This window comes from Leucoraja erinacea, chromosome 4 (genome assembly GCF_028641065.1).
Source record: "Leucoraja erinacea ecotype New England chromosome 4, Leri_hhj_1, whole genome shotgun sequence".
NCBI classification, from domain to species: Eukaryota; Metazoa; Chordata; class Chondrichthyes; order Rajiformes; family Rajidae; genus Leucoraja; species Leucoraja erinaceus.
In genome coordinates, this window is record NC_073380.1 from 97836043 (window position 1) to 97939126 (window position 103084).

At 42.9% G+C, this 103084-nt stretch overlaps 2 protein-coding genes across 3 annotated transcripts; both read left to right on the forward strand.

The window, feature by feature from the left end:
* Nucleotides 1–8127: 8127 nt before the first annotated feature.
* LOC129696032 (histone H4-like) lies at nucleotides 8128–8461 on the forward strand. The gene has a single exon (XM_055633441.1). It carries the CDS (start codon nucleotides 8149–8151, stop codon nucleotides 8458–8460), a length of 312 nt encoding a protein of 103 aa, XP_055489416.1. The 5' UTR covers nucleotides 8128–8148; the 3' UTR covers nucleotide 8461.
* A 24866-nt stretch (nucleotides 8462–33327) lies between these two features.
* tmem65 (transmembrane protein 65) lies at nucleotides 33328–90927 on the forward strand. 2 transcript variants are annotated; one of them, XM_055634836.1, is made up of 9 exons: nucleotides 33328–33756; nucleotides 33873–34172; nucleotides 54864–54935; nucleotides 69989–70033; nucleotides 72635–72702; nucleotides 77283–77337; nucleotides 79937–79979; nucleotides 85820–85925; nucleotides 89252–90927. In XM_055634836.1, exons 2-9 carry the CDS (start codon nucleotides 33881–33883, stop codon nucleotides 89351–89353), a joined length of 783 nt encoding a protein of 260 aa, XP_055490811.1. In that variant the 5' UTR covers nucleotides 33328–33756; nucleotides 33873–33880; the 3' UTR covers nucleotides 89354–90927. The 2 variants fall into 2 exon arrangements, with proteins under 2 accessions (XP_055490811.1, XP_055490812.1); XM_055634837.1 differs by lacking the exon at nucleotides 54864–54935 and having other exon boundaries at nucleotides 33623–34172.
* The last annotated feature ends 12157 nt before the right edge of the window (nucleotides 90928–103084 follow it).

The following is a 103084-nucleotide window of genomic DNA, read 5'->3' on the forward strand; positions in this document are numbered from 1 at the left end:
TTCAATTCTATACCCTGTTTCTTCTTCTTCTTCTATGTAGTTTATTTTTTGGCGGTTGGCAAACAACCTTTTAGTGCATTACCGCCACCAACTGGTATGGAGTGTGGATCAAATAACATTATCTTATATACTAATAACCTATATCTTTCCGAACAAATTGGTTACCCTGAGAAAAAGCATTAGGATTTGATAGCACTTATATGAATTCTTTTGTAAAATATCTATTAAATCAAATTGTACTTTTTCTTTTCTGAATCGTTCACTCATTTGTCTTCTTTCTTCCTCATACCTCTCACAATGTGTAATGACATGCTCTATTGTCTCTTCTTGCCCACAGTATTCACATCTGCCTGTATTATGCTTGCCTATTATAAAAAGTGTACTGTTCAGACCAGTGTGTCCAAATCCTATACCCTGCTTATTTTGAGTGGTAAATTATATATCCTTTTCATTACTTGACCTGGAACAACGAGTAATTAATTAAGTACCACTTAATTATTCCAGCTGCACCTATATTGGTTTAGTTTAACTTATTGCCCTGTGTACCTAGGTATGTTACAAAACCTACCTGAATCGTCATTGGGAATCTGCCCAAAGCCATGTCCGCGATTTTGGCGCTGTTTGGAGGGGGCGTGTTTAAAACGCGATTTTTACTAGGCAGTTCTAATCGCAGATGTTCAGCCTAGTAAATCATTAACGAAAAATCGCTGCAAGACCCGGTCGCAAAAGGTATTATTAGTTTTATAGGCCTCGATAATATAGTTATAATAGTTTTAAAATTACTCTCTCATTCCGCAACCTCTCGCAGCCCCAGGGTTTTATAAAGCAAACAATTAAAGGTATGTACCTTATTTTTACATTAAATGGGGCATGTATATAACCCTATATATCAAGTTATCTATAGCGAGTAGTTCATTTTGGGCTTTTTATATCCCGCAGTATTTTTCTCGGCATTTGAGGGCACTAATCCAGCGCGATGTGAACGTTCTAAACCAGCGCGTTCCACATGAACCCACTAGAAAGCCGATTTAAATGGGCATTTATTTACAGCAATTGAACACTAAATTCCTTCCATTTGGCCTATAAATTAATGTAAATTAGATATAAAAATCATGTTATATTGTGAATTATTTGTGAATAATCTTTGGACACTTAGGCTATTTAAAAATGTTAATCTTTCCTTAAGAAATGGGCTTTTGACTATCCAAGATCACAGCTTTTTTGTAATGTCCATTGAAAATCAATAGGGAACAAGATGCTAATTTCCGAGTATGAAAATGGCCATAACTTTTTTTAATACTTGAGATATGAAAGTGAATTTGGTGTCAAATTAAACTTATTGTTATGCTTTATCTGATGGGATAAATTGCAGACTTGATTTTTTAAATCTCAAAATTTTGTAACATTGCTAGTGTACCACCGAGACACAGTGAAAAGCTTCATTCTTGCATGCCCTCCAGCTAGTGGAAAGACTATACATGATTACAATCAAGCCATCCAGAGTGTACAGATACAGGATAACAAGCTAATATCATTTTCTAATTTACCATTAAATCTTTAATATATGGGACTTTACCATCTATATTATTCTTTTAATTTTTCCCTTTGGGAATTTAACTGAGATACATTTCCATCTAAGCATTTAACTTTTCACTCCAGTTCACTGCAGAGGGAATGCTCCATTGTAGAGGTACTCTCTTTCAGGTCAAGCTGTAATTGTCACCACACACCCTCAACTGTATGTGATAAACACGTGCAGAGCGCCAGGAGCCAATAAAAATCAAACTAACCAAATAGCAAAATGGTGTGGATGTTGGAAACCTGAAATAAAACCCAGTAAATGCAGGAAATAGTCAGCAGACCGGCTAGTGTCAGTTGTGACAGAGAAAGAGTCAGAGACAGAGAGAGAGAGAGAGAGTACAGAGGAGATTTACTAGAATGTTGCCTGGGTTTCAGCAACTAAGTTACAGAGAAAGGTTGAACAAGTTAGGGCTTTATTCTTTGGAGCGCAGAAGGTTAAGGGGGGACTTGATAGAGGTTTTTAAAATGATGAGAGGGATAGACAGAGTTGACGTGGAAAAGCTTTTCCCACTGAGAATAGGGAAGACTCAAACAAGGGGACATGACTTGAGAATTAAGGGACTGAAGTTTAGGGGTAACATGAGGGGGAACTTCTTTACTCAGAGAGTGGTGGCTGTGTGGAATGAACTTCCAGTGAAGGTGGTGGAGGTAGGTTCATTTTTATCATTTAAAAATAAATTGTGAAGTTATATGGATGGGAAGGGAATGGAAGGTTATGGTCTGAGCGCAGGTATATGGGACTAGGGGAGATTATGTGTTTGGCACGGACTAGAAGGGTCGAGATGACCTGTTTCTGTGCTGTAATTGTTATATGGTTATATGGTTAAAGGGAATTAATCTGTAGGAAGGGACTGCAGATGCTGGCTTACACCAAAGATAGACACAAAATGCTGGAGTAACTCAGTGGGACAGGCAGCGTCTCTGATGAGAAGCAATGCTTTTGAGAAATACTCCCTGTCGAGATCCTCGGGAAGGGTCTCAACTGAACTGAAGTCACACATTTCTTCACTCCAGAGATGCTGGTTGTCCCGCTGAGCTACTCCAGCATTTTGCCTCTATCAAGGGAATTGATGCATAAGCAAGAACTGCAGATGCTGGTTTAAATCGAAGGTAGACACAAAATGCTGGAGTAACTCAGTGGGTGAGGCAGCATCTCTGGAGAAAAGGAATGGGTGATGTTTTGGGTTGAGACCCTTCTTGAGACTGATGTCAGGGGAGGGGGCGGGACAAAGATAGAATGTAGGCGGAATTAATATATCAGTTTAGGTTTATGCTTATTATTGTTACGTGTGTTGAGGTACAGTAAAAAGCTTGGTTCTACATGCTCTGCAACAGATATATATTGTACATAAATACACTCAGGCTAACCTCAAGAACAATAGTTAAAGTGGAAAATAAAGGGTGCAGAATCTAGTTCTCAGCATTAGAAATAGATAATAGACAATAGACAATAGGTGCAGGAGTAGGCCATTCAGCCCATCGAGCCAACACTGCCATTCAATGTGATCATGGCTGATCATCCCCAATCAGTACCCCGTTCCTGCCTTCTCCCCATATCCCCTGACTCCGCTATCTTTAAGAGCCCTATCTAGCTCTCTATTGAAAGTATCCAGAGAACCGGCCTCCATCGCCTTCTGAGGCAGAGATTCCGCAGACTCACAACTCTCTGTGAGAAAAAGTGTTTCCTTGTTTCCGTTCTAAATGGCTTACCGCTTATTCTTAAACTGTGGCCCTTGGTTCTGGACTCCCCCAACATCGGGAACATGTTTCCTGCATCTAGCGTGTCCGAACTCTTAATAATCTTATATGTTTCAATAAGATATCCTCTCTCATCCTTCTAAACTCCAGAGTGTACAAGCCCAGCCGCTCCATTCTCTCAGCATTTAACAGTCCCACCATCCTGGGAATTAACCATGTAAACCTACGCTGCATTCCCTCAACAGCAAGAATGTCCTTCCTCAAATTAGGGGATCAAAACTGCACACAATACTCCAGTTGTGGTGGGGCCCTATACAACTGCAGAAGGACCTCTTTGCTCCTATACTCAACTCCTCTTGTTGCGAAGGCCAACATGCCATTCGCTTTCTTCACTGCCTGCTGTACCTGCATGCTTACTTTCATAGACTGATGACCAAGGATCCCCAGATCCCGTTGTACTTCCCCTTTTCCCCTTTGCACAATACAATACAATACAATTTATTTGTGTCATTTGAACCTTATTGAGGTTCAAACGAAATTTGGTTTCTGCAGTCATACACACAAGAAAAAGAACCAAGACACAACACAATTTACACAAACATCCATCACAGTGAATCTCCTCCTCACTGTGATGGAAGGCAAAGTCCTATCTCTCCCCTGCACTCCTCATTCTCCTCCTGATGTCAGAGTTAAAGCCCCCGGCGGGCGATGGTAAGTGTCCCGCGGCCATTAAAGCCACGCCTGGCGATGCAAGGCCGCGCTCCGGATCTTGATGTTGGAGCCCCGGCAGGCGCTAACAAGTCCCGCGGCCATTTAAAGCCGCGCCGGGCGATGTAAGGCCCCGCTCCAGGTAATTTTCAACCCCGCAACTCGGGCGGGAGAAGTCGCCGTTGCGGAAGCTCCAAAAAGCGGTCTCCCAGCAGGGACCCGCGGGCTCCCGGTGTCACCGTCCACTGGGCCAGCGGCTGGAGCCCCCGAATCTCCTGGGTCGGATAGCAGCAGCTCGCCACCACCGCTCTCCACGCTCCGAACTCGGCCAGCTCCGCGATGGTGGGTAAGTCCGCAGCTCCGCGACTGGAGCCTCAGGTCGTTCCGGTTGGAGGCCGCTCCACGGTGCTAGGCCCCAACGGCAACGGAGACCCGACAAAGAAAAGGTCGGGTTCTCCGTGCAGGGGAAAGATTTTAAAAGTTTCCCCCACCCCCCGCCCATACCCACACACACATACCCAGTTTTAAAAAAAGCACTTTAAACTACATTCAAACATTCAAACGCGACAAAAATTAAAAAATGACAGACGGACTGCAGGGGCCGCTGCAACGTGAGTCGCGCCACCCACCCAACCATTTAGATAATAATCTGCCTTCCTGTTTTTTGCTACCTAAGTGGATAATCTCACATTTATCCACATTAAACTGCATCTGCTACGCATCTGCCCATTCACCGAACCTGTCCAAGTCACCCTGCATTCTCATAGCATCCTCCTCGCAGTTCACTCTGCCACCCAGCTTTGTGCCATCTTCAAATTTGCTAATATTACTTTGAATCCCTTCATCTAAATCATTGATGACTATTGTAAATAGCTGTGGTCCCAGCACTGAGCCTTGCGGTACCCCACTAGTCACTGTCTACAATTCTGAAAGGGACCCGTTAATGCATACTCTTAATTTCCTGTCTGCCAACCAATTTTCTATCAATGTCAGCATTCTACCCCCAATACCATGTGCTCTAATTCTGCCCACAAATCTTCTGTGGGACCTTATCAGATGCTTTCTGAAAGTCCAGGCACACTACATCCACTGGCTCTCCCTTGTCCATTATCCTAGTTACATCGTTAAAAAATTCCAGAAGATTAGTCAAGCATGATTTCCCCTTCGTAAATCCATGCTGACTCGGACCGATCTTGTTACTGCCATCCAAATGTGCCGCAATTTCATATTTTATAATTGACTCCAGCATCTTCCCCACCACCGATGTCAGGCTAACTGGTCTATAATTCCCTGTTTTCTCTCTCCCGCCTTTCTTAAAAAGTGGGATAACATTAGCTACCCTCCAATCCACAGGAACTGATCCTGAATCTATAGAACATTGGAACATTGGAAAATTATCACCAATGCGTCCACGATTTCTAGAGCCACTTCCTTAAGTACCCTGGGATGCAGACCATCAGGCCCTGGGGATTCATCAGCCTTCAGTCCCATCAGTCTACCCAGCACCATTTCCTGCCTAATGTGGATTTCGTTCAGTTCCACCGTCACCCCAGATCCTCTGGCTACCACTACATCAGGAAGATTGTTTGTGTCCTCCCTAGTGAAGACGGATCCAAAGTACCTGCCACCCGACAGTATGCATTCTATGGTGCATCTGTAGATGTTTGTAAGAGTCATTGGAGTCAGGCTGAATTTCCTCAGCTTCCTCAGGAAGTAGATTCATTTGTGTACCTTGAAGAAAGCGAATGGTATGTTATCATTCATAGCAAAAGGATTTGAGTATAGGAGCAGGAAGGTTCTACTGCAGTGGTACAGGGTCTTGGTGAGACCACACCTGGAGTATTGTGTACAGTTTTGGTCTCCTAATCTGAGAAAAGACATTCTTGCCATAGAGGGAGTACAAAGAAGGTTCACCAGACTGATTCCTGGGATGTCAGGACTTTCATAGGAAGAAAGACTGGATAGACTCGGCTTGTACATGCTAGAATTTAGAAGATTAAGGGGAGATCTTATAGAAACGTACAAAATTCTTAAGGGGTTGGACAGGCTAGATGCAAGAAGATTGTTCCCGATGTTGGGGAAGTCCAGAACAAGGGGTCACAGTTTAAGGATAAGGAGGAAATCCTTTAGGACCGAGATGAGAAAAACATTTTTCACACAGTGGTGAATCTGTGGAATTCTCTGCCTCAGAAGGTAGTTGAGGCCAGTTCATTGGCTATATTTAAGAGGGAGTTAGATATGGCCCTTGTGGCTAAAGGAATCAGGGGATATGGAGAGAAGGCAGGTACGGGATACCGAGCTGGATGATCAGCGATGATCATATTGAATGGCGGTACAGGCTCGAAGGGTCGAATGGCCTACTCCTGCAACTGTTTTCTATGTTTCTATTATTGCCTACCACATCAATGTGGTTGATCAACGACAGCCTTTGATAAAATTAACTTTAAGGATCTTGAAAACTCTTGATCATTTCCAGTTTGACGACATTGATCCCAATTGGGGTATGTACTCCACCATGATTCCTGAATGTGATAACTAGCTCCTTTATCTTACCGACAGTGAGGGAGAGGTTATTGTCCTGACACCATGTTACTAAGTTCTCTTTCTGCTTCCTGTACTCTGTCTCCCCATTGCTCACGACCCAGCCGACAACAGTGGGGTCATCTGTAAACCTGGAGATGGTTGGAGTCAAATTTGGCTGCACAGTTATGAGCGTATAGGAAGCATGATAGGGGACTGATAGGGAACCTTGTGGGGCACCAAATTTCAAATTCAAATTCAAATTTCAAATTTATTTTGTCACGTACACCTAGGTGTAGTGAAATTCTTTTTGCCATGCAGCACATTAAAAAAGAGTACAACATGACAGTAATAGATAGTTTCAACATCAAAACATCCCCCCACAATGGGAACCATGGTTCCCATTGTGGGGAAAGACACAAAGTCCAGTCCCATCCCCATGTCCACCCATAGTCGGACCTCCTTACTCGAGACCGTGGCTTCCGGAGCCGACAGGGCCGCGCCGAATGGAGCTCAACTGGCGATCTCATCAGGAGATCCCAGGCTCCCGATGGAAAGTTCAGCGCCGCCGCCCGCAGCCGCTCCACAGACCCGCAGCTCCGCAATGGACCCAGCTCCAGTTACCGGAGCTTCAGCGAAGTCACCGCCAGCCCCGCAATGGCGCTCCAGCGCTGCACCGCCGTCCTCCGACCCGCAGCTCCGCCGCCGCCGATGCCGAGCCGGTACCGCTGCAGTGGCTGGTAGGAGAGGGACCAGGGTATTGGCTCCAGCACCTTCATGGTCGGCTGCAGGAGGCGCCCCCAGGATACAAAGGCAGTCGGGCGAGGAGAGTGACATTGGTTCGCAGGCTAAGCCGGTCAAGGTTAATGGAAGAGGAGACCCTACAACAGCCGGGGCTTTACCTGAATTGGGAGCTGCTACAGTACATTGAGCACGTGGACCAGACTTTGGACTTTTTGTTAATGCCGCTCAAAGAGACTCGTGCATGTGTGATCTATGCAAAAAAAATGTCATTGTGCAACGCGACACGTAACAATAAAGCAACATTGAATCATTGATTGAACACGGCTTGGGTGTAAAGGAGCATCTGTGGATCAATATTACAATTCCATTGTAGTTTCTACAATTGCAACAAGCATGAACAGAAGTTGACAAATAGGTTTACCCAAATGCCACTGGAGTTATCTAATTCCTGAAATGTTGTTCATTATCCCTCTTACAGAATTGATTTGTATGCATTCCACAGTAAGAATGGTTTAATTAGGTTAAAAGCAGAAAATGAGGGCCATACTCAGCAAGTTAGGCAGCATCAATGGAGAGAGGAACAGAGTTAATGTTTCAGGTCAATGGCCTATCATCTGAGCAATTTTTTAATTATTCAGATTTTCAGCCTCTTTTGCTTTTTGTTCTCAAAAAGATTGCTTTGTTGAGTTTTTGTTCACAAAATAACACTAATTTCCAGTGCACCGATTGAGTATGTTTAGTAATAAATGATATTGTTACAAGATCAGAATGGACCGGCAGCAACTGTCCTTGCCATAAAGGATCATTCCACGATCAGTGCATTGCATTCAGTTCGATATATTGCTGCTTCTGAAGCTAATCCCTTTAATTGAGCAGCGACTCGAGTGAAACAGCATCATGTCTGGTCGAGGGAAAGGAGGCAAAGGATTAGGCAAAGGCGGAGCAAAGCGGCACCGCAAAGTGCTTCGCGATAACATCCAAGGCATCACCAAGCCAGCTATCCGTCGCCTGGCTCGGTGTGGTGGGGTCAAGCGGATCTCGGGTCTGATCTACGAGGAGACCCGCGGGGTGCTGAAGGTTTTCCTGGAGAATGTGATCAGGGACGCGGTCACCTACACCGAGCACGCCAAGCGCAAGACGGTCACTGCCATGGATGTGGTGTACGCTCTGAAACGACAGGGCCGCACTCTCTACGGGTTCGGCGGCTAAATAACTAATCCCTTTAATTTAGCAGAAGAATATCACGCCATTATTCAAACGTTGGAAAGACACAGCATGGAAAAAACAGTTCAGCCTACTGAGTCCAAGCCGACCATTGACACTAATCCCAGATTAATCCTTTTTAAAAATTCTTTGCACGATCTGGCCAACTCCCCCCAGATTCCATCACTCACAAACACACTAGGAGCGATTTACTGTGGCCAATAATCTGACCAGTTTGCACATCTTTGAGATGTAGGAGGAACTCAGAAGGCCTGGTGAAAAGCCACGTGGTCACACAGATAATGTGCTAATTCCACAGGAAATATTGAGGTTAGGATTGATCCCAGGTCCCCGGTGCTGTTAGGAAGCACCTCCACTAGCTGGGCCACGATGCAATCTTAAGAAAATTCCAAATAACATTCTGTGTCAAACATTCACTGTCTAATTATGGATAAATAAGGCCAATTGTTTTCTAAATTACTCCGGATTTTTATTTGATTATGTCAATATTATTTGATTATAGAAACATAGAAATTAGGTGCAGGAGTAGGCCATTCGGCCCTTCGAGCCTGCACCGCCATTCAATATGATCATGACTGATCATCCAACTCAGTATCCTGTTCCTGCCTTCTCTCCATACCCCCTGATCCCTTTAGCCACACGGGCCACATCTAACTCCCTCTTAAATATAGCCAATGAACTGGCCTCAACTACCTTCTGCAGCAGAGAATTCCACAGATTCACCACTCTCTGTGTGAAAAAAGTTTTCCTCATCTCGGTCCTAAAAGATTTCTCCCTTATCCTTAAACTGTGACCCCTTGTCCTGGACTTCCCCAACATCGGGAACAATCTTCCTGCATCTAGCCTGTCCAACCCCTTAAGAATTTTGTAAGTTTCTATAAGATCCCCCCTCAATCTTCTAAATTCCAGCGAGTACAAACCGAGTCTATCCAGTCTTTCTTCATATGAAAGTCCTGACATCCCAGGAATCAGTCTGGTGAACCTTCTCTGTACTCCCTCTATGGCAAGAATGTCTTTCCTCAGATTAGGAGACCAAAACTGTATGCCATACTCCAGGTGTGGTCTCACCAAGACCCTGTACAACTGCAGTAGAACCTCCCTGCTCCTATACTCAAATCCTTTTGCTATGAATGCTAACATACCATTCGCCTTCTTCACTGCCTGCTGCACCTACATGCCTACTTTTAATGACTGGTGTACCATGACACCCAGGCCTCGTTGCATCTCCCCCTTTCCTAATCGGCCACCATTCAGATAATAATCTACTTTCCTGTTTTTGCCACCAAAGTGGATAACCTCATAATTATGTCACGGTTAATGCTCGTATTGGGGGAACATCTTAAAGTTTGTTTGGTCCTAAGCTCTAATATTGAAATTTAAAATGATCCTCCAATTTAGATATCTCTCTTACCTGCATTCCCAGCAATGTCAACACCAATCATGCTTTATATTCATTGTCTAATTTTTCTTTTGTGTGCGCATCCGCCCAGATTATATTTTATTTGTATTGTTTTGCACACTTACAAATCTAGTTTACCCCTGGAGCTGTCTGTATTGCATTGGTTCTTGTCTGAATGGGTACGCAATAACTTTTTATTTTGAGTCTATGTTTAAGGTTGGATCGTTAATGAAGCATAACAACAAATTCTGGTCTGAATATTCAAGGAAATGACTGCACCAATCTACTGAAAAACCATGTTTAAGAAGGAACTGCAGATGCTGGAGAATCGAAGGTTACACAAAAAAGCTGGAGAAACTCAGCGGGTGCAGCAGCATCTATGGAGCGAAGGAAATAGGCAACGTTTCGGGCCGAAACCCTTCTGAAGAAACGTTGCCTATTTCCTTCGCTCCATAGATGCTGCTGCACCCGCTGAGTTTCTCCAGCTTTTTTGTGTACTGCAAAACCATGTTTGCCACAGGAACAAAGTGGCATAAGTCATTGGTAGAGAAAAGTGCTGGAGAAACTCAGTTCCAGTGAATATAAACCCAGTTGATCCATTCTTTCAGCATATGACAGTCCCGCCAGTCTGGGGATTAACCTCGTAAACCTACACTGCACTCCCTCAATAGCAAGAATGTCCTTCCTCGAACTAGGAGACCAAAACTGCACACAATACTCCAGATGTGGTCTCACTAGGGCACTGAACAACTGCAATAGGACCTCCTTGCTCCTGTACTCAAACCCTCTTGCTCTGAAGGCCAACATGCCATCAGTGCCTGCTATACCTGCATGCTTACTTTCAGAACACAGTGAAGGGGGCAGTGATTTCAGCAATCCTAACAAAGTCACGGATAGGTACAGTATGCGCTGTCATTGTCTAGAAACATGCAGAAACAGAAGCAGAGAATAAAACTTGCTGCACGATAAATCTGCTACATTATTTCATCTGAGAACTTCTCTCTGCAAAATATAAGCACCTCAAGCTGATGTTAATGGTTGAACTTTGCACCTTGTCTCTCAAGGGGGCAGTGTAGGCATTCAAAGTCAAGGTACTACTGCATATTCATCAATCTGTATCCTCTGGCTCCACCTCCCAGCTTTACCTCAACGTTCCCCAGACCTTAACCAATTATTGAACTTCCGCATGATTATAGGGATGAATTAAGGGCCTGTCCCACTTTCATGACCTAATTCACAACCTTTTTTACTCGTGGACATTTTTCATCAGGCTAGAAAAATGCCCCGACCTACATGATACCACGATGCCTACGACTAGCATCATGACCGACCTTCGACCTCCTATGACCTCCTACGACCATGTGACTTCCATGCTGCGAGTGTGAGTATTAAGGACAAGGGGGAAATCTTTTAGGACCAAGATGAGAAAAACATTTTTTACACAGAGAGAGGTGAGTCTGTGGAATTCTCTGCCACAGAAGGTAGTTGAGGCCAGTTCATTGGCTATATTTAAGAGGGAGTTAGATGTGGCCCTTGTGGCTAAAGGGATCAGGGGGTATGGAGAGAAGGCAGGTACAGGATACTGAGTTGGATGATCAGCCATGATCGTATTGAATGGCGGTGCAGGCTCGAAGGGCCGAATGGCCTACTCCTGCACTGTTTTCTATGTTTCTATGTTTCTACGAGTCAAGGGCAAACACGGCAGAGGTCGTGAATTAGGTCGTGAAAGTGGGACAGGCCCTTTAGAACTATCAGGGCACCTACCTGCGTCATGTTCTAGAGGAGCTTGTCTACTAACCTGTGTGTCGTTCACTTTAGTTTTCTTGATATGCAGTCAATCGAAACAATGATATCTCTAAAAAACAAACATTAAATGTTGGCATCACCTGCTAGTCCCTGCCTTAGATGGAATGGAAAATGGCCCTGTGGAATTGCAAATAAACTGAGCAAGCATTTACCACACTTCATTTCAAGAAGACTGTTTCATTTAAGTGAAGCCAGGCTTTGAAGACTAGAGATAGTTAGTGGAAGAAATGATCACAATAGCTTCCATATGCAGAATATACAAAGATGTGATCACTCTACAATAACTTCCCTGGTTCTCCTTGCTCCTCTCATGACCTTTTCCAATACTACGATCCTCTAACTCATTCTGATCTTCTGCCCTTCTCTCCAGCACCACTCTTCAGATCAGACATGTCCTCCAATCCACCTTTTCCCCAGCCATCTTGTAGGCCCACACGGATTTTCTTCCAACACTCTTATCCATTTTGGTGGCAAAAACAGGAAAACAGACTATTATCTAAATGGTGGCCGACTAGGAAAAGGGGAGATGCAGCGAGACCTGGGTGTCATGGTACACCAGTGATTGAAAGTAGGCATGCAGGTGCAGCAGGCAGTGAAGAAAGCGAATGGTATGTTAGCTTTCATAGCAAAAGGATTTGAGTATAGGAGCAGGGAGGTTCTACTGCAGTTGTACAGGGTCTTGGTGAGACCACACCTGGATTATTGCATACAGTTTTGGTCTCCAAATCTGAGGAAGGACATTATTGCCATAGAGGGAGTGCAGAGAAGGTTCACCAGACTGATTCCTGGGATGTCAGGACTGTCTTATGAAGAAAGACTGGATAGACTTGGTTTATACTCTCTAGAATTTAGGAGATTGAGAGGGGATCTTATAGAAACTTACAAAATTCTTAAGGGGTTGGACAGGCTAGATGCAGGAAGATTGTTCCCGATGTTGGGGAAGTCTTTCAGATTTACTAGAATGTTGCCTGGGTTTCAGCAACTAAGTTACAGAGAAACGTTGAACAAGTTAGGGCTTTATTCTTTGGAGCGCAGAAGTTTAAGGGGGGACTTGATAGAGGTTTTTAAAATGATGAGAGGGATAGACAGAGTTGACGTGGAAAAGTTTTTCCCACTGAGAGTAGGGAAGATTCAAACAAGGGGACATGACATGAGAATTAAGGGACTGAGGTTTAGGGGTAACATGAGGGGGAACTTCTTTACTCAGAGAGTGGTAGCTGTGTGGAATGAGCTTCCAGTGAAGGTGGTGGAGGCAGGTTTGTTTTTATCATTTAAAATTAAATTGGATAGTTATATGGATGGGAAGGGAATGGAGGGTTATGGTCTGAGCGCAGGTATATGGGACTAGGGGAGATTATGTGTTCGGCACGGACTAGAAGGGTCGAGATGGCCTGTTTCCGTGCTGTAATTGTTATATGGTTATATGGTTATAAGTCCAGGACAAGGGGTCACAGCTTAAGGATAAGGTGGAAATCCTTTAAAACCGAGATGAGAAGAACTTTTTTCACACAGAGAGTGGTGAATCTCTGGAACTCTCTGCCACAGAAGGTAGTTGAGGCCAGTTCATTGGATATATTTAAGAGGGAGTTAGATGTGGCCCTTGTGGCTAAGGGGATCAGAGGGTATGGAGAGAAGGCAGGTACGGGATACTGAGTTGGATGATCAGCCATGATCATATTGAATGGCGGTGCAGGCTCGAAGGGCCGAATGGCCTACTCCTGCACCTATTTTCTAGGTTTCTATGTTTCTAGCACTGTCATCACACATTTTCTCCCTGATCAACTTCCATCACCTTCGCCAAGCCACCTCTCTGATCTCACCCACCCATCTCCATTCATCAACACCACGGGCAGCACAGTGGCGCAGTGGTAGAATTGCTGCCTTACAGCGCTTGCAGCTCCAGAGACCCAGGTTCAATCCTGACTATGGATGCTGTCTGTACGGAGTTCTCCCCGTGACCTATCTCCCTGTGACTGCGTGGGTTTGCTCTGAGATCTTCGGTTTGCACAAACACTCCAAAGATGTACGGGTTGACAAAAATGCCTGTTTTTTTTGTCCACCTTCGATTTTTCCAGCATCTGCAGTTCTTTCTCAAGTTCAAGTTCAAGTTCAAGTGAGTTTATCGTCATGTGTCCCTGTATAGGACAATGAAATTCTTGCTTTGCTTCAGCGCACAGAACATAGTAGGCATTGACTACAAAAGATGTATAGGTTTGTAGGTTAATTGGCTTGAGTTTGTGTACTTTGTATAAGTGTAAATTGTCCCTAGTCGGTGCGGACTCAGTGGACTGAAGGGCCTGTTCGCATGCTGTATCTCTAAACTAAACTAAAGTCAAAAATAAAGATTAACTTAAGTCAAACTCAGAATTGTTGTCACAAAGTAAACTAAACCATGTCCTTACTACCAATTCCCTCCCTTTTCAGTGCAATCTACCCACCAGTACCAAAACTCTGGGACCAACACTCCCCTCCATAGTGGATGATCACAAAGAGATGTTGAACCATGGAGATGTTTTGAAGGATTTGGGCCAAACGCAGGCAAATGGGACTAGCTTAGATGGGGCATCTTGGTCAGCATACATGCAATGGGTCGAAGGGCCTGGTTCCATGCTATATGACTCAATGACCTGATTGTATCAGACATTGCCTGCCGTAAGCTTGGGATCGCAGATCTCACTGGTACAGATCTCCATGCAGAGCCTTTGCACATGTAGAAGAATTTCTAGCATGAAGTTGTCATTAATAATTGAAACAATCTTTTGTTATCAGGTCTTAAAGCAAATCATTTTTCTTCACAACAGTATGCAAAAGATCCCTTTGCAGCATTGAAATAAGAGTAAGTGTATTATCCCAATGTCCCGGCCAAAATGGATCTCACAATCAGCAGGAAGTGAACCTTGCCATGCACAAGTCCGTTGCCTGGTTTCCAACATCACAACTATGACTATACCTCAAAACAAAATGATTCACTGGCGAAGGGTTGCAATGGAACAGCTGAGCTGTTTTATAAAAGTTCTGTCTTTATAAATGTCAGCCAGAGATCCTGCCTGTGTTGAGGGTGTGATGTCTGGAAGTGGCCATTAGGTGGTGGTACAATACACAACATGAGAACAAGATACTATGGACATTGTGTAATCAGCAATGATCTGGAGCCACCATATCAAAACATGGCTGAAGAAGGGCATCGGCTCAAAACGTCACCAATTCCTTCTCTCCAGAGATGCTGTCAGACCCGCTGAGATACTCCAGCTTTTTGTGTCTATCTTCATATTAAAACATCAATCCCTTGCTGTGAGCAGGAACAGAAATTAGTTTAGGACTGTGATTTGCCAAGTCAGTTCCCACACAACTGAATGGAGAATGCCACAGAACTTTGCCAGCAGCAGAGAGGAAACACAAGTGTGATTTCAAAATCACACCCTCTGGGCTTTTCCTGGCTTTTCAGATATCTGGATGACAGACATTGAGGATGTGTGCCATTTTTCACAAAGTGATTTTCTTTGGCAATCCAATGTTTTTTATGCTTGGGCAATGTTTAATATACATTCAGAGGGTGACTCTGGCAGACTTCTCCTGTGCTATTCTGCCAAATAATTTGCAGCACCCACATTGGCCACCTCTGTCACCTCATCTATATATCTATAAAACTCTGGGGCCATCCGACCGACTGCCGTCCGGCGCCCTTCCTGCCTTTCGATTCGTGCCCGATACTCGCAGATGTCCAATCGGAATGGCCGATGCTCGCAGATGTCCAATCGGAATGGATTCATTTGCATGTACGGCTGCCGGCTGCATTTCGTCCTTTGATTCATTGCCACGCCCAATCCAGACGCTCACTCTCCGAGATACTTTCCATTTCGGTAGAGATTTCGCTTTTCTTTCTAAGTATCCGCTCCTCATTTCATTTCGTCGTGTTGAAGTACACGTTTTTAATCAAATCCTTCCAACGGGTCTGCACTTGGTCTAGTAACCTATAAAACCTAAAGTGGAACAAGTCATACTTAATCGCAAGGGGCTACCTATGAAGAAGAAGATATATTCTCAGTTAAAAATGTATAAAGAACACTTATATGTTGGTTCACAGCAAAGCCATGTGTGTTATTTTAACTTGGCTTCACCAGCGGGCATTGAGCAATGAGTGCTTTATATTTAATGTCAACTTTTCCATTTGCATACTTTAACTGACAATGTGAAGGGCATCGTCAAGCACCATTTGCATGATTCCATCGAGTGGCGTTGACATGATTGCTGTTATCTTTTATTGAAATTTGATACATTAAATTGAAATTTGTTCTCTCTGAGTGGACAGCATTTACTGAGCTGTGATTATTGCCAATTCCCCACTGCTCTGAGGAGGTGTTGGCTGCCTAGATCTTGCAAAATCATAGTCCTCATGATGAATGGTGGAAAGTGAAGGTATAAGTTAAGCCCGGAAAGTGTATGGCTAAAGGGCTTGACCCACCGTGGCGATTGTTTTTGGGCGACTACAGGCGACTGCCGCAAAATTTTCAACATGTTTAAGATTTTTCGGCGACAGTGGCAACAATTTTTGCTGTCGTAAATTGTTGGAGGTTGGCATAGGTGTTGTCGTAGGTTGCCGCCAGGTGCCGTAGGTGAATTCCATTAAAGCTAGTCCCTGGCAGTCACATAAAGTGTCACCTTAGCGGGACAGGCCCTTTAGTGTGACAGGTAGAGGTTGTTGCCTTACAATGCCAGAGACCCAGATTCAATCCTGACTACGAATGCTGTCTGTGTGGAGTCTGTGCATTCTCCCTGTGACCTGTGGATTTTCTCTGAGTGCTGAGTGGGAACGAGATTGATCCCTGGGATGGCGGGACTGTCATATGAGGAAAGACGAGGCTTGTATTATTTGGAGTTTAGAAGGATGAGGGGGATTCTTATAGTGACTCAGTCGTTTAGGCAGCATCTCTGGAGAACATGGTCAAATAAATGATCCCTGGGATGGCGGGACTGTCATATGAGGAAAGATTGAAAAGACTAGGCTTGTATTCACTGGAGTTTAGAAGGATGAGGGGGAATCTTATACAAACATATAAAATTATAAAAGGACTGGACAAGCTAGATGCAGGAAACATGTTCCCAATGTTGGGTGAGTCCAGAACCAGGGGCCACAGTCTTAGAATAAAGGGGAGGTCATTTAAGACTGCGATGAGAAAAAAACTTTTTCACCCAGAGAGTTGTGAATTTATGGAATTCCCTGCCACAGAGGGCAGTGGAGGACAAGTCACTGGATGGATTTAAGAGAGAGTTAGATAGAGCTCTAGGGGCTAGTGGAGTCAAGGGATATGGGGAGAAGGCAGGCACGAGTTATTGATAGGGGACGATCAGCCATGATCACAATGAATGGCTGTGCTGGCTCAAAGGGCCGAATGGCCTCCTCCTGCACCTATTCTCTATGTTTCTATGCTCCAGTTTCCTCCCCTTTCTCCCCATTCCTCACATTCCAAAGGCACAAATATTTGTTGGTTAATTGGCTTATGTAAATTTCCCCGAGGTTAGATCTCTTGTGTAATGGGTGATTGCTGGCCAGCGCAGACTAGGTAAGCTGAAGGACCTGTTTCCACGTTGTATCTTTAAAACTAAAACTAAAATATTCCCTGACAGAATTCCCATTCTCAGTGGTGGAGATTACAGTGACGGCAATTGCTGGCAAAGTGTTTTAAATGACTAGCTGCTGTACATCCAGAAAATATTACAGCCAGAGCAGGTATGTCCTTAAATTGTAAATGTTTTAATGAATATAGACTTTACTAAGGTGCATCCTTCTATAATTTATGTGTGAAGATGGTTGAATGGATGGGTTTCAGCCTCCATAACCCGTGCATAAAACTGCCAGAGTATTTGCTTCAGGCTAAGATTATCCATTATTGTTAAATGAAAGGATGGGCAACACTGACTGTTAAGAATCATACATATGAATTGTCCGCACATTTCTTGGGGGGATAGGCACAGTCTTGATGTTTAGTTGATATTTTGACAAACAAGATGATAAGACTATTGAATGGAGATGATGAGGAATTATCCCTGGTAAGAAGTCAGCATTCAGCCTGATTTACAGAGCCTCAAATAATTGGGGTGAGGTTTAGCAGCTGCAATCTGATGTGGTCTTTGTGCAACAACACATTTCCCATTGGAAAGGGCCTGTCCCACCAGCATGCGACTGCATGCGGCGAGCGCGACCAAACCGGAAGCGGGGGCCGCGTGGAGGTCGAGTGAGTGACGTGAAGATCGAGCGAAGTCCGCGGGTAGTTCGCCTGATGTACGGCATCGAGACGCTGCGTATGCCCGTCGAGGCGGTGCGTACGGCGGCGAGGCGGCTGCGGGCCAGCAGGCCGTTGCTGCACGGAATTTTTGGACACTGTCAGTTTTTCGGAGCCCCGCGCGATGTAGGGACCAGCTCCGCACAACTCCATACGGCTCCGGCGATCGAAGTGGGACCGGCCCCGCGAGGCCATACGGCTCAAGCGACTGCGTCAGGTCGCGCTTGCCGCATGGAGTCGCGTGCTTGTGGGACAGGCCCTTTAGAGTAAGAGGTGCCAATTTTCATTGAAAAGTGCAACACCATCACATATGTCAACAGAAGCAAATTGTGGATCTCCCACTCAATGCTCTGCAATTAATTTCACAATATTTGACAGCATCTTAACAGCAGAAACAATGGCCTATTCAGAATATTGGAATCAGATGGGAAGGTTGGACTGGAGACAGGGCACAGAATGGACTGACATCAATTTGTGTTTCGACTTGTTTTCTTGAGTGTATGCCTCGTGGAGTGGGAGCTTCAGCTGGTTAGAGGTTGCAGTCGGTGCGCATCTTATCTTAGCAGAGAGGAAAACTAAATTACTTTAAAAAATATCCAGAGGTTTTTAGCCAGAGAATCAGCGTCGCATCACTGTTTTATCAGGTCTTTGCTGCAATCTTGTGTTAAATAAATGCAGGACAATTGACATTTACCCTAGATTTGGCCTTTGCACTATTCAGTGCTAGCCTGTATATCTCACAATCGGAGGTCTGTTGTGTATGGAGCAATGTTGAATATCTTTGTAGAAATTACTCCAGAATGGAAACAATGTCATAATTAAACATCATGGGGGGGAGCAAAGTCCAAAGTTTTCCAAAGCTGTGCAGGGCTTGGTGGAGGAAGTGGAGGGGAAATGTGTTAGGCTCCATTCACATAATCTTTCCATGTGTTCTCATCTAAGGAATACTGTGAGATGTCATGGCACATGGAAGATAGACATTAGGTACATATGCAAAGATGATCGGTTGCCGTTTCTCCCAGTATGTGATTCTTTGCTCATCATTGCAGTCAATGCCAGGAGGATGAGGAAACAGTGCGGCGAAATGTTCAAGTACATCACACTTGTAGTTACGGTCTACATAGTTACGGCCTACTTCTGCACCTATTGTCTATTGTCTATTGTCTATAACGATATACCTTGCTTGCCTTAGCTATAGGCTTCACACCCACAAGCCACAGCCTACAAACCCTGTCCGGTGTACAACTGCATCACCCCAAAAAAATAGCTGTCACTCAATGGTACACTTACCTCCTTCTTGGAGGTATACAATAGCTGAAAAGAAGGGTCTCGACCCGAAATATCACCTATTCCTTTTCTGCAGAGATGCTGTCTGACCCGCTGAGTTACTCCAGCTTTTTGTGTCTGTCTATAGCTCATGTGGAGAGCATATGAGCTTAAATTAACCAACCCCATGTATAGCATCATTTCTAAACTCCTACACAGAGGGGGTATTTTCATCAACCTTAAACCCCTGTCCCACTTAGGAGACCTAAACAGCAACCTCTGGTGACCTTGCCCGCCACCCAAGGTCTCCATGAGGTCACCGGAGGTTTTGGTCACTCTCCCTAATGGTCGAAAGTGGTTTCCTCGTGGTCGAGGCTTCATCTAGGTTGCTGCTATTTTATCATCATGATTAAAATCAGCCTCGACTAAAAATAGGTTGCCGTTTAAAAAATCGATCATTTTTTAGTCGCAGGTCTAGTCGAAGCCGGTTGTCTTCATAGTCGAGGGAGGTTTACAACATATGCGTGGGAGGTGGTAGGAGGTTGCAGGTCACCTCGATCTTGATTTATTTTGGTGGTGGGCAAGGTCACCAGAGGTTGCTGTTTAGGTCTCCTAAGTGGGACAGGGGAACTTTAATTTCTGCACTAATCAACCAAATAGTGCTGTTAATCTGTCTCCTAAGATGATTTGATTTCATCCTTAAGCTTTCTCAAGTGATGAAGATGATTGACAAATATTGCCCACATTAAGTATAGCAGTTTAAGAAAGCAGATTAAAGTAATTATTCAAATTATTGTTCAGATATGCACATTTTTTTAATGTTCACACCAATTATATTCCTGATCTTGTGTGACTAAGCTCATTTTCCTTGTCAAATATGCATTGCATGAATTTGCATTTATCATGTTTCCTCAGCTACCACTGTGTATTTTCCTTTGACTCGCTTGACTGAAAGCCCTTGGATAATTGTAATACGGCATCTGCTCCAATCTGTGGTAGTTGATGGAAACTACGGGAAATGAGAATTGTGCGCGATTCTTCCTTCGCCAAGTAGGCAATATAAACAAACAGCTTGACCTTTCTGTGGCCCATTGTGGTGGGATGCGAATAACAAGCAAACGGTTTGGGAAATTGATGCAAAGAATTTCTTATTCATTGCTCCCTGCACCAAGCGCAGGATCAGCGGTCATTTCACTGAACATCTCCGCTCAGTCCTCCTAAACCTACCTGATCTCCCGGTTGCGAAACACTTTAACTCTCCCTCCCATTCCCACACTGACCTTTCTGTCCTGGGCCTCCTCCATTGTCAGAGTGAGGTCCAGCACAAATTGGAGGAACAGCACCTCATATTTCACTTGGGCAGCTTACATGCAAGCAGTATGAACATTGACTGCTTTAACTTCAAGTAACCCTTCCTTTCCCTCTATCTCCATCGCTCCCCCTTTCCAGTTCTCTGACCAGTCAGACTGTCTCTGACTACATTTTATCTCTGTTTGCTTTGTTGTTACTTTCTCCCAGCTCACAACAATCTATTCTACATTTTCCTTGATCTCCATCCCATTTGTCCTGGTTTCACACCTTACTCTTCCTTATCTATGAATCTCCCTCTCCCCTGACATCAGTCTGAAGAAGGGTCTCGACCCGAAACGTCACTCATTCCTTCTCTTCAGAAATGCTGACTGGCCCATTGAGTTACTCCAGCATTTTGCAATAAATTTGCAATAAATTTCACCTATTTCATGTTTTCGTATGACGCAGGAGGAGGATATTTCACCTATCAAGTCAAGTTTATTCGTCACGTAAACATACGAGATGTGCAGTGAAATGAAAAGTGGCAATGCTCGCGGATTGTCCAAAAAACAAACAAACACCAAACAGAATGAAACAATCACATATTAACATATTTGTGGGAGGGAGGGAAGAAAAAGGAAAAAAAACAGCAATTTTAAAAAGACAGTAGAGTGGTTCAGTAAAGTTAGTCCCTGGAGAGATAGGAGTTTACAGTCCTAATGGCCTCCGGGAAGAAACTCCTTCTTCCCAGAGCCAACTCTAATAGTAATCCCATTCCCCCACTTATTTTCCCGTAACATATTTTCTCTCCCTTGGTATTCCTAATACTCTACTGCACATTCGGGGCAAATGACAGGAATCAAATAGCCGTCCACCCAGCTCTAATTTGCATGTGGGAGGAGGCAGGAGCACAGGGTAAATGTACAAACACCAAGTAGATAGCAGTGGGCGTCTGGATTAAACCCGGAATAACACAGCTGCTGAGCCACTGTTGCCAGTGATGTCCAGATCATGAAAGTGTATTTGGAAAACTCACAACGATAAGAGGCATCAAAATACAATGAATCATCATTAATTATACATACTTCACTTCCTGAACTCTGCATGTGTTGTTGTTGAAAGTACAGCTTGGCCTTCCATGTAATTACACTGGGCATTGATAGCCTCATAATTATTTAATCTGCAGAAGCAGCCTCCTGCATTTAGCCATGAACCTGAACCATTTAAAAAAATATTCCATCAAACTGAATATTACAGATGTATCCTGGAAACGTTGGCATCTGCTACACGCAGCGACAATCCTGATTCAGCTCACAGAATTGGCCAAAGTTATTGAGTCTATGACATTTGGCCCACCCTTCCATTATAAAGTTCATAAAAACATCACACTTTTATTACAGATGGGACATTTTTTAGTTAGGGCTATTGATATACAGTTGTTTTAATATATACATATGTAAGAGGATGTATTAGTGAAGTATTACTAAAGTCTTATGCGTTACTCCTGCCGTAGCCATGTGATTGTACAAAATGCAGGTGCACTGCTCTGCTTTCTAATAATAGGTTCTGCTGCAGCAGAGAGTATACAAAGCTGGGAGAGCGTGCAGGATTATTTACACTCTTCTTCCAGTTGCCTTGACTGAAAGCGTAGCTAGAGTGTAGAGAGTTGTTAGTGAATCATATGACTTTTCCTCAGCCTAATTGCTCATTTTTCACATTTAAGTTTTGTTCACAATGCATTTGTTGCTTGGTTACCACTCCAACAAACACATCATTTGATGCATTTTCCAACATCATATATAAGCTAATATTCAGCCTTGATGTTCCATCAGTCATAATTTCCCCAAGGATTCAATGCAGTTTAGTATTGGCCACTAATTGTTTCATTTTGATACTGGGGGGGTTAGTTAATGGGCACATGAGTGGAAAAATAGGATTAGCGTAGTTGGTTAAGAGAGAGGTGGATAGGTGGAGAAAGAGGGAGGAGATAGGAGACATGGAAAGAATGCGTAAAGAGAGTGGTTAAAGAGGATATTTAATTAATGAAAATGATTACATGTCATTTGAACTTCAGTGAGGCTCAAACGAAACTCAGTTTCCACAGCCATACAAACAAAGACAATTCCTACACGACACACAAACAATTCAATTTACACAAACATCCATCACAGTGAATCTCCTCCTCACTGTGATGGAAGGCAAAGTCTTTTCTCTCCCCTGCACCATTTCTCTCCCGATGTTGAAGCCCCAGGCGGGCGATGGTAAGTCCCAGGGCCATTGAAGGCCGTGCCGGGCGATGTACGGCCCCGCTCCAGGCCCAAGAGTCACAAAGTTGGAGCCCCCGGTGGGCGCTGGAATCTCCCGCGGCCATTAAAGTCGCGCGGGGCAATGTACGGCCCCGCTCTGGGTCGTTCCAACCCCGCTACACGGGCGGGAGAAGTTGCGTTGCGGGAGCTCCGAAAAGCAGTCTCCACCCGGCACCCGCGAGCTCCCGATGTTCCAGTCCACCGGTCTGCAGCTGGAGCCTCCGTGCTCCAAAGTGAGCAGTGAGCCACCACCGCTCCCCACACTCCAAGGCTGGTCAGCCCCACGATGGTAAGTCCACAGCTCCGCAGGCTTCGTGACTGGAGCCCCCTGGTCGTTCCAGCTGGAGGCCACTCCACGGTGCTAGGCCCCAACGACAACGGAGACCTGACTGGGTAAAGGTCGGGTCCCCGTGCAGGGAAGAGATTTAAAAAAGGTTCTCCAACCCCCACATATACACAGTTAAAAACAGTATTAAAAAACACGAACAACTACATTTAACTAGATTAAAATAAAAATAAAAGACAGACAGGCTGTAGGGGCGAGTCACGCCGCCTCTCAAGGGCGAGGCAGTTGTGGAGGGGGAGAGTGGATGAGGGAGAAAGGGGAAAGTGGGGGGAGAAAGTGCCTGATGCAACAGGTAGGTTGGTAGCTTGTGAGATCTGCTCCTTCCACCATTTATACTGAGCCACGGCATGCTCTTACTGAAAGGATACAAAGTTGGCAATGTGAACCCGCATCTCTCTTCTACACTTTCAACAGTTCTGGGCCAGGAATTTCCAGGATTCAGTGGATAAATGTGAGGTTATCCATTTTGGTGGCAAAAACAGGAAAGCAGACTATTATCTAAATGGTGGCCGATTGGGAAAGGGGGAGATGCAGCGAGACCTGGGTGTCATGGTACACCAGTCATTGAAGGTATGCATGCAGGTGCAGCAGGCAGTGAAGAAAGCGAATGGTATGTTAGCATTCATAGCAAAAGGATTTGAGTATAGGAGCAGGGAGGTTCTACTGCAGTTGTACAGGGTCTTGGTGAGACCACACCTGGAGTATTGCGTACAGTTTTGGTCTCCAAATCTGAGGAAGGACATTATTGCCATAGAGGGAGTGCAGAGACGGTTCACCAGACTGATTCCTGGGATGTCAGGACTGTCTTATGAAGAAAGACTGGATAGACTTGGTTTATACTCGCTAGAATTTAGAAGATTGAGAGGGGATCTTTTAGAAACTTACAAAATTCTTAAGGGGTTGGACAGGCTAGATGCAGGAAGATTGTTCCCGATGTTGGGGAAGTCCAGGACAAGGGGTCACAGCTTAAGGATAAGGGGGCAATCCTTTAAAACCGAGATGAGAAGAACTTTTTTCACACAGAGAGTGGTGAATCTCTGGAACTCTCTGCCGCAGAGGGTAGTCGAGGCCAGTTCATTGGCTATATTTAAGAGGGGGTTAGATGTGGCCCTTGTGGCTAAGGGGATCAGGGGGTATGGAGAGAAGGCAGGTACGGGATACTGAGTTGGATGATCAGCCATGATCATATTGAATGGCGGTGCAGGCTCGAAGGGCCGAATGGTCTACTCCTGCACCTAATTTCTATGTTTCTATGTTTCTATGAGATGTTGTACTTTTTCAACTAGACTATCCTTACATCTGTCCACATAGTGCTCTATTTCCCTGCTTTATAAATGTCAGTGAAAGCGATCAGATCCTCCAACAGAATGTGATTCTGTGTCTTGAGTGAAGGTTGGGTCAGGTACCAAAAATAAAGTCCTCAATCTCAGGTTGAGTTTGGATTGAGTTTTAATTTATTTGAACAGATCTTTAAATTATAGGTATTATGCAAACAGATGATTAAAAGAGTTGAACTTTCAGCTGCATCAAATCTCAATAGACAATAGGTGCAGGAGTAGGCCATTCGACCCTTCGAGCCAGCACCGCCATTCAATGTGATCATGGCTGATCATCCCCAATCAGTACCTCGTTCCTGCCTTCTCCCCATATCCCCTGACTCCGCTATTTATAAGAGCCCTATCTAGCTCTCACTCCACATATATGAAGGGGAAAAATCTTGTCAGCAATAGATAACATAAAATCATTTGAAAAAATGATAAGCATGATGGGACAGCTACACACTCAGAACAATTGCTGCTCTGATTACAGAGCTGTCCATCGTCAGATTTATTCAAGGTCCCCATGTTATCCCTAGTCTTCGTCCCTCTCCCACATGTCCGGAGTACTGTGATATCACTCACAAAAATATGACGTTTTCACTTGGAAAGACGGGTCGCAGTTCCAAAGTTCTGCTAAAAATCTTTGGAACTGTTCAAAAGAATTATGATGTTATTGTTCCCAGATGTGACAAATCATGCCAAGGAAACTAGTGGCTGGAAATCAATTTAGAAGCAGTTTTTGACTTGGGAAAGAGTTCTGAATCTATTATAAACATATCAAATCACCAAGGAGGTATCTATGAGGTCAGTGGTTCGTATTTCTCCTCTATGATTTGGAGACACAATTTTTATGTTGAGGCAAAATAATGTATCACCTCTCTTATGTTAATAGGCAAGATTATATTGCAACTACGCACTTTAGAACTCCGGAAAGTGATTATTACTTGCCTCTTTTAACTGTGAAGTCAATTACAGAATTTGAAGGCACAAATCTTGTAGTTCAGTGCATCTGGAATGTTTTAAGTTGAATATTTTAATATTCTCCTGAGCACATTGAAACAAATGCCTTAAATTCTGCTTGTGTTGCAAATGGGTTGAATTCAGAACTATGGCAGCAGTCTACTTCGACTGTGGAGTTTCTTCCAGTGACTTGTACATGGCAGTCACAATTAACTAATGATAGGTAACCAAATCTGCTTCATGACTAATCACTGAATCTCAGAGGGCCTGAACCTTGGTGATTTAAGAGAATTATATTAAACATACCCAAGAAATGTATATCCATTCTGATACGAGCCAAATTTATTTTTCCATTTTTTATGAAGAGTTGGAATAGTTCACAAAGACGACTCTATCTTTACTAGTTACCACTCTGAATACCTTTCCCACTAAGCCAGTCGGAAATGTTCATGAGGCAAGGGCTGAAATGCATTGAAACAAAAAGTCACCATTAACTGTTGCAGATAGGCAGATCAAAGTCAAGTGAAAGTCAAAGTATACTTATTGTCATTCAGACCTTTCAGTCTGAACGAAATTCCGTGCCTACGAATACAAATAGACACCATTAAGCAGTTCCAGAGACCCCCATGCTGGTCAATGAAGAAGTAACAATACTGCAGTTGAGGTATATCAGGTTATGATACTTATCCATCACCTTTGTAGTTGCTTTTATTTGTTGATTCAAGGTTTTGATAAATTTAACTGCAGGAAACTAAACGTGCATTTAATACAGCCTATTAAAACAAAGCACTTTGAAGCTAATGAAAGGTTTTTGGCAATGTGCTGCTTGCTATCACGATATTGAGGTCGGCAGCAAATTTGCTCCCTATTAACAGCGAGGTAAAGACCAGATAAATTATATTACTGAAGTCATAAGAATATAATTTAAAATAAAGCACAAACTAAACATGATTGTGTCAAAATGTCAAGACAAGCTGCAGCTGAAGCAGCCAATTTCCCTCCGGGGATGAATAAAGTTCTATTGCATCGTATTGTAAGCAGTATACTGGCCACGGAAATACACACACAAAAAACTGTTTTTACTGTGATCCATTGATCCAGATCAAGCACATTTGTTTTATAATTATGTTTTGCCTATGGCCATTTTAATGTTATTGTCATGTAGAATACACGTGTAATTTATGTATCATTTATGCTTTATAACTGTGCTGTCTGAATCTACATACCTGTGGTATTGCTGCAAGCAATAGTTTCTCTGTATCTGTACCTCGCACCATATGACAAAACAACTTGGCTTGAAGTAACAAATCTTTGGAGATTTGTATGGTGAAGGCTGTTAGGCTCAGTCATTGATTGCATCAAAGACTTCTAAATGTTTCCAGATATCAAGGCATTGGGGCCAGTGCAAGGAAATCATGCTGAGTTGGAAGATCAAACATGATTTTGTTGAGCAGCAGAAGGGGATGCTAAGTGACTCAAAAGACTAATTGACTCGCTGCTGCTCCTTTTTCTTAAGTTTCTTATATTAATTTATGTTGTTATATAAATAACATTTCCTCAATTTTAAGACTCAGAAACAAAGAGCTGCAGATGCTGGTTTATACCAAATATAGACACAAAGTGCTAGGGTAACTCAGCAAGTTAAGCAATATCTCTGGAGAAAAATGATAGGTGACGTTGTGGGTCAGATCCCTTCTTTAGACTGAAGGTGGGGGGGGGGGGTGTAGGAGACGAGAAAAGAGCTGGAGGCGGGAAAAGACCTGGACCAGTCAGGGCCAGCTCCAAGTGACCACAGGCAGAGTGGTGTTCTGGTGAGCAGAGATCCTATAGGTCAATGAATGCAGTTGAGGTATATCAGGTTATGACACTTATCCTTCACCTTTGTGGTTGCTTTTATTGCTTCATTCAAGATATGGGATCTTTGCTGGTGAGCACATTTTTGGCTAGGTGAAGGTGTGAACTCAAGATAGATACAATACATTGTTTTTAAGAAGGAACTGCAGATGCTGGAAAATCGAAGGTAGACAAAAGTGCTGGCGAATCTCAGCGGGTGCAGCAGCATCTATGGAGCGAAGGAAATAGGCAACGTTTCGGGCCGAAACCCTTCTTCAGACAATTACAATTAATACAATACATTACATACAATACAATTTGGAGAGCTGAGGAACTGGTTAAACGACTAAGGGAGAGATAAAGGGACCAAGGGGGGAGGGGAGGGGAGTGTAGGTGGAAATTACTTAAAATTAGATAATTCAACTGGATAGACTTGGTTTATACTCTCTAGAATTTAGGAGATTGAGAGGGGACCATAGAAACTTACAAAATTCTTAAGGGGTTGGACAGGCTAGATGCAGGAAGATTGCTCCCGATGTTGGGGAAGTCCAGGACAAGGGGTCACAGCTTAAGGATAAGGGGGAAATCCTTTAAAACCGAGATGAGAAGAACTTTTTTCACACAGAGAGTGGTGAATCTCTGGAACTTTCTGACGCACAGGGTAGTTGAGGCCAGTTCATTGGCTATATTTAAGAGGGAGTTAGATGTGGCCCTTGTGGCTAAGGGGATCAGAGGGTATGGAGAGAAGGCAGGTACGGGATACCGAGTTGGATGATCAGCCATGATCATATTGAATAGCGGTGCAGGCTTGAAGGGCCGAATGGCCTCCTCCTGCACCTAATTTCTATGTTTCTATGTTTCTATGTTTCTACATACCGTTAGATTATCAGCTACACGAGCGAAATATGAGATGCTGTTCCTCCAATTAGCGTGTGGCCTCATTCTGGCAACGGAGGAGGCTCAGGACAGAAAGGGAATGGAAGGGGAGTGAAATGGTTGGCAACCGGGAGATCCCATAGTGTTCAGCAAAACAGTTCCTGAGCCTACATTTAGTTTCGCCGATGTACAGGAGTCCACATTGGGAACAGGGGATGCAGTAGATGAGATTAGATGAGGTATATGTGAACTCTATCCCACCTGAAAGAACTATTGCAGCCCTTGGGTGGATTCCTGCTCCATTGCTGTGATGTGAGTTCGCACGACCTCACAATTGAACTGGAAGTCCCAAGACTCCTTCCACAGCTCTTCCGAAACCCATTTCCAACATTTACAAATCACCTTCCAGGCACAAACCACGTTGATTTGGGGGTATATCTACGTTTTCCTATCCTCCCCATCCAATGCAGGACTGCCAACATTAGGTGAGAGTTGGGAGTGAGAAATTGTGAGAGGCCAAGCAGAGGGAGCACAGTTGGGACTTTTTCAAATTTGATGGTTTAAAATCATGTTTTAGTGCATTGTAGAAGTGTGATTTCAATGTTTTTTGTTTAAAGTATTTTTAAGAGGTAACTTTTTAAGGGGTAACTTTTTTCACGTAAAGAGTAGTGGGTGTATGGAACAAGCTGCCAGAGGAGGTAGTTGAGGCAGGGACCATCCCAACATTTAAGAAAAAGTTAGACTGATACATGGATAGGACAGGTTTGGAGGATATGGACCAAAAGCAGGTAGTGTAGCTGGGACATGTTGGCGGGTGTGGGCAAGTTGCGCTGAAGGGCCAATTGTCACACTATATCACTCTATGACTACATTATACCTCCACTATGCGTGAATGCTTCAAAATCAAGTGGTCGAGTTTTATTGCCATATACTCAAGCATAGAAACATAGAAAATAGGTGCAGGACTAGGCCATCGGCCCTTCGAGCCAGCACTGCCATTCAATATGATCATGGCTGTTCATCTAAAATCAGAACCTCTTTCCTGTTTTTTTCCCCATATGCCTTGATTTCGCTAGCCCCAAGAACTAAATGTAACTCTCTGTTAAAAACATCCATGAATTGGCCTCCACTGCCTTCTGTGGCAAAGAATTCCACAGATTCACAACTCTCTGGATAAAGAAAGTTATCCTCATCTCAGTCCTAAATGGCCTACCCCTTATTCTGAAGCTGTGTCCCCTGGTTGTGAACTCCCCTGACATCGGGCACATTTTTCCTGTCGTTACGGTAAGTGAAAATCTAGCATGCAAGCAGGATGTTTTCTCCAACCACCCCCATTTGAAAGCCATTATCTTCCACCGCTCTACCCAGTGCTTGGTACCTACTTCCGGCAGCCATTGGTTGTCCTCCAGGATGCACCAAGCCGCAGCCTGATCCATGCCTGTCACCAGGACGAATTCGGCACAGAGACTCTCACAGCCGCGGCATAACGCTTCCAACGCCTCCGACGGCCCGGGACTCTTGCACTGAGGCTGCTCCATGGCCAGAGCTGCAGCAAGCGACTCGCCAGCCCGGCAGACACTCGCCAGCCCCAGCACCCCGTCCGCATCTGCCCCCGCCGCTGCTTCTGCTTCCATTCCTTCCTCCGCCCCGGCTCTCCAATACCCACGACCAGGTTGCTCAGAGCACAGCAGCGCCTCGTCCAAAGCCGGAGACATTGAAACATCCCTAGCCAAAAAAATGGGTGGGGGGGCTGCAGCCCCCCTGGTTCTGCAGCCCATGTACCCCTCTCCTGCCACTCGCCGGCCTCGCTCATGTCAGCAGCTTCCCGCAATCCCTTAAATTGTGACTTCCACGGGGAGCAGGACATGGCCTTACTTGCTGCGCTGGGTGACACTCATTCACTGCCGTGTCTCTCAATGTTAATTTGCATGAGGACATGCTTTGGAGGTGTGTGACAGTTCGGTCAAGTGAGAATAACAAAGAATAAGAATGCTACTGTCTTGTCAACAGACGTGTACGCAAGCAGTTGATATTAGTTTTGAAATTCTCGTTGATCACAGACTTTCTCACGACAGAGCGTGAGAAATTTGTGATCAGCGTGAGAGCGTGATTGGGCAAAATGCGTGAGTCTCACACTCAATGCGTGAGAGTTGGCAGCTCTGCAATGTCGATGAGAATCCGCAATAAAAAAAGAAACGAGCTAGATAGGACTCTTAAATTTAACGGAATCAAGGGATATGGGGAGAAGGTAGGAACGGGGTACTGATTGGGGATGATCAGCCATGATCACATTGAATGGCGGTGCTGGCTCGAAGGGCCGAATGGCCTACTCCTGCACCTATTGTCTATTGTCTGAATTACAAGTCTCTTATTTTGAAAGATTCCAACATAAAATATTAGCTGTGCTCTTTCTCAATAGATGTCATCGAAACTGATATGATTGTCCTCTCATGGAGGAGGCCTGTTCATGACTTTGTTTAATGTGGGGAGACTGGTGCATAGATAGCCACCACATGTTCCTTGACAGATCTGGGTCAATCTGTTCAATTTGCTTCAAACACATAACAACACAAAAATTAGTAATACAGTGACATCTTTATTTCGCCAGGCGGGTGTGGGAGGACAGCTCTCACAGTATGTAAACACCGGCTACAGTCCCTCTTTCTCCACACGCAGAGGTAATGTTCAATCAGATATATTTATACCCTAATAATCAGCAATTCAGCATTGTACAGCCTCTTGCCTTGTTCATATATGGTTAAAATCAGAGGATTGACAGGTTCTTCCGATAGAGGAAAGGTTAGCCCATATGTAGTTATGCTGAAGGAGCTATTGATTGCAGATTCAAGCACTCTTATTTTTTGATCTTGTTGATTAATTGTTTGTACATTACAATCTGTAGAGCAGAGGGTGTGAACCAAGTTGTCTGAACATCTTTCTGATTGTTTATATAATGGAGCAAAAATATCGAGTGTTATTGTGCTGAAATCTCGCTTGTGTAAGAGAAGAAAGGCAAAAAATTCATGTTATTGTGCTGTAATCTCGCTAGTATTTATATTATAGGACAAGACACTTGGTGTTTTGCAGAACTCTCGCTAGTGTAGTAGGAGAAAGGTTAGGCATTCATTTTCTAACTTCTAAATCTACAGCAGAATCCATTTTGTTTGTAACTTCAAAATCTTTAAACTTTTTCAAATCCAGTGGCATGGAATGCAAGACGACCGGTGACCCTTTTCTGCAGCAGCTTTAATCCACTTTCCCAGCCGTTGTGACGCTCCACTAAAGTCAGCCATCATCCTCCACTTGTTCCATCATTGAGGGCTTGGTTGGATTTCTCATTGTCAGAGACCTCTCCCCCGACCTTACTGTCATTGGTGGCTCTACCAGGCGCATAGCTCCAGACGGCATCGCTCTCAGGATCTCAGGACCACACAAGCTTCTCCACCACGACAAGGTGACAATCCACGGAGAAGTCAATAGATGTATCCTGACCTATTGAGTAGAAACATAGAAACACAGAAAATAGGTGCAGGAGGATGCCATTTAGCCCTTCCAGACAGCACCACCATTCATTGTTATTATGGCTTATCATCCACAATCAGTAACCCGTGCCTGCCCTCTCCCCATAGCCCTTGATTTTGCTAGCCTCTAGAGCTACATCTAACTCGTTTCAATTCATCCAGTGAATTGGCCTCTACTACCTTCTGTGGCAGAGCATTCCACAAATTCACAACTCTATGGTTGAACTTTTTTTTTCTCATCTCAGTTTTAAATGGCCTCCCCTTTATTCTTAGACTGTGTCTGTGACTCTGTGGAGAGTAGTTTTACTCTCTTGAACCAGGGACCATAGTTTAAGAATAAGGGGTAGGCCATTTAGAACTGAGATGAGGAAAAACTTTTTCACACAGTTGTGAATTTGTGGAATTCTCTGCCTCAGAAGGCAGTGGAGGCCGATTCACTGGATGCATTCAAAAGAGAGTTAGATAGAGCTCTTAGGGCTAGCGGAATCAAGGGGCATGGGGAGAAGGCAGGAACTGATTGTGTATGATAGTGTATGACACTGATTGTGTATGCTTCCCAGAGCTATAGCGGCTCTGAACCGGCCCTGCTGAGTGCCCCCCACCCCCATGGACTGTCTCCCTCGGATGGTCACGTCGCACAAACACATCTGCACTTTAGTCTGTTTGAACTGTCTTGACTATTTTACTGTTGTAATGTTCTTTTTACAAACCATGTTCTCGAGGTGTCTAAATCTAAATTTTATTAGTTATTTAAGTTATGACATCGGATGGAAGCTGCATACCCAAATCTCGTTGTGCTTATGTGCAATGACAATAAAATATATTATTATTATTATTATCAGCCATGATCACATTGATTGGTGGTGCTGGCTCGAAGGGCCAAATGGCCTACTCTTAGGTATGTTACAAAACCTACCTGAATCGTCATTGGGAATCTGCCCTCAGCCATGTCGGCGATTTTGGCGCTGTTTGGAGGGGGCGGGTTTAAAACGCGATTTTTACTAGGCTGTACTAATCGCACATGTTCAGCCTAGTAAATCATTAACGAAAAATCGCTGCAAGACCCGGTCGCAAAAGGTATTATTAGTTTTATAGGCCTCGATAATATAGTTATAATAGTTTTAAAATTACTCTCTGATTTCGCAACCTCTCGCAGCCCCAGGGTTTATAAAGCATTATTATGTACCTTATTTTTTATTAAATCAGCCCTATGATCAAATAAACGAATGATTGGTGGTTTGAGGGCACTAATGCGCTCGAAGGAACCCACTAGAAAGCCAAATGGCCTTTACTTTTGCACCTCTTGTCGATGTATCCTGCCAAAGCCTGACTTGTTCTATTCCCCCAACTCAGTAAACCCAGGGTGCAATGTGCGCAGAAAAATCACCGTGGAAGAACTAAAGTGGAATAAAAACATTTAAATAAAACTGTCCCGCATTTTTGCGCACAATTAAAGATCACATTTTTGGGGAATTTGTCAGTGAGTTGGGCGTCTACCCCAAGGATAGTCGTTAATCACGTCATAATCTGAACGACACGCCCAGTAAATACTAACTATGAAACTAAGCCAAACGCAAAGTGTTGGAGGAACCCAGTGGGTCGGGCATTTGTGGAGGTGATGGACAGATTACATTTGGGGTCGGGGTCTTGTTCAAACTGATGAAGTAGGGTGAAACCATCTGGGGGGAAAAAGAAGTGGGATCAGGACAAAGCAAAGCCAGGCTGATGCAAAGATCATAGAGCGGCTGATGTCTGACACACACTTTCCACGCCGCTCCTCAAGCATGCATGGTTGGCCGCGCAGAGAATGCCGGGAGTTGTAGTCCCCGGCCCCATCGAGGCGCTTTGTAATTCGACCAGGGGAAATACAATGACCACAGTGCTTCGCGCGGGGGGCGGGGTTTAATCTTGAGCTGTCATCTGCAGCCGCTGGGAGTAACCCAGGGCTCGCGTGTCAGCTGACTTGGAATGTTCAGACATTGGATTCGAATTTAGAATTTAGAATTAGAACGCGGTGCTGTCCGGCCGGCCCCGACAATGTTACATTTGGCCGGTGCTGGCTCCTGACCTAGTGCAAGGCAAGGACTCTCTCTGTCTCTCTCCCCCCACCCACTGCTGCCTTTCTCCCTTGCCTCCAATCACCGGACAATAAGCAAGACTTTGAGCTTTTATTTTTGCAATCGCTTTCTTTCAGCCTTCGCAATGCTGCTGAGGAGAGTTCTTCGCCCGTCCCAGACTCTCTTGTGCAGCGTCGGCTTTGGGAGTAAAACTGAAAGGAGTGGATTCCTCCCTCGTGTTTCACCGCTCGCTCGCCCGACCACCGCGGAACCGGCTCCTTGCCGACAGGGATATGGCACTCACTCGTCTAAGGAACCACTGGAGCCGCTGTCCACGGCGCATGGAGCCCGCGACTTTGTGTACAGCCTGCACTCCAAGGAGAGGAAAAGTCTGCTTGAGGAGCTCCAGAAATTCGAGTCCATTGCTGCGGAACAAGGTGAGAGGGCAGATGTGACGGAGAGGACGTGGCTAGAGATGGGAGGGCGAGCGGAAGTACACACGAATAACTCTTGTAAATGGATCGTTACAAATCTCTTGGGTAAATCGGTGAGGGGTAGGTAACGCTGGAGACGGGCTAAGCCGCATATCGGCCGGAGAAGGGGACGTTGTGTTTGGGTAGTACGCTAGTTGGTAACGTGCACACGTGGCTGGGATGAGGGAGCAGTTCGGACACAACGAGTAGAGTAAATGGACAAATGCCCAGGCGCGAAGAAGTCAGTACTTGGTCATTCTGATGGAAAATATGAACATTCGGGGAAATACATTGGGGGGATATTTGTAAGTTCGTTTACCTGTGGTAGGAGGTCAAAAATAGATGGGTATAGATTAATGTGAGAACAATGAATTTTAAAGAGGATTTAATCTGATAGATTTTTTTGAACCGTGTTTGGTTGATATGTGGAACTCGCAGCCAGACGAGGTGGTGAAGGAAATCACTGCATTTCAAAGACGTTTAGAGAAGTGCTTCAACTGTCAAGGCATAGAAGGAAACGGACTTAATGCGGGGCAAATGGGATTTGTAAAATGGGCAATACTCATTTCGAAATTACCCCTAAAAACTTCATTCGAGGTTTTGGGGTTACGCGGACTGATTTGGAGGTGGGCGATTTTCACAGGGATTTTCACATTTTTCTTGGCAATGTCAACGCGCGAGGGTGTAACAAGTCTAACACGAAATGCTGGAGTAACTCAGCAGGACAGGCAGCATCTCTGGAGAGAAGGAATGTGCGATTTTTCGGGTCGATACCCTTCTTCAGACAAGGCTGCCGGAGCGATTAGGATTTGCTCTTCTAAAGTTGCCAAATCCAGCAGCTGTTCATTTCCACCAATTTATTTCTAAGTTTCTTATTTTCCCAAGTATCTTTTTTATTCTTCCCAGTTTGTTCGTTCATAGTCTGTGACAGAAAAATATTTCCATCGCAGACTGCGTTCATATGTGTTGTACAATATTTAAATCTGGAGTTGGTGTTAGGGCACTTCAGGAAGATTCAGATCTTATTTTTGATAAGATTATACATTCGGGCGTTGTAAATATAATTGGTAAGAATTTGAGTCGAGCTGTTCGGATCATCGTTGAAGTAACGTTAGTGTGAAAAAAATGACGGGGCAAGCCAGATGCTGCCCAATGTCCCCACAAGTTGTGTATCAAAACACGAATGGGAAATGGACCATTGGTATCAGCAATGACGCTAGTTCGCACTGTGTTGCCCATCCCTAGGGCTAAGGTCGGTGGGACTGGTCGATGAAGTGTAGACAAAGAATTATTAGAAAAGGGGTAAAAATGTGACAAGGATGACGGAATGAGTCGCCACCCTGGTTTAATTTATAGAATGTAGCCATGTTCTGCAAAAAAAAACACAGTGGCACTCGTTGACGGGCTGATTGTCTTATTCTGGTACTATCAACTTCGACCCGTCCCTCGGTTTATTGAGTCTGTGGAGGGCGAAGTCCGGCGCCCGGCGAAGGAGGCAGAAAACATTTGTTAGATAACATGCTGGAGACACTCAGCACCTTAAGTGCTCAACCCTCAACCAGAGAGTTTCCTTCTCCAGACGCTGTCTGACTGCCGAGCATCTCCAGCAGTCTGTCTTTATAGTCCCGATTTCTACCCACTATTGGGACATTGATTACTTGATCGGCTTGTTTGGTCGATTTTACCTTTTTGCTCGGAGGAAGCGTGAAACTGCAGCAACCGGTGTAGATTTACTGACGCTGCATATCGGAGAGAGATTATCAATTGGTTTCAACCTTGCATTTGGGCATCCCGGCGGTAACAGCCACTGAGTTACTCTAGCACTAGCACTTTTTTTTTGTAAACCAGCATCCGAAGTTCCTTGTGTCTCCTCCCTAGTCACACTGCACCTTTCACCTCCATCCTGCACTCTTCTCCCATCCCCAATTTCCCCTTTACCCTTTTATCTCACCTCTTTCCTCACTTCGCTTCTCCCCCTCCTCACCCATATCCTTCTCTCAGCATTACATTTCACTCGCATCTTTTCATCCTTTTCACATCTAGCCTTTGCCAGTGCAGGAACAGGCCCTTCAGCTCACCGGGTCCGTGCCGACCAGCAATCCCCGCATATTAACACTATCCTACACACACCAGGGACAATTAAAAAAAAAAAAACATTTACCAAGCCAATTTACCTACATACATAGAAACATAGAAAATAGGTGCAGGGGTAGGCCATTCGGCCCTTCGAGCCTGCACCGCCATTCAATATGATCATGGCTGATCATCCAACTCAGTATCCTGTACCTGCCTTCTCTCCATACCCCCTGATCCCTTCAGCCACAAGGGCCACATCTAACTCCCTCTTAAGTATAGCCAATACGTCTTTGGAGTGTGGGAGGAAACCGAAGGTCTCGGAGAAAACCCACGCAGGTCACGGGGAGAACGTAAAACACCATACAGACAGCACCCGTAGTCGGCATCGAACCTGGGTCTCCGGCGTTGCATTCGCTGTGAGGCAGCAACTCTACCGCTGTGTCACCGTGCCGCCCACAAGCCATCCAACTGCCAATCACCCCCTCCATTTTGCCTGTATGCATCTATCACTTCCTAGCTATGTCCTGCACCCATCTCCCCTTTCCAGCTTCCTCCCTCTACTCGATCAGCCTGAAGAAGGGTCCCAACCTAAAACATCACCTGTCCATGTCCTTCAGAGATGTTGCTTGACCCACTGTGTTACTCCAGCACTTTGTATTTTTATTTGAAAATCCATATTAGAGAGGATTCTTCAGAAGAGGGTTAGCTCCCATTTTGAAGAGGATGGGTTAATTTGGGACAGTCAGCATGTCTTTATACATGGTAGGTTGTGTTTTACTAACGCGAATTAGTTTTTTGAGGAAGTGACGAAGGTGATCAATGGAGAAAGTGCGGTGGATGTTGGCAACATGGATTTTAGTAAGAAATTTGACAAGGTCCTCCATGGTGGGATGGTCCAGAATATTAAGATGCACGTCATTAATAATGACTTAGTCGTATAGATTCAGAACTGGATTGCTGCTAGCAGAACAGAGCGTTGTGGTGGAAGGACAATATTCATTCTGGAGGTCAGTGACCAGTGGAAGATTTGCAGATGACACCAAGATTGCTGAGGCTGCAGATTGTGAGGAAGATTGTATGTCAAGGCATACAGCAGGATGCAGATCAGCGACAAAAATGGATGGAGAAGTGATAGATGGAGTTTAATCTAAGCAAACGTGCAGTGTTGCACTTTGCGAGGTCAAATGTATGCTGACAATGTACAATTATAGGCATGACCCTTTAACAGCATTGATTTACAGAGAGATCTTGGAGTCAAAGTCCATAAATGCGTGAAAGTGACATCACAAGTAGATGGAGTTGTAAAGAAGCCATATGGTTTGCTTGTTTCCATAAGTCGGGGCATGGAGTATACGAGTCAGGAAGTCATGATGCTGCATTATAGGACATTGGTTTTGACCATATGCCTTTGGAGTGTTGCATGCAGTTCTGGTTGCCTAATTACAGGAGGGATGTAGAGGTTGTGTTCTATGTTCTAAATGCTTAAAATGTTATTTACAATGACAGAACATATCTGCATCAACTTTATTCCTCGTCAAAGTGACTTTGTTTTCTTTTTCACGTCTGATAGTAAAGATCTTACTTAGCCTGGTTGTTATTTCTTTATATGTGGTCCAGTCCACTTCTTTGCTGTGCATGTCTTATGCACAGTCTTCTTCACACCGCATCAAATCCATTCATATTGTAAGATCAATGAATGGGAACAGAACATCTTGTGGGGCCTGGTGATATTTATCAATGATTTAGCATCATAAAGGCTGGCAGTATCTTCAAAGACCCACACCATCCTGGCCACACACTCATCTCCCTGCCACCTTCAGGTAGAAGGTACAGGAGCCTGAAGACTGCAACGACCAGGTTCAGGAATAGCTACTTCCCCACAGCCATCAGGCTATTAAACCTGGCTCGGACAAAACTCTGATCATTAATAACCCATTATCTGTTATTTGCACTTTATCAGTTTATTTATTCATGTGTGTATATATTTATTTTATATTATATGGACACACTGATCTGTTTTGTAGTAAATGCCTACTATGTTCTGTGTGCTGAAGCAAAGCAAGAATGTCATTGTCCTGTCAGGGACACATGACAATAAACGAACTTGAACATATATAACCATATGACAATTACAGCACGGAAACAGGCCATCTCGGCCCTACAAGTCCGTGCCGAACAATTATTTTCCCTTAGTCCCATCTGCCTGCACTCATACCATAACCCTCCATTCCCTTCTCATCCATATGCCTATCCAATTTATTTTTAAATGATGCCAACGAACCTGCCTCCACCACTTCCACTGGAAGCTCATTCCACACAGCTATCACTCTCTGAGTAAAGAAGTTCCCCCTCATGTTACCCCTAAACGTCTGTCCCTTAATTCTGAAGTCATGTCCTCTTGTTTGAATCTTCCCTATTCTCAAAGGGAAAAGCTTGTCCACATCAACTCTGTCTATCCCTCTCATCATTTTAAAGACCTCTATCAAGTCCCCCCTTAACCTTCTGTGCTCCAGAGAATAAAGACCTAACTTATTCAACCTTTCTCTGTAACTTAGTTGTTGAAACCCAGGCAACATTCTAGTAAATCTCCTCTGTACTCTCTCTATTTTGTTGACATCCTTCCTATAATTGGGCGACCAAAATTGTACATCATACTCCAGATTTGGTCTCACCAATACCTTGTACAATTTTAACATTACATCCCAGCTTCTATACTGAATGCTCTGATTTATAAAGGCTAGCATACCAAAAGCTTTCTTTACCACCCTATATGAGATTCCACCTTCAAGGAACTATGCACGGTTATTCCCAGATCCCTCTGTTCAACTGCATTCTTCAATTCCTTACCATTTACCATGTACGTCCTATTTTGATTTGTCCTGCCAAGGTGTAGCACCTCACATTATCAGCATTAAACTCCATCTGCTATCTTTCAGCCCATTCTTCCAAATGGCCTAAATCACTCTGTAGACTTTGGAAATCCTCTTCATTATCCACAACACCCCCCATCTTGGTATCATCTGCATACTTACTAATCCAATTTACCACACCTTCATCCAGATCATTGATGTACATGACAAACAACAAAGGACCCAACACAGATCCCTGAGGCACCCCACTAGTCACCTGCCTCCAACCCGACAAACAGCCATCCACCATTACTCTCTTGAAGTGGCAAATGAGCTTATTCAAAAATGACAAGTTTATTCATTGCTCATTGGGTCAGGTGAGATCTCCAATGGATGCTCAATGAGCTCTGAGTAATAAAAGCAGAAATACTGTAACCTTTCAGAAGGTTTGGAAGCAGAAACATTTTAGATTTAAAGTTTAGATTTTGTTAACATTTTAGATTAAAAGTTATTCGTCAGAACTCTCAATGGTCCCTGAAATGCTGAGCAGGGTAAAGGATAGTTTCAAACAGCTAATTCTATCACAATAGGTTGTGAACATTGATCCTGATAGATCTGCTCTGTGGTCTCTCTACAAAGAGCTTTGCAATGCAGCATATGAGCTGGCCAATGTCACAACCCTTTTGAAAGAAGTGAATGTGTATTTGATCTTTGGCCAGGCTTACAAATGTGCAGGTTGCATGCATTAATTAATGAAGTATTTATTTTCTGAATTTGTACAACTGTGTCTATCACCACTCCAGATATCTTGTCAAATTCAATTTCAAGCATTTGATGATAGCTTGAGGCAGTGTTGAACAACATGTAACATTAAGAATAATACTGTCTAAAATTAATGGGTGCAACTTTTCCAAGTCTCACATTTGGGATAAAGTTAACAATATTCATTACATCATCATGTTCATTATATGTGACTTATCAAACGTCACCCATAAAGGGCCATTTTCCCCACTTGTTTTATTCGTCCTTTTCTATGTCTTTCAAGTATGCTGGATAAATAATTCTAACCAAGTTTGTTTGGGCAAGTAAGCACACTTATATCTTGTCTCTTAATGAATTGTTTGGTGTCTTGCATGATAGTTTGCAATTGAGAATGCTTTGTCAAATTCAAGATGTGCCACTTATTGAGACGTGATTCTGTGCTGTGTTGAGGGATATAGTGGTTGGTTGTGTTGCTTTGGATATCAGATTGGAGTCTGTCTTCAATTTAATATTTTGATGGTGATATCATTTGCAACACAGCTCTCAAAGTGTATAGAAGGCAGGGCAAGGCATGTTTATTTATATAGCACCATTCGTGCAAACAGCAATTCAACCCTTGGTGATGTAATTAAGTTCTTCAAGTCATGCAAGTGGAGTTTTTTTTATTAATTGCCAGCCTCTTTCTTCCCCCCTCAAAGTGGAATACACATCAATCACAATCATGACATACTTTATTAGCCAAGTATGTTTTGCAACATACAAGAAATTTCATTTGCCAAGTCAGTCGTACAAATAATAACAACAGCACACCAAATACATTTTAACATAAACATCCACCACAGTGACTCCTCCACATTCCTCACTGTGATGGAAAGCGAAAAAAAAGTGCAGATCCCTTCCCTTCTATGCTCTCCCATAATTGGGGGGCCTTGAGCCCTCCGTTCACAGGATGATCTTGACTCCGGTACCCAGCTGGCGGCGTTTGAGCCCTCCGCATCGGGGCAATCAGCTCCTGCATCGGGGGGAAGTCAGCTCCGGCGATCAGACCCCATGTCGGGACTGGTCGAGCCTCTGCGTAGTTGGAGCTCCCGACTGGTCTCTCCCGAGACTGCGAGCTCGCGATGGTAAAGTCCGAAGGCAGCGGTTGGAGCGATCCCAGGCAAAGGATTGATTCGACCCGCGGTGGGGCTCAAAGTCAGTCTGAGGAGGCCTCCAGCTCCATCGATGGCAAGGCAAGGCAAGGCAAGGCAAGTTTATTTGTATAGCACCTTTCAACAACAAGGTAATTCAAAGTGCTTTACATAAAACATTTAAAGCATTGGAAAAAAACACATATAAAATGGAGGAACAGCACCTCATATTCCGCCTGGGTTGCTTGCGTCCTGACGGCATGAACGTTGAATTCTCCCAGTTTTGCTAGCCCTTGCTGTCTCCTCCCCTTCCTTAACCCTCGAGCTGTCTCCTCCCATCCCCCCGCCCTCGGGCTCCTCCTCCTCCCTTTTTCCTTCCTTCTCCCCCTCACCCCCATCAGTCTGAAGAAGGGTTTTGGCCCGAAACGTCGTCTATTTCCTTCGCTCCATAGATGCTGCTGCACCCGCTGAGTTTCTCCAGCAATTTTGTGTACCTTCGATCTTCCAGTGTCTGCAGTTCCTTCTTGAACACATATAAAATGACATTTAGATGTAAAACGATTATTAGATTATTCAGATAAAATAATTACAAAATTAAAAGCAATCAAATAAAATATTTAAAATAGAATAAAACCAGGAATAGAAGTTACAGTGCTGTGTAGGTAATTAATAAATTGTATTGTTTACTGAAAGGCAGCGGCAAACAGAAAAGTCTTCAGTCTAGATTTAAAAGAGCTGAGAGTTGCAGCAGACCTGCAGTTTTCAGGGAGTTTGTTCCAGATATGTGGTGCATACAAACTAAATGCTGCCTCTCCATGTTTAGTTCTGACTCTGGGGACACAGAGCAGACCTGTCTCAGACGATCTGAGAGGTCTGGGTGGTTCGTAGCTAAGCAGAAGATCAGAAATGTATTTTGGCCCTAAACCATTCAGTGCTTTGATGGTAGGCTGCAGAGCTACAGGGATGCAATCCGGGAAGGTAAGAAACTGGGGAAAAAAACCTTTCCCAGATGCCCTCCCCCTCCTCCACGTAAAACAAACCGGAGAACATTTACACATACTTTTAAAATGCACAAAGAAAAGACGAGAAAACAGACAGACTGTTGGCGGGGCTGCCAATCATGCGACGTTCCTGGTGGTCAGTTTTTTAAATATTGTTGCAAATATAGTGCTCCAATATTTAGCAACAAGACTGAGTTGAGGTTGTGAAATCTGCTGCAGGATTAGATGAATCTGGGTCAGAGAGATGGATTGCAAACCTCTGGGATTATTTAGAGGAGGCAGGAGTCCGAAGGCGGAGACTGGCAACTCCACCAAATGCTAAAATAGAGGTTGCGGACCCTGGAAGTAGGAATGCCGGTGACATCTCGACTCGCGTGGTTGGCGGATTGAATAATTTAGCCTATTGTGTTAGAGGCTGGAAATGTGTTATCTATAATTAAACTGCAGAAAGTTAAAATACATTGACAGCTTTAGTCATTTGCCAGCATGGTGGCCGAGTTAATAGTGATGGGGATTGAGGTTTCTTTTTAGGCATGCCTGCAGGTGCTGCTCCCATGTAGCTGCAGCATGTAGAATATGACCAAGGTGGAACGTCATTGAATTGCAGAGGTGAATTATGTTGCTGTTGGTTATTTAGGAATTGGTTGACATTGAACAGAATGCCAGGCACACAAGTAATGGATGAATAGAGGGCTCCCCAGGGTTACAAATGAGCTGACTTGCAGAAATTTGACCTTGCACAAATCCTCTCGTTGATATTTAAAGCATTTTACGATCAGGTAATAATAAAAGTTTTAGTATTTATCAATGACTGGAAACGGTATATGTTCCATTAGATTAATTGTGGGGAGGGTTTGGATAATTATTCAATAAAATGAAAGAATTATAGTACGTGTGTGCAGAGTGATTATGATATGGATTACTATAGAAAACAGGTATTTCTGGAGAAATTGTGCTATGAACATCTTTCAGGAACAAAACCCATGTGTAACCCAGTGCCTGTACAAACATTGCATGATGCAGGTTCAAGTGTAATTTAAACTAGGACTTAGGAGAGGTGCTTGTGGGTGAGGGGATTTCCAATAACAACATTCTGGGGTTGTTTTACAATTGGTCCCAATATCAAGATAAAAATACAAGTCTTTGAGCATTGATTAAATTTGACGACCTGTAATGCACATTGTGTCCATGCATTTAAAGCATGTTAAGATAATAAATCACTGCTTTGGAGTACAAGAATAACAATGAAATATGTTTTATTGATCCTTGTGCTTCAGTGAGGGCTTTGGTAAGAGCACGAAAATATACTCGCGATGGGTGGTCTCTTGGTACATATTAGTCCTAAATATTTTCGGTGCACTCAAAACCTCCCCTCTTACAATCATCAAAATGTTTTGAGTTAATCTTCGAGGTGGACAGATTGCTGCAAATCGTAATAACTGCACAAATACTCCTGGGAGGTGAGGTATGTTACCCAGACATCGCATCAGCATGTGCTCTGACCTATTTAAAAAAAAAACTCCTTAGATACTTGTCGGTTCCAATATGGTTTTATTCCTATATGGTTTTATTCCTAGCCATTGCAACCACATAAACTCTACCAAATTCTGTATTCCTCAATTGTTTTCTTTTATCATAGTTTTCTTTAATCATAGAGTCTGAAGAAGGGTTTTGGCCCGAAACGTTGCCTATTCCCTTCGCTCCATAGATGCTGCTGCACCCGCTGAGTTTCTCCAGCTTTTTTGTGTACCTTTGTTTTCTTTTATCAGTTGGTGTTTTATCTGATGTAAAATAGTGGATTCTAAAATAAAGCACAAAATACTACAAAACTTCAGCAGACAATACACAATAGATAATAGAGAATAGGTGCAGGAGTAGGCCATTTGGCCCTTCGAACCAGCACCGCCATTCAATGTGATCATGTCTGATCATCCCCAATCAGTACCCCGTTCCTGCCTTCTCCCCATATTAGGCAGGTTAGGCAACAGAAGAAAGTTCATTATTTAACTGCACTACTTTCTCCACTAATGCTGCTGGGCTGCTGAATATGTGAATTATTTACCATCTTCACTCCCCAGGCAGGCATTGATTGGTGTTTGTTCTTGATACTTTTCAAGTAGGAGGAGATTATTGGCCAATCTTTGCAAAGAGTGGTCCAATATATTCCCTTGCCTCTAGTCTTCTCCGCGTAGCACTACAAGTTTTAATCTTTTTTAATTCCAGTGGCTACATTGAATTGTTGAGATTGGATAAGGTCAAACACAAAATGATTTGCATATAATGTCGTGCGCTATGATTTCTAAGTTATTATTACAATGTAGTAATAAACTGAGAATTTGTTCGTAGCCAGTTTATTTCTCGTATAATTATTTGGCAAATATTTTTGAATTATTGTAACATGCGTCTCTAGAGCCCCCCCCCCCCATGTACAAATTTACAATATTAAAGGATCTGAAGATACATTGAGAAATAAATAAAAATGGGACATAAATGGTGTTTTATGATAAATAGCAGTTTATACAATGTGTTATATACAAATGCATTGATGATGGAAATGCACAATGCCAAAATGAATACAAGTTTCACTGCAATTAAACCATTTTTCGCATTTGTGGTTTACTTGACTTGGCATTGATAGCAGTGCTCAAACTGAGCACGTCTGATGTTAGTCCACTGGTGGCCCTGTCCCGATACCTATTCTGTCAAAGTCCAGTTGCCTTTCAATTGCCTATAAGTTTTAATAGAATATATCTGAACCTGAATTGCCATAAATAGTTGGACTCGTGTAAAGCATTTAAATCCCATCACCTTTCCTTCCTTGTGTGAACCTATAGCTTCCCACCATTACTCAAGCAGGTCATGTTTAAGAAGTCAGTCAGCGTCGCTTCATTTTCAACATGTCTCCTGTAACAACGGATTAAATTATGCAATGGCCTTGGAAGAGCTGGACTGGAAAATATCAAATATATAGTCTGGAAATTACAATAAACATTATAAAAGGACTTATTTCCTTCTGCCTCTGAAAAACTGGCTGTAATTTTAAGAGGTGCGGTGGTGGCAAAGCTATGTAGTAAACCATAGGATTTTATGGCCATCCTTAATTTTTGAATTGGCTCTCAAGTCAGGTTACGTAGTTGAATAGGCAGCAGAATTATGAGCTATGGTCTTTTATGTGTTTGTAGTCATCATGTGCAGTGTTTAATTAATTTATATTCCAGGAAAAGATACGCATTGATCAGAATTGCTGTCCCTAGTATTTGCCAAGAGTTGTGTTCAATTTTGGAAAGTTAATCTTCTTTGTGCTTTTTAATCACTCAAACTTTGACCACTTCAATCCTGTTTGCTTGCAATAACTAACTGTTAAACAGATGTTTGCAAAAAAATAAGAAGAGTCTTGACCCAAAACGTCATCCATTCCTTCCCCCCCAGAGATGCTGCCTGTCCCGCTGAGTTACTCCAGCATTTTGTGTTTACCTTCAAGTAAAATTAATATTTAGCGTGGCTGTCAGTTTTATCAGATGGTGCACATTTTAAATCTTCACAATTTCCCCCGTCATTAGTCTGTGATGCAGTTATTTTATATTGATCACAGTGAGATTTTCAGCCATTCTGCAAAATACCTATGAGTGTGTTTTCGAGGTCAGTACTGATTGATGGGATAGGTGCATGGTGCCTAATCATTACTGATGGAGAATGTAGTGGAGAGAAAAACGTCTTCACTAAAAGGGTTGTCATTTGAAGTTGCCTTTATTAAGAATTTGTAACTCGGTCAAAACTGCTTTGGAAATGCCCCATCTACACAACAGTTGGTGCTATTAGTGTAGTAGACAATTCTTGGATCTCTGCAATTTTAAATAGTGATGTCAAATCCATAATTTTCCAAGGAAGCTAACAGTAACAGCTACATTATAAAAATCCATGCAATCCATGGATATTTTATGAAAGTTTTTTTTTAAATTCCACTGCTTTCAGCCAAGGGCTTGTACACCCTTGAAAGTAAGGCTCCAAGTCAGTGATTTCTGCATCTGAATAGAGATACAAAAATTATTCCCACCCCATCATTGCGACAGCTTGTTCTGCTGCATTTCTGCTTCTGATTATCAGCTGGCAGTTCATTATAAACAAAGTCTCAATCCGAGGTTAACTGAAGACTGTATAAAACTGGTGATAGGTCTTCAAGTTCCAAAGTTATTTTTGTTTAAATACTTAGATTTTTGCAAATGGGAGATATTAATTTTAAATTGTTTTATCTTTCCACAGTGAGTCAAAAGGCAATTAAAACTTTTTTTTTGGGAGCAATGGGTATAGCTGAAAATGTATGAGTGATCTTGAATAAAATATAATTAGATTTCCGCATCGTATTATCCTATCTTTCCTTTTTTCAGCTATCCAATCTAATCTGTCTCAACCACTAGCCCAGGAAATGAATTTTGCAACTCATTACTTTCTGTGGGAAGAACTACTTGTGCTTTCTGTTCTAAACCTCTTCTGATTGATCTATTTGTATTATGTTGAGCTAGACAGCCTTAAGATTCTTTCAACCTGTCTTCTTGCTTCATCATTTGTGTTGCATACTTATTTTATAGCTTTATTAAGCTCTCCACTTGACAAATACAGTGACTAATATATATACAAAATGCCACAGAATATTTCATATCCATTTGGGTTATTGAAGTACATGAAATGCACTAGGGCTCACTGATAGAAAAGCAACTTCTCATTGCGTTCAGGTGATTGCATAAGCAGTTGCCTGAAGGAGAGCACTAAAAGTAGACTGCACCAGTTTCGCCTGATTACAATGAATGGAAAGTCAAAGTTCAAAAATGCACGAATAACCATTGGAATTTAAACTTTCAGATATGTTAACAGCTTCCCATTCAAGACTTCAGATAGAATCAGGCCATAAAGCCATCACATCAAGTTGTATTTTAACTATAACAGTATCACACAGCAAGAAATAATCTGCGAAAGTCTATTTTGGGAGGCCAGATGGTGCAACGGATTTTGCTGCGAAAGCTTCAATGCTTTGATTAGACATCCTTTACAGTTTTAATTTTTTTTAATGTAATGTTTTGGTTCCTAGCCAGGCTTCAACCATTTGATGGTCAGAATGCGGCATTCTCCTGTGAAACATTTTAGGATGATTTATTGATGGCATTGAGGCAGAAACTCCAGTAATCTGGTGGCCTTTTTTCTTTGGTCCAGAACTTGCAGATTTGCTGTAATTTGCTGTAATTCTGACTAACTCCAATTAATACTCGAATGCTTGCATTTCGCTATTTTAATGCATTCACGTTATAGGAGTAGAATTAGGCCATTCGGCTCATCGAGTCTACTATGCCATTCAATCATGACTGATCTCTGCCTCCAAATCCCATTTTCCTGCCTTCTCCCCATAACCCTCGACACCTGTTCTGTTGCTCTCTTAAAAATCCACTGACTTGGCATCCACAACCCTCTGTGGCAATGAGTTCCACAGATTCACCACCCTCTGATTAAAGTAGTTCCTCCTCGTCTCCTTTCTAAAGGAGCGCCCTTGAATTCTGGGGCAATGACCTCTGGTCCCAGACTCACCCACCAGCAGAAAAATCCTTTCCACATCTATCCCTTTCATTATTCTGTAAGTTTCAATGAGGTCCACCCTTAACCTTCTAAACTCCAGCGAGTAGAAGCCCAGTGCTGTCAAGCGTTCATCAGCTGGGCTCAATTTCAAGAGAGCGTTAGATTTAACTCTCAGGGCTAAGGGAATCAAGGGATATGGGGGAAAAAGCCGGAATAGGGTACTGATTTTGGATGATCAGCAATGATCATATTGAATGGTGGTGCTCAAAGGGCCGAATGGCCTACTCCTGCACCTATTTTCTATGTGTCTAATTAGTTTTCTATTACATAGCAATATAACAAATTTTCTAGTGAGCCGACGAGCAGGATATATCAAAGCACTCCAAACGCTGTCTCTGGCCACAACCCACCTGTGTTTCGAGTCCATAACCATGGCCCTTCCTCTACCCTGGACCTCTGGATCATACCTCGAACCCTACATCACACTCTGGACGCATTCTCCGGGGTGATCCTCACTAGAGGCAAGTCTGCCATCTTCAGCATACCAAATTTCCCTCGCTGTCGCCTACACATAATACAATTTTTTATTATCTCTCTTGCGGCGGAATTAGCCTTGATAACCCAATATTTTTAACGAAGTTGGGATAACATGTAATTTTTTTTCCTCCATGTCCAATCTGTTCATGAATATGTCATAATAATAGTGTCGTTATGTAAAAGTCCTTTGGGAGAATGATAGGACATTTAGCTTCTTCGGGCATTGCCAATTTATTTAGGCGACTGTTCATCCTCAGACCTCCCTCCAATACTGGGTCAAGCTTGTACAATTGACTGTTTCTTTTCACCCATGGACCCCAGCTTCCAGTGTTAATATTTCTTCTTTGTATTTCTGTCTTTGACAGAAAGAGATGATCGCATTTTCCACCTTGAGGAGATCATCAAGACGTAAACTTTGTACACCACATGATGCTTCAAAAACTTGCATCTGCCTTTCAACATTTTCTTTTCGTATATCAGGAGTCTCTTCTAGGATACTTTCTGTAATTTGTCTCCTTTTCCAAGCTGACAGCTATAACCTTGTTTTCTATTAAAGAAACCAGGCTACTGCAGTTATCAAATTATTCCATGATGAAAAGTGGGCAATTAAATTGTTCATGGTGTCATATGAATCTTCAACAATCACATTCACCATAATGTTTTGTTTAATTTCCCAATCATTAGCAGAGATTTCACATCCGAGTTCAAGCTTTGGCCATTCTCTGCTTGGCTTCCAAAGAAACCCTGGTCCATTGATCCATCTCTTGTTGCTTAGAAAGCAATCCTCTAGAGGCTTCGTCCGCAGGATTTTCTTTTGTGTTAATATATTTCCATTGTGAAACATTAGTAACTCCTAATACAAAAGAGACTCTGTTTGCTACAAATGTCATAAAGCGTTTGTTTTCATTGTTGAAGCATTTAAGAACCGTAGTGCTATCGGTCCAGAAGATGGATTCTTCCAGTTGAAATTGTAGTTTCTTTTGCAGCATTATGTCAACTTTAACAGCTAATACTGCCGCAGTAAGTTCCATTCTGGGAATCGTCATCTGTTTTCAGTGGTGCCACTCGGGATTTTCCAATTAAGAATGCAACATGTACTTCTTTGTTATAATTTTCCAGTCTTAGATGTGAATCAGTACCGTAACCACTTTCACTGGCATCCGAGAAATGATGCAATTGTGCACTTCTGATTTTACCAAAGTTTTTAGGCTTTATGCACCGATCCACCTTGAACTTTGAAATCTTATGGAGGTCTGTTAACCATTCTGTCCAACGGTGTGAGGAAGTTTACGTTATACTCTCTTCCCATCCAAGTTTTTCCTTACAAAGATTCTGTAAAATTAACTTGGCTGGCAGTGTAAATGGTGCAAGAAATCCCAAAGGGTTGTACACTGAGCCAATCACAGATAAGATGCCCCTAGTACATGGTTGCTCTTGAATCGACATTCTGAACTTGAACACATCCGTTTCAACGCACCAGTGCAGTCCCAATGCTCTTTCCATTGGCAAATTATCTTTGTACAATCCAACTCTTTGGTTTCTTTGGCTTTATCATCTGGTGGAATACTTTCCAATACAACACAATTGCTGCTGATCCACTTGCAAAGCGTAAATCCTCCCTTATTGCAGAGAAAGGTCAGATGTTTTACCATTTGGATTGCCTCCTGTTCAGTAGATATGGATTTTAAGCAATCATCCACATGGAAATTATTTTTCCAAGTGGACATTACCTCCTCTGGAAAATAATCTTTATTGTCCTCTGCGCTCTTCCTTAAAGCAAAGTTAGCACAACTTGGAGATGACACTGCTCCAAAGAGATGTACCTTTCATCCGGTATTCAACAAGATCTTGCTGCACATCCCCTTCAGGCCACCATAAGAATCGCAGTTAATCAATATGCTTACCAGCTACTTTCACTTGATGAAATATCGATCTGATATCAGCCATTAAAGCAATCGGTTCCTGTCTAAATGTAATGAGAACTCCAATGAGTGAGTTGGTAAGGTCTGGACCTTGCAGTTGTTCTACATCTTGGCAGGCCAAATCAAAATAGGACGTACGTGGTAAATGGCAGCGAGTTGAGGAATGCAGTTGAACGGAGGGATCTAGGAATAACTGTGCGCATTCAAGCTCACCGTCAATCTTCAGAGCTTCTTCAAAGATAAGTCTTCAAAACACAGGCTTTTGATTAATAAATTCTTTATTGTTGATGAAAAACAATGAGGTACATCCAAACTTCTTCCGACTCGTTACTATAATCTTCATCGAACACCAGCTTATCGCTTTGAACGTTAGAAAACTCCTCGTGTCTCCGTTACACTTCGCAAGGTCAAAGGGTAAACCTTCTCCATGCTCGTTCCAAACTAAACTAAAAACGAAGCTTCTGCGCAAGCCTTAGCCCCAAACACGCCCTAAAATACGTCGTAAATCCCGCCACAATATAACGGGCAGTCTGAAATTTAAAGACACATGCCATCATTAATGACACACAAAACAAGCCAAATGGTCACTACAGGCTGGTGTGCCAAACAAATGAATGAGCCAGATGCTGAACTATGAGGATTTCTCAACAAGTCAACACCAGGTTATTGGGATTTTCCTAAAAATGATGATTGTTGGGCAACTTGATGGAATCAATTAGTTTTCCATTACATTTTCTATCTTATTTTGGTATTTGTTCGTTTCAAATGCTTGCAGGTGCCTGAATTTATTAGCAGAATTACACATAATGTGAGGGGCGTAGACAGAGTCGGAGAGTGAAGACACTTTTTCTTCAGGCGGATGGATTCAAGAACTAGATGGCACAGGTTTAAGACAAGAGAGGAAATATGTAATGGCTACCAGAAGGGCAACTATCGCCCAGAGGATGGTCGGTATATGGAATAAGTTACCAGAGGAAGAGGCCGAGGCAGCTACAATAACAACATTTAAAACACATTTAGAGAGGTACATAGATAAGGAAAGGGATATAGGATATGGGCTGAACATGGACAAATGGGACTAGGGTGGCTGGACATCTTGATTGGCCTGGATTTGTTGGGCCGAAGGGCTGATTTTTATGCTATAATAACTCATTGACTTTAAGCCTATACCAAGAAGCTGTTAGCTTATTTCGTTCAGGGAACTGCAAATCATGGTTTATACCAAAGAAAGACACAAAGTGCTGGAGTGACTAGGTGGTTTAGGCGGCATCTTTGGAGAACATGGACAGGTGATGTTTCAGATCCGACGTTTCCCAGACTGAAGAAGTGGCCCGACCTGAAACATCGCCTATACATGCTCTCCAGAGATGCTGTGTGACCCACTGAGTTACTTGTGTCTGACTTGTTTTGAATGGTGATGGAACAAATGGCTTTATTGATCAGATGGTGTTTATGAATTTTTTTATTTTTTTTAACTCGACATGAATTGGGACAGTTTAATAAAATAGATACTTCCAGGAAGCAACTGCCACAATCCAGATCTAGGCAGAGGTCTATCTGTATGTACATCCTCCATTGATCAGCTTTCCTCAGTTGTCAGCAGTCTGCCAGCAGGATAGGGGGAGTGCTGGCTTGTGTCTTCTACTCTCAAGTGACAGGTCCACACGTTTTTAGATAATTGCTTTGTGGGAGCTGCTGTCCTTCACGTAAATCATTGGGTCAAATACACATTGAAATATGGCATGAAAAACACATGGAGAGTTCCCTGTATATTGTCTAGGTTTTCTTCGAAATCAAGTATTAAAATAAAGCCACAAAGTGCTGGAGTGACTCAGTCGTTTAGGCAGCATCTCTGGTGAACATGGTCAAATAAATGATCCCTGGGATGGCGGGACTGTCATATGAGGAAAGATTGAAAAGACTAGGCTTGTATTCACTGGAGTTTAGAAGGATGAGGGGGAATCTTATACAAACATATCAAATTATAAAAGGACTGGACAAGCTAGATGCAGGAAAAATGTTCCCAATGTTGGGTGAGTCCAGAACCAGGGGCTACAGTCTTAGAATAAAGGGGAGGCCATTTAAGACTGAGGTGAGAAAAAACTTTTTCACCCAGAGAGTTGTGAATTTATGGAATTCCCTGCCACAGAGGGCAGTGGAGGCCAATTCACTGGATGGATTTAAGAGAGAGTAAGATAGAGCTCTAGGGGCTAGTGGAGTCGAGGGATATGGGGAGAAAGCAGGCATGGGTTATTGATAAGGGATGATCAACCATGATCACAATGAATGGCGGTGCTGGCTCGAAGGGCCGAATGTCCTCCTCCTGCACAAATTTTCTATGTTTCTAAAGTAGAATTACATGTCTTTAATCACTGGTGTGAAGTTCCACACTGTACAGATGTCGAGCTTGCCTACATAACAACCCATATTTGATATTGTGTGAAATATTGCAAGATATTTGAGGTCCAGTGAATCAAATTCTGCTGCAATAATTAATTTTTGCCCTGCCTCATTTTGTAAGTTAACATTTATTATACAATAAGTTTATTTTTCATTAAAGACACAAGTCTAATTTTAAAAGCACATCCCCATTGTTGTTTGAATATAATAAGAATTGGAATGGTATTGCTTTGATCCTTGTACAATCAAGTAATTTCATTGACGTGAATAATAACATTACTTGGCTATGGTGTGTGGAGTTACTGAGAGGAACAGCTGCAACCATTAAAAATCAGATAAATGAAGATTGATAGCATATAGGCGCTGTCAGTGCCATTTGCAAGAATTTCCTTTGCAATTGGAACTATCATCTCCATTTTCTTCAGTAAAGAACATTTGACCCAATTCTGCACCAGTTTAATTCCTCATTCCTGAACTTGTGCCTGGCCATATGGAAGAATTGTAGGATAGTTTCCAAAAGTAAAAGGGCTACGTTGATGCGTCAGTGATATCCTTAAAGTTTGCATCTCTAAAAGCAGCATCTTGACAGATAATACATGCTTGATTCAGTTCCCTCTTTTTCATTTTCAAATTGGCATTGCATCAACTCCAGGATAAATGCTGTGAACAAAGACAGCCTTTGTACATGGCCTTCATAGACCTGACAAAGGTTTTTGAGTCGGTTGACCGCCAGGCTCTTTCGCGCATAGTATCAAGGTACGGTTGTCACGATAAGTACATCAGAATATTGAGGCTTCTGCAAGATGGCATAAGGTGCAGTGAAATGTAATTTACCATGCAGCGTTAAGGGCCTGTCCCACCAGCATGCGATTGCATGCGTCTAACGTGACCAAACGTGGTGGCTTGAGGCGTATGGCCTTGCGAGGCTGGTCCCACTTTGATCGCCGGAGGCGTATGGAGTTGTGCGGGGCTGGTACCAACATCGCACGGGGCTCCAAAAATCTTGCACTGTCCGAAAATCCCACGCGCCAACGGCCTGTCGGCTCGCAGCCGCATTGAGGCCGTACGCAGTGCCTCGATGTCGTACACAGCGTTTTGATGGCGTATGGCTAGCATGTGGCATTGCGCGATGACATCACCGCCCGGCGTGCCGTTGCGTGATGACGTAACCGCCCAACGCCGTGCGATGTCCAAATTCAGTCGGCCCGCCTCCTGTCCAGCTGATTGGTGAGTATGATGTCGGGACCAGCCCCGCACAACTCCAGACGCCTCCGGGGTTGGAAGTGGGACCGGCCCCGCGAGGCCGTACGCCTCAAGCCACCACGTTTGGTCGCGCTAGACACATGCAATCGCATGCTGGTGGGACAGGCCCTTTACACTTAAAAAAGGACACAGTACACAACATAATTCAACACAGACGTCCACCACAGCATTCTTCACTGTGGTGGAAGGCAATACATTGCAGACAGTCCTCCTCTTCCTCCCCCTTTGTTCGCCCGTGGTCGGTGCCCTGACCCTCCGTAGTCACCCCTACGGACGGCCCGATGTTCAAGCTCTCTGGTCGGGATGGTTGAAAATCCGACGTTGGGACAAGTCGAGCACATCTGTAGCCCGGATCTCCCAAATCGGCCATCTCTTTACCGGACACCACGGCTTCCAGATGTTCTAGGCCGCAGGCTGGCGATCGGAGCTCTTCTCCGGCGAGCCCCAGCGAGGGATCGCCCGCTCCACGGTGAGAGGTTCGCTCCACGTCGGCTGCCAGAAGCTCCACAGACCGAGGCTCCAAGATGTTGTAGGCCGCAGGCCAGCCGGCGGAGCGCTCCTCTGGGGGTCTGCGATATTAAAGTCTGCTGCTGAAGCTCTGGGCCCAACTCTGGGCAAGGCCGCACCAAACCAGCTGTAAGGCCGCGGGGAGGGGGAGCGAAGAAGCAACAATGAACAAAGTTTCATCTCCGTCGAGGTAAGTGCCAATTAGAAAGTATGGCTTCAATAATAATACCATGACAAAGTGGGGTTATAATCTTACAGTGAATTTTAAAAGCAATTACACAAAGTTCTTACCAGCATTATACATGTGGTTGATCATTAATGAATCATTTGGTCCTTGGTCTATCACTCAAGAAAAATTGTAGATTGTAGCACTGGAGAAATAGAACCTATTCCGTTTGAAGATGCCTATTGACTGATTCTAATATTCGCACTGTTGCGTTTCTTAGGTAGAAGACAATAGAACAATGAGCGTGTTGGATAATTAAGATGTTTTTTTTCTTTGAAGGAGGTATCATACCCCTGGTTGGAGGGATGAAAGATATGGGTGCTGTGGCAAGTTATACTTTTAACTTGTGAGAAATGCATTAGTTATACTTCTTCCAGAATAAATGGTTAACAAATGTGGTGCTTGTATTTAAATTTATAGCAGTTCCCAGACATCGCTATCCCAGAGCCCAGATTGCCATAAGCAGGAAGTGGCGGGAGCAGGCAACTGCAGGTGATGCTGGTTGTTTTGCTGTGTGTCCAAACCCCAACCATTGGCAGATTGCTGTTGTGCTTTGGCATGCTGTTCCTGGCTAACATCTGGTCTGGTCTTCATGTTTAATTATCTGACAAAAGTACTGGTGGTGTTTGTGCAGTTTTAGCTTTTCTGTTGCTTTTATCGTGTTGTGCTTCTCTGGACACCAGCTGATATCCAGAACAGCTGTTCAGAAATGTAGCTTGCATAGTTTTCTTTCCAACATCATCAGTACATTATCTGTTGTCTTCAAACTGCAGCATTATATCATGCCTTTCATTATATTAATCTGTTAACATTGCATGTTGTGAAATGTCCTGTTTTTTGTGATTGACACGTATCGATTAATTTAAACTAAATGTTTTGGGTTTGGAAGTTATGTTGAATGTTAAGATTTTATGGCTTATCAGACATATTGCACCATAACAATTACATAGCATTTGAACTTCACCACGATGTGTCATTTTGATGCACCAATCCTGCAGAGGCTTGGCCTTAACCTTGCTGCCACATACAAGTATAAACCTTTGACAATACAACACATAATCCTCCGCCATTTCCGCCACCTCCAACGTGACCCCACCACTCGCCACATCTTCCCATCTCCCCCCATGTCTACCTACCGCAAAGGCCGCTCCCTCCGCAACTCCCTTGTCAATTCTTCCCTTCCCTCCCGTACCACCCCCTCCCCGGGCACTTTCCGTTGCAACCGCAAGAAATGCAACACCTGTCCCTTCACCTCCCCCCCCCCTCGACTCCATTCAAGGTCCCAAGCAGTCGTTCCAGGTGCGACAAAGGTTCACCTGTATCTTCTCCAACCTCATCTACTGCATCTGCTGCTCTAGATGTCAGCTGATTTACATCGGGGAGACTAAGCGGCGGTTGGGTGATCGTTTCGCCGAACACCTCCGCTCAGTCCGCAATAACCTACCTGAACTCCCGGTGGCTCAGCACTTCAACTCCCCCTCCCATTCCCAATCCGACCTCTCCGTCCTGGGTCTCCTCCATTGCCAGAGTGAGCAACAACGGAAATTGGAGGAACAGCACCTCATATTCCGCCTGGGTTGCTTGCATCCTGATGGCATGAATGTTGAATTCTCCCAATTTTGCTAGCCCTTGCTGTCTCCTCCCCTTCCTTAACCCTCGAGCTGTCTCCTCCCATCCCCCTGCCCTCGGGCTCCTCCTCCTCCCCTTTTTCCTTCCTTCTCCCCTCCCACCCCCCCATCAGTCTGAAGAAGGGTTTCAGCCCGAAACGTCGCCTATTTTCTTCGCTCCATAGATGTTGCTGCACCCGCTGAGTTTCTCCAGCAATTTTGTGTACCTTCAAACCTTTGACTTGTTTGTTTGATATACCATCGTATAACAGTGGGGATAAAAACTGGAGAAACTGTTTCAGTCTTGGCATGATATGCCATGAGGGGTGAGATGCCGATTTGTAGATACCCACCACCTTTGGAATGCAAAGTATCTGAGATGCTGTCAAGTTGTCACACTGTCAAGAGTGTTTTATTGTCATATGTCCCAGATATAACAATGAAATTCTTACTTGCTGCAGCACAACAGAATATGTAATCGTACTGCACTGTAAACAATATGTCTGAAGAAGGGTTTCAGCCCGAAACATTGGCTATTTCCTTCGCTCCATAGATGCTGCTGCACCCGCTGAGTTTCTCCAGCACTTTTGTCTACCTTCGATTTTCCAGCGTCTGCAGTTCCTTCTTAAATAATATGATCACATGTCTTGATCGTAAATGCTACAATGTTCAAAGACTTATATGCCTCTTTTATATTGTTTTATTTTTCATTCATTTTGTGGATCTGGGCATAGCCAGCATTTGCTATCCATTTCTAATCACCTGTGATGAGACTGTGAGGATAACCAGAATCTACTGTGGGCTCTGTGGTGCTCTTTCATCTTTCCTGTGAAGGAATAGAATAGCAATAAATGTTTAGGTCCAGGATGGCATGTGTCTTGGTGGTGGTGTTTTGATATGCCTGCTACCTTTTGTCCTCCTTGGTGGTGAAAATTGGAGTAACTGAGGCAAGTAATGGCAATGCTGACTCAGCAGCCATGGCACACTGATGATGGATAAGTGAATGATTCCTGGGATTTGGATAAGATAGCGGGCTGCTTTGAAGAGGCTGGTATTCATTTCTTCAGTGTTGGAATGAGTCATTCAGGGACATGGAGGATATTGCTTGATATTCGGGTCTTCTGTCGTATAGATAGTTGGCGAGCTTTGGGGAGTTATAGTTGGCAGGCTTTAGAATACTCAGCCATTAATCTGCTCCTGCTGCCACATTATTTACGTGGCTGGTTCATTAACATTAGTAATTGTTTTGATAATGTAATGTTGTTAAATGTTATGGCCAAGTGATTAGACCGTCTGATTGGAGATGACTCTCTGATGATTATTGCCGTGCAAATGTTGAAGAGGATAATATTTTACAAAGAATAATTCCGAGCTGAATGGTGTCCAGATCTCTGCTTGTGAGCAGGGCTGTTTCATCATGGGAGGGCTTTCAAGTTGAATTGAACACTCTTTGCACAAAGGAAGATGGTGTTGTTTTGTTGGAATTCATCATCCTAGTCCCAGGACATCAGTGCGGGAGTTCCTCGCACGGGAGTGGTGTACTAGGCCAAACCATCTTTACCAGCTTCATCAATAACCTCTGATCATAAGATCAGACCTGGGACGTTTGCTGATGCTGACAAAATGTTCAATTCCAGTTGCTTCCTTTTCTGAGTGAATGCAGTGCATACCTACCTACCTGCAGCAAAATCTAGTCAGCATTCAAGCATGGCTCATAAATGGCATATAATATTCATGTCACGCAAGTACTGGTTAAAGACCATCTAAAACAAGAGGGAGTCTAACTACCCACCCTAGGCAGTCATTTGCAGCACCCCCTACCATTGCATCTTTTGGGAGTCCATTGACCAGGCATGTAGTTGGGCCTAGTCAGAAGTTGAGTATGCTGTAGTAGGTGACCTGTCTCCTAGCAACAGTTTTCCATCATCTGCAGGGCACAAATGATGGAATACCCCACACTTGCTCGGACGAGTACAGCCCCAGTGCCCTTTAAGAAGCTCCATGCCATCCAGGACAAAGGTGACCTGTTTGACTGACACCACATCCAATTGCTGCTTGGGTGTGAACCCAATCAAAAAGGCTGCCCTTGCTCTGGATGGTACTCCCTCCACAGTTGGTTCACTTTGGCTGTGGAATGTCCATCTACACACTTGTATATTAACTCATCCTGGCTATTCCAGCAGCACCTCCCTTACCTAGGTTCAGCTGGTGCATGAAAATGCTCCCCTCCAAGGCATACGCCATCCTGATTTGGAAACCTACCCCTGTTCCGTCACCTGTTTACTTCCAACAGCACCATGGGGTGACCTTCACTGGTTCATTGAAAGACTTGCCATGACCTCTCTGAGAGTAATTGAGAGCATGTCCAGGAGTTGAACAAGAAATCTAATTAAAGCAAATGTTCCCATTCTTATCTGTGACGTGTGACGTGTGTTTGGTGTCAATTGCATCCATCACTGAGCTTTCGGAGTTTAGACTTGTTAGAAAAACACTTTGCAGTCCAGTAGTTTAAACACCAAAGATGCTGCAGGCTTTGGTTTAGCATGGGCAATTGGTGCTCTTCACAGAGAGTGAAGTGGTGAAGAAAGCAATCTTTAATCTCCCCCCCAAAAAAAATGTTTATATTTTAACGCTCTCAAAAGGGCAAAGACATAATTGGTCGATTGACAATAAACCAATCTTGATTCCAAGTTGGTAGCAGTAAGTGCCCCTTCATGTCATTTTATAGCATTGAATTCTACCCCTCGCAGTTCATTCCATTGCAGTCAATGGGTTGAATTCCAGAGTTCAAGCTCCACACTGGTGCAACAACACCGCATGACTTAACAAAAAAAAAAAAAAAAAGTTGAGTTGATGGGTAAGTAAGTAAGTTTATTGGCCAAGTATTCACATACAAGGAATTTGTCTTGGTGCTCCACCCACAAGTAACAATATATGGTATACAGTGACAGTTACGAATGACTCAGAAAACACTAAACATTAATAATAATTAAATATTAATAATAATTAAACATTAATAATAATAATAAAACATTAATGATAAAACTACATTGATCAAGCATGTGGACAAAATACCAGATCAAGGGAGGCTACAGATTTTTGGCTGTTGAGTAGAGCAATTACTCGTGGATAAAAACTTTTTATGTCTGGCTGTGGCAGCTTTGACAGACCGGAGTCGCCTTCCAGAGGGAAGTGATTCAAAGAGTTTGTGGCCAGGGTGAGAGGGGTCAGAGATCTTGCCCCATCGCTTCCTGGCCCTTGCAGTGTACAGTTCATCAATGGAGGGAAGGTTGCACCCAATCTCTGCTGATCGGACGATTCGCTGCAGCCTCCCCGTGTCGTGCTTGGTGGCTGAGCCAAACCAGACCATGATGGAGAAGTTGAGAACAGACCCTACAATGGCCGTGTAGAATTGAACCATCGTTCCCTGTGTTTAAGAAGGAACTGCAGATGCTGGAGAATCGAAGGTACACAAAAAAGCTGGAGAAACTCAGCAGGTGCAGCAGCATCTATGGAGCGAAGGAAATAGGCAACGTACCATCGTTCCCTGTGGCAGATTGTGCTTCCTCAGCTGCCGTAGGAAGTACATCCTCTGTTGTGCCTTTTTGACTGGAGTAGACCCCCACTTAAGGTCCATGGAGATGATGGTTCCCAGGAACTTAAAAGACTCCACAGATGTGACTGTGGTGTTGTTGATGGTGAGTGGGGTGAGGGGAGGGGTAATTTATGGGCTCGTATGTTGCAAGAGTTGTTCCATGAAGAGGAATCTGCAAGGATCATACCTGAGCCACAAAATGTGTTTTGAACTATTGGTGTGTAAATTTGAATGCAGCTTTGGAATGCTTTGAATTGCTTCTTCAGTGGCTGGGTTGTCCTTTGTGACCCATCATTGGGCAAGGATCTTTTCCCTGGAGGGGCAAATAAGGAATTTCTTATTGTGTGTGCAAAAAAAAAACACAGGACAGGGAAGGGTATGTGATTGACTTGAAATTGTAGTGGAATACAGTATAATATCATTTTAATTTAATTGTAGGGCAGTTATTCTGTTTCTGACGAGATGGAGCAGAGGGAAGGATCCTAAATATAATTGGCACAACATGGATTTAAACTATTCTTCCTCTGTTGAGATTTGCTGCAAGTTAGTGTCTGCTGCAGGTGATCCACAGAATCTGACACACATCTGCGATGGGTGAATTTTTGTGCAAGTACACATTGTTTTTAGTGCAACCTGGCATTGACAGCATATTATTAAAAAAAACTTAGACTTCTGTTAAATTAAAATAATAGAATCTCATCTCGGATCTCATATTTATGATAGTTGTTATTGGAAATTAATGAGTAACCATTACTATTTCACCCACCACAACAAATTTATTAACGCCTCATGGAAGCTTTTATAAGCCTTATGTCATTTTATGATCTTTCATAAAATGCCTTCTAAATTAAAAATGTACAGTTGTGAATTTTCGTGAAGTCTCGGACTTAGTCCTTCCATTGTCATGATTTAAATTATTTTTGCCCATGTTTAGATTAGTTTTAGAATAGATTCTAGATATTTTCCTGTGTTGCTGGCAAAATAACAGGACTGTCTTACCCTGTTTGTTAATGAATAATATGACATACACTGGCACAGTAATTAAGAGTATGAAACGGGAGCAGAGAGTCCCTTAAGCCGACCTCAGGAAGACAGCTGATGACGATAAAATGGCTGATTATGGTAATTTATCAACATTGCATCAGGCGAGTTGTTAATTCACTAGAGGCAGGAAACATGTTCCCGATGTTGGGGGAGTCCAGAACCAGGGGCCACAGTTTAAGAATAAGGAGTAAGCCATTTAGAACGGAGACGAGGAAACACTTTTTCTCACAGAGCGTGGTGAGTCTGTGGAATTCTCTGCCTCAGAGGGCGGTGGAGGCAGGTTCTCTGGATGCTTTCAAGAGAGAGCTAGATAGTGCCCTTAAAAATAGGAGTCGGGGGATATGGGGAGAAGGCAGGAACGGGATCATCCAACTCAGATGATCAGCCATGATCATAGAGAATGGCGGTGCTGGCTCGAAGGGCCGAATGGCCTCCTCCTGCACCTATTGTCTATTTCTAATTGCAACTAGCATGACTTTAGATGTTTTTTACTAGTTTCTTTACCTGCCCATTTTAATTATACTTGACGTGGTATTCTGTCCCCTCTAATGACAAATTAGAAAATCCTCCACCACTCCACTTGTTCTACATTTTGTTATTTACCTTAATTTATTTTGTAATTGTTCACATTAAACTCTAAAATGTTTTTTTTTAATTTGTAACCTGAATTTGAATGTTTTTCGTCCTTGCAGCAATCCCAATTCTTTGTCTGATCTTTGTGATCGACCTGTGAATTAAATCCCTTTCCGCAAGTGTCTCCTATTTCCAACATTTTCTTTAATTATACCAGTTTTCTGTTCTTGCTATTTTTGCTATTTCAGACATTTTTTAAAATAGTGTCTTTACATAATGATCTTTTGCAGCATTTTTCTCTGTGCCATCAATAATCCATTCTTACAGCTGCTGTGTTTCTCCTGAGGATTGCATTATTTTTTCCCAACGCTTTTTCGGTTTCTCTACATTGAACCACGACTTTCAATGTGTCTTTCTTTACACTTTGTAATTCGGCAAGTTTATTTATTTTACAATTCGTACTGCTTTGATTTTTTTTTTAAATGGGCTAAATGTAATAGTCTTATGGATGTCTTTCTTCAAATGTTCCTCAGTCTGTAACTTTCCATTGTCTCATTCACCTTGGAAGGTTATTTGGTCCATAATATCAAGTTCACGGTCAAGTGAGTTTATTGTCATGTGTCCCTGATAGGACAATGAAATTCTTGCTTTGCTTCAGATCACCGAACATAGTAGGCATTTACTACAAAACAGATCAGTGTGTCCATATACCATAATATCTATGCCAGCTCATTGAGCAATCCCTTTCCCTACCACTCTCCCATGCTCATCATCTGCCCTCCGAATCTTCTATCGCCCACCCACCCTTGGAGTAATTACAATCACTAATGAATCTACTAATCAGTGAATCTCAGCTGCATCGTCACCTTGAATGGCTTGTTTTCATTATAATATATGTCAACAAAATCTGCATTGGATCTAGAACTGAGACAATTCCTAACTTAATTTCATTGTTCATTTTCCTTCTGGCATCCAATTCTTGTCAAGTGTAATCTTTCACTATACAATCCTGCTAATTTCAAACCTTTATCCCTGTTGTGAAAATTAATGGTCATCGAATAGAACAATGTTTGAAATTGATCATTTAGTTGAATGCCCAGTGGCATTTTTCTCCAAAGCTGTTCTGATAGCAATCAGTTTAAAACAATTTTTTCCCCTGAAGTTGTTAATTTCCTTATTTATTGCCCCTTCATATAAAACAACTGTGCCAGAAATCCCTGGTACTGTGAATAGGCCATTCTCTTGAGTATAGCATTTGGTTACTTTAACTGCATTCCTCTCCCTGTGTAATGTTAGTCAATACTTGGTTTTGAGGAAACTTGAGTCTTAAGAATTTGGTTTGAATTCCCACTCCTAAGACTTGACAGTAAAATATGCACAGTGCATTACAGAAGAGGTGCTGCCATGTCAGCCATGCCAGCCACAGGATGAAGTCTTCAACCAGACTCTTCCACCTTTCTGTGCTGGGTGTAATATATGTTATATCGCTGCTCCTCTGTCAACATTCCTAAAGCAGCTAATCTGGATGTCACATTTGAGGTCAAATTAGCAGTGGTGATTCCTATGTTGCAATATTGCACTTCAAAAATATATTACTTTGTATATTCTGGAAAGAAGATATACAGTGCCCTCCATAATGTTTGGGACAAAGACCCATCATTTATTTATTTGCCTCTGTACTCCACAATATGAGATTTGTAATAGAAAAAAATCACACGTGGTTAAAGTGCACATTGTCAGATTTTAATAAAGGCCATTTTTATACATTTGTAGAAATTTCTCTATTACAAATCTCAAATTGTGGAGTAAACATAGAAATATAGAAATTAGGTGCAGGAGTAGGACGTTCGGCCCTGCGAGCCTGCACCGCCATTCAAAATGATCATGGCTGATCATCCAACTCAGTATCCCGTACCTGCCTTCTCTCCATACCCTCTGATCCCCTTAGCCACAAGGGCCACATCTAACTCCCTCTTAAATATAGCCAATGAACTGGCCTCAACTACCCTCTGTGGCAGAGAGTTCCAGAGATTCACCACTCTCTGTGTAAAAAAGTTCTTCTCATCTCGGTTTTAAAGGATTTCCCCCTTATCCTTAAGCTGTGACCCCTTGTCCTGGACTTCCCCAACATCGGGAACAATCTTCCTGCATCTAGCCTGTCCAACCCCTTAAGAATTTTGTAAATTTCTGTAAGATCCCCTCTCAATCTCCTAAATTCTAGAGAGTACAAACCAAGTCTATCCAGTCTTTCTTCATAAGACAGTCCTGACATCCCAGGAATCAGTCTGGTGAACCTTCTCTGCACTCCCTCTATGGCAATATTGTCCTTCCTCAGATTTGGAGACCAAAACTGTACGCAATACTCCAGGTGTGGTCTCACCAAGACCCTGTACAACTGCAGTAGAACCTCCCTGCTCCTATACTCAAATCCTTTTGCTATGAAAGCCAACATACCATTCGCTTTCTTTACTGCCTGCTGCACCTGCATGCCTACCTTCAATGACTGGTGTACCATGACACCCAGGTTTCGCTGCATCTCCCCCTTTCCCAATCGGCCAACATTTAGATAATAATCTGCTTTCCCGTTTTTGCAACCAAAATGGATAACCTCACATTTATCCACATTATACTGCATCTGCCAAACATTTGCCCACTCACCCAGCCTATCCAAGTCACCTTGCAGTCTCCTAGCATCCTCCTCACAGCTAACACTGCCCCCCAGCTTAGTGTCATCCGCAAACTTGGAAATATTGCCTTCAATTCCCTCATCCCCATCATTAATATATATTGTAAATAGCTGGGATCCCAGCACTGAGCCTTGCGGTACCCCACTAGTCACTGCCTGCCATTGTGAAAAGGACCCGTTTACTCCTACTCTTTGCTTCCTGTTTGCCAGCCAGTTCTCTATCCACATCAATACTGAACCCCAATGCCATGTGCTTTAAGTTTGTATACTAATCTCTTATGTGGGACCTTGTCGAAAGCCTTCTGGATCCACTGGTTCTCCCCTATCCACTCTACTAGTTACATCCTCGAAAAATTCTATAAGATTCGTCAGACATGATTTACCTTTCGTAAATCCATGCTGACTTTGCCCAATGATTTCACCGCTTTCCAAATGTGCTGCTATCCCATCTTTAATAACCGACTCTAGCAGTTTCCCCACTACCGATGTTAAACTAACTGGTCTGTAATTCCCCATTTTCTCTCTCCCTCCCTTCTTAAAAATTGGGGTTACGTTTGCTACCCGCCAATCCTCAGGAACTACTCCAAAATCTAAAGAGTTTTGAAAGATTATTACTAATGCATCCAAGTACAGAGCCAAATAAATAAATGATGGGTCTTTGTCCCAAACATTATGGAGGGCACTGTATGTGGAAATGCAGCAGACATTGGCTTCAGTCAGAGAAAAGGGTTGACAAAAGAACCCCCTCCTGATATTTGCCACTGTGCAAGTGTGCATCTGTGAGACTAGCCCTGGTTTTAAATTTTCTTTGGCAATACATTCATTTTCAATAGTGTGTACTGTGCATACCATCAACATTTGGCTAAATGGTATTTCCAATTGGACAATAAATACACTGAAGACTTTAAATTTCATTTTAGGACATTAACTGCCTGCCTACCGAAGAGAAAATAATGACAGATCCATTTATATTGTGACCAGACTGGGTACATTTATTTTACTTCAGCAAATTAAAGTTCTGGAGGAATTCAGTGGGTCAAGCAGCATCTGTGGAGATCGTGGAGAGGCGATGTTTTAGATTAGGACCTTTATCAGTCTGAAGAAGGGTAGTGACTTGGAAAGTAATTTATCCATTCCCTCCACCGAAGTTGCCTGACCCGCTGAGTTTGGCTCAAAATTCCAGTAACTGCAATTCAATATAATTTAAGGCAGGATAATGGGTTTGAGAGGGAAGGATAGATCAGCTATGATTGAATGGCAGAATAGACTTGATGGGCTGAATGACCATATTCTGTAGCTATGACTTGTGAGCATTTTTTTTTTGCAAATTAAATGTTTGTCTATTACTTGGAACTCGGTTTAATGAAACAACACTTCTGCAAATGCACGTAACATTTTAAAAGTGCAAAACACAATGAATTAATTTTAGAAAATAAAATAATGTGGATGATTCAGCCGTTGTCAGCAACTCTGTTCCAACTGCTTGATCAGGTCAATGATAACTAATTTTGTGACAACTAAATGTTCTTTGCTGAACTAGAATCTGTCCAGTTTTGTGTCTCTGCTTCGTATCCTTCACACCCAGAACTAACAGTGTGAATCTAACTGATTTTTCCTTGCACTTGGCAACAAGAATGAATCTTTCTAATTTTGTATGCATTCTCCCTTGCTTCAATTCCTTCAATACAGAAATAGAACAATGATGTTACTGCTTTAATACTTTGCATTATAATGCCAAAGGGCATTCTTTTTGAATCAATTTCTTGTTTCATCCACAACACTGAGGTTTGGCTCATCTTGAATGCTAATATCACTGACTTGTAACCTTTTATTGAGAATGTTGTTTGGATTATTGATCTAAGCTGAGGTTGCGTTAAATTGCACTAAATTTCATAGTTATTTTTAAAATATATCGTCCTTTCAACTCATGACCTAGCAAGGAAATACCTTCATATACGTTCTAAAGTGCAATTGAACAGAGATTGATTCCACTAGGCCTGTTGGTTGCTGTATGGATCATAAGCATAACTTTGAAAGATCACTTAAAGTTGAGAGAAACAAATATTTCTTTGTTTCGATGATCAGCCATGATCATATTGAATGGCGGTGCAGGCTCGAAGGGCCAAATGACCTACTCCTGCACCTGTTTTCTAAGTTTCTATGTTTCTCTCAGTACTAACAAATATTGGATTGTGTACTCGTTACATGCTGAACAATTTCAATTAAATCTAAGTAGCAGTAGTTTTAATATGAAAAGCATTCATTTGTTAAACATTTGGAGACTTGCTTAAACAAGCAGCATTATTTGTGACTTTCTTTCTATTCACATAGCATGAAAAACACCATCTAAATTGTAGAATGACCTTTGGGGTGAGTTGTGAACAAGGCAGGCAAATTTGCAATAATTTGCAAAGCCAGCAGAGAGAGGGCACGGTTTGACTCCAGGGATCAGAGAGAGGGAAGCAGGGGAAGACTTGACGAGTATGAGGAGGGCTGGAGACCCTTGGAATATAGGCCAGGCAACTCTAAGTGTGAGTGAAACCAGATGTCTCTTTAAAAATAAAAAGACAAGGAACTCAAAGGTGACCTTCCACAAAACCAAGTACCAGTGGATCGGGCAATGCAGCTGAGACCTGATATGGGATCCATAATTTTCACTCTAACTTGGACATGGTATTTTGACGAGGCCCATTGCTGTTTGTCATCAATATCAGCTATTTACAAGAGAATTCATAAGATTATAGGATCTAGCCTATTTATTTAACCGTTGTAATTTTATAAATTTAAAAGTTGAGAAATTGCATTAAATCTCAATCATACTTCCTCATCAAATACTCTTGTTACAAACTTATTTTATTTTCTCTCATGCATGCTGTTTCAACTGAACATTTTGGAATAAATTATCACCTATCTATCTTTGGCTTACTTTATTTTTATATAAGAACGAGCATTTATGCTCAGTTATTTTAACAAATATTTTTGTTTGGGGCTGTCCTAATTAATGGTAATTATTTCACCTCACTTGGTTGTAAATCACAACTCTCTCATTCTCAGTAATGTCCTGCTGTTCCCATATTTTCTGCCTCGCATAGCAATATGAAGTGTCCTATATGTGCACTTATATCCTGCAGTCCGTCCTTTCACCCTTTTTTATTTTTATTTTTAGTCCTGTCCGTACAAAATGTTTATTGGAGGTCGTGTTTTATGTGGTGGGTGGGGTGGGGGGAAGGGGGAAACTGTTTTAATCCCAGTCCTACCTGGTCGGAGATGCGGTTTTCTTCCGAACCGCTTCTTCGTCCTCTCTGTGCGGCCTACCATCGAGCTGGAGCAGCGCTGGAGCGGCGTTTCCTGCCGGGACTGCAGCTTCGCCGGCGGTGCAAATGTTGGGACACCTACGTCGTTGAGCTGCGGCTGCAGAGCGTCCAGCCGTGGGCGGGCGGCACTGGATTTCAACACCGCGGGGCCTGGTGTCCGAGTTCGCCAGTGTCAGAGGTCCGGCCAGCACGGCCTGAGAACTTTGGACATTGCAGTCTTCAGGGAGGAAGCGGCCGCTTCAGTCCAGGCCGCTGAAGAATGTTCACCCAACGCCGATGATCCAGCTTCGCGGGAGAGGGCCTGAAAACATCGAGTTGGCTGAGGAGGCCACATATAGACCCCGACCTCGGGTGGATTATGAGGGGGAGAACTGGGTATTTTTAGTGCCTTCCCTCGCAGTGAATTCTGCTGTGGGGGGACGTTTCTTGTTGATTTCTATAGTGTACTGTTCTGTGTCTTTTTTTCTTTTTCTTTTTTATTTTGTATGGATTTATTGACATTTAATCTGTTCAATTAGTTTAATCAATCTCTGTAAAGCACTTTGGTTCAAATTGATTTTGTTGAAAAGTGCTATATAAATAAACATTATTATTATTATTATTATGTGTTGTCAGGCAGTTCAAGCAACATCCTATTGATTTAGTTTTTGACTGAGCTGGAGCAATAATTCAAATCTATTCCTCCCCTATTCTCCCCTGCTCAGTTTTGCAGCTGTTTTCAACAATTCCATCTGCTCATCTGGAATCATTAAAGCACCGTGTCGATGGATGTATTCTGCTTGATTCTGAAATGAATATCTTTACCCACAAAGTGGCTCATTGCCAAGATTGAAACTCGCCATTTCCTGAACCCTTCCCTTGTCCTCATAGCTAATGTGAATGTCCTAATCCATATTTTTGTTCTCTGAAGTTTTAATTTATGGTGCCTACACCATGTTAGCCAGAGTTCTGTAATCTGCTCTTCTACGCAGATCTGCTCGCCCTTCCCTGCATTCCTACTGCACCATAGCAAAACTTGCCACGGGGCTAACAAGAATCTCTCACAACTCCAACCAGAAATAATTTAGCCTGGAGTTTTTCAGCTCGTATGTGTGAAGTTATTAGAACGGTATGCGCAGTGGCTTCAATTGAAGCATCTGGCACAGTAACAATTAGGAAGCATCCCTCTGCACTCTTGCCAGCATTTGTATGCAATTTGAAAAAAAGGCCTGAAGTATGCCATCAAAAGTGGAAATGTAACTTAATTTGGGCACCAATTATAATTGGAGGATTAAAATAGATCATAGACCGTGTAATGCCTGAAGTGAAAGAGAGATGATGCAGTGGGTCTATTCAATTATTTAATAAAACAATGGGAAGTCTCTGTGTAGGTTCAATTGATTGTTCAAATTTTATTCTTGCAGCTGGCCTTGTGCATCAGTTTATCTTAATTTTGCACCATTTTTACATTCCGTTCTAAAGATGCTTTTAGTGCTTCACATTACATGGTGGTCGGATCCTGAACAGGTCCTCCCCAGGTTTTGATGGGGAGATTGAGAATCCATAATATCTTAACAATATGTTCTAACATATTCAAGCAGCCTTGGATAATGCAAAATGTGCAACTTTGCTCTGTAAATATGATTCATCGATCGTTAAGCCATGTTAATATATTATCTTGAAATGGCATTTTATTTTAAGTGTAATGAAGCAAACAAGGACCATTAATACTCTAAGTATTTTTACCTTCTTCAGTTTACTTAAGACCATTAAGTATACATGTGTTAGAATGGGACCAGTAGACTTCATGGCAATGTTTTAAAGGGAGAGGGCTGGGATGAACAACATGCAAAAATAAGCTATTCGGCCCACCAAGTACATGCCAACTAGCTCTATACACTATATACCCCATACACTAGAACTACACACTAGAGACAATTGACATTTTTTTTTTAATGGAAGCCACTTAACCTACAAACTGATACGTCTTTGGAAGAAACCGGAGCACCCGGAAAAAATACACATACGGTCACGGAGAACGTGAAAACTCCGCACAAGCAGCACCCAAGGACAGGATCAAATCCGGGTTTCTGGCACTGTAAGGAAGTGGCTCTCCCTCTGTGCCACTGTGCTGCCAAGGTTGATGGATGATATTATCAATCTCTAAAATTTCGGCATTGTCAGAAATGTTGTGATGGAATGTATTATTTGTTGACCTTGGCAAGGTTGTAGAGATTTCGGTACATTTCTACTTTCATTTTTAATGACTTTTTAGGTGCTGCACACCATATTCCTCTCCAGGTTTGGACGGGGTTCCGTTCCTGGGAATAAGGCATAATCCATCAGTTCACAAGACAGAAATGCGGCTTTATATTTAATCCTGCAATATATTTAAATTTACAAAGAAAGTAGGGCTTTTAACTCGACCTTTCAGATGTTGCTGTCAACTGGTTTCCCAGCAGCAGAATATGTCTGCAGTTCCAGAACAACCAGCAAATTATTTTTGCTGGCCATCAATAGACTTGTTTGCATGCACACGTCCACCACCAATGTTCCAGCAGCTGGTGGTCCGGCGTTCCTTTAAACCGGACGAAATTACAAGAGCGCACTTGACACACCCCCCCTTGGACGATGTGGCGCCTAGGCCGGGTGAAACAACCAATCTCGACCTCATTTGGACTTCTATGCTTATAATTATCTTTCAGAATATCGATACAGTTTTATGAATTTTCTCTTTTTCTTTGCAGGGGAAATGCAAATTAGCCCTCCATCGTCGGCACAACAAAGATACGGTAATGGACTTTTATTTTTATGAGTTCTTCAGCGTCCAATCCAATAGTTAACATAGAAGTTATTATTTTTAATTATGTTCAGTAGAGCAAGTGGTTCAAATTTTGAGTCAAGAGTTTTTCTATCATGGGTTCTCTGGCAAGCCCATCTCAGACCCCAGAGCTGGTTTATTTTTACCCAAGACTCGGTCATAAGGTTGCACTTCATTTCTGGGTGTAGGAGGAGATGCAGTGTCATGGCAATGAAATTCATTCTTCTATAAAAGTGGGCACTAATCTTGCACATTAAGACTGTGTCTGGATCTCCCATCAAATAGAATACCAACATGCAAATGACATTTGACCCAGTTAGACATTGTCTTAGTGAGGATTTGAAACCCACGTGTCGGTGAGACCCCATTAAAGTATCGAAAATTATGAGGCATAGATAAAGTAGACAGTCTGAACCTTTTTCCCCCAGAGTGGAAATATCAAAGACAAAGATATGCAGACAATTGAGGGGTATTGAGCATGTGCAGGGTTAGATTATCTTGGCATCATGTTCGGTATGGACTTAGTGGGCTGAAGGGCCTTTCATGTAAATGTAGTGGGCCCCATGGACCTAAATAGTAAATCATTGATTCTCAAAAGAGATTACTCCTATACTGATGCCTTTACCAAATATTTGTAAATGTTGCTTCAGACTTTCAACCTGGGTTGACAGCCAAAGATATGACATTTTACCCTTTCCAGATCTTTATTTGGGGATAGGTGAGGTGAGCTGCCAATCAAGCCAGTAGCTGTCTTTTCCTAATATTTTCTTGCAACAACTGCCTGTGTTGTGGGTCTTCCAACTGTGAAATGTTCCAAAATAAACACAGTAAATGCTGGCGATACACCACAGGGTGGCAGTATCTGTGGAGATAATGATAAGCTTTTAGGTCGATTATCTTGCATCAGTACATAGTTAGATAAAGCAGGTTTCTAAGTTGCAGAGAAATTGTGGATGGTGGTGAGAAGGAAGGGAACGCTCTTTGATAGCGGAAAGACCAGGGCAGGGGAGAGGGGTGGTTGGTTTGGGGGGGGAGGGGATTTAAATTTTATAAACAATTTAAATAGCATGAAGCAAATATAAATTCATCAAATGTCCCCCATCTTGGGCATAATTGTTAAAAAACTTTTTTTTCAATAAGATAGATTTTGAGAGGATACAAACTATAGAATAGAATACGTTTATTGTCATTGCACAAACATCTGTGCAACGAAATTCCATTGCAACTCTTTCGGTGTGTTCATAAAAGACAGAGGATAAAAAATGAAAAAAGAACAAAACACAACAGCTATTGACACACATACACAAGATCAGTAAAGAAAATAATAAATAGGTATTAAAAACAATTAAAAAGAATATTCCGCATTATCTTGCACCCCGAATTATATTGTGCTTCCCCCAGTGTTCTCCGTTAGAGTTAAGTTATTTTATCGCACATGGGTAGAAACTAATTTTTAGTCTATGTGGAGCAAAGGCATATTCCTCTTTCTCCCAAATTAGAATGAAACAAATACCATCTCTCTATTTTAGTGATGTGATTGATTAATCATTGACTTTGGCCCAGATCGTGACTTACCATTATTGTTACGAGATTACGGAAGTGGAAATGAAAAGCAGGGAAAGATGAAGAAAATACTGAATTGTAAAACATTGAAGCAAATATGTTTTACATGTACATTTAGAATATCAGAATGTAAATTGTATTCGTATTAGATAATCCAGATGCTAGATTAAATGTGTAACATCAATGTTAATAACTTTAAAAAGACACAAAACACTGGGGTAACTCAGTGGGTCGGGCAGTGTCCCTGCAGAACAGGGACAGGCGATGTTTCGGGTTGAGAACCTTCTTCGGATTGATTGGAGTTGTGGGGGAGAAAGCTGGAAGAGGAATATGTCCCCCTCTAGTACAATCAATCAGAAGAAGAGTCCCAGCCTGAAACATGTTGTCCTTGTTGGTATCTAATGGTAGATATGTAGGTATCATTTTCACACAGAGAGTGGTGAATCTCTGGAACTCTCTGCCACAGAGGGTAGTTGAGGCCAGTTCATTGGCTATATTTAAGAGGGAGTTAGATGTGGCCCTTGTGGCTAAGGGGATCAGGGGGTATGGAGAGAAGGCAGGTACTGAGTTGGATGATCAGCCATGATCATATTGAATGGCGGTGCAGGCTCGAAGGGCCGAATGGCCTCCTCCTGCACCTATTTTCTATGTTTCTATCATGTTCCTAAGCACGGGTTATTGATTGGGGATGATCAGACATGATCACAACGAATGGCGGTGCTGGCTCGAAGGGCTGAATGGCCTCCTCCTGCACCTATTTTCTATGTTTCTAATGGTATCTACAATTTCTTGTGTCTTGCTAACTTCAAATCTTTTAGATTTTGATACATTTTTGTTATTAAATTTCCAGTCATGTCAGATAGTTTGAAGTTCCTCTGTTGTTGCCCACTTTTTTTTTAATGTGTAAGCATGTGGTTCTAATCGATGTTATGGATTAGCTGTAATATTCTGTGATTGATGTATTATTTAGGGAAAAAACCTTTTATACAATTTTGTTTTAATCTTGCAGTGTTTCTTCACAGTGCAATTCCTTTTATTGGATTTGGCTTCCTGGACAATGCCATAATGATTGTCGCTGTAAGTATTTCCCTTTGTTTCTCTTGTATCTCGTGCCAGTGAGTAATTAAAAATAAATCTGGAAGGATGCCCTACATACCAAAGGAAAGGAATGGAATGCTACTATGTTGAAATCAAGTGGGGTGCAAAGAAACCCCTGGAAAATTGTAACACCAGTACAGAAATTTCAGCCCAAATGATCTGTACCATCTTGTAAACTCTTTGTAACATGTTATGTGGCGGAGCAATATATTGTATAATGCTGTGTCGCAGAGCAGAAGGCCATTCTATTTCAACTGAATGTGCCCTTTTAGATTTTTTCAGTGATTGCACAAGAAAGTGCAGTGCAAGGATCAGGGCTTTGGGGGATTGGAGTGGGAATTATTTCTTGTCTGCGAGCTATCAGCTGTTGGTCTTTGGTCACTGATAACGTTCATGCCTAACCTATAACATTCACCAAACCTCTATTGTAATGCAGATTTTGCTAAGTGCTACTAAATTTCATAATTTGGGTTGAGTGAGCCATTTAAAATTTACCTTTTTTTAACCAAGCTTTATAGAAACGTACAAAATTCTTAAGGGGTTGGACAGGCTAGATGCAGGAAGATTGTTCCCGATGTTGGAGAAGTCCAGAACAAGGGGTCACAGTTTAAGGATAAGGGGGAAGTCTTTTAGGACCGAGATGAGGAAAAAAAATTCACACAAGAGTGGTGAATTTCTGGAATTCTCTGCCACAGAAGGTACTTGAGGCCAGTTCATTGGCTATATTTAAGAGGGAGTTAGATGTGGTCCTTGTGGCTAAAGGGATCAGGGGGTATGGAGAGAAGGCAGGTACGGGATACTGAGTTGGATGATCAGCCATGATCATATTGAATAGCGGTGCAGGCTCGAAGGGCCGAATGGCCTACTCCTGCACCTATTTTCTATGTTTCTATGTCATCTGCTCTTACAATTTCTCAGGTTATCTGGTGTTTTTGTTTGAAGTTTTACTGCTTTAAAAGTGCTGCACAGCAGGAAGTTGTTGATTTTATAGAAAAAAGTAAATTGCCTTGTGAGGGAACATTGGTCAAGGCTTCAAGGTCAGTTTATTGTCAATTGTACGAATTAAGCTACAGTGAAATTTGAGTTACCATACAGCCATACTAATTAAATAGCAACAAGACACACAGCCACATCAAATAAAAGTTAACATAAACATCCACCACAGTGGCTCCCCACATTCCTCACTGATGGAAGATAATAAAATTCAATCTTCTCCCTGTGGAGCATCCTGAGCTCAGGCTACACCTTGCTTAAATAAAATGTGTAGTGTGCAATTCTTTAATTTTCCACCGCATTAGTTTAAAGGGCTTTCAGATATTGCTGTGCCTGTCACATCCAAACACAATGAGGTGATGAAAGTGGATTTCATCTAAACAAACGATGAAAACTGAGAATATTCTGCCAGTATCAGCAGCATCTGTGGGAAGAGAAACAGACTTGACATTTCAGGTCAAATATCCTTCCTGAGAATTGGGAAAGATGTTTATCAGTGGAGCGAAGGGCCTGTTTCCACACTGTAGCTGCAAACAAAACTAAACTCTTTGAGAGCTTGGATTCAATGATTGGTCTCATTGCCCACAAAGTCCAGCAATCTCTGGAGCAAGGGGTTCCTCTCCTCTGACAGTATTTATGGTCAGCTGATGTTCTCAGGCTGTGAAATTATGAAACTGGATGGCCGCTAAATAAACACAAATATTCAGGCATTCGCCAACTTAAGAGGAGAAAATGGTATGAAATAAAGATGGGAACATCGAACTAGAACTAATGTAAAGCACAATGATAAAATGTTGTTGAAAATAAGGGAAGTTTTACTTCAAAATATATTAAACGTTTGAAATTCCCCCGGTTAAACATTTCATGGTTTGTGCACAGAATTAGTTTGTTTTTTGGCTAAGCAGTAATCATGGAGATTTCAGAATTTACTCGCATGCAACATTTTTCAATTAGCTGTGCAAGAAGAGTTTGTGCGACTTGAGTTTTTTGTCGATTCACTAATTTTTAGTGATACACTCCCTGTGCTTGAGCCTTCTGAGCAAGTAGGATTTTCAAGTGTAAAGGGCCTGTCCCACTTGCATGCGATTGCATGCGTCTGGCGCGACCTAACGTGGTCGCTTGAGGCTTAAGGCTTGCCGCGTGGGGCCGGTCCCACTTCGAAGTGCGGAGGCTTATGGAGTTGTGTGGGGCTGGTCCCGACATCGCGGGGGGCTCCAAAAATCCCGCACTGTCTGAAAAATTTGCGCGCCAACGCCCTGTCAGCCCGCAGGTTCATTGAGGGCGTACGCAGCATCTTGACGGCGTACACCTAGCACGTGGCGTTGCGCGATGACGTCACCGCCCGGCGTGGCGTTGCGTGATGACATTGCCGTGCGACGCCCAAATTCAGTCGGCCCGCCTCCTGCCCAGCTGATTGGTAAGTATGACGCAGATTACGTCACCCGCGAACTTAGCGCGAACTCCGCTTCCGTTTTGGTCGCGCCAAATGCATGCAATCGCATGCAAGTGGGACAGGCCCTTAATTGTGTTACACCTGCCTCAAGATGCCTGTCAATTTCCCCAATGCAATTATGGTAAGTTTTGTATTGTTGCAAGGGTAAAATTGGCCCATCGTGCTAAAGAACGTTAGTTTGCTTAGTAAGTCCCGTAACTGGGTTGAATTGGAGAAGCTCATTACAGTTCACCCAAAGAAGTGAAAGTGTGGTTTCAGGCAATAAATTTCAATTATGCAAAAGGTTATATTTTTGGTTTGGTCATTGAATGCCAGTGGCTTGCAAAAGTATTCATACCCCTTGAACTTTTCCACATTTTGTCATGTTACAACCACAAACGTAAATGTATTTTATTGGGATTTTATGTGATAGACCAACACAAAGTGGCGCATAATTGTGAAGTGGAAGGAAAATGATACATGGTTTTCAAATTGTTTTACAAATAAAAAAACTGAAAAGTGTGGCGTGCAAAAGTATTCAGCCCCCTTTACTCTGATACCCCTAAATAAAATCCAGTGCAACCAATTGTCTTCAGAAGTCACCTAATTAGTAAATAGAGTCCACTTATGTGTAATCTAATCTCAGTATAAATACAGCTGTTCTGTGAAGGCCTCAGAGGTTTGTTAGACAACATTAGTGAACAAACAGCATCATGAAGCCCAAGGAACGCACCAGACAGGTCAGGGATAAAGTTGTGGAGAAGTTTAAAGCAGGGTTAGGTTATAAAAAAAATATCCCAAGCTTTGAACATCTCACGGTGCACTGTTCAATCCATCATCCGAAAATGGAAAGAGTATGGCACAACTGCAAACCTACCAAGACATGGCCGTCCACCTAAACTGACAGGCCGGGCAAGGAGAGCATTGAATAGAGAAGCAGCCAAGAGGCCCATGGTAACTCTGGAGGAGATACAGAGACCACAGCTCAGGTGGGAGAATCTGTCCACAGGACAACTATTAGTCGTGCACTCCACAAATCGGGCCTTTATGGAAGAGTGGCAAGAAGAAAGCCATTGTTGGAAAAAAAGCCATAAGAAGTCCCGTTTGCTGTTTGCCACAAGCCATGTGGGGGACACAGCAAACATATGGAGGAAGGTGCTCTGGTCAGATGAGACCAAAATTTAAGTTTTTGGCCTGAATGCAAAACGCTATGTGTGGCGGAAAACTAACACTGCACATCACCCTGAACACACCATCCCCGCTGTGAAACATGGTGGTGGCAGCATCATGCCGTGGGGATGCTTTTCTTCAGCAGGGACAGGGAAGCTGGTCAGAGTTGATGGGAAGATGGATGGAGCCAAATACAGGGCAACCTTGGAAGAAAACCTGTTAAGAGTCTGCAAAAGACTTGAGAATGGGGCGGAGGTTGACCTTCCAGCAGGACAACGACCCTAAACATACAGCCAGGGCTACAATGGAATGGTTTAGATCAAAGCATATTCATGTGTTAGAATGGCCCAGTCAAAGTCCAGACCTAAATCCAATTGAGAATCTCTGGCAAGACTTGAAAATTGCTGTTCACAGACGCTCTCCATCCAATCTGACTGAGCTTGAGCTATTTTGCAAAGAAGAATGGGCAAACATTTCAGTCTCTAGATGTGCAAAGCTGGTAAAGACATACCCCAAAAGACTTGCAGCTGTAATTGCAGCTAAAGGTGGTTCTACAAAGTATTGACTCAGGCGGGCTGAATACTTTTGCACATCACACTATTCAGTTATTTTATTTGTAAAACAATTTGAAAACCATGTATCATTTTCCTTCCACTTCACAATTATGCACCACTTTGTGTTGGTCTATCACATAAAATCCCAATAAAATACATTTACGTATGTGGTTGTAACGTGACAAAATGTGGAAAAGTTCAAGGGGTGTGAAAACTTTTGCAAGCCACTGTATGTGTCTACCCAACAATTCAGAGCCTGCAACATGGGTAAATAATCCAATTGCATACATTTAACTAGGGTGCAATGCATTTTTAACAATCTTAACAAAGCAGCCTTGGGAGCTCACAATTGTGCTTTGTCAAATGATTTATTTGGTCTGTAAAATATTAATTATAATTTTGTTTTTCAGGGAACGCAGATAGAATTGTCCATTGGAGTAATTTTCGGAATTTCTACTATGGGAGGTGAGCATTCCTGAAATAGTTTCAATCCAACCAAATTGTTTGTTTGGGATCTGGATCTATTTTTCTAAATCTCCTTCTGACATAGACAAACATAGAAACATAGAAAATAGGTGCAGGAGTAGGCCATTCGGCCCTTGGAGCCTGCACCGCCATTCAATATGATCATGGCTGATCATCCAACTCAGTATCCTGTACCTGCCTTCTCTCCATACCCCCTGATCCCTTTAGCCACAAGGGCCACATCTAACTCTCTCTTAAATATAGCCAATGAACTGGCCTCAACCATCTTCTGTGGCAGAGAATTCCAGAGATTCACCACTCTCTGTGTAAAAAATGTTTTTCTCTTCTCAGTCCTAAAGGATTTCCCCTTTATCTTTAAACTGTGACCCCTTGTTCTGGTCTTCCCCAACATCGGGAACAATCTTCCTGCATCTAGCCTGTCCAACCCCTGAAGAATTTTGTAAGTTTCTATAAGATCCCCCCCTCAGTCTTCTAAATTCTAGCGAGTACAAGCCGAGTCTATCCAGTCCTTCTTCATATAAAAGTCCTGACATCCCAGGAATCAGTCTGGTGAACCTTCTCTGTACTCCCTCCAAACGCCATTAGGTCTTTGCTGCCTCTCAGGAAATCCATTATCCCACTCATTTTCCATTTGATTTAGACTCCCTGCATTCTTATTAATTCTACCACCCACTGAGAGTCTAATTGAAATGGCCATAAGGAGAATATACACACTCCACAGAATTAGGAATCGCACTCTTGTTTATGTAGGCCTGCTGAATCCGCCATTTACTAATCTTTTTGACAACTCCTCCCTTTCCCATCTTGACATTTCTGTTCTGGGCCTCCTCCAATGCCAGAGTGAGCCCACACACTAACTGGATAAACAGCACCTCATATTTCCTTCCGGCAGCCAGGCCCATTCCAACACGTCTGCACAATGGCGTGGTGCTGGCCAGAAGCTTCCATGTCCTCCAGTGATGCTGACTGAGGCGGGGAGCCTACGGGACTTTAACATCACGGAGACCACGACCCCTTTGCCAGGGATCGACCTTTGAGCTCTATTGCGGGTGCCTGCGGACTTAACATAGAAACATAGAAAATAGGTGCAGGAGGAGGCCATTCGGCCCTTCGAGCCAGCACCGCCATTCATTGTGATCACGGCTGACCGTCCCCTATCAATAACCCGTGCCTGCCTTCTCCCCATATCCCTTGACTCCACTAGCCCCTAGAGCTCTATCTAACTCTCTCTTAAATCCATCCAGTGATTTGGCCTCAACTACATTCTGTGGCAGAGAATTCCAGAGATTCATCACTCTGTGTAAAAAATGTTTTCCACATCTCGATCCTAAAAGATTTACCCTTTATCCTTAAACTGTGACCCCTCGCTATAAACATTCTCGGCAACTGTGTTGTGTGCAGGCCTGCGTTTTGGCCGTGGTCGGGATCGGGCCCGGGTTTCCGGCGTTGTGGGCGCTGCGGGCGCTGTTGAGTTGCTGATGAGCGATTTCCGCAAAGGAGCGGCGGTCAAATGGATAAATGGCAGGAAGAGGAGGCTGGGGATCGGTAGAGGGGCTTTTATTGGGTGGGTGTTTATAGGAGAGTTCCGCTGTCATTTCCGTCCAGGGCTGTCGGCTGGCCCGGTGGGGCAGGCGGAGTTGAGCTAGAGTTGGCATTTATTCTCCGCGCTGGCTGCGAGTTGCCGCTGTTCCGGGCCGCTGTCTCGTTGTTCTGGGGTTGCCCCGGATGTCTCCAGCCCACTGGTGGGGAGGAGGGGAGAGATGGTCCAGTGGCAGTTCGGCAATGGTTCTGCAGCACTTGTGGCGCCAGGGACCCTGACTGCGGATGAGGCTCTAGTTTGTGTGTGTGCAGCAGCACAACAACGCAGCAGCTCCAGTCTCTCCTGTCTCCCACTCGCATCTGCTGCCCCCCCCCCCCCCCCCCCCCCTCTCCCGATACCTGGCACCCCCGTTCCTCAGGTTAAATATATTTTTGCACATAAATCATGAATAAAGGTAAGAATATAAACACAGTTTCTTCAGCCAGCGCTTCATTCATTTTTTCTTTATAGCGAGTGACCTTTGACGAATCCCATGATTCCTTGCGTTTTTCAGAATACCGAACTCGCTTATTCAAAGGTTGCAACTTTGACAGACATATTGGAGGAAATATTGTCTGAAGCTGTCTTTGCACTTGGGTGGTCTTTTAAGAAGATAGGGGGAAGCCAACGTACAGTGTCCTGGCTAATATCTATCCCTCAATTAGTGATAATGAAATGAATGATATGATAGCTATTTTCTGAGAACGATTTGTGTGTGAGTTGACTCGTGAATTTCCAGTTTTGCAAATGCAACTAGACTGCAGGAATAGTTCCAAAGAAACTTGAAGTGACCCCAGTATAAATGGATATCTCGAACGCCATTTGGGATTGGTGAGTACTGATGAACCTGTACTACAGGATATCGCCTTCAGCAGAGAGCAAGTCGAGGTGAAAATAAATCCAGACAGCATGATTATTTTAAGGAGCAGAGCATGTCTATTAAATCTTCCACTAAACTGGTGTTATTTTAACTGGTTTGGTTTGTTTTGTTCAATACAGCTGCTGCACTGGGTAATCTTGTGTCAGATGTAGCTGGCCTGGGGTGAGTATACCTCATGTACTTGAGTCATCTTAAAGCTGAGAACTGTCTAATGGGAAAATATCCAAGGATTCAGTTAATAAAAACATTTCCCATCAATGTCAAATGGTTCATCGGCACCTAACGTGAAGAAAGGAATGCAGCTTGGAGTACAGTGCTTTCTATGTTTAAAAAAAATGAATAAACCCTACTGCTTGCTGTGGTTAACTTTGTAGCTGGATCGATATCTAGGAGAACATCACGGCTTAGAAACATAGAAACTAGGTTCAGGAGGAGGCCATTCAGCCCTTCGAGCCAGCACCATCATTCATTGTGATCATGGCTGATCTTTCCCTATCAATAACCCGTGCCTGCCTTCTCCCCATGTCCCTTGACTCCACTAGCCCCTAGAGCTCCATCTAACTCTCTCTTAAATCCATCCTGTGACTTGGCCTCCACTGCCCTCTGTGGCAGGGAATTCCATAAATTCACAACTGGGTGAAAAAGTTTTTTCTCACCTCAGTCTTAAATGACCTCCCCTTTATTCTAAGACTGTGGCCCCTGGTTCTTGACTCACCCAACATTGGGAACATTTTTTCTGCATCTAGCTTGTCCAGTCCTTTTATAATTTTATATGTTTGTATAAGATTCCCCCTCATCCTTCTAAACTCCAGTGAATACCCTAGTATTTTCAATCTTTCCTCATGTGACAGTCCCGCCATCCCAGGGATCAATCTCGTGAACCTACGCTGCACTGCCTCAATCACAAGGATGTCCTCCCTCAAATTAGGAGACTGAAACTGTACACAATACTCCAGATGTGGTCTCACCAGAGCCCTATACAACTGCAGAAGAATACAGCTTAAGGCTTAAGGCTGTAAGTGCTGTATTTACAAACTTGAAAATAGCTTTTTTAATTAAATTTGTATATCTGTTCCTGGTGATGATTCTTATACCAAATACCAATTATTTTGCAATCAGTAAAGGGAAGCATGACTAATGCTAAAATATAAATTGTTTCAGAAAAGTTATCACTGACTAGATATTTTCAACTATTTATGGACTGTTAACTGTACAGTTTTATTAAAATATACAATTCCATGCCTTTTGGAACTGGATTTGATTTGGGTTTTTTAAATATCTGGATAGAGAAGCAATAATTGTTCAGTATTTTAAGCCTCCAAACTGTTCTACGAGTTGGAATGGTAAATTTCTAATACGAGGTTTTTAATAGTGTTGCCAGCAAATATAAACAGTCCCTTCATCCAGCTTGGTCTGCACCGACCAGCGATCCCCGGACATTGACACTATCCTACACCCACTAGGCACAATTGTTATATTTACCCAGGTGGGACCAGTACAAACAGGACGGTCTGCACCTGGGCTGGAATGGAACCAATGTCCTTGGGGGAGTGTTTGCTAGTGCTGTCGGGGAGGATTTAAACTAATGTGGCAGGGGGATGGGTACAAGAGCAGAGGGGCAGGGGGGTGTAAAATGAAGGTAGAAGCAATAGGTAGCAAGGTGAAAAGTAAAAGTGGCAGGCAGCCAAAACCAGGGCAAAAATCAAAAAGGGCCACTTTTCAACATAATTGTATAAGGGGTAAGAGCGTTGTAAAAACAAGCCTGAAGGCTTTGTGTCTCAATGCAAGGAGTATTCGTAATAAGGTGGATGAGTTGAACGTGCAGATAGCCATTAATGATTATGATATAGTTGGGATCACGGAGACATGGCTCCAGGGTGACCAAGGCTGGGAGCTGAACATCCAGGGATATTCAATATTCAGGAGGGATAGAGAGAAAGGAAAAGGAGGTGGGGTAGTGTTGCTGGTTAGAGAGGAGATTAACGCAATGTAAAGGAAGGACATTAGTTTGGAGGATGTGGAATCGGTATGGGTAGAGCTGCGAAACAATAAGGGGCAGAAAACGCTGGTGGGTGTTGTGTACAGGCCACCTAACAGTAGTAGTGAAGTTAGAGATGGTATCAAACAGGAAATTAGAAATGCTTGCGACAAAGGCAAAGCAGTTATAATGGGTGACTTCAATCTACATATAGATTGGGTGAATCAAATTGGCAGGGGTGCTGAGGAAGAGGATTTCTTGGAATGTATGCGGGATAGTTATCTAAATCAACATGTAGAGGAACCAACGAGAGAGTAGGCTATTTTAGACTGGGTATTGAGTAATGAGGAAGGGTTAGTTAGTAGTCTTGTTGTGCGTGGCCCCTTGGGCAAGAGTGACCATAATATGGTGTAGTTCTTCATTAGGATGGAGAGTGACATTGTTAATTCAGAAACAATGGTTTTGAACTTAAAGAAAGGTAACTTTGAGGGTATGAGACGTGAATTGGCCAAGATTGACTGGCAATTAATTCTAAAAGGGTTGACGGTGGATATGCAATGGAAGGCATTTAAAGACTGCATGGATGAACTACAAAAATTGTTCATCCCAGTTTGGCAAAAGAATAAATCAGGGAAGGTAGTACATCCATGGATAACAAGGGAAATCAGGGATAGTATCAAAGCAAAGGATGATGCGTACAAACTAGCCAGAAAAAGCAGCATACCGGAGGACTGGGAGAAATTCAGAGACCAGCAGAGGAGGACGAAGGGCTTAATTAGGAAAGGAAAAATGGATTATGAAAGAAAACTGGCAGGGAACATAAAAACTGACTGCAAATGTTTTTATAGATATGTGAAAAGAAAGAGATTAGTTAAAACAAATGTAGGTCCCTTGCAGTCAGAAACAGGTGAGTTGATCATGGGGAACCAGGATATGGCGGACCAATTGAATAACTACTTTGGTTCCGTCTTCACTAAGGAAGACATAAATGATCTGCCGGAAATAGCAGGGGCCCGCGGGTCAAAGGAGGTGGAGGAATTGAGTGAAATCCAGGTTAGTCGGGAAGTGGTGTTGGGTAAATTGAATGGATTAAAGGCCGATAAATCCCCAGGGCCAGATAGGCTGCATCCCAGAGTACTTAAGGAAGTAGATCCAGAAATAGTGGATGCATTAGTAATAATCTTTCAAAACTCTTTAGATTCTGGAGTAGTTCCAGAGGATTGGCGGGTAGCAAACGTAACCCCACTCACTTTTTAAGAAGGGAGGGAGAGAGAAAACGGGGAATTACAGACCAGTTAGTCTAACATCGGTAGTGGGGAAACTGCTAGAGTCAGTTATTAAAGATGGGATAGCAGCACATTTGGAAAGTGGTGAAATCATTGGACAAAGTCAGCATGGATTTACGAAAGGTAAATCATGTCTGACGAATCTTATAGAATTTTTCGAGGATGTAACTAGTAGCGTGGATAGGGGAGAACCAGTGGATGTGGTGTATCTGGACTTCCAGAAGGCTTTCGACAAGGTCCCACATAAGAGATTAGTATACAAACTTAAAGCACATGGCATTGGGGGTTCAGTATTAATGTGGATAGAGAACTGGCTGGCAAACAGGAAGCAAAGAGTAGGAGTAAACGGGTCCTTTTCACAATGGTAGGCAGTGACTAGTGGGGTACCGCAAGGCTCAGTACTGGGACCCCAGCTATTTACAATATATATTAATGATCTGGATGAGGGAATTGAAGGCAATATCTCCAAGTTTGCGGATGACACTAAGCTGGGGGGCAGTGTTAGGTGTGAGGAGGATGCTAGGAGACTGCAAGGTGACTTGGATAGGCTGGGTGAGTGGGCAAATGTTTGGCAGATGCAGTATAATGTGGATAAATGTGAGGTTATCCATTTTGGTGGCAAAAACGGGAAAGCAGATTATTATCTAAATGGTGGCCGATTGGGAAAGGGGGAGATGCAGCGAGACCTGGGTGTCATGGTACACCAGTCATTGAAGGTAGGCATGCAGGTGCAGCAGGCAGTAAAGAAAGCGAATGGTATGTTGGCTTTCATAGCAAGAGGATTTGAGTATAGGAGCAGGGAGGTTCTACTGCAGTTGTACAGGGTCTTGGTGAGACCACACCTGGAGTATTGCGTGCAGTTTTGGTCTCCAAATCTGAGGAAGGACATTATTGCCATAGAGGGAGTGCAGAGAAGGTTCACCAGACTGATTCCTGGGATGTCAGAACTGTCTTATGAAGAAAGACTGGATAGACTTGGTTTATACTCTCTAGAATTTAGGAGATTGAGAGGGGATCTTATAGAAACTTACAAAATTCTTAAGGGGTTGGACAGGCTAGATGCAGGAAGATTGTTCCCGATGTTGGGGAAGTCCAGGACAAGGGGTCACAGCTTAAGGATAAGGGGGAAATCCTTTAAAACCGAGATGAGGAGAACTTTTTTCACACAGAAAGTGGTGAATCTCTGGAACTCTCTGCCACAGCGGGTAGTTGAGGCCAGTTCATTGGCTATATTTAAGAGGGAGTTAGATGTGGCCCTTGTGGCCAAGGGGATCAGAGGGTATGGAGAGAAGGCAGGTACGGGATACTGAGTTGGATGATCAGCCATGATCATATTGAATGGTGGTGCAGGCTCGAAGGGCCGAATGGCCTACTCCTGCACCTAATTTCTATGTTTCTAACCTGTACATCTTTGGAGTGTGGGAGGAAACCGAAGATCTCTGAGAAAACCCACGCAGGTCACGGGGGGAACGTACAAACTCCGTACAGACAGCGCCTGTAGTCGGGATCAAACCCGGGTCTCTGGTGCTGCGAGTGCTGTAAGGCAGCAACTCTACCGCTGTGCCACCGTGACTGCTTGGTTTCTGAGCCTCTTTAAACAACATTGAATCCTCTGAGGAGTCATCTATCTGTGAATGTTGTACTGCAACATAGTCTGCTCATTCAAACACTTGCTTCAGATGAGCCCACCACCTTGTTAACCATGTGCATGCTGAACAGTAGGAGCCTCCCCAGCCTCCTACGCCATGTAATAAGATCTTGGCTGAACTGAATTTAACCTCGCCTCTGCATTCCAATTCACCTATTGTAACTCGCCTCCCTGCTTATCAAGAATATTTCTGCCCCAGCCCTAAAAATAATCAAAGCCATTACTTCCACTTCCTGTGTAGAAAGGGAGTTCCAAATACAGTAGATTCTAGAGATAGAGATAAAAAATTGTCATGTATTTGGGTGAAGCTTCATTTTCGTTCTGCACCTTCCCACAAAATAAAACATATCCTCCACATCCACCCTGTCAAAACTCCTCGGGATCTTGTGTATTTCAAATCAATTGCCTCTTGCTTTTCTAAATTCCAATGGATAAAAGCTTAACCTGGCCAACCTTTTCGAATTAATAAAAAACCCCACTCATTCTAGAAACACCGGTACTCCTGTGAAAATCCGTGAAACTAATTTACAATGCGACAACAAAGGCTAAAGTTCTGGTTTGCAAAATGAGGAGGAGGGGGGAATGTTGGAGACTGGAGATGGGGTTTTCTGGGAGAGTGAGGACTGGAGCTGCGGGAGAGTTGGAGACAGAGAGAGAGAGAGAGAGAGGGGTCTGCTGGCGCATGGCGGAGAGTGTAGAACGCAGAGCATGGAAGGAGAACTGTTGCTGAGGCTGACAAGTGGCTGAGGTAGTGAATCCAGGTCAGAACACCATCCAAGAGAGCAGCTGGAATCAGGGGGGAAGCAGCCGAGAGAGGGTCTCACAGAACTCCCATCAGAGAGAGAACTTTTTCCAAAGTAGGCATACCTTGCAGTGGATCTGTAAAATGTAGAAATAAGCTTTTTTTTTTTTAAATGAGGGGGAGGAATGTTGGAGAAGGGGTAGTCTGGGTGAGTGAGGCCCATTTTATGTGGATTGTTTCTGCCAATTGCTGGTTGTCTGGTGCATTCTTTTTCCAGGCAAAAGAGGGGAACATGAAGTCATATTTGCAAAATGTAAGAAAAACAGATGTCACTTTTATTTTTTCCAGACTTGCTGCATATGTGGAGGCTCTTGCATCAAGGCTAGGACTACCAAGTCCTAATCTAAACCCCAAACAGGCCGACATGTGGCAGACTCGACTGAGCTCGCAGCTGGTAAGGATTTCTGGTGCTACCCTGCCTGATTCAGTCTTTTTTCCCTTCAATGTTTCTGATCTGTTTGTAGACTTGACTGGCTCCCCAATACATGAACCAGTTCTAAATATGTCAAACAGATATAGCACCGTGAATTTAGTTAAATAGGAATTCATCAAGGGGTTTTCAGCTGAACAAAATAGAATATGAATGAAGAATGCTGAAGTTCGACTCAAAAAGCTGGAGTAACTCAGCAGGACAGGCAGTATCTCTGGAGAGAAGGAATGGGTGACGTTTCGGGTGGAGACCCTTCCTCAGACTGGTTAGGGATAAGGGAAACGAGAGATATAGACGGTGATGTGGAGAGATAAAGAACAATAAAGATATGCAAAAAAGTAACGATGAGAAAGGAAATAGGCCATTGTTAGCTGTTTGTAGGGTGAGAACGAGAAGCTGCTCATTGAGAACAATTGTTTGTTTATACATTGCTACCCACATTACCTTATAAATAGCGATGATGCCTTTTGAGGAAATAAAATAATTATATGCTTTGATTATCATATTTTAAAGTCATACAGCATGGAAATAGGCCCTTCAGCCTATCGTGTCTGTGCCAAAATGTATACTAAACCAATTTACCAGCACTTGGACTATAGATGTGTAATCCTTGGATATCTAAGTGAATGTCAAGAGTCCGCTTCAATATTGTGCGGATCTCTACCTCCCCCTCCCCCTCCCCCTCGGGCAGTGCGTTCCAGATTCCAATAGTCTCGCTGAAAAATAAATGTGCCCCTTACCATAAGCCTGCACCCTCTAATTATATGCGCCTATACCATTGGGGAAAACCTATTTACTGACTTCCATTTTTATGCCTTTGTGAATTTGTACGCCTCTATCAGGTATGCCTTCAACCTCTTCTGCTCCAAGGAAAATAAATTCAGCCAATCCAATCTTGTAACTAAAACACCCCATTGCAGGTAAATCTCTTCTGTGCCCTCTTTCTGGGTTCTGTTTTGACTCAGCTGGTCAAATCTCATTGTTTTAACCCTCAGGGTTATAACTCTCAAGACTCCCCATATCTGAATGTATTTTATATTTGCAAGCATTTTCAAAGTGTGAGCAAAGGTAAGGGGGGGGTCCTGTAAGTGTGAGCAGTGAGGGGGTCCCTGTGAGTGAGCAAAGGTGAGAGGTTTCCTGTGAGAAGTGAGGGGGTCCCTGTGAATGTGAGCAAAGGTAAACGGGGGAGGGGTCACTGAGTGTGATCAGTGAGGGGTTCCCTGTGAGTGGGGAAGACCCTGTGAGTAATCAAGGGTAAACGGTGTCATTTCAAGGTACAATTATCAAACAAAATCTGCATAAAGGGGGCGCTGCCCCCCCCCCCCTTTACCCCCCGCCAGGAGTGTTGCCCCTTGGAAACCTACTGCACCCCCATCTCTCTTCATCTCTTTTCAGTTTTGTCCTGTCTCATGCCTGTTATTAGACGATAATTTGTCAATCTCCCTGGGACCTGTCACTATTGCAAACAATGGAGTTGCTGAGCATGCATCAATCTGGTGCAAGGTTAACAAACAGATTTTTTGCTTCAGACAAATGTGTCGCATTCGGCTGATAAATGACTCTGATTATATACTTTAAAAAAAAACTCTACAACTGTTTTTTCCCCTTGTGGCTCTGAGATATATTGTTGAAGAAAGTACTGTTTAGTTTGGTATGACCAGTCTGCGCAATTCAATATATTGTGGTTTAAACAATATATTGAACAATATATTAAACAAGTCCCCTCTAACTTTGCCGTATGCTTACTTAATCTCTGAATGTCTACATTCTGCCGCTTCATAGCCACAACCAGTACTTGCAACTTCACAAGTTGTCGGAGTACAATTAGGCCATTCGACTCATCGAGTCTACTCCCCCATTCAATCATGACTGATCTCTGCCACCTTATCCCAGTTTCCTGCCTTCTCCCCATAACCCTTGACACTTGTTCTAATCAAGAACTTGTATATCCACTGACTTGGCCTGCACAGTCCTCTGTAGCAATGAGTTCCACAGATTAACTACCCTCTGACAAAAGAAGTTCCTCCTCACCTCCTTTTTAAAAGAGCGCCCTTTAATTCTGAGGCTATGACCTCTGGTCCTTGACTCTCCCACCAGCAGAAACATCCCTTCCACATCCACTCTATGGCTGTCATTATTTTTGCAATTTTCAATGAGGTCCCCCCCCTTAACCTTCTACACTACAACAAGCAGAGGCCTAGTGCTGTCAAACACTCATTCCTGGAATCATTCTTGTGAACCACAGCTGGACCCTCGCCAGAGCCAGCACATCCTTCCTCAGATATGGGACCTCAATTTGCTCACAATACTACAAATGCGGCCTGACCAGTGTCTTATAGAACCTCAACATTACATCCCAGTTTTGTAATCCAGTCATCTTGATGTAAATGCTGGCATTAAATTTGCCTTCGTTACTACCGATTCGATTTGCAAATTAACCTTTTGGGAGTCCTGCACCAGCACTCCCAAGTCCCTTTGCACCTCTGATTTCTAGATTCTCACTCCATTTAGAAAATAATCTAAGCTTTTATTCGCATTACCAAAATGCATGACTCTGCACTTTGCTATACTGCAATTCATCTGCCACTCCTCTGCCCACTCTCCTAACCTGACCAAGTCCTTCTGCAAAGTCCTTGCTCCCTCTACACTGCCTGCCCCTCCACCTATCTTCGCATCATCTGCAAACTGGTCCACAAAGCACTCCACACCCTTATCCAAATCATTCATCTACAAAGTGAAGAGAAGTGGCTCCAGCACTGACCCTTGCGGAACTCCACTAGTCACTGGCAGCCAACCTGAAAAAGTGCCTTTCATTGCAACTCTTTGCCTTCTGCCATCCAGCCAATTTGCTGTATATGCCAGTATCTTCCCTTCAATACCATGGGCTCTCATCCTCCCTCGCAGTCTGACTAGCGGCACCTTATCGAAGGCCTTCTGAAAATCTAGGTAAACAACAGTTGAAGAATTTAACACATGGTTTCCCTTTTTAACACAGGAGGAAAATGCTCATTCTAAACCAGCTAATAAAAAATATTTGAAGCCCAGAAGGTTAAGTTTAAATCTTGAATTTATTGATATTTGACTTAGGAACTAACATAAGTGGGTTAAATTTATAGTTTGGGCTAAGATGCAGAAAACATTTCTGACAACGACTCCTTGCCAGGATAAAGGAGCTGTGATCTTTAACTTTGAAGATTGATTTCATTTGTGTGATTTAAATTTATTTGGAATATGAATTAAATCATTCCCTGATCTATTACATAAAATATCTTAATGTTATTTTCTTTCAGGGAAAAGTTATAGGTGTAACCATTGGTTGCATCCTCGGAATGTTTCCGCTACTGTTCTTCAAAACTGAGGAAGAGGAAATGCAACAAGAACCCAAGAACTGAACCCGTTTACTGATCATTGAATCTATTGCTTGCATCCAGAAGTAATTCTGGGAAAAGAACAATCTTTCATTGAACACCATGTCATTCCAGACTAGGAATGCGGTGGAATATTAACTTTAACATTAACAAAACAAGTTTCACTACTACAAGCATAAACTATATCCATTAATTCATTATCTACATTTGTTTTAAAAGCAAGCGGAGTCACTAAATGTACAGTCATGTGGTCTTTAAAATCAGATTCACTGCATGTCAGACTGCGGTGTTTAATTATCTGCAATACTTTGAAACAATGTTGTCGAGTAGTTAATGTTAAACGTTTTTATCAAAGAATCTAAATGTATTAAATTATGTAAATGTCATAACTGATGTATTCATTTTTAAAAAGATTATTTACATTTGATATGCTGCAATATTTAAGTCTTATGTATCTGTCTGCCTTCCGCAAAGACCGACTCCGCAACTCCCTTGTCAATTCTTCCCTTCCCTCCCTGGGCACTCTCCGTTGCAACCGCAAGAAATGCAACACCTGTCCCTTCGTCTCCCCCCTCGACTCCATTCAAGGACCCAAGCAGTCGTTCCAGGTGCGACAAAGGTTCACCTGTATCTCCTCCAACCTCATCTACTGCATCCGCTGCTCTAGATGTCAGCTGATTTACATCGGGGAGACTAAGCGGAGGCTGGGCGATCGTTTCGCCGAACACCTCCACTCAGTCCGCAATAACCAACCTGAACTCCCGGTGGCTCAGCACTTCAACTCTCCCTCCCATTCCCAATCCGACCTCTCCGTCCTGGGTCTCCTCCATTGCCAGAGTGAGCAACACCGGAAATTGGAGGAACAGCACCTCATATTCCGCCTGGGTTGCTTGCGTCCAGTTGGCATGACCGTTGAATTCTCCCAGTTTTGCTAGCCCTTGCTGTCTCCTCCCCTTCCTTAACCCTCGAACTGTCTCCTCCCATCCCCCCTGCCCTCGGGCTCCTCCTCCTCCCTTTTTCCTTCCTTCTCCCCCCTTTTTCCCCTTCTCCCCCCCACCCCCCATCAATCTGAAGAAGGGTTTTGGCCCGAAACGTCACCTATTTCCTTCACTCCATAGATGCTGCTGCACCCGCTGAGTTTCTCCAGCATTTTTGGGTATAAGTCTTATGATTTGATTTTAAAAAACCTGTGCATATTTTAATTGTGAAGTTTAAAGTTGTATTTCCATGTTCACCCAATAGTTATTGTAATTTTATGTTGTGCTTTTGAACGTGATACTTTGAACTTCATTTCAGTTGCAGGGCATCATTAAATGAAATGGTGATACTTGCTTTGAGTGCAGTGCTGTTAGATTTTTTTTTTTTTTAAAGATGCTGAAAAGCACTTCCAATTAGCACGAAGTAAATGCTATTGATATTAGAGTGATATTTCCAAACCTTAACTTGCATTGTGTTCATTCCAATGCAAATCTTAAAATATTTTGTTTCTTTGGTCCTTCTAAGAAGATATTTCTGCTGTCCGCAGCTGTGATGTCTTTAACTGAAGTTGCTATTTTGAGGGCCTGTACAATGACACTTGTACCGGTGGACAAATTTGAGGGGGGGGTTGGGGTTTGCGGGAGGGGATAGGATGGGGAGGGGGGGGTGAATGGGGGAAGGGGAGCGTGCGCAAAATTATAGCATTTTTTGTTGTGTTTTAGTTATGTGGTAATTGGGTTGCAAGCCAAGATAAGTCAACACAACGGCATCTTTGAATGATCAATGCAGTTTGTCTTTTGCCGAGAGGTGCCTGGAAGGAAAAAAAATAGAACAAATTAGATCAGACATGCTGTGTAGCACAGCACGTTGGTGTTTATTCCAATGCAAATCTTAAAGTATTTTGTTTCTTTGGTCCTTCTAAGAAGATATTTCTGCTGTCCGCAGCTGTGATGTCTTTAACTGAAGTTGCTATTTTGAGGGCCAGTACAATGACACTTGTACCCGTGGACAAATTTTAGGGGGGGGGGGGGGAAGATGGGGTTTGCTAGAGGGGGGCTGGATGGGGGAGGGGGGGTGGATGGGGGGAGGGGCGGGGTGGATGGGGGAGGGGGGGGGGTTGTGTACGAAATTATGCCAGTTTTTGTTTTAGTTTCGTGGTAATTGGTTGCACAACGGCATGAATGATCAATGGCGTTTGTCTTTTGCCGAGGGATGCCTGGAAGAAAAAAATGGAACAAATTAGATCAGAACCCTCAAGGAAAAAAAAAATCTTTTTGGGAGTGAGCATATTGGGGGGGGAAAAAACGTATCAAATGCTGATCTAGGTTTAATAAAAATAATTTAGGCTGAGATATGGAGGCTTTTAATTACTGCCTTCAATTGTGAAGTAATCTGCTTAGCTTTATTTATAATGCAGCTAATTTGCATTCTTTTTGTGCAAGCAAATTTGTTTTGTGTGAACATTAAAATAGTGCAATGACTTGTAGTTTACAGCTTAATGTTTGTATGATAAATTTGTAGTTATATAAAATATTACTTGTATATAATTTGTGATGTCTAAATAAATGTGAGGAAACTCATTTTCATTTGACAGACAGATGTTACGATGGATTTTTCTTTATTGAAAGCTTCATATATGATCTAGAGTGTTAACATTTACTCTATCATCCACCCACAAAAATTCTTCATGTGTGCAACTATCATGTTCTTATATTGCACTAAAATGTTTTAAGTTTTCAAAATGATATATTTAATGTAGTGACTAACTTTAGAGAAGGGGTGCATATTGAAAGACAGGAAGGCTCTATAAAAATTGGGACAGGCTGCATTTGAGTGAGTGAGCGGCCTAGTGAGGGAAGTACCCTGTGAGAAAAGTGTGAGTCTTTGGCTCGAGAGTCTTCGGAGAGGAGGCTGAGGAGAGGAGACCACGCAATACGCTTGAGAGGCTAAGGATTCTGGGAGAGGCAAAGAGGTTTGCCACGCACTGCAAGGGAGCAGTGGACCAGACAGGAAGAGCGGACGGAATTACCACTAGACAGCCAAACCAGTAGGTAATTTACGGCTGGGGTGAGTACTTTCCCATTTATAGGAGGTAGGATTATATAAATAAGGGGTGTATCAATACAGTAGGGGATTCTTAAATAGGACCAGTTAATTACTTATATAAGATGGGCGGTCAGGAGATGTGCCAATACTGCGAGATGTGGGAATTTGTCGACACCATTGATGTAGAAGATCCCTACAGCTGCAGTAAGTGTTTGAGGCTAGAGGAACTCCAGCTCCGCATAGATGAGCTGGAGACCCAACTTCATACGCTGCGGTACATCAGGGAGGGGGAGTATTACCTGGATGTTTTGTGCCAGGGGATGGTCACACCGACCAGTTTAACTAATTCAGTAGGCAGTGAGCAAGGAAAGGAAGGTGTGGCCATAAGCGAGGCAGGTAGGGGGAACCAGGAGGAGATGCGGCAGGAGCCACAGCCCTTGTCCCTGACGAGCATGACCGAGGCTCTTACTCAATGTAAGGACGGGATCAGGGGCTGTGGGAGGGATGAGCAACCTGGCTGCAGCACCGTGGATCAGGAGGCCATTCAAGAGGGGGGAGTTAGAAGAAATGCCGTAGTGATAGGGGATAGTATTATTCGGGGGGTAGATAAGGTTCTCTGCGGCCAGCAGAACATGTCCCGAAGGCTGTGTTGCCTACCCGGTGCTAGGGTTAAGGATATCTCTGCGATGCTGGAGAGAAATTTGCAGAGGGAGGGGGAGGATCCAGTGGTCGTGGTCCATGTGGGGACCAATGACATAGGAAGGACGAGGAAGGAGGATCTGCTGAAGGAGTTTGAGCAGTTAGGGAATAAATTAAAAAGCAGAACCTCGAGGGTACTGATCTCCGGATTGCTACCTGAGCCACGGGCCAAATCGGCAAGGGTACGTAAAATTAAAAAGCTAAATGCGTGGCTCAAAGACTGGTGTGGGAATAATGGGTTTGGTTTCTTGGGCCACTGGCACCAGTACTGGGACAGGGGGGATCTGTTCTGTAAGGACGGACTTCACCTGAACGGTGCTGGGACTGGGGTCCTGGCAAATCATATAACTAGGGCAGTAGAGAGGTCTTTAAACTAAGTAGCGGGGGGGAGGTATCAAGGGGGGTAATAACGGCAGGGGTAGAGGAAATAGAGCAGGGTATCAGTGGGGAAGCGGAAAGTCAAAATGTGACAGGAGACAGAATGTGTGAAGATAAAGCTTTAGATGTAAAAGGGGCAAAAACGGAAAGGAAGGGTAGTAAAAATCATCTGAAAGTGCTTTATCTAAATGCACGGAGTATTCGTAATAAGATAAATGAATTAACGGTGCAATTAAGTATATATAGTTATGATATCGTGGCCATTACGGAGACATGGCTGCAAGGGGATCAGGACTGGGAGTTAAATATAGAGGGGTACTCGACAATTAGGAAAGATAGACAGGAAAGAAAGGGAGGAGGGGTGGCCCTTTTAATAAGGGAGGGAATAACGGCAATAGAGAGGAAGGATATTGCGTTGAAGGATCAGGATAGTGAAACAGCTTGGGTACAGATAGAGAATAATAAGGGGAAAAAAACACTAGTGGGTGTAATTTATAGACCTCCAAATAGCTGTGACGCTGTTAGTCAGAACATAAATCTGCAAATAGTTGACGCATGTAAAAAGGGAACTGCTGTAATCATGGGGGACTTCAATTTTCATATTAATTGGGCAAACCAAACTGGGCAGGGTAGACTAGAGGAAGAGTTTATAGAATGTATTAGAGACGGGTTCCTAGAACAGTATGTCACAGAACCGACAAGGGGGGAGGCAATCTTGGATCTGGTCCTGTGTAATGAAGCAGGATTAATTAAAAATGTCATAGTTAGGGACTCGTTGGGAACAAGTGACCACAATATGGTCGAATTCCATATTCAAATAGAAGGGGAGCAGGTTGAAACAGGCTAGGGTGCTTAGTCTAAATAAGGGGGATTATGAAGGTATGAGCACTGAGCTGATCAAAGTTGACTGGGATAGCAGACTCAAGAATAAGACGGTACATGAGCAGTGGTGTACGTTTAAGGGTATACTGTATAACCTTCAAGAAAAATTTATTCCTATGAAGAAAAAAAGGGGTAAGGGTAAGAACAGTCAGCCATGGCTCAGTAAAACTATAAAGGATAGTATTCGGCTGAAGGCAAGGGCATATAAGGTAGCCAGAGATAGTGGGAGGGTAGAGGATTGGGAAGCATTTAAAGGTCAGCAAAAAATAACTAAGAGATTAATTAAGACGGGGAAAATAGACTATGAAAGGAATTTAGCGAACAACATAAAAACTAATAGTAAGAGTTTTTATAGCTATATAAAAAGAAAAAGGGTGGCTAAGGTGAACGTTGGTCCATTGGAGGGTGAGACTGGAGAGTTGTTGGTGGGGAACATGGAAATGGCAAAGGCATTAAACGAGTATTTTGTATCAGTCTTCACCATAGAAGACACAAAAAATATTCCAACGCTGGATAAACAGGGGGCGGTAGGAATGGAGGAGCTAAATACTATTAAGATCACCAAGGAGGTGGTATTAGGGAAATTAATGAGACTGAAGGAGGATAAATCCCCTGGGCCTGATGGATTACATCCAAGGGTCTTGAGGGAGATAGCGGTGGGGATTGTGGATGCATTGGTGATAATTTTCCAAAACTCCCTGGAGGCAGGAACGGTCCCAGTGGATTGGAAAATGGCCAATGTAACACCTATATTTAAAAAAGGAAGTAAACAGAAGGCGGGTAACTATAGACCGGTTAGTCTAACATCGGTGGTGGGTAAAATGTTAGAGACAATTATTAAAGAAACACTAACGGGGCACTTGGATAGACATGACTTCATCGGACAGAACCAGCATGGTTTTGTGAAGGGGAAGTCCTGTTTAACGAATCTGCTCGAATTCTTTGAGGAAGTAACAACCCGGGTGGATAAAGGGGAACCGGTGGATGTGGTATACTTGGACTTCCAAAAGGCTTTTGACAAGGTGCCACATAAGAGACTATTGCTAAAAATAAAAAATTATGGGATTGGGGGTAATATATTAGCATGGGTAGAGGATTGGCTAACAAATAGGAAGCAGAGAGTGGGGATAAATGGTTCATACTCGGGATGGCAACCGGTAACTAGCGGGGTTCCGCAAGGGTCGGTGCTGGGACCCCAGTTGTTCACAATTTATATAAATGATTTGGAGGAGGGAACCAAGTGTAATATATCAAAATTTGCGGACGATACAAAAATGGGAGGAAAAGTAGGGGATGAGGAGGATAGGAAGAGTCTGCAAAAGGATATAGATAAGCTAGGTGAGTGGGCAACAACTTGGCAGATGAAATTTAATACTAATAAATGTGAAGTCATTCACTTTGGGAAAAAAAATGATAGGGCAAGTTATTTTCTAAATGAGGAGGAGCTGCGTTGTAATGCAACGCAAAGGGATCTAGGGGTATTAGTACATGAATCACTGAAAGTTAGTATGCAGGTGCAGCAAGCAATCAGGAAGGCCAATGGAGTTTTGGCCTTTATTGCTAGGGGGATTGAGTATAAAAACACGGAGGTCTTGCTGCAGCTGTACACAGTATTAGTGAGACCACATTTGGAATACTGTGTACAGTTCTGGGGTCCATACTTAAGAAAGGATGTACTAGCCCTGGAGGCAGTGCAGCGAAGGTTTACAAGATTAATTCCTGCAATGAGGGGATTGACATATGAGGAAAGGTTAAGTAGGCTTGGAACTCTACTCTTTGGAGTTTAGAAGAATGAGAGGCGATCTCATTGAAACATATAAGATCGTGAGGGGCCTTGATCGGGTGGATGCACCGAGGATGTTCCCAATGATCGGGGAAACTAGAACTAGGGGACATAGTTGCAGAATAAGGGGGGGCTCTTTTAAAACTGAGATGAGGAAGAACTTCTTCACCCAGAGGGTGGTTAATTTATGGAATTCACTGCCCCAGGGAGCAGTGGAAGCAGAAACTTTAAATATATTTAAGACTAAAATAGATGGTTTTTTTAGCTGCCAAGGGGATAAGGGGCTACGGGGAGAGGGCAGGGATATGGACCTAGGTATGGTTAGTATAGTAAGACCTGAGTGATCTCCTGGACAAGTGTCGATCGCCTAGATTGGGGTCGGAGAGGAATTTCCCGGATTTTTTTCCCGAATTGGACCTGGGTTTTTATCCGGTTTTTTGCCTCCCCCAGGAGATCACGAGGTTCTTGGGGTGGAGAGGGGTGATAGCGGTATAAAGGGGAGGGTAGTGTCTTGTGTTCTGTGTCTTGTGTCTACTGTTTGTGGGTAAGTGTGTCTGTTTAGTGTTCAGCCATGAGCGAATGGCGGTGCGGGCTCGATGGACCTGGTGGTCTGCTCTCGCACCTACTTTCTATGTTTCTATGTTTCTATGACCTAAAGTCCATGCTGAAAGAATACATTGATCTATAGATAGTGTTTCAGGTTTATGAGTGGCTGGTCTGTTATTTTGGCCTGAACCATGATAGTTCATTTGACCTGAAGACAAGCTAGCAAAGAGCGTTTGTTTGAGATGATGAATTCCAGATCACAAGGGCTTTATAAATGAATAGGAGAACATAAAAAGCATTGCCAGGCCAAGGCACTGTCCCAGTATTTTGTAAGAAGCGACATTTCCTGACAATCGTGAACATGTCAGCTTTAATTTGTAAGGATATGTTCGACGAGTCATTCAGTACAAAACGAGCACTGAGTCGCAGAAACCATACCAACTATCAGGCACTCATTTGTGCTAATCCGGTTTTATACACCACCACTTTTTTCACCAACTCCCCAAAGTTTCTACCAGCTAGACCTTCTTAGTGGGCAATTAACCTACCAACATACAGTGCTTTTGAAGAAAACTGGAGCACCCAAAGGAAGCACACTCAGACAGAGGGAGAACAAACTCCAAACAGGCAGCACCAAAGGTTAAACTTGGACTCTAATCAGTGGAGATGATGCAGCAGCTCCACCAGCTGCCCCACTCTGCCTTATGATTCAATTCATCACCAAAGTTCAAAGTCCTCGATTTTCATTAAGGTTTCATTTTCACAGCAAGGCTACAATTTTGATTCCATATTACCCTGGACCTACCTGGATACCACGTTACAATTTCCTGTACACTTTCAATGGGCTGGTGGAACCGATTTCCGTACACTTTAAAGGTGGAATCCGTGAACACACACTCAACTTGGATGTGCCCTTTTAAATAATGTACCTGCCTGGCAGCACCCTCTCCCATATTTACGCAAAAAATAACCAAAGAAATGTTGGGGAAATGGATGCGATCTTTATGCAGATTTGGTTTCTATGTACAACAGCAATGAATTGAAATTCATCAATTTACTTTTTGTAGCAATCTTGAGTTCTGATAAGGGCTATGCTGAAGGAATGCATACCTCTGGTGACGTTTCCAACTTTCTAAATTAACTCTTGATATTCTGTCACCCCTAGATGCCAACATGCCATGATTATGTTGGTGCTCGAGGGATGGCAGTATGAACCAACCCTGAGATCTATATAGAAGTCAAGGGGATCTGAAAATTTGCCTCATCCAGTAGTGGTCGGTTGGAGTTAGTAAGGGCGATTTTCCCAGCTCTGTTGCCGGTTACTAGATTGCTTTGGTGCAGACCCCTAAAGTAGTACAGTACACTACCTGCAATTTTCACCCAGTTCATTCATTCCCCTTTCTATATATTTGACACCTTTATAGAATTACACCTTTGTGTCATTCTATATGTCTCTGTTTTTCTCGCTGTTGACACTGCAGTGTTCCGGAGCCCCATGTAATCATAAGCATTGACAGGTCAATTCCCTTAATTGTTTGGAAGATACGGATGTCGTTGGAAATGCAGGTCCATTCCTAAATTGTCCCTGAAACAAGGAAGCAGTCGAGTTAACCACTTGTAAAGGAAGTGGCCGAATCGGGAACTCCAAGCCGCGGAGTGTGTTCGGTCTGTCCCGACGTCAGAGCTTCGATCATCCCGACGAGAGGGCTCGCACATCGGGCCGGCCGTAGCGACCACGGGTGAACAAAGGAGGAACACCGACTGAACTTTATTGCCTTCCATCACAGTGAGGAATGCTGTGGTGGATGTTTATGTTGAATTGTATTGTGTCCTTTTTAATTGTATAGTTGCATGATGACTCATTTCACTGTAACTTCATTGTACAGGGTCTTGGTGAGACCACACCTGGAGTATTGCGTACAGTTTTGGTCTCCAAATCTGAGGAAGGACATTATTGCCATAGAGGGAGTGCAGAGACGGTTCACCAGACTGATTCCTGGGATGGCAGGACTGTCTTATGAAGAAAGACTGGATAGACTTGGTTTATACTCTCTAGAATTTAGGAGATTGAGAGGGGATCTTATAGAAACTTACAAAATTCTTAAGGGGTTGGACAGGCTAGATGCAGGAAGATTGTTCCCGATGTTAGGGAAGTCCAGGACAAGGGGTCACAGCTTAAGGATAAGGGGGAAATCCTTTAAAACCGAGATGAGAATAACTTTTTTCACACAGAGAGTGGTGAATCTCTGGAACTCTCTGCCACAGAGGGTAGTTGAGGCCAGTTCATTGGCTGTATTTAAGAGGGAGTTAGATGTGGCCCTTGTGGCTAAGGGGATCAGGGGGTATGGAGAGAAGGCAGGTACGGGATACTGAGTTGGATGATCAGCCATGATCATATTGAATGGCGGTGCAGGCTCGAAGGGCAGAATGGCCTACTCCTGCACCTAATTTCTATGTTTCTATGTTTCTATGTTAATTGGTGCATGTGACAATTAAATGTGAACCTTGTACCCCGAACCTTTAGTGAGTCTAGAATCACCTATGGGCCAGTCGGAAGTAGAATGCAACATTTTCCTTTCCTGTGGGCAATTAATATACCAGTTACTTTTTACAACAATCTGGCGATGATGGCTTTTTGCTTTAAATTCCAGATTCATTTAATTACTGAAATTCAATTCTAAAGCTGCCACGGTGGGATTCCGACATATGTCTCTAGATAAATGATCCAGAAACTGGCTGGTATTATACTATGCCTCTTATAACTTGTCGTTTCAGGGGCTATTATGGCCTGCAGTATTTTCTTTTTTAAAGTCTAGTTAAACTGTGGTTGAAGATAATTGTCATGCTAATCTGAGGAGTTTCGCCATGTTATTTCTGTCCTCAGTCTCCTCCATTTTCAGAGTGAGGCTAAATGCAAATTGGAGGAACAGAATCCTATATCTTGCTTGGGCAGCTTACAGCCCAGTGGTATGAATATTGATTTCTCTCACTTCAGGTAGTCCCGGCAATCCCTCTCTCTCTATCCCTCCCCAACCCAAGGTGCACCAGCTTCTCATTTTCACCCAACAAACAGCTAACAACAGCCTGTCTCCTTTATCATCGTTACTTTTTTTGCATATTTTTTTTCATTGTTCATTATCTCTACATCATCATCTATTATCTCTTGTTTCCCTTCTCCCTAACCAGTCTGAAGAGGAATCTTGACCCCCCCCCAACATCACCCATTCCTTCTCTCCAGAGATGCTGCATGTCCCGCAGTGTTACTCCAGCTTTTTGTGTCTATCTTCAGTTTAAACCAAAGATACTTTGGTTTAAACCAACATCTGCAGTTCCTTCCTACACTCCTCGGCCTTTACTCCACCTCCACCTATTCTCCCACACCACCCTGGCAAGCCACATTCTATTCCTACCATTGGGAAGAAGGCACAGGAGTCTGAAAACCGGAACCACCAGGTTCAAGAATGGGTATTCTTATTTTTCTTTATTATATATTATCTTTGTGTACTAGGTTGTAGACGCGTTATGCAGCAGCAAGCAAAAATTTAATTGTGCTGTTGTCAGTACCTATGAGAATTAAAGACCATTGACACTTGATATCATTACAGATATGTTCTTCCCAATTCCTGCCAGCCCACCCCTCACTATTTTACCTAGACTCTCTCTCTCTCTATATATCTATCTATATCTCTCTCTATCTCTCTATATCTTCTCTCTCTTCTCTCTCTCTCTCTCTTCTCTCTCTCTCTCAGACTCTATCTCTGGTCTCTCTCTCTCTACATATCTCTCTCTCTCTCTCTTTCTCATCTCTCTCATCAATCTCTCTCTCTCTCTCTCTCTCTCTCTCTCTCTCTTATCTCTCTCTCTCTCCTCTCTCCTCGTCTCTCTCTCTCTCTCTCTCTCTCTCTCTCTCTCTATATTATTAAAATTTTCAATTGTGGATTGATTGTGCTTGTAGTTTTTTTTATATAGATAGAAAGAGAGAGAAAAAAAAAGAATTACAAATGTCAAAAAAGAAAAAAAGGAGGAATGCGTTACTAATAATACGTAATTGGAGATAGGTTCGTAGATTATAAAGTATAACTTTTCATCGAATCCCGAGTTCAAGCTTCAGTTAAGTTTCTGTGCCGAGCCAATCTATCCCTTCAAATAGTTAATGAATGGGGACCATATTTTAACAAAAAGTTCTTGTTTGTCCATTAAGACAAGTCTAATTCTTTCAAGATGTAGGGTCTCCGACATTTCCACGATCCACATTTTACTTGTGAGGGTTCTAGACCTATATTCACGGAAGCATCGTAAAGTCTCCAACATTGTCCAGTTCTGATGGTAGGACAGCAATGACTATGTTTCTTTCTGAGTGCTACCAAAAATCATCCCTTGATTATACAAGGGATTTTTTTTAAAGCCTTCTTCACCGAGCTGGAATCAATATTGCTTTTACCAAACTGCCACTCTCGTATTATCATGGACATTTCCCAATTGTACATTGTCAAGGTCACTTTACAGTTAACATAAAAATAGCTGCATATCTGCCTTATAATTTATAGTTGTACAGGTATTCCATAAATTATCTATTGCCTTTTAAAACTCAATCTAAATTTGTAGAGGCATACAGCATAAAAATGGGCCATTTGGCCAGTATGTCCATGCCAATCTTTTTCCCCAATAATCCCATTTGTCCACTATAGGGCTGTACCCTTCAATGCCTTGCCCATCAAAATAGTTCTTAAATATAGTCATTGTTTTTGATTTGAACCTTGAGTTCCAGATATCGTTTGCTCTGTGTGGGAATGATAAACTACTTTTACCTCGGATCCCTCTTTAGATCTCCATTCTTTGTTCATGAACCTATACCCTCTTATTTAAGTAAGTAAGTAAGTTTATTGGCCAAGTATTCACATACAAGGAATTTGCCTTGGTGCTCCGCCCACAAGTAACAACACGACATACAGTGACAGTTACAAATGACTCAGAAAACACTGAACATTAATAATAATAAAACATTAATGATAAAACACCAATGATCAAGCATGTGAACCAACAAAATACCAGATCAAAGGGAGGCTACAGATTTTTGGCTGTTGAGTAGAGCAACTACTCGTGGATTAAAACTGTTTTTATGTCCTGCTGTGGCAGCTTTGACAGTCCAGAGTCGCCTTCCATTTTTGATAACCAACCATGGGAAAAAAAGGTTCTGACTGTCCACTCTATCCATGCTTCTGATAACTTCATATATCAATTACATACTAATAATAACGTATTGTGTGTTACCTATCATCCTCTACTTTCATTTGTGGATTATTAGTTACTAGTTTCATTATTTCAATGGATAATTGAACTTCATTCATTTGATGAAACGAATGATGAATTTCATCATTCATGAAACAATGAATCCATAAAATAATATGGTATTATTGTTACACGCATTTTCTTCCAAGTGCCAAATGTGACAAAGCAGAAAAAATATACATGGCTGCAAGTTTGAAATAAAAACAAAGATTATTGGAAATATTCATCAGGTTTTTCAGCTTCTGTGAAAAGAGAAACTGAGGTAATATTTCAGATCAATGACCTTTCATCAGTAATGTGCCTTTTTATTTGTGCCTGAAGACTGCAACGACCAGGTTCAGGCTACTTCCCCTCAGCCATCAGGCTATTAAACTTGTCTCGGACAAACCCCGAACATTAATAACCCATTATCCGTGATTTGCACTTTATCAGTTTATTTATTCATGTGTGTATATACGTCTATAATGGTATATGGACACCACTGCTCTCTTCTGTAGTCAATGCCTACTATGTTCTGTTTTGCTGAACTGCAAATGCAAGGATTTCGAAGGTTACCAATCAGCTGGAGAAACTCATGCAGCAATATCTCTGGAGCGAAGGAAATAGGCAACGTTTCGGCCCGAAACGTTGCCTATTTCCTTGCTCCATAGATTTGCTGCACCCGCTGAGTTTCTCCAGCTTTTTGTGTAACCTACATGTCCCAGTTGTGCTTGTGCAAAGCAAGAATTTCATTGTCCTATCAATGGACTTCGACAATAAACTCTCTTTAATCTTGAATCTTGAACTTACTTGCTAAACATTTTGCACAAAATTTGTTGCTTCTTGTATATACATTTCCCAGAAGGCTTGTGAATCAAACATCAATAGATGAGCAGAAATGTATTCGGAAAAAGTGAACACATTAATTAAAATATGTTATTGGTATTCTAATTCTCATCTTTGTTAAAATATCATTAGCTTTACCCATTCCAGGCTAACTGCCTGCAACAATACAGCCGTGCCCTAACTGGAACCAGTGATTCAACTATTGGTACCCAATAACAATGATGGTCAGCAAACACACAGTTGAATCGCTGGTTCCAGTTTTGTCTCCTTGTTTTTATTTTTGAAAACGCAACTACCTGACCTGATGAGTATTTCCAGCAACATTTTGC

Bases quoted from the DNA above. Each gene is read 5' to 3' on its own strand.
- tmem65 (XM_055634836.1), top strand. From the start codon at position 33,881: ATGCTGCTGAGGAGAGTTCTTCGCCCGTCCCAGACTCTCTTGTGCAGC. The intron at 70,034-72,634 runs GTAATGGACTTT...TTAATCTTGCAG, and splicing joins GTCGGCACAACAAAGATACG to TGTTTCTTCACAGTGCAATT. The intron at 72,703-77,282 runs GTAAGTATTTCC...TTTGTTTTTCAG, and splicing joins ATGCCATAATGATTGTCGCT to GGAACGCAGATAGAATTGTC.
- LOC129696032 (XM_055633441.1), top strand. From the start codon at position 8,149: ATGTCTGGTCGAGGGAAAGGAGGCAAAGGATTAGGCAAAGGCGGAGCA.